Here is a 125,749-nt window from a genome sequence, read left to right on the forward strand (position 1 = left end):
ATTTAGTTCAGTTATCTTTGCCTTCTTGGGTACAGGAACAATGGTGGCCATCTTGAAGCATGTGGGGACAGCAGACTGGGATAGGGAGAGATTGAATGTCCGTAAACACACCAGGCAGCTGGTCTGCACATGCTCTGAGGACGCGGCCAGGGATGCCGTCTGGACCGGCAGCCTTGCGAGGGTTAACATGTTTAAATGTCTTACTCACGTCAGCCATGGAGAAGGAGAGCCCACAGTCCTTGGTAGCAGGCCACTTCGGTGGCACTGTGTTATCCTGAAAGAGGGTAAAGAAGGTGTTTAGTTTGTCGAAGCAAGGTGTCCGTGACGTGGTTGGTTTTATTTTTGTAGTCCGTGATTGTCTGTAGACCCTGCCACATGCGTCTCATGTCTGCACTGTTGAATTGCGACTTCACTTTGTCTCTATACTGACATTTGCTTGTTTGATTGCCTTGGAATAACTACATTGTTTTTTATTCGGCCATAATCCCAGTCATCTTTCCATGGTTAAACGCGGTGGTACGCGTTTTCAGTTTTGCACGAATGCCGCCATCTATCCACGGTTTCTGGTTAGGGTAGGTTTTAATAGTCACAGTGGGTACAACATCTCCTATGCACTTCCTTATAAACTCACTCACTGAATCAGCGTATACGTCGATATTAATCATGTCCCAGTCCACGTGCTCAAAACAATCTTGAAGCGTGGATTCCGATTGGTCAGACCAGCGTTGAATAATTCTTAACACGGGTACATCCTGTTTGAGTTTCTGCCTATAGGAAGGGAGGAGCAAAATGGAGTCGTGGTCAGATTTGCCAAAAGGAGGGAGGGGGGGGCCTTGTATGCATCGCGGAAGTTAGAGAAGCAGTGATCCAGAGTTTTGCCAGCACGAGTACTACAGTCAATATGCTGATATAATTTAGGTAGCGTTGTACTCAAATTTGCTTTGTTAAAATCCCCAGCTACAATAAATAAAGCTTCAGGAAATATGGTTTCCGGTTTGCATAAAGTCCAGTGAAGTTCCTTGAGGGCCGTTGTGGTATCGGCTTGAGGGTGGATATACACGGCTGTGACAATAACCGAGGAGAATTTTCTTGGGTGATAATATGGTCGGCATTTGATTGTGATGAATTCTAGGTGAGGTGAACAAAAGGACTTGAGTTCATGTATGTTGATACAATTACACCATGAGTCGTTAATCATGAAACATACACCCCCGCCCTTCTTCTTCCTGGAGAGATGTTTATTCCTGTTGGCACGACGCACAAAGAATCCAGGTGGCTGTATCGACTCTGATAGCATATCCCGAGAGTGCCATGTTCCGTGAAACAGAGTATTTCACGGAAACATGCCCGAATTTCATCTACCTTGTTATCTAGAGACTGGACATAAGCGAATAATATACTCAGAAGCGGTGGATGGTGTGTGCCTCCGAAGACTGACCAGGAGACCACTTCATCTTCCTCTTCTTTGGCAGTATTGTTTTGGGTCAGCTTCTGGAATCAGCTCAAATGCCCTGGGTAGTTGGGACAAAGGATCCGCTTCAGGAAAGTTGTATTCCTGGTCGTCGTGCTGGTAAGTTGACGCCGCTCTGATATCTAATAGTTCATCCCGGCTGTTTGTAATAACACTTAAGATTTTCTGGGCTAACAATGTAAGAAATAATACATTAAAAAAAATACAGCAAAGTTTCCTAAGGACTAGAAGCGAGGCAGCCCTCTCTGTCAGTGCCATTTTCACAAGAGGGTTGTGGAGGACCTTTACCGTCGCTGTGACAGCTGCACAGTGAGAAAGGGCCATCCGGGATGCTCCCACACCCAGCAGGTTTGGCGCTGCAGAGTCCATCCACAGACCATGTGTGAGCGGCTGGTTATGCACAAGACCCGCACCACTCCGATTCACCCCCAGAGCAATGGCCTCGTGGAGCGCTTCAACAAAACGCTTGCACAGCAGCTGGCAATCAGCTCTGCCAAACACCATTATGACAAACCCCTGAGAAAGGTCTTTGTCCCAAGCTGGACAGTCACTTGGAGGGGCCCGGTAGGGTCCTGGAGAAGAGGTGTACCGGGTCCAGCTGCTTCCCAGGGGTAGAAAGGTGGCACTGCACCGGGACAGGTTAGCTCCATACAGAAATACCTCTTTGCGACCACAAACCTCACGGACCTCGACAACCCCTCCCTATGTCAATGACATTCCCCACACACCCACACCCCGCAGACAGGGTTCCAGACGGCCCACTCCCCCCTGTATCCTCTGTGCCCCAGAGGGACAGCCCTCTGTTACAGACTGAACCCCTTTTGCCACGAGTGGACACTTTGCCCCCATCACACCCGCGCAGACAAAGGAGACCTCTGGGTCACTTCCGGGACTTTGTTTGTTCCCTCTGGGACCAGGGACTTTGTGGTGGGGGGGCTGTGTAGCGACCCTCCTGGTCAGTTATGTGTAACTGTTTATGGTCATGTTTATGAGTTTTGCGCGGTCCAGCATGCCATCACCCTGCGGTCAATCAAAGGGCCTGGGCAGGAGCTCGGGCACCGTAGGTTATAAGACCAGGCTTTTCTTTTGTTCTCTCTCTTACGTCCAGTGTAAGTGTATTAGATAACGGTTGAGCGTGTATTTTACTGATTGCTTCGGAGTAGGCTACAGCACTACAGTAGCCTGTTAAGCGTATAGGAATAAACTGTTTGGTTCGAGAGCTTGATCCTATGTCCTGGACATTGGTTTATTCATTGAAATATTTTGAAACTATACATTATTTGTTTACTAACACTCTGACTAAGGAAACAAAACATTTGAATAGGCCGGGCTTCAATCTGATTGCAGGTTTGGACAATGCATCATTTAAAGGTTATTTCCAATTGAAGCGACATATGCAGCATTTAACATGAATATGGTCCTCACAAAATGAGGGAACATTGCTTTTAAAACGTGCATTGTTGACAAAGTGCAAATAGATTGAATCCCGGCCTAAAGCTATGGCCTTATATCTTGGGTTATGATAAGACAGTTATACTAAGATAATGCATTTCTAAGTTATATTCTTCAAGATTCAATGGGTTTATGTCATACATTGAAAGCAGGAACTACTGCAGACTGTAGTGAGAAAAGTATTCCTTTAAAAAGTCAAATTGAACGAAGAAGGGAGACTATTACCAATTATAATTTCAAATCACCAGGAGCACTAAACACAAAGCATTAAACCACGTGATGATCAGAAAGGATGCCTGGCACTAATTCCTCAGGTAGCATGATGATATAAGCAACATATCATTAATGGACATGGCTGATTGTAGGTCCAAAGTTCCTGATGTGTTATTGCCCCTACCTCACATTATCATTTGACATATTAGTTCAGTGTAAGGGTTTCTTCTTCTGTTGTTGGCTACTACCTCACCGTTGTGTCAAGTTGGCTGGATGTCCTTTGGGGGGTGAGGGGTGGGAATGATTATTGGATCAAATAAAATGCTATTAAATTACACTGAGTGTACAAAACATAAGAAACACCCCCTGAAAACAACCTTAATTCGTCGGGGCATAGACTCTACAAGGTGTCGAAAGCGTTCCACAGAGATGCTGGTCCATGTTGACCCCATTGCTTCCCACAGTTGTGTCAAGTTGGCTGGATGTCCTTTGGGTGGTGGACCATTCTTGATACACACAGGAAACTGTTGAGCTTGAAAAACTCAGCAGCGTTGCAGTTCTTGACACACTCAAATCGGTGCACCTGGCACCTACTACCATACACTTTCCGGCACTGGAATCTTTATTCTTGCCCGTTCACCCTCTAAATTGAACACATACACAACCAGTCTGTTTTCCCAAGGCTTAAAAACCCTTCTTTAACCTGTCTCCTCCTCTTCATCTACACTAATTGAAGTAGATTTAACAGGTGACATCAATAAGGGGTCATACTGTACCTTTCACCTGGACTCACCTTGTCAGGCTATGTCATGAAGAGCAGGTGTTCCTAATGTTTTGTACACTCAGTATAGATAATGAAGGATTAATTGACAACGGATTTCATAAACTCAACACCTATAATGAATTAAAAAGTGTCAATTAGATAAAAAAAAAAATGTTCAATACCAAAGATTCCTTTTGTCTAATGACCTTGGAATTTAAAGTGCATTCCATTTTCAATTAAATTCTTCATAATTTTTATCAATTTCATGCATTACAATTAAATTTGCCACCACTTTCATGAAATCCCCTCAACTTTTATCATTGAGGTCCATATGGAGAATGACTAAATACCTTTTCCTAGCTGGATTTCAAACCAACCTTTCAGGTTGCATGCTTTGAAAGGTTAAAGCAGGCATTTCCTACTTGCCAGTTAGGGTTCCTCTTGAAGATTTAATTATGGAGTATTGCTGAGATCATACCGTCCTCACAGATCATATTTCCCCCACCACGAGGAAGAGGCTGTGCCCCTGCTCAATACTGCGTTTCATCTCACTGGGCCTGAGCTCGCAGGTATTTCTCCAGATGATTCATAGCCTATACCCTGACCTATACCAAACACCAACAAGAAATATCAATAAATCATTCCCAGAAACAGACCACCGCTGTTGGGTTCCATTATAGATATATTCACACATACACCCACTGACTGGATGTTCACTGTACTAAACATTTCAAGAACAGAGCGCAGTGTACTTACATGGAATTGCTTGGAGAGTACGTAACCCAGAATTCTAGGTGTACATTTATGTACAATAACATGGACCTCTAAGCAATTTCTATTGCAATTTTTTTGGCATCGCTGTTGAGATTAAAATATAAACAAGTGGGTGTGTCACTTCATCAAGAGTTTATTTACATCCAAACACTGCCCATCCTTCAAAAGGAAATATACAAATATAAGCATCAAATATACCATTTGCCAGGTGCTCGGGAAAGATGCCAATGAGACTATTGGGTCGCCAGTCTGTCATACCACAGTGGATAAAGGATTTGTACAAGCTAGACAATACTTTTGATAGGCTAGAATAAAAGTTGTCCTGTTTTAGAGAAACTCTGTGATTTGATGTGACGACAATAGCATACTCTCATCATTGAGATTACCTCTCCAGCTGCACCAACAGAGACCGTTCATAGGAATGTGGTTGACATTCCATTTAGGGTCCCATAAAGTTATGTGACACAATGACAAGAACTAGTGACGTTACATGCATCAAACACATTCGATTGCTGAGATCCCAACTGGTGATGTTGATCACAAAATAATCGCGGGATTAATTTCCATACAGCAAGTTTGCAAAGTTGAAAATGTCTGTGCACATAATGTACAGTTAAACAGTGGTGTGGCAGGCCCAACTCAATAAAAATCTATTAAATATTCAAGTAAAGGGAGAACAAAGGCAATCATCTTTTTTGGACTGTTGGGTGTGTGTGTACTGATACAGTTGAAGTTGGAAGTTTACATACATCTTAGCCAAATACATTTAAACTCAGTTTTTCACAATTCCTGACATTTAATCCTAGTAAAAAATTCCCTGTCTTAGGTCAGTTAGGATCACCACTTTATTTTAAGAATGTGAAATGTCAGAATAATAGTACAGTCGTGGCCAAAAGTTTTGAGAATGACACAAATATTACTTTTCACAAAGTCTGCTGCCTCAGTTTGTCTGATGGAAATTTGCATAGTGATCAGATGAATTGCAATTCATTGCAAAGTCCCTCTTTGCCATGCAAATGAACTGAATCCCAGAAAAACACTTCCTCTGCATTTCAGCCCTGCCACAAAAGGACCAGCTCACATCATGTCAGTGATTCTCTCGTTAACACAGGTGTGAGTGTTGACGAGGACAAAGCTGGAGATCACTCTGTCATGCCGATTGAGTTCGAATAACAGACTGGAAGCTTCAAAAGGAGGGTGGTGCTTGGAATCATTGTTCTTCCTCTGTCAACCATGGTTACCTGCAAGGAAACACGTGCCGTCATCATTGCTTTGCACATAAAAGGCTTCACAGGCAAGGATATTGCTGCCATTTATCGGATCATCAAGAACTTCAAGAAGAGCGGTTCAATTGTTGTGAAGAAGGCTTCAGGGCGCCCAAGAAAGTCCAGCAAGCACCAGGACCGTCTCCTAAAGTTGATTCAGCTGTGGGATCGGGACACCACCAGTACAGAGCTTGCTCAGGAATGGCAGCAGGCAGGTATGAGTGCATCTGTACGCACAGTGAGGTGAAGACTTTTGGAGGATGGCCTGGTGTCAAGAAGGGCAGCAAAGAAGCCACTTCTCTCCAGGAAAAACATCAGGGACAGACTGATATTCTGCAAAAGGTACAGGGATTGGACTGCTGAGGACTGGGGTAAAGTCATTTTCTCTGATGAATCCCCTTTCCGATTGTTTGGGGCATCTGGAAAAAAGCTTGTCCGGAGAAGACAAGGTGAGCGCTACCATCAGTCTTGTGTCATGCCAACAGTAAAGCATCCTAAGACCATTCATGTGTGGGGTTGCCTCTCAGCCAAGGGAGTGGACTCACTCACAATTTTGCCTAAGAACACAGGCATGAATAAAGAATGGTACCAACACATCCTCTGAGAGCAACTTCTCCCAACCATCAAGGATCAGTTTGGTGACAAACAACGCCTTTTCCAGCATGATGGAGCACCTTGCCATAAGGCAAAAGTGATAACTAAGTGGCTCAGGGAACAAAACATCAATATTTTGGGTCCATGGCCAGGAAACTCCCCAGACCTTAATCCCATTGAGAACTTGTGGTCAATCCTCAAGAGGCGGGTGGACAAACAAAAATCCACAAATTCTGACAAACTCCAAGCATTGATCATGCAAGAATGGGCTGCCATCAGTCAGGATGTAGCCCAGAAGTTAATTGACAGCATGCCAGGGCGGATTGCAGAGGTCTTGAAAAAGAAGGGTCAACACTGTAAATATTGACTCTTTGCATCAACTTCATGTAATTGTCAATAAAAGCCTTTGACATTTATGAAATGCTTGTAATTATACTTCAGTATTCCATAGTAACATCTGACAAAAATATCTAAAGACACTGAAGCTGCAAACTTTGTGGAAATTATTATTTGTGTCATTCTCAAAACTTTTGGCCACGACTGTAGAGAGGATGATTTATTTCAGCTTTTATTTATTTAATCACATTCCCAATGGGTCAGAAGTTTACATACACTCAATTCGTATTTGGTAGCATTGCCTTTAAATTGTTTAACCTGTTGAAGATAGGGGGCAGTATTTTAGAAAGTGCTACGTAACCCCACAGATACTGTAGTTTCGATAGAGAATCAAAAGAAGAACTACAAGTTCTCAGACAGGCCACTTCCTGCTTGGAATTCTCTCAGGTTTTTGCCTGCCATATGAGTTCTGTCATACTCACAGACACCATTCAAACAGTTTTAGAAACTTCAGTGTTTTCTATCCAAATATACTAATAATATGCATATTCTCGTTTCTGGGCAAGAGTAGTAACCAGTTTAATTTGGGTACGTTTTTCATCCGGCCGTGAAAATACTGCCCCCTATCCTCAACAGGTTTTAAGATGTTGCTTCAATATGTCCACATAATTTTCCTGCCTCATGATGCCATCTATTTTGTGAAGTGCACCAGCCCCTCCTACAGGAAAGCACCCCCCACAACATGATGCTGCCACCCCCATGCTTCACGGTTGGGATGGTGTTCTTTGGCTTGCAAGCATCCCCCTTTTTCCTCCAAACATAACGATGGTCATTATGGCCAAACAGTTCTATTTTTGTTTCATCAGAGCAGAGGACATTTCTCCAAAAAGTATGATCTTTGTCTCCATGTGCAGTTGCAAACCGTAGTCTGGCTTTTTTATGGCGGTTTTGGAGCAGTGGCTTCTTCCTTGCTGAGCGGCCTTTCAGGTATGTCGATATAGGACTTTTTACTGATGTCTTAATCAAATCAAAGTTTATTTGTCATGTGCGCTGAATACAACAGGTGTAGACCTTACAGTGAAATGCCTACTTACAGACTCTAACCAATAGTGCAAAAAAGGTATTAGGTGAACAATAAGTAAGTAAAGAAATAAAAACAACAGTAAAAAGACAGTGTAAAATAACAGTAGCGAGGCTATATACAGTAGCGAGGTTACATACAGACACCGGTTAGTCGGGATGATTGAGGTAGTATGCTCATGTAGATATGGTTAAAGTGACTATGCATATATGATGAACAGAGATTAGCAGTAGCATAAAAGAGGGGTTGGCGGGTGGTGGGACACAATGCAGATAGCCCGGTAAGCCAATGTGCGGGAGCACTGGTCGGTTGGGCCAATTGAGGTAGTATGTACATGAATGTATAGTTAAAGTGACTATGCATATATGATAAACAGAGAGTAGTAGCAGCGTAAAAGAGAGGTGGGGGGGCACACAATGCAAATAGTCTGGGTAGCCATTTGGTTACCTGTTCAGGAGTCTTATGGCTTGGGTGTAAAAACTGTTGAGAAGCACTCCGGTGCCGCTTGCCATGCAGTAGTAGAGAGAACAGTCTCTACTATATATATATATATATATATATATATATATATATATATATATATATATATATATATATATATATAAATAAAACACAGGGAAATCAAGTTGTAAAGATTTACATGAAATAACAATTTACATGAAAAGTCTAATTGTATTTAAATCATATAATTCAACAAATCAGTTTTCAAGTTAATAAAATAGAATACCTAGAAAGACTGGTAAAATTATCCAATAAAAAATTCCCCCTCGAGATGCACTGAAAACGTTGTATATACTCCTAGATGTATATTTTATTATACATATTTTTAATCTCCCGTCCCCGCAGGAAGCCATTTGTCTTTTGGTAGGCCGTCATTATAAATAAGAATTTGTTCTTAACTGACTTGCCTAGTTAAATAAAGGCTAAATTTAAAAAACTAAAACCAAATGAATCATTTGGCCTACCACATTAAACATAGTACTCTAGACCAAACGTCAAAACAGAAGTCACAGGTCAGAATTCAATTATAGCGTCTTGTGAATAAAATCAAACATAATATTAACAGTCCATATCTGCTTTTACTGGATTAAAACACATACTTAAATTGTGATTTTGCAACAATATCCAATGAAATTGTCCTGAAGATGTCAGTTAGTGCATCTGGCCATGGGGAAGTGTGTTAGTCTAACGCTGTTGACACCTGTAGTTGTATAAACCACAGCACAAATGCACTAGCAATTTCATTCCACTCAATTGAAGCAAAATGATTTATATATACACAATTCCCACACCCAATAAAATGCTCACTCTTAAGATAAAATCTTCCCCAAACAAAGCTGTGTCACAAATGGGAGAGCAAATAAAATTGATTGCTGGGAAAGTTTTTCAACCATGAAGGTTGTTGGCACCCCAAACACACACAAATGTATTACCTTAGTATGTAAAATCTCTCCGTAATATCACTTAGCTGCTACAATCTTTGTTTTTTAGTGAGGTACAATTATTAAAATTCTGAGTCTCTTCTTACCTTCTCATTTGAGCTGTCCATTAAAGTGTCACACTTCTCCACGTCTAGACATTGCTTATTTCCAGGTAAAGGTAAAATGCTCTCAGGGCTGTAGAGGTCCATTCGGCTGCACACTATAATTCAGAGTAGGCAACTTTTCCAAGTTCTGAATTACATATGGAGTCCTAACATGTATTACCCTGTGATAAGTGCAGAGAAGTGCTGGCTTCCATTTATAGACACACAAAAGACAGAAATAGCTTGCAGACAGCATCCAGCACGCAGGACACCGATAACAATAATGATACCTCCATCGCCAGTAACTGTGCTGTGTGCCCCGGGGAACGCATGGCCACAATTGTATTTGCTCTTCTTCTCTCAATGTAAACAGAGTTTGTCCGAAGGGTCCCTGGAGCAGCAGTCTCAGAAGGTGCAATCATGACCAAGGACGAGTAAGTCTGTTTCCAATAAAAAAGTAAGACATTTACAGAAAGAACCGCAACCTTTCCTTTGCCCCCTAATTACTGTGCTTTGTGTACACACCGAAGTCTTATGTGATCCACTCTGTATTGTATGTTGTAGGGTGCATTAGATGCCAATCACTGTGTTATAGAGAGAACATGCAGAGAACCAAGTTAAATGGAATGGGAAGCATTTACTTCAGATTTGTTTGATGATGCTTCAGGTGAGCACCCGAGAAAGTGATCCCATCACAGGCGAGGTAAGAAATAACCAATCAAAGAAATGACACAGTACCAGTCAAAAGTTTGGACACACCTACTCAAAGGGTTTTTCTTTATTTTTACTATTTTCTACATAGTGGAATAATAGTGAAGACATCAAAACTATGAAATAACACATATGAAATCATGTAGTAACCCAAAACGTTTTAAATATTTTATAGATATTTAGATATTTTAGATTCTTCAAAGTAGACACCCTTTGCTTTGATGACAGCTTTGCACAATCTTGGCATTCTCTCAACCAGCTTCACCTGGAATGCTTGTCCAACAGTCTTGAAGGAGTTCCCACATATGCTGAGCACTTGTTGGTTGCTTTTTCTTCACTCCAACTCATCCCAAACAATCTCAATTGGGTTAAGGTTGGGTGATTGCGGAGGCCAGGTCATCTGATGATGCAGCACACCATCACTCTCCTTCTTGGTTAAATAGCCCTTACACAGCCTGGAGGTGTATTGGGTCATTGTCCTGTTGAAAAACAAACGATAGTCCCACTAGGTAGCCATGCTGGTTAAGTGTGCCTTGAATTCTATATAAATCACAGACAGTGTTACCAGCAAAGCACCCCCACACCATCACACCACCTCCTCCATGCTTCACAGTGGGAATCACACATGCGATCATCCATTCATCTACTCTGCGTCTCACAAAGACATGGAGCTTGGAACCAAAAATCTCAAATTTGGACTCATCAGACTAAAGGACAGATTTTCCACCAGTCTAATGTCCATTGCTCGTGTTTCTTGACCCAAGCAAGTCTCTTCTTATTATTGGTGTCCTTTATTGACCATGAAGGCCGGATTCACGCAGTCTCCTCTGAACAGTTGATGTTGAGATGAGGCATTTATTTGGGCTGCAATTTCTGAGGCTGGTAACTCTAATGAACTTATCATCTGCAGCAACGCTGGGTCTTCCTTTGCCGTGGCCGTCCTCATGAAAGCCAGTTTCCTCATAGCGCTTGATGGTTTTTGCGACTGCACTTGAAGAAACTTGACATTTTCCAGATTGACTGACCTTCATGTCTTAAAGTAATGATGAGCTGTCTTTTCTCTTTGCTTATTTTAGCTGTTCTTGTCATAATATGGACTTTGTCTTTAGTGAATAGGGTTATCTTCTGTATACCACCCCTACCTTGTCACAACACAACTGATTGGCTCAAACGCATTAATAAGGAAATAAATGTCATAAATGATCTTTTAACAAGGCACACCTGTTCATTGAAACGCATTCCAGGTGACTACCTCATGAAGCTGGCTGAGAGAATGCCAAGAGTGTGCAAAGCTGTCATTAAGGCAAAGGTAGCTACTTTGAAGAATTTCAAATCTCAAATATATTTTGATATGTTTAACTTTTTTGGTTACTACATGATTCCATGTGTTATTTCATAGTTTTGATGTCTTCACTACTATTCTACAATGTATAAAATTGTGAAAATTAAGAAATACCCTTGAATAATTAGGTGTGTCCAAACTTTTGACTGGTGCTGTGCATAAGTGTAAAATTTCAGGAAATTAACTTAAACTGCTCTCTCCACCGCCACTAAAATGGCAACTAGTGGCAGATGGATTCTGCATCTCCATGGATTCCACCGGGGAGCAGACAATGCATACATAAAACATGCTAAAGTCTGCACAAAACTCAGCTGGTTGTCCCCTTTTATGCTGACTCTACTACTGCACACACATTTTCACAGATATAATATGAGAAAAAAACTCAAAATAAAGTGTCGTGGAAAATTGCAAGATTATGTTATAATGCTTGTATTGTATTATAATGGTTGTTTAATTCGACAGAATCGAGTATTCTGTTAACTATTGTGTGTGTTTTACTGAGGATGGGCCGCTATGAGATAGCACTGACAGAGGAGATTTATGATGTCTTTGGGTGATAAAATCTAAAGAGCATTCCAGAATAACATGAGGTAATGTTTTTGTGATATGAAGTACCAGGGATGAGATTAGAACCTCGTCTTAGGGACCAAACTGAACAATAATTTATAGCGAATGCTATCTGGCTATGGGATACTCCTCTCTCAAGTAAAAGTCTTTCTTTGTGAACTGTTCCTAAGATCTGTGGTTCGTCATGTACGTTGAGAGGGGTGTATCTTGGCTATAAAAGATCTTTGTACTTTTGTGTTGTCACTTTTCAATGGCGCATCATTGAAAGTCAAGTGCTATTGCAAAGCTCTTATTATTAAAGATGTAGTTTAAGTATAACTCTGACTGGTGTGTGAAGTTTGTAACTCTCCTTATTTGGTAATGCAGAAATTAGCCACCACAAAAGTAAATAGACATGACAAAGACAGAACCGACACCCGTCACTATATGTAGTGCCAGGATGAGTGACCATGCCGCTATGACTTTGAATGTGTGACTACATAAATACTACTTACAATGATCCACTTTGCTTTACTAAAGTAGAGCTCTTATAACACCTAATATTGAGAATTACAGTACATGCAGAGTTCTGGTATAAGTACTGATGAAAGAGTGAATTAAACTTAAGTTAAAGCTGGATTAATGATGAGCATCTAGAAACTCACCTATTCTGTAGAACTGGTGCTTAATGGGGTGTTGAAATGTGGTTTGGATTTGGCTGTTTTGCAATAAGTTATATATTTGGTGTATTTATCATGGTTTCAGAATCACTTTTTCCTCAAGTACATTTACACATACCTGGAATTTGTGAATAGGTGCTGCCAGCAATAGACAATGTACAAACAGAATGCAGACAGTCAAAAGTCAACATAGAGAATATACAATACAAAATACAGTAAACATAAAAATATAGACTATAAAACAATTTACAGAGGGGATGTATGTATATATGCAGAGAGACAAATATATACAGTTAATATACAGTGATGTGCAGATGTGTACATAGTGCAAATGCAGTATAGTGCCGTTATTAGTATTACAGGTCATTGATGTCAAGGTGCAATGTTTGTCTCTTACTCCCGATTAGCCCGATGGTCGGTTGGAGAGAGCCACAGCACGGGGGAAGATACTGTTCAGGTGGCGGGTGGTTTTGGTCATGAATGACCTCAACCGTTTGCCAGAGGGGAGTCTTTGAAAGATGGGATGGGCGGTGTCAGTGATTATCTTTCCTGCACCTCTCCTTGTACTGGAATTGTGCAGGTCCTCGATGGAGGGCAGGGGATAGCTTATGACCCTCTCAGCAGATTGGACAATGAGCTGCAGTTTTCCATTGGAGCGGGCAGATGCAGACGGTGATGGAAGAGGTGAAGATAGACTCAAGGGTGGCCGTGTAGAACCGAACCAGTATTGTTTGAGAGAGGTTGAGTTTCTTCATCTGGTGCAGATAGTACATCCTCTAGTGAGACTTCTTGGTCACCACTGAGATGTTGTCCTCCCACTTGAGGTTGTGGAAGATGATGGTCCCCAGGAATTTTAATGATTCAGCCGTGCTAATGGCTGAGCCATCAATCTCGAGGGGAGAGATGGTGAGGAACATTTTCTGAAGTCAACCACCATCTCCACAGGATTTGACTGGGTTGAGTTCCAGGTTGTTGCGACAGCACCAGGCCATTAGTCGGTCAACCAAGACTCAGGGGCACTACTTTCACTGGGGACATGACCCGTCCCACATTCTGAAACAGCATTTTTGTCCCCCCAGTTTTATCATTACACTGTGATACAAAAAGAGGTATCAGTATGCTTTAGGACCATACCAAAGCCTCAGAGCGGTTGGGTAGGCTGTTTGGAAGTTTCAGTCAGATGGTTTTAGGACACCATAGAACGTGCGAACAGAGGCAGATGTCTGTGTTGTGCTTTTTCTCAGAGTTGTAAAAGCAAGCAGAGAAGAAACTGGCTACTCTTTATTTGAGTGATGTAGCTGGCAAGGTAACTGCTGTTTGACTTAACAGAAAAAAAGTATTTATTTTATTCCCAGTGCTGAGCAAGTAGTGTAACTCACATGTAACGTTAGCTAGAGCTGAACTGGCTGTGGTAGCTATCTGTCAGGTATCACTATCTAACAGCTATTGAGTGTATGGAAATGTTTTGTAGCCTTTGCTTTGTCCCATTTCAACAGAAGTAAATTAACTTGGCTCATTTTCACCAGCTGATGCACCATTAGAGCTAACCAAAAGTTGGCTAACGTTAGCTATTATTTTTTCCTCAATCACACTAGACATGAATGTAATGATGAAACCAGCAGCCAAATGATTGAAGACTGATAGTGCAATGTGAGTTTTCAATAGAGTCAGTATAGCAATGTTGTAGTGGAAAAGAGAGTGAACAAATTAACGATGAAGGCGGCCAGGGAAGAAGATATGTCTAGCGACTTGCTGGCGCTGAGGCCCAGCGTGATGACACACGCTGGGCCTCGGCGCCAGCAAGACACAACCTCCCTGACCAAGGCCCTTCTCCCTCGATTGCTCAGTTTGGCCAGACGGCCAGCTCTAGGAAGCGTTTGGTACCCTTCCCCAGATCTGTGCCTTGACACAATACTGTCTCAGTTCTACATTTCCTTTGACCTCATGGCTTGATTCTTTTCTCTAACATGCACTGTCAACTGTGGGACCTTATATAGACAGGCGTGTGCCTTTCCAAATCATGTCCAATCAATTGAATTTACCACAGGTGGACTCCACGTGTTTTCGCTTGGTCATTATGGCGTATTGTGTGTAGATTGATGAGGAATTTTTGGGATTTTATCCATTTTACAAAAAAGCTGTAACCTAACAAAATGTGTAAGTCATGGGGTCTGAAAACTTTCCGAAAGCACTGTACGGTGCAACTTTCATAAGGTCTGGATGCCTTATATTGAAAACTGTACGACAAAAGGAGTCTGTATTGAAAACATGCCCAAGTCAGGGAAGATACTGTGGGAGCAAAACTCATGACTATAATTCCATTTCCATTATTAGCAGCATTTAGTCTGTACACTTTGAAGAGCTGAGACAGAATAGCCATATAAGGAATGGAACATATATGACCAGGCCCTGCTACCATTATAACCTATACAGCTGTCAGATGTGGGCGTAAACAAGCAAGAACTGAGATGGAAAGATAATGGGAGAACTATAAGGCCAATAGGAGTTGTTCGTGTACATACAAGGACTGACTATATGTGCTATGTAAAGACGAGAAAGACTAAAATCAGAAGTCTGTGTTTGGAGAATTTAGCATTTTTCATGGAGGGGCTTGGCTCTGTTACGTGTGTAATAGGGTCCTTCCTTGGAGGTGCTTGGCTTTGCTACTCTGTATTAAAGTCTATATTGACTTCACAAGTTCTCGTAAGAGTGTTATATTTCTGAGGCAATATTCCACGACAATACCTATTAAATATCCCTAGCTGCTGGGCTGCTTAGTCCTGGCCCTAGAGGTCTGCCGTACTGTTTGTTGTCACTCTGGCCTTGGCCTAACACACCTGAAACCAATAATGAATGTTTCACTAAGATCCTAAAGCTGAGTGGGATGTGTTGGGTTGGGGCGCTGCAGGGCCGTGGACCCCTAGGGGCAGGACGGGGCGATCCAGCTATGTTGTGCGCAAGAAAAAAGAGCTCTACAGTACTATTAGGCCTATGATATTAATTTCAGTGCCCTCTGTAATTATTTGGATATTGAAGCACTTTTTCTTCTTTTGGCTCTATAGTCCAAAAGTTTGGGTTTGAAAGTAAAGTAAAGCAGACTATCAGCTTTCATTTGAGGTATTTTCATCCATATCGGGTGAACCGTTTAGAAATTACATGATTTATTATTTTTGTAGGCACTAACCTGGACAAAGCCTACGGGGAAATTGTGTTTTTTTTAAGGATTTTGTTTAAATACCGAAAATAAGGTCTGTGGTAAACACAGGCGTAGATCTTATACGTTTTGTTCTATGAGATAATCTTCATCAGCTAACGTCATTTTTGTGAATTTTGAAACATTTCTCATTTGAAAAAAAGCACATAAAGGCTTCCTAATTCACAAAAGTCATGTTAACGGACTGATATCTCATATAACAAAACTTATAAGATCTCCTAAGCCTGTGTTAACCTCAGACCTTATTTTCTGCGTTTATCCCAAAACTCTATTCTTTCACCATTAATTTCCCCATAGGGATGGCTGAACGAACCACAGGTAAATAATGTCTGGGTATTAGGACTACAAGCTGGTGAACTCTATTGGGACAGAGGGGAGAAGAGCCTGTGGAGGAGTAGGGGAGGGAGGGGAGACAGTGGGGGGTTGGTGGTAGATGATGATGATGGGGGGGTGAATCTGCAGTAGAATTGGTTTAGTTTATTCGGCAGTAAAGAGAGCAGACAGAGCAGACCTGTTCGTCTACCCATGACAAGTCAAATCCACCTGAAATCTGACAGTAAATCGAGACAGCAGACTGTTGCTCCTGACTGAGCATTCTGAGTGTCTCCGAATAATGACTCATCAGGTGGCTCAAAACAAGTTAATTCTCTGTTCGGGAGTAGACTAGGCTTTAAAATGTGCCCTCCCCCACCCGGCCAGTCCATCTCACTCCTGACCAGCCAATGAAAGCAGACCTTGGGAGTGGAGTTTAAGCCCTTGAGCGTGTCACATTCCTCATTCCTCATTCCTTTCACAGCTGTCCCTGTCCACCTCTGCCCAATAATTTCCCTCCCCCTGTCTGGGACTGGGACTGCAATATTACGAGAGGAAGAAGTGTGTACTGTATATCCTCTGTAGCTCAGTTGGTAGAGCATGGTGCTTGAAACACCAGGGTAGGGAGTTCAATTCCCGGACCACGCATATGTAAAATATGACTAAGACGCTTTGGATAAAAGCGTCTGCTAAATGTCAGATCATTTGTACATCTACTAACAATAGAGCTGGCCAGCCTGCGCCTTCTGTCATAGTAATTGTGTTTACATGTGCAATGCCAGATGTCAGCAGACAGTGTTGTATCATAGTGTATCATTTCAAAATCACTAAGTGATTCTCTCAGCTACGATTTTTATCTTTCACCAAATATACTGTACACGGTGTTGGGGGAGGGGGTGTCTAAGGCATAACAGGTAACTCTGGAATGCTGGCCTTCTAGGCAGAGTTGCAAAGAAAAAGCCATATCTCAGACTGGCCAATAAAAACAAAAGATTAAGATGGGCAAAAGAACACAGACACTGGACAGAGAAATTCTGCCTAGAAGACCAGCATCCCAGAGTCGCCTCTTCACTGATGACGTTGAGACTGGTGTTTTGCAGGTACGTTCTATTTAATGAAGCTGCCAGTTGAGGACTTGAGGCGTCTGTTTCTCAAACTAGACACTCTAATGTACTTGTCCTCTTGCTCAGTTGTGCACCAGGGCCTCCCACTCATCTTTCTATTCTAGTTAGAGCCAGTTTGCACTGTTCTGTGAAGGGAGGAGTACACATCATTGTACAAGATCTTCAGTTACTTGGCAGTTTCTCGCATGGCATAGTCTTCATTTCTCAGAACAAGAATATACTGACGAGTTTCAGAAGAAAGTTCTTTGTTTCTGGCCATTTTGAGCCTGTAATCGAACGCACAAATGCCGATGCTCCAGATACTCAAGTCTAAAGGCCAGTTTTATTGCTTCTTTAAATCAGCACAACAGTTTTCAGCTGTGCTAACATAATTGCAAAAGGGTTTTCTAATGATCAATTAGGCTTTTAAAATTATAAACTTGGATTAGCTAACACAACGTGCCATTGGAACACCAGAGTGATGGTTGCTGATAAATGGGTCTCTGTACACATTCCATAAAAAAAAAATCAAAATAAAATCAGCCACTTCCAGCTACAATAGTCATTTACAACATTAAAATGTCTACACTATTTCTGATCAATTTGATGTTATTTTAGTGGACAAAAAAGTGCTTTCTTTCAAAAACAAGGATATTTCTAGGTGACCCCAAACCTTTGATAGGTAGTGTATATGATTGGTGTATTTCACTGCACTGAGGTAATTTCTACTCCTACCTGCACGAATTTCTGGGTCTGGGACAAACCCTGCCTGTATTCAGTCAAAAAACCTACTTTTTTCTTGTAGCATACAAATAATTATGTAATATATTGGGAGTACTCAACAAAAACCAGTGTAAACCAAAATAAACAACTGATGAATTGTAAACAAGCTCTTTCGCTTTGCGGGATTTCTTTTCTTCCAGGAATCCAGTTTTTGATTGGTTTTGTCTTTTGAGCCACATGTAGACATTTATTTGTATTTTTTTGCACACAAGAAAATACAAGACAAGGGGCGCATGCAGGTTGCTGACGCCTGCCAGATCTTACAATGCCTGGATAGGTATTTTACACATCAGCTAACCCCATCATGTTAAAGCAATCTGGTGCCCGACTGCACAGTCAATGACGTGGCACACAACCATTGGTTGATGCAACGTCTGAGCAGGAGAACGTGACCAATGTGAGTTTAAAAGCCAAGTGAAAAGTGCATGTGCAGGAGAGGTAAACAACAACAAAAACTACCTGAGGGGCTTGTAAGGGCAAGTTTCAAATATTTATTGAACAAAACAAAAAATGATATCATGATTATTAAAACAGAGAAGCAAATAGTTGGGGATTTACCCAAAGAAAAACATGATGGATCAGGGATAAAAATAAATTAGATAGATTCCGGTCAAATGCTTAATCAACATTGACAGATCAGCAGACGATTATTGGGATGAGTCATTGTATGGAATATCCAGTAGATATTTGTTTCATTTTGTATTTGAAGGAGTTGAAGTTGTTTCAGTTATTGAGGTGGTTTGAGAGACTGTTCCATAAAAACTGACTTCTGTAAGTGATGGAAAATTTGCCCTAATCTGATACAGAAAAGGGGTGTTCAGATCAGTGGCAGTTCTAGGAGAAAATTATTAACCTGCATTTGAAAAGAGATATAAAAGAAACAGGGAAAAGGTTCAGTTTGAATTGGAATATAATTATAATATTTTTTTTTACATTTAGGGACAACTTATTTGCTTTGAACCAGTCATCTACATTATTTAGTTCCAAATGAATTTAAGCGATACGTTTTTGACTTTCTTGATTCGAAAGAAAGTGATATGTTAGTGTCAGCAAATATCAACCCAACCCAGTAGTAATTGAAGTTTTCTTGTGTATGTGGCTGTGTAGATGTTCTCTGCACCATGGCAAAGCTATGAATGCACAGCAACCTGCTTCTGCCAGAAGGAACACTAGGGAATAACCTTGACCAACAGGCTATCCCTCACTCCATTGCATTTTGATGTATTGTGGTGTGTATTTTCTGAGAAATATGGATAACATTTTCTTCCACTTCAAATTGCCGAGTGCAGACCTTCATTCTTTCTATAGCTGTGTTTCCAAGAAATGTGAACAAAAACATCAGAGCTCTGTCTCAGCCCTTACTTCCCTTGTGGTGTCATCAGTCAGCGTCTGTCCAGACATATCATCGTGCTGCTTGACATATCAGTCATTGTGCTGCTCGATAGGCCTTTCTTGCATCTCTGTGAGAATGAAAAATTAATGACACAATGTATTAAACCAATAATTCTTGAACAATAACATGATCTATCATCAAATTTGTAAACTTTCTGGCAATAATTATTTTGCACTGCTATACCCATCAGTCTCAGGACAATTTATTAAAACACCTGCTAGCTTCTCCACCCTACCCAAGACAGTTTCACTAAACCAGATTCAGCATATTTTCACTTCAACAGATGTAATTACATAACGTCTAAATCCAATAGAAAACCCACACATAATCTGTAGTAATATGATATTCTGCCATCTGTTTATATACAGTAGAAATGACAGCTTTCTTTGAAGAAATGCCAATCTTACATTTAAGTCAGGGAGCACCACCCTTACAAGTTTATTTCATGTACAGCTTTGCAGAAATTGAGTCAAAACCCTCACACATTTTTTAAAACATGTAAAGTGTGTGTGGAAGACAAGGTAAAAAGGTGGGCACGCCGGAGGTCGTGACCTTGCTCCGCAAACACTCCAGCTATTCGAGCAGAGTATTGAGCATCCTGCAGACTAGCTGGGAATGCCAAGCTGTTGTTGCCAATGGAATACAAGACCGGCACAGCAGAAACTAATCATAGGTCAAATAAAAGGTCCCTTTCAAACAAGGAACATAAATGTGTAGCTGTGTCATTTGTACATGTACACCCTTGTGAGTTGCACTTACCTCTAACTTGGAAAAATACAGAAAAAAACAAAACTTTCAGATAACTTTTTATTGAGAAATTAAGTATTTGGCAATATAAGAATGGTGAGAATGAACATCAAAATAAAATAATATCATACAAGGAAAGTGAGGTCTAAAGTGTTCCACATTCTAGTACAGTAGCAGGTAACCGGTTAAGTACAATTCTTTCTTTGATTTTACACAGATTGGAATCAGTAAACAAGGTATCATTATTCAGAGGCAATGCAGAACTAAAAACTCTGGCTAAGAGTCTTGCAGAAAATGTGGGCACAACATAAATCTTTCATTATTTCCACAATAAGCCTCTCCTCTGCTGGTATACCAATGCTACCTTTCAGCGACAGCGGAGACTTGATGGAATAATGTCAAGGAAGACTGAGGTTTATTGCTTTGCTGCCTAGAATGATTTCTGTCGCAACTGACATATCATAACCTGATCTAAACTGAGGAACATTGGTGCTTTTCAGCATGGACTGAAGAGTAAGCAAGAATATTCTCTCAGGCGAGAGTCTTCATACACAATTTTCTAAAAAATAACATTAGAAGTGGCCATCGTGTACACATGGAGGTGAGAATACCAAAGGCATTAGCGAGGCATCAAACCTGAGAAGTGTGAAATCAATTGATTTGCTATCTCTCCTTAACAACATCACACTCTCTTAATTCAAAGTACATTTTAAGACATCACCACAACTACTACATGAAAGACTCCTTTCCGAGTGACTCAGACAAGTATAGAAGTATTAAGATACTAGGTTATGACATCTAGACTCATTGGCCTTTCATACATTAGAAATATTTCCACCAGGTGAAAAGACAGCATTGGGTTGCAGGTGTTAGGAGAAGGGGCCCAGGGTTCAGACTGTCTCCAGAGCCTCGGCAGGGACTGTCACACCCACTGTATAGTCACCCCAGGCATGTGACATTTTATCTAAGCTCCTACTGGGGAGAGTAAAAGGACATCTCTCTCTCGTGGCTAAGGGGGGCATACCATTTGCCAAAACATCTGCTTCAGTGGCTCATTAGTAGAGGTAGCTGGAAGAATAACACTTTGCCCAACTGAACACAAACTTCTAAATTGAAAGTGCACAACAGATTTTATGTGTCGTACAGATATTTTTCCTCTGAATAACTGTCCTTTGTTTTGTGAATCTCCCTTTCAGAGACAGAGAAGCTGGAGTGTAACAATACTCTTTTTGTCTTGATTCATTGTGGTTGGTCTCCCACATGGCTGATGCAATGCAAAACAAGTCTATTGTTGTGCCAAAACAAAGACTCCCATTGTTCAATGAGTTAATTCTTGCCATGGTCTTACCATTTACTGTAGCAGCCATCAACATTAATTCAACAAAACAGTGGTGTAAATCATCCCAAAATAGCAGTGCAAGGACAACAGCCATTTTTACTAGTTTCTTAATCACGTAAACAAATCTTTAGCTGGAATATCATTTTTTTAAACAAGTCAATCTATACAAAAGACAGGAGAAAGACAGTTCCCACATAATTTCAACCCAAAAAATGTAATATGTTGACGTTTAATCAACGTGGAAAACTGATTGGAAAAAGTCATCAACGTAAGGGAATTTCGTATTTTTTTCACCCAAATTTGAACCTAAATCCAATGACATGGTGACATTTTTTGTTGATTTGACATCTCAACCAAATGTAAATCAAAACTACACGTTGAACTGACATCTGTGCCCAGTGGATTGTGTATAACAAGTCAGTTGTTTTCAACATTGCAAACTTTAGGCATGTGGTCAGGGGGGATAGAAAGCACTGTTAAAGCACTCAGAGTGGATGTGGCTGTCAGGATCTTCAAAGTCCTCTAATGCCTCACTGTCAGGGTCCTGTGTCAAGGGCTCTACATCCTCGTCTGAGGTAGAGGGGTGGGTGAGGATAATCCGAGGTATCTAGCAGGAAATTGCCCAGAAATTGAACATTAATGAGTGGGAAATAAAATGAGTTAGTTTGAAGGCATACTGACATTTCACAATTGTTGGGATGAGTCCACATCTGACTATCTGTTGTCTAAATTTACACCCCAATCCCAAATGAATGGAAAAGACACACTGAATAAAATGTGGAAATTTGACGGTGTGTATCTTTTCGATTCATCTGGGGTTGAGGTATACTATAGTTGGATCTAAACAACAGATGGTGTGAGACATGACCTAAACTTGATATTACACCACTTATGAGCTTAGAACACATCTAACAAACATTTGAAGTGAAGAATCCCGTTAAGGGCGTTTGATAGTGCTAATACTGTAAATGATGAATTATTCAACAAGAGTGTACATCTAAGGGACACTGAGATGACTGACGAGTTGCAAAGATTGCATCAGCATAGCCGCGGTGGGAAGATGTTTTGAGTTGGGAGATGCTAGAAGAGGCGGGCATGCAGCTCAGCAGACATTTTTTGTAATTGTTTTTTAGAAGGGTCTGGATTTTTTTGTGCGTTTCTTAAACGCATTTCATCCAATTCTACGTAATTTACATGATCGACAACATTAGCAGAATATTTTTTAATACCAATGGCCAAATGCGGGCTACTACTGTGTGACTCACTATTCAGGTAGGATACCATTTTTTGTATTTATTATTATTATTGTATATCATTGTTATTATCGAAGGCCTACTTAATAATCTAAATAAGCAAAACGTGTTTTGTTTCATTCTGTTGGGACATTTTCTTTGGCCAAATGAAGTTTCAACTGTAATGTTGTATTGCCGCAATATAATATCCTGCTCGTATTTTCACTATGAACAACGGCTTGACTTACTTTTGATATTACCCTAATAAAGTTTAGAAACTTTTGTGAAGGTTTGGTATGGTGTGGCTATTAGCCTATTATACTGCAGGCCTATGATATGAAGACAGTGCACACTTGCCCTCCAACTGACTCCGACAGTTGAACTTGAGGTGAGGAAGAATGTTTGAGGACTACCGGAGTTATTCCTCTAATCTAACAATATAATATTTTGATTGAAAAATAACAAATTAGCCTCCTTCATGCCTATATCTGTATAGCAGATCCTGTAGCCTATCTGACATGGATTAAGAAATGCATGTCTCTATCTCTCTGGGGTTAGGCATAAGCTTCTCTTCCTTTATTTATATATGCTACCATTCAAAAGTTTGGGGTCACTTAAAAATGGCCTTGTTTTTGAAAGAAAAGCACATTTTTTGTCCATTAAAATAACATCAAACTGATCAGAAATACAGTGTAGACATTGTTAATGTTGTAAATGACTATTGTAGCTGGAAACGGACGGTTTTAATGGAATATCTACATAGTCGTACAGAGGCCCATTATCAGCAACCAGGCTAATTGATCATTAGAAAACCATTTTGCAATTATGTTAGCACAGCTGAAAACTGTTGTGCTGATTAAAGAAGCAATAAAACTGGCCTTTAGACTAGTTGAGTATCTGGAGCATCAGCATTTGTGGGTTATATATATTCTTTTTTTAGATTAATATCATACAGCGGATGCCTAAGCCTATAGGCCTATGTATGTAATGCCCTGCATTTAGTGCTCAAATCTCTGACAGCTGAACCATGAGGTGGACAATTATTGTTTTAGGAATGTAAAAACAAACAAAAGGGTCAGGGAAAGGGCATACCTAGTCAGTTGCACAACTGAATACGTCTTCCGCATTTAACCCAACCCCTCTGAATCAGAGAGGGGGTGCTTTAATCAACTTCCACGTCTTCGGCGCCCAGGGAGCAGTTATTTTTGGGGGTTAACTGACTTGCTCAAGGTCAGAGTGTCCGCAATCAAAACAAGAAATAGTTTTTCTGTAAATTTGTTAAAGGCTGTTTTTAAGGACATGTCAATGTGGCTTATTGGCCAATATGACTTGTTTATCGATGGCGCTGGCGGCGTGGATGTACGCCCTAATGGGTTACGCACCCGATGCATATGCAGGACTGGTCAATTTCTCAAATGTCCGATACATTTTCTTCTTCCCAGTCACTTGTCTGGCACTAAATTCTCCTATCGGACACCCTGATATATACTGTATATAGTATGCTACAAATAAACTTTCACTTGTTCTAATATCTCAAGATAAGCTACTTTGAAAAACAGTGCTGTTCACTTAGAATCGCTCAAAGGTTGTTGAGAATTGACAGATTCGTAGGCATTTGCTTTCCAAACAGTAGGTCTACGTTTTTCTCGCTATTGTATTTTGAAATGTGTGAAGGGAAAACTGACAGCCATACAAATATAATCCATAGATGGCAGTTCCCATTCAAGTCAGGACTAGCAGCTATTGCTAGTGTACCCATCAGTTTAACAGTCAGTGCCAGGGTTAGAGGTTCCAAAATCATTGTATGGATTGTGTCTATGGCCACAATGCAACAAGCTGTTCTACATTTAGAGCTCGTACTGCCCAAATTGTGGCCTTCCTGACTAAGTGTTTGTGATAAAACTTAATCCACAGAATTTTAGAAGCTATTGATCCTCTGGAGCTGAATTACGCTCTCTGGTGTAGTATTTTCTTTTCTTAATGGCTGTTCAGACAGGAGTAATATAATTTTGTGGAAAGTATTTATTGACACATTTTGGCAAGATTATTTACATTTATTAGGGGGTGTTACAGCACCCCCAGCACCCCTACTTCCCACAGCTATGTGCATCAGAAAGTCCTGAGGCTCTTTAAAAATATATATCATTATCTGTCCTGCCTTCGTCTCCTTCCCATTAACTGGACTGGTTGTTAAAGACTTAACCAGGTGAAAACCAGCCTAATGATGAGCTTCCACCTTGTCAGTTTTTCAGACTAGTGCAGATAAAGGAGAGGGGGTGAGGAAAGGAAAAATGTTTGACCCCTGAGAAGATCCTTTTGCTTACCGTCATTGTATTTTTCACCACTTGAAGTGCATTGCTTTTAAACGAGACCTCCGGTTCTCGTTTCAAGAAGGACCAATTAAGATCGCTCTGCAGATCAGACTGAAAAGAACCAAAGACATGAACAATAATGAAAACCATAACCTAGATGGAGAGAATGTTCAGAGAAAACAAGACAGTATAATAGAGTCATTTTAAAAGGACATCTTGAGGATTTTCTGAAACCTGTGAAATATCCAACCCAAAATGATTCTGTTCTGCCTCACCTTTCTTTGTCAACACAATTATAGTTAGAGCCATTAGTGGTCAACTCCACTCACCCCTCCATTGCCGTTACAGATTCCAGCCTCAATCCTCTTGGTCAGGTCACAATCCACAGAGGGCTCCGAACCTGGCTGCTTGGACTTGGGTCGCTGGTGTCCATCCTCCAGGTCAACAAGCTGCCAGCTCATGAGAATGTCCGTCTCTGCGGTGACGGCAACAGTGCTTTCCTGCTGGGCCCGGCAGGCATCGAGGCGCGGAATAGCCCTCTCCCTCATGACTTTCATCTTGATGCAGCTCCCAGCATTCCTCAGGACAGTGACAGCCTCATGGTGGCTGACCTCCTGCATGTCCAGGCCATTGACCTGGATGGACAAGTGACAAATGATCCGGTTGGATGCCAACGAAAGTAGAAGCAGGGGTCAAGGGTGGGTAATAGAAGCTATCACATCAAAATGTGCATTCACTGAAAATAAACAGGTATATATATGGACCCACAATAGCTCATTCATATCCACATTTGGTCTAAGAATTTGACATTTCATTTGTAGTGCCAATGAAAGGTCAATTCTTTGACCAATATCACTCATATATTGATATCTACTCTCTAGATATAGATATTTTTGTATACTTGCTTTTAGAGCAAAATATTTTTTGTTCAACAAACCAGCATAACTCTGTTGTAACAGTAGCCTATACATGCAGAAAAAGAGGCTGTCTAACACTGCAGCCAACAGTTTATGCATTTGTGTCCATCTAATGGCGCCCTCCGCTGGCCAGGAGGTGAATGGCAATGGCCTTTTTTACTAAGCCTGGTATGGAGGGGATTTTTATTTTACCTTTATTTAACCAGGTAGGCTAGTTGAGAACAAGTTCTCATTTACAACTGTGACCTGGCCAAGATAAGGCAAAGCAGTGTGACACAGACAACACAGAGTTACACATGGAGTAAACAATAAACAAGCCAATGACACAGTAGAAAAAAAAGAAAGTCTATATACAGTGTGTGCAAAAGGCATGAGGAGGTAGGCAATAAATAGGTCATATGAGCAAATAATTACAATTTAGCAGATTAACACTGGAGTGATACATGAGCATATGATGATGTGCAAGTAGAAATACTGGTGTGCAAAAGAGCAGAAAAGTAAATAAAATAAAAACAGTATGGGGATGAGGTAGGTAGATTGGGTGGGCTATTTACAGATGGACTATGTACAGCTGCAGAGACCGGTTAGCAGCTCAGGTAGCTGATGTTTAAAGTTGGGGAGGGAAATAAAAGTCTCCAACTTCAGCGATTTTTGCAATTCGTTCCAGTCACTGGCAGCAGAGAACTGGAAGGAAGGGCGGCCAAATGAGGTGTTGGCTTTGGGGATGATCAGTGAGATATACCTGCTGGAACGTGTGCTACGGGTGGGCGTTGTTATCGTGACCAGTGAACTGAGATAAGGCGGAGCTTTACCTAGCATAGACTTATAGATGACCTGGAGCCAGTGGGTCTGGCGACGAATATGTAGCAAGGGCCAGCCGACTAGAGCATACAGGTCGCAGTGGTGGGTGGTATAAGGTGATTTGGTAACAAAACGGATGGCACTGTGATAGACTGCATCCAGTTTGCTGAGTAGAGTAATGGAAGCTATTTTGTAGATGACATCGCCGAAGTCGAGGATCGGTAGGATAGTCAGTTTTACTAGGGTAAGTTTGGCGGCGTGAGTGAAGGAGGCTTTGTTGCGAAATAGAAAGCCGATTCTAGATTTGATTTTGGATTGGAGATGTTTAATATGAGTCTGGAAGGAGAGTTTACAGTCTAACCAGACACCTAGGTATTTATAGTTGTCCACATATTCTAGGTCGGAACCGTCCAGGGTGGTGATGCTAGTTAGGCGGGCAGGTGCGGGCAGCGAACGGTTGAAAAGCATGCATTTGGTTTTACTAGCGTTTAAGAGCAGTTGGAGGCCACGGAAGGAGTGTTGTATGGCATTGAAGCTTGTTTGTAGGTTTGTTAGCACAGTGTCCAAGGAAGGGCCAGAAGTATACAGAATGGTGTCGTCTGCGTAGAGGTGGATCAGGGAGTCACCTGCAGCAAGAGCGACATCATTGATATATACAGAGAAAAGAGTCGGCCCAAGAATTGAACCCTGTGGTACCCCCATAGAGACTGCCAGAGGTCCGGACAACATGCCCTCCAATTTGACACACTGAACTCTGTCTGCAAAGTAGTTGGTGAACCAGGTGAGGCAGTCATTAGAAAAACAAAGGCTATTGAGTCTGCCGATAAGAATACGGTGATTGACAGAGTTGAAAGCCTTGGCCAGGTCGATGAAGACCGCTGTACAGTACTGTCTTTTATCGATGGCAGTTATGATATCGTTTAGAACCTTGAGCGTGGCTGAGGTGCACCCGTGACCGGCTCAGAAACCGGATTGCACAGCAGAGAAGGTACGGTGGGATTCGAAATGGTCAGTGATCTGTTTATTAACTTGGCTTTCGAAGACTTTAGATAGGCAGGGCAGGATGGAAATAGGTCTGTAACAGTTTGGGTCTAGGGTGTCACCCCCTTTGAAGAGGGGGATGACCGCGGCAGCTTTCCAATCTTTAGGGATCTCAGACGATACGAAAGAGAGGTTGAACAGGCTGGTAATAGAGGTTGCAACAATGGCGGCGGATAGTTTTAGAAAGAGAGGGAGCAGATTGTCTAGCCCAGCTGATATGTACGGGTCCAGGGTTTGCAGCTCTTTCAGAACATCTGCTATCTGGATTTGGGTGAAGGAGAAACTGGGGAGGCTTGGGCGAGTAGCTGCGGGGGGGGGGGGGGGGGGCGGAGCTGTTGGCTGGGGTTGGAGTAGCTAGGAGGAAGGCATGGCCAACCGTTGAGAAATGCTTATTGAAATTTTCGATTATCATGGATTTATCGGTGGTGATCGTGTTACCTAGCCTCAGTGCAGTGGGCAGCTTGGAGGAGGTGCTCTTGTTCTCCATGGACTTTACAGTGTCCCAAAACTTTTTGGAGTTAGAGCTACAGGATGCAAATTTCTGCTCGAAAAAGCTAGCCTTTGCTTTCCTGACTGACTGCGTGTATTGGTTCCTGACTTCCCTGAACAGTTGCATATCGCGGGGACTTTTCGATGCTATTGCAGTCCGCCACAGGATGTTTTTGTGCTGGTCAAGGGCAGTCAGGTCTGGAGTGAACCAAGGGCTATATCTGTTCTTAGTTCTGCATTTTTTGAACGGGGCATGCTTATCTAAGATGGTGAGGAAATTACTTTTAAAGAATGACCAGGCATCCTCGACTGACAGGATGAGGTCAATATCCTTCCAGGATACCCGGGCCAGGTCGATTAGAAAGGCCTGCTCGCAGAAGTGTTTTAGGGAGCATTTGACAGTGATGATGGGTGGTCGTTTGACCGCAGACCCATAGCGGATACAGGCAATGAGGCAGTGATCCTGATTGAAAACAGCAGAGGTGTATTTGGAGGGCAAGTTGGTCAGGATAATGTCTATGAGGGTGTCCATGTTTACGGATTTAGGGTTGTACCTGGTGGGTTCCTTGATGATTTGTGTGAGATTGAGGGCATCTAGCTTAGATTGTAGGACTGCCGGGGTGTTAAGCATATCCCAGTTTAGGTCACCTAACAGAACGAACTCTGAGGCTAGATGGGGGGCGATCAATTCACAAATGGTGTCCAGGGCACAGCTGGGAGCGGAGGGGGGTCGATAGCAGGCGGCAACAGTGAGAGACTTATTTCTGGAGAGATTAATTTTTAAAATTAGAAGTTCGAACTGTTTGGGTATAGACCTGGAAAGTATGACAAAACTTTGCAGGCTATCCCTGCAGTAGATTGCAACTCCTCCCCCTTTGGCAGTTCTATCTTGACGGAAAAAGTTGTAGTTGGAAATGTAGGCTGGGATGTGAGGCTGGTGATTTATCATATGGCAGTCATAAGACCTACATGTAAATAATCAGATCGGCTAAAACTACAGGGACTATAAACATGGAAGGATGTTTGGGTCCAACCTCCAGTACTCTGTCTCCAATGTGGACCCCTGCCTTTTCTGATGGCCCTCCTTTCGACACTCTGGAAATAAAGATGCCCTGAAAAAATAAAATATACACTAGTAGAAGTACAACAACTGGCATTTAAATGGTGAACATGATCAAGGGAATTGTTTTAATCAACTGTGGTTTCACTGCGCCTCCAATAATCTGAATCTGGATTTGTCTGCATCTCTCATGCTTCTTAAATAAGTCAGCTGAGAGCTACCACTGAAATGTAATATCAACTGCTTAAATACATATTCAGCTATATTACTGCTGGCTAACATTCCTGCCATTTATAAATGCCACTCCACAGATATTATTATTAGCTATCGTTATCATGCAGGTGGTGGTGCTTCGATTGGAGTTGCAGCAGTGCTGCATCAAGTCTGACAGCTCTGCTGCTCCTGCGATAAGGCTGACCTCATCACGCTCCTTGTAAGGCAGAGAGCCCTTCCCTCCTGCAATGCTGATTCCCAGACTGCCCCTCTGGCCGCAAACTTTGATCTGTAGCTAAGTGGGAAAAAACACAATTAGAGAACAAATGGGCCTGTATCTCAACAGACCGACCTACAAAAAGAACTTGGCCTGCATACAAATGAAAAATTATAGTACACCTCTACCACAAAGCTTTTATACCATGGGACTTGCATTGTAGCACTAGTAGGAACTGAAGTTTGAAAAACAAATTGAATACATTATATCATAGGGCATGCAGATTTACTCTTAAGGGCACTTTGGAGATGACTGATTTGTGTGACGAGGTCCTGTCAGCAGCCCCAGCTTGGACTGGTTTCCCGGAGCTAGCAAGGTTTTCAGTGCTATGTGGGGGGGACTGGGGACTGGGCCCTGCTTGCTGAGCTCTGCATCGCTGCAGTTTCCTGTCCTCCTGGATGTCTCCCCTGTCATGCCTGAACCTCCTAGGCATCCCCTCTCCCTCAGAGAAATGGACAGAACCATCCTTGGAGAAGGGAGGAAGAGAAGGAAGAGGGAGAGAAAGGAAAACGTTGCAATCTGTAGCTTTCAGCAGCTTATAAGTACAACCTTTTGATCTTGATCTCTGGAGACGGAAAAAAATATATACCCAATAAGTAGGACGTCAACAAAGTGAGACCTCAAAATCTAAAGTAAATCTAATCAAATCAAAGACAACAAATGAGACACATAAGGTCAACGGAAGAGTACGCTCACTTCTTCAAGCTGTTCCTCCTCGATCTGCTCAGCATCCTTCTCTGGACTGGAGCAGCGTCCCCTCACGCTGTCATTGACGGGGAACAGGTTGAGGCCCCCATGCAGGAGCTCCTTGGAGGCTCCCACCCAGCGCAGGCCAGAGATGGGCCAGTTGTGGCTACTGCTGCCACTGGAGGATGTGTTAGCCTGAGCATTTCTACACCCCTGGAGAGTCAGAAAATATCATGCATAGCTAAACATGTTATGATTGCAGATTAGTCTGATTGTGGATCAGAGCTCATTTTGCTGATTGAGATTACACTTCAAAGATAAGATAAATCGACTTTAAAATTGTGTGATTTAGTTTTAAACTGAAATAGTGCACAGTTTTAAACTAGTGTACGCACAGTAACACAATAAACATTCGTACATACCTGCCTTTACTTTTCTTTAAAGTTCATAAGCAGGAATGTACACTATATACACAAAAGCATGTGGACACCCCTTCAAATTAGTGGATTCGGCTGTTTCAGCCAACAACCGTTGCTGACAGGTGTATAAAATCGAGCACAAAGCCATGCAATCTCCATAGACAAACAAGGGCATTAGAATGGCCTTACTGAAGAGCTCAGTGACTTTCAACGTGGCACTGTAATAGGATGCCACCTTTCCAACAAGTTAGTTCAACAAATTTCTGACCTGCTAGAGCTGCCCCAGTCAACTGTAAGTAGTTATTGTGAAGTGGAAACGTCTAGGAGCAACAACAGCTCAGCCGCGAAGTGGTAGTCCACAGAATGGGACCGCCGAATGCTGAAGCATATAGCGCATAAAAAGTGTCTGTCCTCGGTTGCAACACACACTACAGAGTTCCAAACTGCCTCTGGAAGCAACGTCAGCACAATAACTGTTTGTCAGGTGTTTCATGAAATGAGCTTCCATGGCCAAGCAGCCGCACACAAACCCAAGATCGCCATGCGCAATGCCAAGCTGCGGCTGGAGTGGTGTAAAGCTCACCGCCATTGGACTCTGGAGCAGTGGAAATGCATTCTCTGGAGTGATGAATCCCGCTTGAATCCGGGTTTGGCAGATGCCAGGAGAACGCTACCTGCCCCAATGCATAATGCCAACTGTGAAGTTGGAGGAATAATGGTCTGGGGCTGTTTTTCATGGTTCGGGCTAGGCGCCTTTGTTACAGTGAAGGGAAATCTTAAAGCTACAGCATACAATGACATTCTAGACAATTCTGTGCTTCCAATTTTGTGGCAACAGTTTGGGGAAGGCCCTTTCCTGTTTCAGCATGACAATGCCCCCGTACACAAAGTGAGGTCCATACAGAAATGGTTTGTTGAGATCGGTGTGGAAGAACTTGACTTGCCTGCACAGAGCCCTGACCTCAACCCCATCGAACACCTTTGGGATGAATTGGAACGCCGAATGCGAGCCAGGCCTAATCGTCCAACATCCGTGCCCAACCTCACTAATGCTCATGGCTGAATGGAAGCAAGTCCTCACAGTAATGTTCCAACATCTAGTGGAAAGCCTTCCCAGAAGAAGAGAGGCTGTTAAAGCAGCAAAGGGGGGACCAACTCCATATTAATGCCCATGATTTTGGAGTGAGATGTTCAATGAGCATGTTTGCACATACTTTTGGTCATGTAGTGTATGAGGACTGTGTCCAAGTGCTGTGAAATAGTAGCCAATACACCAAAAGCTATTTATTTATTTTGTACATTGCAATTATCTCCATCTTAAAGGCCTAGAGCAGTCAAAAACTAGATTTCCTGTGGTTTATATATATATATATATATATATATATATATATATATATATATATATATATATATATATATATATATATATATATATATATATATATATATATATATACACACACCCCCCCCCCCCACTATTGAGGTTGGATTAATACTGAAATTGTGAAAATGATAATGCCCTTTTAGTGTAAAAGATGTTTGAAAAGTCCATCTGAAATTTCTGCCTGTTTTGGTGGGAGGGAGTTTTGGCCTTTCATGGTAACACATGCAGAAAATTAGTTAATAGACCAATAAGAAAGAGTTCCAAAACTCTCTGCCAATAACAGCTAATTTTCAGTTTTCCCTTCACCACTCAAACCACTCCCAGACAGTCCTAGCAAAATTCTTGTTTAAGAGGTTTTTCTTTGCTAAGAAGCTATTTGTTTATCTTTTATGATTTTAATTTAAAAACAAAATCAGGTACTTAATTGTTACCCAGAAAATATTTGATAAAGTCAAAATGGCTGAATTGAACCTTTAAGGCATCGCTGTTCAAAATGAGCTAAATCCAGAAGTTATTGCACAATAAGAATACAAAGCCAGGAGAAAACCTGATGCACATTATACATAAATTACAATTTAACACAGAAAAATGTGTTAGATTATGTATTGTTAAGCAGCAATAAACTTTATTGGATTATGAACTAAATTTAAATTTACCTTTAGATCATTGGCACGAATAATGCTCAGATTAAATATTTGTATTATTGTAGGATTAAAATGGAATCATGATACAGTGAGTTCACTGTGCAGGCACTAGACAGGCTGCCCACAAAAAGCACCATGGCATGAGGAGGAATGCTATGTAATGTAGCAGTACTGTTTGAGATAATTAGTTCTTGTGAAATTATGTTCTTACCGGACAGTATATCTGTCTACATTTCAGATGAAAGGAAACTTTGTTCTCCATTCTCAATTAGTTTACATTCTTGTTAATTAATTTACACACTTGAGAACTGCATGCTCATGCAATTCAGTGCCGGTCACGACCAGCTCTATGCATATTTATCAGTAGTTGATTGTATTTCATTTCTGTTAGGTTTCAGAGGCAAAGCACCACGTACATCATTGCAGCTGTTAAGACCAAAGGATATTGTAGCAATCTAGAGGCTTTAATCAATTATAGAAGTCTAGTGACATGGCAGGAAACAGTGAGCTCTGCCTTTCCAGGAATGATGAAATCAGAGAGACAGTCCCTTTGGGAGATGTACACACTTCCTTTACAAAATGGCAGATAAGGAAAAGTAAGCTATACAGTTCCATTGGTTATCTATTGAGGACCAGAACACTTCAGAAGCAGAGTGATATCGTGCCTTCAGAAAGTATTCACAAACCCTTGACTTACATTTTGTTGTGCTACAGCCTGAATTTAAAATTGATTAAAATGGGATTTATGGTCACTGGCCTACACACAATACCCCATCACAATACCCCATAATGTCAAAGTGGAATGAAGTTGTTTGAAATGTTTACAAAGTAATTAAAAATGAAAAGCTGAAATGTCTTGAGTCATTAAGTATTCAACCCATTTGTTATGGCAAGCCTAAATAATTTCAAGAGTACACATTTGTTTAACAAGTCAAATAATAAACTGCATGGCCTCTGTTTAATAATAATAGCGTTTAACATGATTTTGGAATTACTACCTCATCTCTGTATCCAACACATACAATTATCTTTAAGGTCCCTCAGTCGCGCAGTGAATTTCAAACCAAGATTAAACCACATAGACCAGGAAGGTTTTACAATGTCTCACAAAGAAGGGCACCTACAGTATTGGTAGATGAGTAAAAATATCCCTTTGAGCATGGTGTTTCAATACACCCAGTCACTACAAAGATACTGGCGCCCTTCCTAACTCACTTGCCGGAGAGGAAGAAAACCGCCCAGGGATTTTAAAATAGAGTTTAATGACTGTGATACAAGAAAACTGAGGATGGATCAACAACATTCTTGTTACTCCACAATACTAACCTAATTGATAGAGTGAAAAGGAAGCCTGTACAGAAAACTATTCCAAAACATGCATCCTGTTCTCAATACAGTGTTATGCTTGGGGCAAATCCAATACAACACATTTTTTTTAACCTTTATTTAACTAGACAAGTCAGTTAAGAACAAATTCTTATTTACAATGACGGCCAACTGCCTTGTTCAGGGGCAGAATGACAGATTTTTACCTTGTCAGCTCGGGATTTGATCCAGCAACCTTTCGGTTACTGGCCAACGCTCTAACCACTAGGCTACCTGCCACTAGGCTATCTGTATACTCCATATTTTTCAAGCATAGTGGCGGCTGCATCATGTTATGAGTATGCTTGTAATCATTACGGACTGGGGAGTTTTTCAGGATACAAAAAGAAACTGAATGGAGCTAAGCACAGGCAAAACCCTGGAGTAAAACCTGGTTCAGTCTGCTTTCCACAAGAAACTGGGAGATTAATTCACCTATCAGCACAGGCAAAATCCAAGAATAAAACCTGGATCAGTCTGCTTTCCACCAGATAGTGGGAGATGAATTCCCCTTTCAGCAGGACAATAACCTAAAACAAGGCCAAATCTATACTGGAGTTGCTTACCAAGAAGACGGTGAATGTTCCTGTATGGCCAAGTTACAGTTTTGACTTAAATCTACTTGAAACCCTAGGCAAATCTTGAAAATGGTTGTCTAGCAACGATCAACAACCAATTTGCCAGAGCTTAAAGCAGTTTGAAAAGAATAATGGGCAAATATTGTACAATCCAGGTGTGCAAAGCTCTGAGACTTGTCCAGTAGGACTTACAGCAGTAATTCTAACTTGTATTGACTCAGGCGTGTAAATATTTATGTAAATAAGATATTTCTGTATTTCATTTTCAATAAATTAGCAAACATTTCTAAAAACATGTTTCACTTTGTCATTATGGGGTATTGTGTGTAGATAGGTGGGAAAAAATATTTTTAATCCATTTTGAATTCAGGCTGTAAGAACAAATTGTGGAATAAGTCAAGAGGTATGAATACTTTCTGAAGGCACTGTAGACTTGAAAATCATACAAGCTGTTCAGGGGATGTATAATTTGCTTTTACAAGCCTAAATAAAACCAGGGCACGGTTAGGGATAATGATACTCATTGCATTGTATTAATACAATATAAACACCTACTTGAGATAAACACATGGAATTTAAACTTATTGAATGCAACATTGAATGCAGTCAATACTTACACTCTCATTTCAAGACAAGCAGACTTCACATACAGCACACGACAGTTAGGTGAGGTGTTGCATACTATATACACAAGTCATGCAATGCAAGTTGGATAGACAAAACAGGAGATGAATGGTTGAGGAAAAAGTACTAACGTGTGTATGTGAATGACCACCCTGATGAGCTCTTTATCAATGGGCTTTGTTAAAACTGAGAGTGATTTCTTAAAAAAAAAAAATGAAATTAAACTTTTTAAATCTAATACAATTTTAAATGGCAAATACATACAGTATTTAAGAATAATCAATGATAACGGGCATGTGCGGCTTGAATATAAAAAATATGGCGTTTATGATTTGACATGTTAACAGTTATGAGACGTTAGATGACATGTTAACAATTGTGAGCTGGTGAAGCAAAAATGGAAGGTCTACATTTTTCATAAAGGACTAAAGGCTGAAACACTAAAGACTAATGGACTAAAAACGGAGTTAAGGGGAATAACGAATCATGTTTGGTTTTAAACCCATTTTATTTTATCAGTGATTAAAAGTAATCCAAATCTGTAGGCTCAGTGTCCAATGCCAATTTCAAATTGTTTTTGTGCAGCTTGATCATTAAAGAAAATAATTTAAAAAGAAAAATGAAATCCACATTAAAACAAATTTATATGGTCCTCTCCTTGAAATACATTTAAAACAAAAAAAGTTAAATCAATGTTGTAGTGTACCATTTGAAGAACAATCCGTTTTTATGAAGCCGCAATAAACTTTAAGAAGTGCATTAGTGTATGCTTCAACTGCATTTTCAAAAGATTCCACCCTGGTCCTTATTACCTTGTTTGTAATGAAATTGGCCATTGAAAGTCCAAGCTCATGTGTTAAAGGGAGAAAGTGGCAAATGTTAAAATGCAGCCGTTTCTGGTATTAAGAAAACATTTCAAAGCAGTAAATCGCAATGAAAGAAAGTAAGACAGCCTTGTCACTTCCACTCAATCGGTTGTGGGAGAGTGGTTATGGTACATGTTCCAAACTTAATTACAAAATTACCAAACATGTCTATATGAAAATGAGTTAAGGATTTGATTAAGAAGTTAGACAATGGAGTAGAAAAGAAGATCCGAGGCTGTCTACTCACCCAAAGGGAATTATATTGTTTTGATAAGACATTAGCAACTGCATTTTTGTTAATTTCTTTACTTAAAAAGAAAACACTAAAAAGGAAATAAAATACGTACCAAATACCAAGATATAACATTTTTTAAATTCTGCGATAGTTTAAGAAACTTGCTATACATTGTTTTAATTTACACCATCTGAGCTGCCAAAAAGTATAAAAGTATCAATATTCACAAATGACTATACAATAACCCTTAAATCAGTAGGTCCAAAAACTAAGTATCCCCAAAATGTAAAAAGAAATATTCCCCCAGTGTTTAAAAATAAAACAAATATATATAAAGAAGTCAACAATATTTAATATACTTAAGAGTTACAGTAGTGCAACTACCTATTGTCTGTAAAAAAAAAAGGAAAAAAATACATCTTTAAAAAGCACTAACTTTAAAAAATACCTTTAAAAAAGGAGCACACCTGTGCATATTATTGCAGTTTGAAAAGATAGCACAATAGTTTGAAAAGAAGGCACATGGGCCCTGGTAGTCTGAGCCAGATACCGTGCAGGGTATTGGAGATGAAGTAAGATACTGGACAAGAGGATCACAGCAGAGTCCCAGGGATGAGCTGCAGGAGGGGTAGGTAGGTCACAGAGGGGTTTGTGGGGAAAAGTAGGTTCAAGGGGTTGTGCAGGAGAACATGGCGAGAGACACAGGAGGTAAGAATGTTTCTGAGGTAAGAGTCACACAGACGTGGTGACTGTAGCATTATTGACCTCGTTTTTGTTGGAATCCAGGCCTTTGGCGGCATTCAGGTCGTTGCGGAGGTTCTCCGCTGCTTTCTTCATAGTCTTCAGCTCGCCTGGGTGAGGAGTGGCCCGTCGCATCAGCGTTCCCTGTGGGGAGGAAACAAAGAGGGACAGGGAGGAGAAACAGTGAGACGGATCTGTAAGACTGAATGGACCCAGATTATACAACAACAGGTCTGTCATTCTGTCATGTATTATATTACCTTCATAGCAACGTATATAATATGTTATACACTCAGTGACCAGTTTATGCATGGTTCGTTCCTACAGACAGTGAGTCACATGGCCATGACTTTGGTATATACTGTAAAGCAGGCAGACAGGCATTGAGGCATTCAGCTACTGTTCGATTGAACGTTAGAATGGGCAAAACGGGTGACCTAAGCAACTTTAACCGTGGTATGATCATCGGTGCCTAGCGCACCAGTTCCAGTATCTCAGAAACGGCCAGCCTCCTAGGCTTTTCATGCACGGTAGTGTCTAGGGTTTCCTGAAAATAGTGCAAAAAACATCCAGTAAGTGGCAGTCCCGTGGATGAAAGCAGCTTGTTGATGAGAGGTCGAAAGAGAATGGCAAGAATCATGCAAGCGAACAGGTGGGCCACAAACAGGCAAATAACGGAGCAGAACAACAGTGGTGTGAAATTCGCATCTCAGTCCTTGTCACGGATGGGCTATTGCAGCAAATGACCACACCAGGTTACACTCCTATCAGCTAAAAACAAGTGGTGGCTCCAGTGGGCACGCAAACACCAACACTGAACAATTGAGGAGTGGGGAAAAAAAATATTGCCTGGTCCGACGAATCCCGGTTCATGTTGTGTCATGCTGATGGCAGAGTCAGGATTTGGTGTAAGCAGCATGAGTCCAGAGCCTAGTGCACCTTAGGTCCCTTGATACCATTTGAGCAATATTTCCATGACCCCAAAGAATGCAGGCTGTTCTGGAAGCAAATGGGGTTATGATCCGGTACTATATGAGTAAACTGGCAACTGAGTGTACATCTGCACTTGGACATACAGTAAGGTCCAAAATTATTGGCACCCTTGATAAAAATGTTTTTCTTTAATACTGTATAAATATTGAATGCTAAAGAAAATGGGGATACTATTTTATGCTAATACAGTTGCTCAGAGGAAGAGATTTTGTTTAACAAGTAATTTTTTCTCAAAAAGCTAGGGGTCAAAATTATTGGCACCTGTTTTCAATACCTTACCTTCCGAAGATAACAACTATCCATACGTAAACGTCTGCACGCATGACTAAGTCGCTTTAGATAAAAGCGTCTGCTAAATGGCATATTCTATTATTAATGGAAATGAGCCCTTTTCTAAAAATATTTTATGAGACTTGAATTGAAGAGGGCAAGTCCATAAGCGCAGACGAAGGATCTCAAGGATTTGGAAAGACTCTGTATGGAGGAATGGTCGAAGATCCCTTTTAAAGGCTCAGTGCAGTGAGTTATTTAAAGTTATTATTGAAAACCAGGGTGCCAATAATTTTGACTCTTATCTTTGAGGAAAAATAATATTAAATTGTTAAACAAAATCTTTATCTGAGCAATTGTCTTTTTTTTCCTTTTACATACAATATAGCTCAGTATTTGTATTATTTATTTTATAGTCTTTTTTTGCTCATCTTTATCAAGGCTAACGATCATTTTGGACCCGACTGCAATTTAAAAGATCTGAAAGATTAAACCTACTTTCCAACCAGTTAATGGACTCAACAATGCTTTATATTAGTTGAATATATATTTTTTTTAAATCTCTATTCCTTGTTTAGTGAGTATTGACAGTTGACGTTTCAAATGACCCCTGTGAATGGTGAAAGGTCTTTTCTTCCTCACGGCCTCCTGTCATTCCCCTTCACACGCTCCTCACGTCTCGTCACACACGTCTAGTGCTTCACCTCACCTTTTCATCATCCTCATCATCGTCATCATCCAGGAAGTGGATGGCACTGATCCTGTTCATGGCCCTGTCATCCCAGGTGTCATCCATCACGTCATTCACCAGGCTCTCCAGAGCACCGCAGCGAGCCAGGTTGTCTGAGCCTAAAACAGGATACATTTGATGTGTGTGTGAGGATAGTAATCGTTCACATCTTTATTAATGATTGGCTTTTCAAAATTATGTTTACATGCATGCTTGAAATGTAAGACCTTTGTGAAAACTAACACAAAAGTGGCCTGAATTCTCCAACTGATTAAAATCAATGTGTTTGGTATGATTGCATCACTCAATCTGCACCCCCAAACCGCCCACCCTCCCCAGATGAGCACTTGGAACCATCCAGATCACAGTTCCAAATCCCAGCTTAGTCACAAGCTTACAGCTAGACAATCTCCCCCCCAACTCGAGCTCACTGACTTGACCTCCACACGTTTTAGATCCTCATCTGCTGCTCCACAAGTGAATGAGGGCCATGGAATGGAACATAAGCACATAGTCCTCTCATTCCGAGCCATGTCAGGGACCAAGGGGGATGGGCGTAACAAGGAACATGCTCCGTAGTCATTCACTCAATGATTCAAATAAAATAAAAACATGACATATGGGTGCAGCAACCAGGTTGTGGAGATCGCGCAAAATCCAAAACAGTTGGATCAGGCCTAGATTCTACCAGGCCTCAGCTGAGTTAGTGAGCGAGCCTCTCCTCGCCCAGCACAGAAAGATTTTAATGGCTGAAGTTCAGTCGGGAGTTAAGCCTCTTTATCTGGGGCAGCAGGCAGCCTACTGGTTAGAGCGTTGGGCTAGTAACCGAAAGGTGGCTAGATCGAATCCTCGAGCTGACAAGGTAAAAATCTGTCGTTCTGGCCCTGAACAAGGCAGTTAACCCAGTGTTCCTAGGCCGTCATTGTAAATAAGAATTTGTTCTTAACTGACTTGCCTAGTTAGAAACACAAGCAATGGACATTAGACCGGTGGAAATGTGTCCTTTGGTCTGGAGTCACAATCTGAGATTTTTGGTTCCAACTGCCGTGTCTTTGTGAGACGTGGTGTGGGTGAACGGGTCTCTGCATTTGTATTTCCCACCTTAAAGCATGGAGGAGGAGTTGTTATGGTGTGGGGGTGCTTTGCTGGTGACACTGTCAGTGATTTATTTAGAATTCAAGGCACACTTAACCAGCATGGCTACCTCAGCAATACACCATCCCATCTGGTTTGGGCTTAGTGGGACTGTCATTTGTTTTTCAACAGGACAATGACCCAACACACCTCCAGGCTGTGTAAGGGCTATTTGACCAAGAAGGAGAGTGATGAGTGCTGCATCAGACGACCTGGCCTCCACAATCCCCTGACCTCAACCAAATTGAGATGGCTGCTTTTCCATCGCAAACCAACAAGTGTTCAGCATATCTGGGAACTCCTTCAAGACTGTTGGAAAAGCATTCCCGGTGAAGCTGGTTGAGAGAATGCCAAGAGTGTGCAAATCTGTCATCAAGGCAAAGGGTGCTATTAGAAGAATCTCAAATATATTTTGATTTGTTTAACACTTTTTTGGTTACCACCTGATTCCATAGTTTTGATGTCTTCACTATTATTCTACAATGTAGAAAATTGTAAAAATAAAGAAAAACCCTTGAATGAGTAGGTGTTCTAAAACTTTTGACCGGTAGTATTAAAAAAAAGAAATCTGGGCAAACAATCTCCGTCGACATTGAAATGACTAAAACCAAATCTATACTGTGTAGAAATTACAATAGACCAACATTTATAGTCTATTCACTCTGTCCAGCAAGCTAACAGTCATACTAGAGTCAGGGGTGGCAATTCCAGTCCTCGAGGACCTGATTGGTGTCACACTTCTTTCTCCATCCCTAGCAAACACAACTGATTAATCAAATTGTCTTCTAAACTGAAGATCATGATTAGGTGATTATTGGAGTTAGGTGTATTAGCTGGGGCTGGGGCAAAACTGTGACACCAAATCAGGCCCACTAGACAATCAGGGAGCATAGCGAATTCCAAAAGCGAAGGAAATAACTATTTTTTGGTACATTTTGACAGTGAGGAAATAGTACGGCCCTCCGGACCTCGGTGACGACCGAATGCAGCCTGCAGGAAAAATGAGTTTTACACCCCTGGGTTAGAGGCTCTGTGATCCCCACTTCCCCCTCTTAATATGCATCATCAATACAGTGACAGATCAGGGATACAGGACTCTGTGTGCTTCTCCAGGTAGTTCATGTGATAAGTGCCCCACGGTTTCGATCATGTTAAGACCGAATCTAATGCTTGTAGGACCCTGGAGAATATGCAAAGGAGTGACTTAGAATGGGAATAGGATATAACCTGTAGGATTAAACTAATTTCACTCTGGGGTAGAATTTGAAGTAAAGGCGCTTATAGCTGACCTATAAATGATTACATACAGTAGGTGTATAGAGAGGCCAGTGACCCCTGAGAAAGCTTTTAGGTAATGAAATTGCCAATGACCAAGATCACGTAATACAAATTGAAACTCATATAGAAAGAATCACTGTGACATTACAGGTCTCTTTTTACTGTAGGCAGCTGCGGTATAGCTAGTTGTCATAGTAGTTTTGACAGTAGAACATACAAAGCTCAGTGACAGCTTAAAATATGATATCCTGGTATTTTTATCATTTTTGAAGGCAGGACGGTATTTGAGGTTTCTGAATAATAAAAGTTCTAAATATGCTTTATGGGTAGTGCATGGCCCTGGGATGGCAACAAATGAATTCCAAGTGGTTTGAATGGGCTTTTCTCCATTCTGATTGCTTTTTACTGTTCAACAAAACTTAAACAAAAATAATAGGAGGACAAAACTGACAGTGAACTAGTCCTAGAACATTGCATAGGAATTAAAATCCCTTTTTGTAGCCTCAAATCCAGAACTAAACCAATGGTTTTCCATTTGCATAGTTATTTGTTAAATTCATAATTTTCATGAATTTCTTAAATTTCCTGCACTAATTTGTTATTAATTTACACATGGCGTTGCGTTTCTTTTGTTCTAGTATGCCTCTATTTCACCCCCACCCAAAATTCCTTTATCAGATTAATTATTCTCCTCTGACTGTATATTTTCGGTTTAAATGCAGTTCTTACTTTCGTTGGATGATTTCCAGGGGTCTCTATAATCCAAGATGGTGTAGCAGTCAGACGTCGATGTCTTTGTCCTGTCCCTTGTATATCTTTTTACATAATTTTCTTCGCATATCTTTTAAAAATATTTTCCTAAACCTCTACTTCCAAATACTCTCCTGTAACCCGCCTCACCCAATGTGGCGTGGATCAGTTTTTTTTCTAAAGTATTTCTATTTACTTCGGATCTGGAATCCTTCAACTGAAGCTAGCCAGCTAACTACCTACCAGCTATTAGTCAGCAAACCATTGCTAGCGGTCATCAGCTAACCTTAAGCTCGGAAAGCTATCGCCAGTTCGAACAGTGTGACTCAAACCAGAGCATAACGGACCTATTATTATTATTATTATTATTATTATTATAATATTTATATTACCCCCCCCCCCCCCATATCCCCGGATTCCTACCGCACGCAAACTCTGAACATTTTCATCTGGATCTTCGCAACTAGCTAACCGCAATCCCGGGTGACTATTCCTGGCTAGCGTTTCCATCCCGGAGCAAGCACCAATTAGCCTGAAGCTAGCCCGGCCTGGGCTCCTGTGCTACCACCGAAGCCCACTCCTGTGCTACAATATCCGGACCCCTTCTACTGCCGGTACAGGGCACGGAACCCCGACGATTCTCTACGACTGGAAGAGCGACATAATCTGACCGAGGATTCCAACAGGCCCCTCAGGTGCGACGTCCGCTGAAGGCCCATTCTGCTAAACAGCTACCTGGAGCTACTTGGTACCGTACTAATTCCTCGACTGGTCTATCGACGTCACCGCACGAAGGAGGCAAAAACAGACTTACCCCCATTGCGACGTCCCCCAAAGGCTAACTTGCCTGCCCCGGTCTGCTAACTGCTAGCCCGCCTGCCCCGGTCTGCTAACGGCTATCCCCGGTCTGCTAACGGCTATCCCCGGTCTGCTAACGGCTAATATCAATATGCCTCTCTCTAATATCAATATGCCTCTCTCTAATATCAATATGCCTCGTCGATTACTGTCCTGGTTAGTGATTACTGTCTTATTTCACTGTAGAGCCTCTAGCCCTGCTCAAAATGCCTTAACCAACCATGTTATTCCACCTCCTACAAATGCGATGACATCACCTGGTTTAAACGTCTCTAGAGACTATATTGCTCTCATCATTACTCAATGCCTAGGTTTACCTCCAATGTACTCACATCCTACCTTACCTTTGTCTGTACACTATGCCTTGAATCTATGCTATAGTGCCCAGAAACCTGCTCCTTTTACTCTCTGTTCCGAACGTGCTAGACAGCCAGTTCGTATAGCCTTAAGCCGTACCCTTATCCTACTTCTCTTCTGTTCCTATGGTGATGTGGAGGTTAATCCAGGTCCTGCAGTGCCTAGCTCCACTCCCATGCCCCAGGTGCTCTCATTTGTTGACTTCTGTAACCGTAAAAGCCTTGGTTTCATGCATGTTAACATTAGAAGCCTACTCCCTAAGTTAGTTTTACTCACTGCTTTAGCACACTCTGCCAACCCGGATGTCTTAGCCGTGTCTGAATCCTGGCTTAGGAAAACCACCAAAAACCCTGAAATCTCCATCGCTAACTATAACATTTTCCGCCAAGATAAAACTGCCAAAGGGGGCGGTGTGGCAATCTACTGCAAAGATAGCCTGCAGCGTTCTGTATTACTATCCAAGTCTGTACCCAAACAATTCGAGCTTCTACTTCTAAAAATTCACCTTTCCAGAAACAAGTCTCTCACTGTTGCCGCTTGCTATAGACCTCCCTCTGCCCCTAGCTGTGCCCTCGATACCATATGTGAATTGATTGCCCCGCATCCATCTTCTGAGCTCGTGCAACTAGGTGTCCTAAACTAGGACATGCTTAACCTCTATGGGCTAGGTGGGACGCTTCATCTACACTGATTGAAATGGATTTAATGTGACATCATTAAGGGATCATATTGTAGGTTTCACCCCTGTCGCTATCTAGAAACCGATGTGAGGTGGTGATTCATAAAAATGATCAGGTCAATAAAAGTGTTGTTTCCTTCTCCGTATAGGCCATTTACAGTTGATGTCGGAAGTTTACATACACTTAGGTTGGAGTCATTAAAAATCATTTTTCAACCACCACAAATTTCTTGTTAATAACACCCCGGCCATTCTACAATCTAAGCTTGATGCCCTCAATCTCACACAAATTATCATTGAACCTACCAGGTAAAACCCCAAATCCGTAAACACGGGCACCCTCATAGATGTCATCCTAACTAACTTGCCCTCCAAATACACCTCTACTGTTTTCAATCAAGATCTCAGTGATCACTGCCTCATTGCCTGCATCCGTAATGGGTCTGCGACCAAACGACCACCCATCATCACTGTCAAACGCTCCCTAAAACACTTCTGCGAGCAGGCCTTTCTAATCGACCTGGCCGGGGTATCCTGGAATGACATTGACCTCATCCCGTCAGTAGATGATGCCGGGCTATTCTTTAAAAGTGCCTTCCTCACCATCTTAAATAAGCATGCCCCACTCAAAAAATGTTGAACAAGGTATAGATATACTCCTTGGTTCACTCCAGACCTGTCTGCCCTTGACCAGCACAGAAACATCCATTGCGTTCTGCATTAGCATCGAATAGCCCCCATGATATGCAACTTTTCAGGGAAGTTAGGAACAAATATACATAGGCAGTAAGAAAAGCTAAGGCTAGCTTTTCAAACAGAAATTTGCATCCTGTAGTACTAACTCAAAAAGGTTCTGGGACACTGTAAAATCCATGGAGAATAAGAGTACCTCCTCCCAGCTGCCCACTGCTCTGAGGCTAGGAAACAATGTTACCACCAATAAATACACTAGAATTGAGAATTTCAATAAGTATTTCTCTACAGCTGGCCATGCTTTCCACCTGGCTACCCCTACCCCGGTCAACTGCCCGGCACCCTCCACAGCAACCAGCCAAAGCCCCCACCATTTCTCCTTCACCCAAATCCAGATAGTTGATGTTCTGAAAGAGCTGCAAAATCTGGACCCATACAAATCAGCCGGGCTAGACAATCTGGAGCCTTTCTTTCTAAAAATTATCTGCTGAAATTGTTGCAACCCCTATTACTAGCCTGTTCAACCTCTCTTTCGTGTCGTCTGAGATTCCAGAAGATTGGAAAGCAGCTGCTGTCATCCCCCTCTTCAAAGGAGGGGACACTCTTGACCCAAACTGCTACAGACCTATATCTATCCTACCCTGTCTTTCTAAGGTCTTCGAAAGCCAAGTTAACAAACAGATTACTGACCATTTTGAATCCCACAGTACCTTCTCCGCTATGCAATCTGGTTTCAGAGCTGGTCATGGGTGCACCTCAGCCACGCTCAAGGTCCTAAACAACATCATAACCGGCATCGATAAGAGACATTACTGTGCAGCCGTATTCATCGACCTGGCCAAGGGTTTCGACTCTGTCAATCACCACATTCTTATTGGCAGACTCGACAGCCTTGGTTTCTCAAATGATTGCCTCGCCTGGTTTACCAACTACATCTCAGACAGAGTTCAGTGTGTCAAATTGGAGGGCCTGTTGTCCAGACCTCTGGCAGTCTCTTTGGGAGAGCAACATCAATGATGTTGCTCTTGCTGCTGGTGATTGATTCTCTGATCCACCTCTACGCAGACGACACCATTCCGTATACTTCTGGCCCCTCTTTGGACACAGTGTTAACTAACCTCCAGACGAGCTTCAATGCCATACAACTCTCCTTCCGTGGCCTCCAACTGCTCTTAAACACAAGTAAAACTAAATGCATGCCATTCAATCGATCACTGCCCGCACCTGCTCGCCCGTCCAGCATCACTACTCTGGACGGCTCTGACTTAGAATACGTGGACAACTACAAATACCTGGGTGTCTGGTTAGACTGTAAACTCACCTTCCAGACTCACATTAAGCATCTCCAATCAAAAATTAAATCTAGAATCGGCTTCCTATTTTGCAACAAAGCATCCTTCACTCATGCTACCAAACATACCCTCGTAAAACTGACCATCCTACCGATCCTCGACTTCAGTGATGTCATCTATAAAATAGCCTCCAACACTCTCATCAACAAACTGGATGCAGTTAATCACAATTCAATCTGTGATTATCTGTTTTGTCACCAAAGCCCCATACACTACCCACCATTGCGACCTGTACGTTGGATGGCCCTCGCTTCATACTCATCGCCAAACCCACTAGCTACAGGTTATCTACAAGTCTCTGCTAGGTAAAGCCCCGCCTTATCTCAGCTCACTGGTCACCATAGCAGCACCCACTCATAGCACGCGCTCAAGCAGGTATATCTCACTTGTCATCCTGTATTTATTTATTTATTTATTTATTTATCTATCATCTTGCTCCTTTGCACCCCAGTACCTCTACTTGCACATTCATCTTCTGCACATCTACCATTCCAGTGTTTAATTGCTATATTGTAATTAGTTCGCCACCATGACCTATTTATCGCCTTACCTCCCTTATCCTACCTCATTTGCACATACTGTATATTGACTTTTTGTTTTCTTTTGTTCTACTGTATTATTGACTATGTTTTGTTTATTCAGTGTGTAACTCTGTGTTGTTGTATGTGTCGAATTGCAATGCTTTATCTTGTCCAGGTCGCAGTTGCAAATGAGAACTTGTTCTCAACTAGCCTACCTGGTTAAATAAAGGTAAAAAAAATAATATACACTGCTCAAAAAAATAAAGGGAACACTTAAACGACACAATGTAACTCCAAGTCAGTCACACTTCTGTGAAGTCAAACTGTCCACTTAGGAAGCAACACTGATTGACAATACATTTCACATGCTGTTGTGCAAATGGAATAGACAACAGGTGGAAATTATAGGCAATTAGCAAGACACCCCCAATAAAGGAGTGGTTCTGCAGGTGGGGACCACAGACCATTTCTCAGTTCATATGCTTCCTGGCTGATGTTTTGGTCACTTTTGAATGCTGGCGGTGCTTTCACTCTAGTGGTAGCATGAGTCGGAGTCTACAACCCACACAAGTGGCTCAGGTAGTGCAGCTCATCCAGGATGGCACATCAATGCGAGCTGTGGCAAGAAGGTTTGCTGTGTCTGTCAGCGTAGTGTCCAGAGCATGGAGGCGCTACCAGGAGACAGGCCAGTACATCAGGAGACGTGGAGGAGGCCGTATGAGGGCAACAACCCAGCAGCAGGACCGCTACCTCCGCCTTTGTGCAAGGAGGAGCAGGAGGAGCACTGCCAGAGCCCTGCAAAATGACCTCCAGCAGGCCACAAATATGCATGTGTCTGCTCAAACGGTCAGAAACAGACTCCATGAGGGTGGTATGAGGGCAAGACGTCCACAGGTGGGGGTTGTGCTTACAGCCCAACACCGTGCAGGACGTTTGGCATTTGCCAGAGAACACCAAGATTGGCAAATTTGCCACTGGCGCCCTGTGCTCTTCACAGATGAAAGCAGGTTCACACTGAGCATGTGACAGATGTGACAGAGTCTGGAGACGCCGTGGAGAACGTTCTGCTGCCTGCAACATCCTCCAGCATGACCGGTTTGGCGGTGGGTCAGTCATGGTGTGGGGTGGCATTTCTTTGGGGGGGCCGCACAGCCCTCCATGTGCTCGCCAGAGGTAGCCTGACTGCCATTAGGTACCGAGATGAGATCCTCAGACCCCTTGTGAGACCATATGCTGGTGCGGTTGGCCCTGGGTTCCTCCTAATGCAAGACAATGCTAGACCTCATGTGGCTGGAGTGTGTCAGCAGTTCCTGCAAGAGGAAGGCATTGATGCTATAGACTGGCCCGCCCGTTCCCCAGACCTGAATCCAATTGAGCACATCTGGGACATCATGTTTCGCTCCATCCACCAACGCCACGTTGCACCACAGACTGTCCAGGAGTTGGCGGATGCTTTAGTCCAGGTCTGGGAGGAGATCCCTCAGGAGACCATCCGCCACCTCATCAGGAGCATGCCCAGGCGTTGTAGGGAGGTCATACAGGCACGTGGAGGGCACACACACTACTGAACCTCATTTTAACTTGCTTTAAGGACATTACATCAAAGTTGGATCAGCCTGTAGTGTGGTTTTCCACTTTAATTTTGAGTGTGACTCCAAATCCAGACCTCCATAGGTTGATAAATATGATTTCCATTGATTATTTTTGTGTGATTTTGTTGTCAGCACATTCAACTATGTAATGAAAAAAGTATTTAATAAGATTATTTATTTCATTCAGATCTAGGATGTGTTGTTTAAGTGTTCCCTTTATTTTTTTGAGCAGTATATATAAAATAAAAAAATTGGCAAGCTTGCCCTCCCAAAGTTGTTCACTTGTTGTGCTAGCAAGTTTGCTAGCAGTTCTTAGATGTTAGCAGTTTCTTACTGGTGATGAAAATGGATGTTGTTAGATTTGAAAGAAGTGATGGCAATGTAGATTGACGATAGTCTTTCTAAAAATGTCTTTATGCAAAAGTTTATAAACATATTTTACACACACACACACACTTTTATTTTCACAATTTTAAATACAATTATCAAAAACGCATATACCAACTTCAAGAGAAACTGGTGGTGGCGGAGGTGCACTGTTTAATGACATGTACAGTACTAGTCAAAAGTTTGGACACCTACTCATTCAAGGGTTTTTCTTTATTTTTACTATTTTCTTAATTGTAGAAAAATAGTGAAGATATCAAAACTATGAAATAACACATATGGAATCATGTAGTAACCAAAAAAGTGTTAAACAAATCAAAATCTATTTTATGTTCTTCAAAGTAGCCACCCTTTGCCTTGATGAGAGCTTTGCACACTCTAGGCATTCCCACAACCAGCTTTACCTGGAATGCTTTTCCAACAGTCATGCAGGAGTTCCCAGATATGCTGAACACTTGTTGGCTGCTTTTCCTTCACTCTATTGTGTTATTGACTGTACTTTTTTTTTTTTTACATGTAACTCCGTGCTGTTGTTTTTGTTGCACTGCTTTGTTTTATCTTGGCCAGGTCGCAGTTGTAAATGAGAACTTGTTCTCAACTGGCCTACCTGGTTAAATAATGGTGAAATAATTTAAAAATATATATTTTTAAAACTCTGCAGTCCAACTCATCCCAAACCATCTCAATTGGGTTGAGGTCAGGTGATTGTGGAAGCCAGGTCATCTGATGCAGCACTCCACCACTCTCCTTCTTGGTCAAATAGACCTTACACAGCCTGGAGGTGTGTTGGGTCATTGTCCTGTTGAAAAAACAAAATGATAGTCCCACTAAGCCCAAACCAGATTGGATGGTGTATCGCCGCAGAATGCTGTGGTAGCCATACTGGTTAAGTGTGCCTTGAATTCTACATAAATCACAGACCATGTCACCAGAAAAGCAGCCCCTCACCATCACACCTCTTCCATGCTTCACGGTGGGAACCACACATGCAGAGATTATCCGTTCGGGTTGGTAGGTACTACAGTGCCCATAGAGTTGTCATGTTATGTTGCTACTATGATAATAAACAAGGATAACCAGCTATCTTAGTGAATCGGGCCATACAAAACAAATTGGCCCACTCACACGGCTCTAGTGTGTGTGGGGATGGAATAAGCTAGCTAGAAAGCAAGCTAGCTAGCTACTACAACTCAAATCAACAGAATAATGCACGTTTTGCAGAAATTAATAGTCAAATATTAAATCTGATTAATGTCATTCTTTATTTCATGGTACACTACATGACCAAAAGTATGCGGACACCTGCTTGTCGAACATCTCATTCCAAAATCATGGGCATTAATATGGAGTTGGTCCCCCATTTGCTGCTATAATAGCCTCCACTCTTCTGGGAAGGCTTTCCACTAGATGTTGGAACATTGCTGCAGGGATTAGTGAGGTCGGCACTGATGTTGGGCAATTAGGCCTGGCTCGCAGTCGGCGTTCCAATTCATCCCAAAGGTGTTCGATGGGGTTGAGGTCAGGGCTCTGTGCAGGCCAGTCAAGTTCTTCCACACCGATCGACAAACCATTTCTGTATGGACCCTTTTAATTTTATTTATCTATTATTTAACCAGGTAGGCCAGTTGAGAAGAAGTTCTCATTTAGAACTGCAACCTGGCCAAGATAAAGCAAAGCAGTGCGACAAAAACAACAGTTTTACAATGCCCCCGTGCTTTGTGCACGGGGGCATTGTCATGCTGAAACAGGAAAGGGCCTTCCTCAAACTGTTGCCACAAAGTTGGAAGCACAGAATTGTCTATAATGTCATTGTATGCTGTAGCTTCAAGATTTCCCTTCACTGGAACAGCCCAAACCATGAAAAAAAGCCCAAGGCCATTATTCCTAATCTACCAAACTTTAGAAGTTGGCACTATGCATTGACGCTGGTAGAGTTCTCCTGGCATCCGCCAAACTCAGATTCGTCCGTCGGACTGCCAGATGGTGAAGCATGATTCCTCACTCCAGAGAACGCATTTCCACTGCACTAGAGTCCAATAGCGGCGAGCATTACACCACTCCAGCCGACGCTTGGCATTGCGCATGGTGATGTTAGGCTTATGTGTGGCTGCTCGGCCATGGAAACCCATTTCATAAAGATCCAGACAAACAGTTATTGTGCAGACGTTGCTTCTAGAGGCAGTTTGAAACTTTGTAGTGAGGGTTGCAACTGAGGATAGAGGATTTGTATGTGCTACGAGCTTCAGCACTCGGTGGTCCCGTTCTGTGAGCTTGTGTGGCCTACCACTTCGCGGCTGAGCTTTCATTGCTCCTAGATGTTTCCACTTCAAAATAACAGAACTTAGAGTTGACCGGGGCAGCTCCAGCAGGGCAGAAATGTGACAAACTGATTTGTTGGAAAGGTGGCATCCTATGTCGGTGCCACGTTGAAAGTCACTGAGCTCTTCAGTAAGGCCATTCGACTGCCAATGTTTGTCTATGGAGATTGCATTGCTGTGTGCTTGATTTTATACACCTGTCAGCAACGGGTGTGGCTGAAAAAGCCAAATCCACTCATTTGAAGGGGTACTATTTGGTATGTCTTTATTTTTGCTGAACTACTTGCTGGGGCTGAGTTAATATTATTTTTTTACCTTTATTTAGCTAGGCAAGATATAACTTGCAGGATATCATTGTAGCCAATGTGTGTTAGCCAGTATACCTGGATTTACTAATACTGCTGCTAGTAACATTAGCAATGTTAACCCTCAGGCTAGCATGTGGCTAACTATAGCTACCATCGGCCAACAACGGAGTTTTAGCCAGTTTGGTTATAGACGTTCAATGTCTACTATGTAAAGAAATGCTGATATGCTGAACTGCTAATAAGTGATGCGTTTCAAGGCTGCAAGTGGTTAGCTAGTAGGGGTAAGCCAGCAGAAGTGTAAAAGGGGCAATGCTAAAAGCCTGCGCGCTGTATAAGTGCAACTTTATTTTTAGCTGACAAATGTAAAAAAAAAAAAAAAAATCACAGGATATGGTCAAATGATAAATTGGCTTTATTCAGAGTGCCAATTTATTTTTGCAAAAACAACGAGGACTCGATATGTGGGTCTTTGCTGTCTTATGTGGACAGTGGCTTCACTCCTGCTCGTCTAATGCTCCTCTTTACATTATAAAAAATATACATTTCTCCCGAAATACAAATGTAAAGTGATATGTCGTATTGAAAGGATAAAACAAATCTTCCCTTTAATGCAGAGTGCCAAGCAGAGAAGGATCAGGTCACATTTTTACAGTCTTTAGGCACCCGAGTGGCGCAGCGGTCTGAATCTCAGTGCTAGGGGCGTCACTACAAACCCTGGTTCGATCCCAGGCTGTATCCCAACCGGCCGTGATCGGGAGTCCCATAGGGCGGCGCATAACTGTCCCAGCGCTGTACGGGTTAGGGGAGGGTTTGGCCAGGGTAGTCCGTCATTGCAAAATAAGAATTTGTTCTTAACTGACTTGCCTAGTTAAATAAAGGTTAAATAAAATAAAAATGACTCGGCCGGATATCGAACTCCCAATTTTCCAGTCTCAGGGCGGATACTCTATCCACAAGACCACAGAGATGGTAGTACATGAGAAGACCTTACCTTTACTGTCAGGTTCTAAAGGCTGCTGGGGCAAGAGAACACAGGTGAGCACTTTTTCCCCCGACTCTGGATCCATGTCATTCTGGAAGGTGAGTAGAGGCTGGGACTGGTTCTCTGACAGCCACAGGGCCTTGAGTCGCAGCATGGTCAGAGATATGGGTAGGTGGAGTAGTCTGGAGAGAGATGATAATGTGTTATTGAAAGTCTGCAGAGAATATTTTGTGACCCTTATTGATTTGTGGACAGCTCAGAGTCTATGTTGGTGTCAAATAGTATGACTGACTTTGCTACATCTAAAAGCATTACTGGGTCTGGTGTATAATAAGATAAATAATATACACTACAGGTCAAAAGTTTTAGAACTCTTCAGGGGTTTTTCTTTTTTTTTACTATTTTCTACATTGTAGAATAATAGTGAAGACACCAAAACTATGAAATAACACATATGGAATCATGTAGTAACCAAAAAAAGTGTTTATTCTCCAAATAGCAACCCTTTGACTTGTGTGTGCAAAGCTGTCAACTTGGCATTCTCTCAACCAGCTTCATGAGGTAGTCAACTGGAATGCATTTCAATTAACAGGTGTGCCTTGTTAAAAAGGCACCGATAGGCAGTCATTGTAAATAAGAATTTGTTCTTAACTGACTTGCCTAGTTAAATAAAGGTTAAATAAAAGTTAATTTGAGCCAATCAGTTGAGTTGTGACAAGGTTGGGGGGTGGGGGGTAAACAGAAGATAGCCCTATTTGGTAAAAGACCAAGTCCATATTATGGCATGAGCAGCTCAAATAACCAAAGAGAAAAAACAGTCCATCATTACTTTAAGACATGAAGGTCAGTCAATACGGAACATTTCAAGAACTTTGAAAGTTTCTTAAAGTGCAGTCGCAAAAACCATCAAGCACCATCATGAAACTGGCTCTCATGAGGGCCGCCACAGGAATGGAAGACCCAGAGTTACCTCTGCTGCAGAGGAAAATATCAATAGAGTTACCAACCACAGAAATTGCAGCCCAAATAAATGCTTCAAATCAAATTTTATTTGTCACATGTCACAGTTACAAATAACGTGAAAAAAAACACAATAGCACGATTGGTTAGGAGTCCGTAAAATGGCAGCCATCTCCTCCGGCACCATTCTAACACAGAGTTCAAGTAACAGACATCTCAACATCAACTGTTCAGAGAAGACTGTGTGAATCAGGCCTTCATAGTCGAATTGCTGCAAAGAAAGCACTATTAAAGGACACCAATAAGAAGACGAGACTTGCTTGGGCCAAGAAACACGAGCAATAGAGAGCAGACTGGTGGAAATCTGTCCTTTGGTCTGGAGTCCATATTGGAGATTTTTGGTTCCAACCGCCGTGTCTTTGTGAGACGCGGTGTGGGTGAACGGATGATCTCTGCATGTGTATTTGCCACCGTGAAGCATGGAGGAGGTGGTGTTATGGTGTGGGGGTGCTTCGCTGGTGACACTGCTTGTGATTTATTTAGAATTCAAGGCACACTTAACCAGCATGGCTACCACAGCATTCTGCAGCAATACGCCATCCAATCTGGTTTGGGTTTAGTGGGACTATCATTTGTTTTTCAACAGGACAATGACCCAACACCTCGAGGCTGGTTAAGGGCTATTTTACCAAGAAGGAGAGTGATGATGCTGCATCAGATATCCTGGCCTCCATAATCACCCGACCTCAACCCAATTGAGATGGTTTGGGATGAGTTGGACCGCAGAGTGAAGGAAAAGCAGCCCACAAGTGCTCAGCATATGTGGGAACTCTTTTCCAACAAAAACTGTTGGAAAAGCATTCCAGGTGAAGCTGGTTGAGAGAATGCCAATAGTATGCATGCAAAGCTGTCATCAAGGCACAGGGTGGCTATTTGAAGTAAAAAATATTTTGATTTGTTTAACACTTTTTTGGTTACTACATGATTCCATGTGTTATATCATAAGTGTGATGTCTTCACTATTATTCTACAATGTAGAAAATAGTAAAAAATAAAGAAAAACCCTTGAATGAGTAGATGTTCTAAAACTTTGACCAGTTGTGTATATGATATAATGTGAATATGATCATAGGCTAATAAAGCATTACATTTGCATGCATTAAATGTAATTTTTATGTAGCCTACCGATTTCCAGACACATCAAACACATGCAGTTCTGTGGCCTGAGAGATCTCAGAGGGAATTCGTGTCAGCCTGTTCCCTCGAACACAGAAGACATTCAGGCTACTGCAGCCTCCAATCTGGATTAGGAAAGAAAGGCATACAAATAAGACAATTTAAAACTCTAAAAGACACTTAATTTATCTTCACCACAAAATTCCATATACAAACAGAGAAGGTGTTCTTTGAGGCACACAAACATCTTGAGCAGTGAGGAGTAGGCTTTGGTAAGAACAGTTTGCGTAAAAAATATAATCAAAATTAAGTATTTAGCTTTATACCTTAGCATTTTCTAAATGACAGAAAATGAATTTCTGTTTATAAAAATTACCTTAATTGTTCCAAAATCTATTTAGCATAATGGGCATAGATAGGTAAACCATTAAAAGCATTTGGGAGCTTTGCCACAGAATTGGGCATCTTGATGGAATTGGGCTATGGAGTTTGGCAAAGTAGGAGCTAAAATTAGCTGCAATTAGTAGTGTGTTGAAGTAGGGACCGGATGGGCCAGCTAAAGTGCTGTAGTCAGACTGTAATCTACTATCAGCCAGCGGCCAGACAGACCTGAACAGGGACCAAATACAGTAATGGAGTCTCATCGTGTTAAAAGGATCTGGCTAAGCTGATGCCCCCACTGGAGTACTTAAGATTGATTTAAAAAGAGGTGCCTCGAAGAGACGCACAAATATCAGCAGGAGTTACAGTTAGTAGGCTACACACAGGTTCTACTCAAAGTCTAGCCATTATCTCAGAAGTAGAATATACAAAGTGCTACATGCATGGGCCCACCATTAAACAACATCAATACCGGGTACGTTGTTTGTCTAGGAAATTCATTAGAATTGTGCTTTGGAAATATTAACAAATTGCAGACCTTTTTGTTTGGGGGGGGGGTCAATACTAAATGAATATGCAACTGTTCAATTAAAATGGAAATAAGCCAAGGTTCAGCAGATATCTTACCTTGAATGTGTGGATTTAAAATCACAACAAGATCAGGTTTTGAAACTTTGAGCCAATTTTCAGTTAATTAAAAAGAACATAGCTACATCCCGACACCTGTGGTAAACAAGTAGTTGTCTAGTACTATTGTTACTGTTAGAAATGTTCATGGTTAGAGATAATAAAACAACAACATTATCTGTGCAAAGTGCTGTGGACTCACACTGAGACACAGGGGCATTGTATAACTACTAAAGGCCTCTTTCAGATTAAACTTTAACCAGACGGAGCTTGCGTTCGCTTTAATAGACAAGAGGCTAGAATCAACAACAGTATCTGTCTCTCTCACACGCACACACACGAAGCAGGCATTCTGGGACAATAAACCACTGCTGAATCCACCAGAGAACTGCAGTCAGTGTGTGTGCTTGTTTTGTCTGTGCTTGAAACCCCTGGAAACAAAAGATAGCATGCCAACAGCCGGAGAGCTGAAGCCAGAGAGCTGAAATCATGCTCAAGTACGGACAGACAGACAGTCAAGTCACACACAATGAAGAGTCACACAGCCATGTCTAGGGTGAAGACAGTCACAGCGGGAGATGGCTTTTGTGCCTGTGAGAGTGCTCCTGGTCAGGTCGATATGACAAATCGACCTTTGGCTGCATAGTACGACTGTGGCATACGCTTCCACTGAATGGGATTCAGCTCACAGAAACCAGATTTGCTGGTAAGCAGGTGTAAGGATTAGCCTTTTTACAATACCCATTAAAATCAGAGGGGGTCAGGTTTAGTCCAGCAAAGCTCTGCATGCAAATCATACAGTGATCACTGAGGATGCACTAACCAGATTCCACTGACTCATGACTGAGGCTTCTATAATTTTACATCCATTTGTCCGAGCAGCAGGGTAAATCATGAAGGCAAAATGAGATGCCATCACAAAATGAGATGCGATCAAGGTTTATGTTAGCTTTTTCTGAGCATGTTCAGACCTAGCATGCACAAGCATTTTGCTTACAGTATTGGGGTAAAATGGTTAACATAGCATTACATGCAAACAGACAACTTCACTCACACATTGATTCTAGAGCACCCACAGAAGAAGTGGCTCACCGCAGCAAGGGAAGAAATTGCTTTTGGATCCAGTCCACACTCATTCAGATAATACAAGAACGGGGTTGTAAATCACAATGTACAGTGGAACTACTTCACTGCTGCATCACAAAACGTGATCGATACGGTAAGATCACAACGGGAGATGGAATAAAACTTTGAGTCATAAAACAAAAAAAGAAGGAAAAGTGCTTGTATCACAGAAAGAAACTCAGAAGGAAGCAGCCTCATGTCCTGACAACATAAAAAATATAGCTAAGATAATAAAAGCTTGGCACAAATACACTTGACCAAACGTTTTATAGTCCCGTACCCCTTCAAACATTCAACCTCCACCTGCATACCCCCTCTAGCACCAGGGTCAGCGCACTCTCAAATGTTGTTTTTTGCCATCATTGTAAGCCTGCCACACACACACTATACGATACATTTATTAAACATAAGAATGAGTGTGAGTTGTCACAACCAGGCTCGTGGGAAGTGACAAAGAGCTCTTATAGGACCAGGGCACAAATAATAATCAATAATTTTGCTCTTTATTTAGCCACCTTACATATAAAACCTTATTTGTTCATCAAAAAATGTGAATAACTTACCATAGGTTAATGAGAAGGGTATGTTGAAAGGATGCTCATAACTCTGCAATGTTGGGTTATATTGGAGAGTCTCAGTCTTAAAAAAAAATCCACAAACAGTCTGTGCCTGTATTTAGTTTCATGCTAGTGGGGGCCAAGAATCCACTCTCACATAGGTACATGGTTGCAAAGGGCATCAGTGTCTAAACAGCCCGATTTGCCAAGGAAAGATACTCTGAGTGCAGCCCAATCCAGAAATCTGGCAGTGGCTTCTGATTAAATTACATTTTCACAGAACCGCTTGTTGGAATTTTGATGAGGCTCTCTTGTTCAGATATCGGTAAGTGGACTGGAGGCAGGGCATGAAAGGGATAACGAATTAAGTTGTCTGTGTCATCCGTTTCGGGAAAGTACCTGCGTAATTGCGCACCCAACTCACTCAGGTGCTTCGCTATATCACATTTGACATTGTCCGTAAGCTTTTTTGCACACAAAAAGTCATACAAGGATAGAAAGACCTGTGTGTTGTCCTTGTTAATGCAGACAAAGAAGAGCTCCAACTTCTTAATCATAGCCTCAATTTTGTCCCACACATTGAATATAGTTGTGGAGAGTCCCTGTAATCCTAGATTCAGATCATTCAGGGGAGAAAAAACAATCACCCAGATAGGCCAGTCGTGTGAGAAACCCGTCATCATGCAAGCAGTCAGACAAGTGAAAACTATGGTCAGTAAAGAACTTTAAACTCGTCTCTCAATAAATAAAAAAAAGTGTCAATACTTTGCCCCTTGATAACCAACGCACTTCTGTATGTTGTTAAAGCGTTACATGGTCGGTGCCCATATCATTGCATAGTGCAGAAAATACACGAGAGTTCAGGGGCCTTGCTTTAACAAAGTTATCCATTTTCACTGTAGTGTTCAAAATGTCCTTCAAGCTGTCAGGCATTCCCTTGGCAGCAAGAGCCTCTCGGTGGATGCTGCAGTGTACTCAAGTGGCGTTGGGAGCAACTGCTTGCACGCGCGTTACCACTCCACTATGTCTTCCTGTCATGGCTTTTGCACCATCAGTACAGATACCAACACATCTTGACCACAAATGTCCATTTGATGTCACAAAGCTGTCCAGTACTTAAAAAATATCCTATCCTGTTGTCCTGGTTTCCAGAAGAGGATGTCTTCCTTAATTGACCCCCCATAAACGTAACGGACATATACCAGGAGTTGTGCCAGGCCCGCCACATCTGTTGACTCATCCAACTGTAACGCATAGAATTCACTGGCATGTATGCGAAGCAATAATTGTTTCAAAACATCTCCTGTCATATCACTGATGTGTCGTGAAACAGTGTTGTTTGATGAAAGCATTGTCTGTATAGTTTTTTTGCCTTTCCCCCAGCATTGTCCCAGCCATATCCACGGCAGCAGGAAGAAAGAAGTCCTCCACAATAGTATGGGGCTTGCCTGTCCTAGCCACTCGGCAGCTCACCATGTAAGATGCTTCTAGCCCCTTCCTATTAATGGTATCTGTTGCTTTTATACATGTCTTACTACTTGAAAGTCATCTTAATTCTCGCACAAAAAACTTCTGTGGCTTATTTTTCTAATTGGCATGTTTCGTTTCTAAACGTCTGCGCAAGAGTGAAGGTTTCATCGAGTTGTGAGATAGTACTTTTGCACATAACACACTGTGGCTGAGGAAAGGCACTACTCCCAATATAGGTGAACCCCAAATCAATGTAGTTCTCATCATATTTGCACCTCTTCGATGGTCCAACGTCCCTGTCTGTTGTTCGGTGCTTTCCCGTGTAAGGGGGCAGTAGCTCTTCGGCTGCATCAGATTCACAACCCTCACTGTCCATGCTAGCTGGTCTAACAACAAATGTAGAATTACTGATGCTAGCATTGGATGTGCTTGTGGAAGCAGAACAACTTGTGTCGTCAACAGGTGCAGGTGTAGTACTGCTGGTATGGACAAGGCCTTACTTTTTTTTAATCATTTATCAGTTTTCAAGCAAAAGGAATGAGCAGCAGCTACGTTTGGCTACATACAGACCGTTAGTGGAATTCCCGCGAAAGAGTAACGGTTAATGCGATTGGATGTTAATTATTTGACTAGGCTACCTGTATTTGGCATTATGTTGTTATTTCGATGAACACTAGATGGTTTAATTTTAGGCAGTGAAACGAGGCTACTCAGGCAAGAAAAAAAACTCACCCAAATGTATAGCCCCGTTGGAAAATATATATGGACTGTTTGAAATTTGAATATTATTTTACTTTTTTTAATTTATAAAATAAAGTTATTTTACATGTGAATCACATTTGTATTGTCGTACCTCCGACGGCATTGCGCATACCCGTACCCCAGGTTGGGAATACCTGCACTAGACTATGGACTGTGGTGCCCTGTGAAGCATGAAGGACCTACCATTCATCAACAAATCTCACATTTGCTTCAAACTATTACATGTTGAAAGACTATAGCATACCTCTTTTGGCAATGACGCTAGTCGGTTCCTATCACAGTTGAAGTTGGAAAGTCTCTTTAGTTTTCCAATACTTCTTGGCAAACTCTAAAGAGAGAAACAACAATTAAGAAATAATACATTAAACATCTACAGTTCGCAATTACAGTAATAGGTGTAGCAGTGACAGTAGACCGGCTAGTGGCCTGAGCATGGGGATTACCTGCACAGTCCCACTGTGAGGATGACATAAACATATCTGATTGGCTAGTGGTAAAGAGGATAAGTTCCTGGCGCACACTTAGATGTTTTTAGCCTATTAGGAAGTGAAGACTAAGGGCATAATGGAGGTCAAAGGTTACACAATAATAAGAGAATACATCCCTTCAGAAGTAAAATTACAAATTGTTATGCTATACTGTAAGCACAAGGTCTTTCAAAGGACCGAAAAGGGCAGCCATCAGAGTTGAGTTATATCAAATTAAAGTGTTTGTCGTGGGCTGAAAAAGTCAGCCATGTGTCTTGTGATCTCAATTACATAAAAGAAAAGTAATTGGGTCTTACTTATCAAACATGCCCTCATAATAATAATATGTATATATGAGCAAGTATAGCGCAACCACAAACCCACCTGTAGCCGATTCTCAGTGAGCACCAGTTCAGTGAGACTCTCACAGTTGCCAATGCTCTCTGGTAGCTGGGCAAGCCGATTCTGGTCTGCTTTCAATATCGACAGTCGCCTTAGATTTCCTGCAGAGAGAGAAAAAAAAAAAGTGTTACATACTTTGATATAGACATATGAGAGTAGTGAGGATAGCATGGCAATCAATATAATTCGTAAAACAAGTTAGTTGATTTGCAACCAACACCAGAGCCTATGGCTAATGAAACGACAGATCAATAAAACATCAAATGATTTTATATGGATTTAATGACTGTCACATTTCATTTTCCATTCATCCAAAGTTATATTGTGCCCTAGGGGCACATCACCTGTGTTATTAAATCAGTTCAGTTACCAAATGTGGACTATCTTATTATGTGATTCACAATCTCTTTTGGTAAAAGTAAGAAACATTGTTTCATCTGCTCAGATTAACTTCCGGTTTACGCTCAGTTTACATTGATGTTGATCCCATCTTTGACCTAATCAGTTTCAGCATGGTCCAATGCATGACATGGTAAAACAAGTGACCAATAACAAACATGTACACAAACACGCATGCATACAAACGCATGAGTGCACACAAATGCACACACACGTTTATTTTACTATCCGTGTGGGGACCAAAACAATTGAATCCCATTCAAAATGATATTTTCCCCAACCTTAACCTAACCCGAACTTTAACCCCAATCCCTTAACCCTAACTGTAACACCAAGCCTTTTTCCTTGTGGGGACCAACGAAATGTCCCCACTTGTCCGAATTTCTGACTTCTGATCCCCACAAGGATAGTAAAATCAAAAACACACACACACAATTGTAGTGTACAGTGCAGCAGCGTGCTGACCTATGCCCTCTGGCAGAGCATTGATGAGGTTCTGGGACACCAGCAGGTCAGTAAGGGAGACCAGGCCACCCATCTCCTCTGGAAGGTGCTCCAGCTTGTTCTCTGATACGTCTAGACACAGGAGGCTTTTCATGCTGCCCATCTCCTACAGGTTGAACACACTTCAATTATAAATACATTTCACAGTCTGTGTTAGTGACTAACGATAACGGTGCATCTTGTGATTGCATTATATCAACGGAAGTCACAATATTAATTTAGCCTAAAAAATGGGTGTTAGCCTTTCACTTTTTGGGGAATCAAAACCATATCATACAAGTTCAACTGTCATTTTTATTCGTTTAACTTTTATTTAACTAGGCAAGTCAGTTAAGAACAAATTCTTATTTACATTAACGGCCTACCCCGGCCACACCCGGACGATGCTGGGCCAATTGTGCTGCACCCTATGGGACTCCCAATCACAGCCGGATGTGATATAGCCTGGATTCGAACCAGGGACTGTAGTGAAGCCTCTTTCACTGAGATGCAGTGCCTTAGACCGCTGCGCCACTCGGGAGACCCATAATATCAAGGCACTTAAAAAATGACAATTATTAGTCTAAATATCTAAGGAAAATCTTACTGCAGGTATTTCAGCCAACTGGTTTCCATCCAGCCACAAGTCCTTTAAGCTGACAAGACATCCTATTGTTTCTGGCTGTGTGGGAGGAAGGATTGGAGGCAAAAGAGAGAGACAGAGAGAGAGAGACACACACACACCGAGAAAAGGGAGCAAGAGAGAGACAGAGACCGAGAAAAAAGAAAGACAATTATACACGACTGAGGCAAATGTAAACAAGACTGGAATAATTTCAACCATGTGTAAACTGTCATTCCCTAGCCTTGTCTGGTTTCAGTCAATCTCTCAGGGATTGTGTCTCCGTCTCGGAGTTACCTTTTTATAAACCTCAAACCTGACATTATGTTGTAACAGACTATAACTTAAAAACTCAATGGCCCTGTCACACTACCCCTTCAGGATGATAAGAGGGAGGCATTTCTATCAGTACACCCAATTAAGTTTCACATAAGAAAAGTGTTGAGTGAGATTTGAGGGCTGCCCATTCTACACATGTGTAGCTATGCCTATTGTTTTCTTCAGTGTGAATGTTATTCCAAGAAATCAACATATTTACTGAGATTCGCAAAGTCAGAAACTCACCAAATTGTAAAGTTCGTTGTTCCCTAGGTCAAGTTCTTCAAGTCTGTGAAGTAGCGATAGTGACCTGTGCACAAGAGGGGTTATAAAGTTAAAAAAATATTACATATAGGCTTTGAAAAAAATTCAATAAACATAATCATCATACAGTGACGGATTTATATTGTATCTGCTTCTCATTCTCAGTCTGTTTCACTGCTGTTTAATTTGAACCATGTGCGAGTGAAAATGTATTGGCCACATACCAAGCAGTGAGATGGTTAGACGTTCAGAGGGAGACTGTTGTTGTGCCAACATAATAGTCGCGCATTGGCTGAATATAGACCAACAACTCTTTAGAGGGTACACTGCATTCTATATCACCTCTAAAGTCTACACACACACACACGGCTTCATCTGTGGTCTACTGAATTTGTTACACGCTTGTAATGTAGCCACACAGACGTTACTTCTTACACTTTGTGGAACACAGAGCGTTTGGGGAACACTGATGTCTGGGGGGTTGGGAGCAGAGCGAAATAAGAATTTCCATCTCGCATGGACTAATAAAGTAGGCCTACTTGTCTTCTGCCTCCAATTAATTTTTTGCCCTGAAACATACAGTATCTATCCAGGGTAAGTACTTACTCTGGTAAATATGTCAGCAGATTCTCTCTGAGTTCCAGTGATACCAAGTTGGAGAGGCTGTGGAGAGAGGCAAAAGAGGGAGGGACATTTGGTGTTTGTTATTGTCCCCAAATGATCACGAACAACAGAAAATACAGTAACCCTTTTCATGAGGATTATTGATTGAAGCCATCTAGAACAGAGTCGATGAATTCCAAGAATTGGGGCTTTTAGGAGCACAACATGGCTTGGAGGTAATGTCTTTGTTCCCAAAAGAAAGGAAAATAGTTGTATTTAGTAATCGCAGCAGTGGAGCTATGTAGCTCTGGTGGGAATAAATTATTATGCACAATCTGTAACTAGACGTTTCTTGCCAAGGTACATATTTTTTATTTTATTTAACTAGGCAAATATTTGCTTCCAATCTCCGAAGATATGGCTTGGACATCAGTGGTGAAATATAGGCCTAACTGCATTAGTTAAATGAGGAGCAGATAAATCTAAAAATCTTGTGGACTGGAACATTAAAGCCTAAAATCAATCGTGGGTTATTGCGAATCAAATGGCACAAAAAGTAAACATGTATACAGTCAAAAGTTTGGACACACCTACTCATTCAAGGTTTTTTCTTAATGTTTTTACTATTTTCTAAAAATTGTAGAATAATAGTGAAGATATCAAAACTATGAAATAACCTGTGGAATCATGTAGTAACCAAAAAAAGTGTTGAACAAATCAAAATATTTTCTATATATTTGAAATTCTTCAAAGTAGCCACCCTTTGCCTTAATGACAGCTTTGCACACTCTTGGTATTCTCTCAACCAGCTTCACCTGGAAGGCTTTTCCAACAGTCTTGAAGGAGTTCCCACATATGCTGAGCACTTGTTGGCTGCTTTTCCTTGACTCTGCAGTCCAACTTATCCCAAACCATCTCAATTGGGTTAAGGTCGGGTGATTGTGGAAGCCAGGTCATCTGATGCAGCACTCATCACTCTCCTTCTTGGTCAAATAGCCCTTACACAGCCTGGAGGTGTGTTGGGTCACTGCCCTGTTGAAAAACAAATGATAGTCCCGCTAAGTCCCGCTAAGCCCAAACCAGATGGGATAGCGTATCGCTGCAGAATGCTGTGGTAGCCATGCTGGTTAAGTGTGCCTTGAATTCTAAATAAATCACTGACAGGGTCACTAGCAAAGCACCTCCTCCTCCATGCTTCACGGTGGGAACCACACACGCAGAGATCATCCATTCACTTACTCTGTGTCTCACAAAGACACGGCGGTTGGAACCAAAAATCTCAAATTTGGCCTCATCAGACCAAAGGACAGATTTCCACCGGTCTAATGTCCATTGCTTGTATTTCTTGGCCCAAGCAAGTCTCTTCTTCTTATTGATGTCCTTTAGTAGTGGTTGATTTGCAGCAATTCGACCAGGAAGGCCTGATTCACGCAGTCTACTCCTCCTCTGTGAAGCATTTATTTGGGCTGCAATCTGAGGTGCAGTTAACTCGAATGAACATCCTCTGCAGAAGATATAACTCTGGTTCTTACTTTCATGTGGCGGTCCTCATGAGAACTAGTTTCATCATAGTGCTTGACGGTTTTTGCGATTGCACTTGAAGAAACTTTCAAAGTCTGGATTGACTGACCTTCATGTCTTAAAGTAATGATGGACTGTCATTTCTCTTTGCTTATTTGAGCTGTTCTTGGCATAATATTGATTGGTCTTTTACCAAATAGGGCTATCTTCTGTATACCTTGCCTACCTTGTCATAACGCAACTGATTGGCTCCAACGCATTAAGGAAAGAAATTCCACAAATTCACTTTTAGCAAGGTACACCTGTTAATTGAAATGCATTCCAGGTGACTACCTCATGAAGCTGGTTGAGAGAATGCCAAGAGTGAACAAAGCTGTCATCAAGGCAAAGAGTGGCTACTTTGAAGAATCTCAAATATATCAAATATATTTTGATTTGTCTAACACTTTTTTGGTTACTACATGATTCAAAATGTGTTATTTCATAGTTTTGATGTCTTCACTATTATTCTACAATGTAGAAAATAGTAAAAATAAAGAAAAACCCTTGTATGAGTAGGTGTCTCCAACCTTTTGACTGGTACTGTACGTAAATGTCATTTCAGTTTTTTCTTCTTTTTTTTGCTAAAATTTCAAGAAAGCTGTTTTTGCTTTGTAATTATGGGGTATTGTCTGTAGATTGATGAGGGAAAAAAACTGTTGAATCAATTTTAGAATAAGGCTGTAACGTAGAAAAAGGTGGGAAAAAAATCAAAGGGTAGCTCCACCCTCCTCTCGCTGAAGTTACAGGCAAGTATATGGGTCAAATGTCAGATCCCCTTCGAAATTTTGAAAGATGCAAAATTGTGATTTGTTCAAATGATCAGTGATGAAAAATCTGCACATCGGAACAAAGTTCCTCCTTAGTCGCATCCCACAGTCTGTTGATAGACACTACGATACCATTTATGTTACGTGCGTCTGTCCACGAGAGATTAACGAGAGATTAACAGAGGTGTAGAAAATAGTTTTTTTCCCCCTACAAATCCATTAAGCCTACACCATTTGGGTGACAGCATTTCAGCCCTCCACAGCTAGGCGAGAGAGTGAGTGAATGGATGAACAATCAATATCTGGCCTAATACTGTGCACTTATGCACGAGTAGGTCTGTCTTCTCACATCTTCACCAACTGTCACAGAGCTCTTACTAGGTCACCATGGTAACTCATAACACAGCTTTAATATGACTTAATCGAGCACAATAAGTAACATTACTCAGTCTATAATCTAGACCTACTTATCACAGAGAGAGAGAAACACAGCTGAATCATTCTGCAAAACACCATATTTACATTAACCATGTAAGGTTATGCTACATACAGTAATCCCTAATTTACAGCAATATGTCAAGTCAAAACAGAGGCCTATTTAATTTTACACTAGTTCAATTTTTTCAAGTGTTCCTTAATTCAAAATCTGTTGCTGCGTTGTGCATAACACAAAAGGGGCCTGTCAACGAGTATAGAACGATATACGGCCGGTGAGTGTTGGAGGTGTCATATAATATTAGTGCCTCATCTGATGATGATAAATCCTAGAAGGAGCCTAAAGAGAGATTATGACTGTAGTTGCTGTCTGTAGACTGTAGTCAACCTACATGATAACTGCATGATATATTATTCAGTTATTTGAAGGGAGATTCTTTTGGCATTCTTTTGCAAGTGAAACGTAAACGAACTTGGCAGGCTGGAGGAAATTACACAGGAAATGTCAGGGTCGCTGGGGATAGAGGGGGACAGGAAAGAAGCAGAACTTACTGATACAACTATCCTTGTAAGTTATTATGCCATAAATCAAATAACACCATTCTTGTCCCTTTGTGAAATTATACACTGGATCGTCATGAAACTACCAAAATATATTACACAGTAACATAGCAGTATTTATTAAAATAGATTGTCATGGAAACAAACACAGTTCCAAACCACGTCCATTGAAGGAGGGTGTGAGTGCCAGCAACTTCAAAAAATGTCAGTTACAGACCATTTGTAGTCACAGTATGCCATTACATTGTTCAGAACTTAAAAACAGGAAGCAGTTTCATAACCACCTGTGACTAAGAAATATGACCGACAGTAGCATACAATTTCTTACACATTTTTTTTTATGTTCAAAGTCACAGCCCGTATGAACATCAAAAGCACATAAGTGAGAACTAAATTCCAACCCATTAAAACACGTTTCTGTACGACAGGACGATGAAACAAATTCTATATATTTTTTTATGCCAGAAAGAAGCACTTACTTTCCAATGTTTTCGGGAAGAGCCTGCAACGAAATGTCATTGATGGAAAGGCATGTTAAATTCTGAAGCTCTGGAAAACTCTCAGGCAATCTGCAAAAACAAGAGAGGAATTCAAATTAAAATCAGATCTTCGCAGCTGAAATACATGGTGACAGATTCCTGAAAAATCAATGGTTCCGACTGCATATATAGGCAATAAGAATACTATAAAATATACTATAAAGCTAATACAGGCTTACTTCTTTCCTCTCTGACAGGAAAGTTTAATCTACCAACAGGAACTGTAACTTTTTCTTTCCATTTAATGACAGTGCAATTGTAAAGTATTCACACCCCTTCCTTTTTGTTACGTTACAGCCTTATTCTAAAATGGATTACATTTTTTTTAAATCCTCAATCTACACACAATACCCTATAATGACAAAGCGAAAACAGGTTTTTAGAAATTATAAATACCTCATTTACATACGTTTTCAGACACTTTGCTATGAAATTTGAAATTGAGCTCAGGTCCATCCTGTTTCCATTGATCATCCTTGAGATGTTTCTACTTATTGTAAATTCAATTAGTTGGACATGATTTGGAAAGGCACATATCTGTCTATATAAGGTCCCACAGTTGACAGTGCATGTCAGAGCAAAAACCAAGCCATGAGGTCGAAGGAATTGTCCGTTGAGCTCCGAGACAGGTAGCATGAGACGGAGTCTACAACCCACACAAGTGGCTCAGGTAGTGCAGCTCATCCAGGACAATGCTAGACCTCATGTGGCTGGAGTGTGTCAGTAGTTCCTGCAAGAGGAAGGCATTGATGCTATAGACTGGCCCGCCCGTTCCCCAGACCTGAATCCAATTGAGCACATCTGGGACATCATGTCTCGCTCCATCCACCAACGCCACGTTGCACCACAGACTGTCCAGGAGTTGGCGGATGCTTTAGTCCAGGTCTGGGAGGAGATCCCTCAGGAGACCATCCGCCACCTCATCAGGATCATGCCCAGGCGTTGTAGGGAGGTCATACAGGCACGTGGAGGCCACACACACTACTGAGCCTCATTTTGACTTGTTTTAAGGACATTACATCAAAGTTGGATCAGCCTGTAGTGTGGTTTTCAACTTTAATTTTGAGTGTGACTCCAAATCCAGACCTCCATGGGTTGATAAATTGGATTTCCATTGATTATTTTTGTGTGATTTTGTTGTCAGCACATTCAACTATGTAAAGAAAAAAGTATTTAATAAGATTATTTATTTCATTCAGATCTAGGATGTGTTGTTTAAGTGTTCCCTTTATTTTTTTGAGCAGCATATTTCAAATGCACTGTATAGTTTTAAGCCTTCATGACTTGATTCCCTTCTATCTAGCATGGTCACCCAGAGACAATCTCAGACACACAATGCTTCTGTCAGTGTGGGAGTGTGAAAGTTTTGTTTGTGGGTTGTAATGCCGTACCACATTACAATCCAATGCACAACTCTTAACCATATTATATCATCTGCAGGTCAGAGCACGACATAGACCCTTCCCCGACTGAGTAGCTGTAAAGCTGTCTAACAAGAACATCTAAGCCATGGGTACTCAACTCTTACCCTACGAGGTCCAGAGCCTACTGGTTTTTCTGTTCTACCTGATAATTCATTGCACACACTTGGTGTCCCAGGTCTAAATGAGTCCCTGATTACAGGGGCACTATGTAAAAATGCAGTGGAACTGGCTTTGGGGTCCAGAGTTGAGTTTGAGAGATCTAGGCTGTTTACAAGGTAGGCAAATTGCACATCCCAGGGCATGGCCAGTCCCAAACTGAACCATATGGCATTGTGACTGCCTCTACTAGGGGACAAACTATACAGACCTCACCATGAGACAGCTGACAGGAAAACTGGCCCATACAATATTCATTAGCATAAATTACCTGTTAAATACAGCAGATCTAATACTGTAGTTCCTCAATGTCATCAATGAAATTGTCACTAAAACAGGTCCATCAGATAGCAGTTCGAGCAAAAAAAAAATCCTGTCTGAAAATACCTTTATAAAAATTACTCAATTTTCCTCTCAATATAGCTTGTTTTCTGCTTGTGTTTGAACGACTCCTTCTCTAGTTGCCATGCAAAGTTCCTAGATATAACTTACTACAGTGCTGCTACAATACTGTGTTGCTACGTTATGTTTGTTTTGTTCACTCCCATTTGCTAAACATTTATGGCGACATAAATTCAAAAGTTCAGTTACCTTGTTAATGGGTTTCCACTAAAGTCTGCTACTTGGAGAGCTTTACAGTTAGAAATGCTCTCTGGAATTTCCATGATGTCTATATGAGGGATGAAAATAAATACATGTTAGATACATCTTGATCAACACACACTGTCCATTTATATTTTCCAACGGGGCTATGCATTTGGGTGAGTTTAAAAAAAAAAAATTATATCACCCGAGTAGCCCCGGTTTAATTTTATTTTTGGCAGTGAAGCATCTAGTGTTCAGCGAAATAACATCACAATGTGAAATACAGGTAGCATAGTCAAATAATTATCATCCAATCACAACCGTTACTCTCTTGCAGGAATTCCACTGACGGTCCGTATGTACCCAAACGTAGCTGCTGCTCATGTTGGTATCTGTACTGGCGCAAAAGCCATGACAGGGAGAAATAGTGGAGTGGTAACAAGCGTGCAAGCAGTTGCTCCCAACGCTACTTGGGTACACCGCAGCATCCACCGAGAAGCTCTTGCTGCCAAGGGAATGCCTGACAGATGACCATGTAATGCTTTTACAACATACAAAAGTGTGCTGGTTATCAAGGGGCAAAGTATTGACATGTTTTTTTTGTATAGAGACCAGTTTAAAGTTCTCTGTACTGACTATAATTTTCAATTGTCTGACCACTTGCGTGATGACGAGTTTCTCACACGACTGGCATCTGGGTGATGTTTTTTCTCACCTGAATGATCTGAATCTAGGATTACAGGGACTCTCCACAACTATATTCAATGTGCGGGACAGAATTGAGGCTATGATTGAGAAGTTGGAGCTCTTCTCTGTCTGCATTAACTTCATCGGGGTAGGGGGCAGTATTTTGACGTCCGGATGAAAAGCGTGCCCGTAGTAAACTGCCTGCTACTCAGGCCCAGAAGGTAGGATAAGGTAGGACTCTGAAGTCTCTAAACCTGTTTGAATGATGTCTGTGAGTATAACAGAACTCATATAGCAGGCAAAAACCTGAGAAAAAATCCAACCAGGAAGTGTGGAAATCTGAGGTTTGTAGTTTTTCAAGTGATTGCCTATCTAATACACAGTGTCAATGGGGTCATTTTGCACTTCCTAAGGCTTCCACTAGATGTCAACAGTCTTTAGAACGTTGTTTCATGCTTCTACTGTGAATGGGGAGAGAATAAGAGCATATGGAGTCAAATGACTGAGAAAATGACATGAGCTCAATCTCGCGTGCTCCCGTGAGAGTTAGGTGTGTTCCTTTTCATTTCTGAAGACAAAGGAATCGTCCGGTTGTAATATTATGGAAGAAACATTCTAAAGATTAATTCTATACATCGTTTGACATGTTTCTACGAACTGTAATATAACTTTTTGGACTTTTCGTTTGAACTAACTGCACGAGCACAGTGCATTTGGATTACTCCACTGAACGCACGAACAAAATGGAGGTATTTGGACATAAAGATGAACTTTATCGAACAAAACGAACATTTATTCTGGAACTGGGATTCCTGGGAGTGCATTCCGATGAATATCATCAAAGGTAAGTGAATATTTATAATGTTATTTGTGACTTCTGTTGACTCCAAAATGACGGGTATCTGTATGGCTTCTTTTGGTGTCTGAGCGCTGTACTCAGATTATTGCAAAGTTTGCTTTCGCCGTAAAGCTTTTTTGAAATCTGACACAGCGGTTGCATTAAGGAGAAGTGTATCTATAATTATTTGAATAACAGTTGTACATTTTATCAACGTTTATGATGAGTATTTCTGTAAATTGATGTGCTCATTCACCGGAAGTTTTGGGAGGCAAAACATTTCTGGACATTACACGCCAATGTAAAAATTGGGCTTTTGGATATAAATATGAACTTTATTGAGCAAAACATACATGTATTGTGTAACATGAAGTCCTATGAGTGCCATCTGATGAAGATCAAAGGTTAGTGATTAATTTTAGCTGTATTTATGGTTTTTGTGATGCCTCTTCTTGCTTGGAAAACGGCTGTGTGGTTTTTCTTGTCTAGGCGCTGTCCTAACATAATCTAATGTTATGCTTTCGCCGTAAAGCCTTTTTGAAATCAGACAGTGTGGTTGGATTAACGAGAAGTGTATCTTTAAAATGGGATATAATAAGACGCTATCGTCCCACATACCCCAGAGAGGTTAACAAGGACAACACACAGGTCTTTCCATCACTGTATGATTTTTTTGGTGTGCAAATGAACTCAAGCTTACGGACAATGTCAAATGTGATACAGCCCGAAACGGATGACACAAACAAATGGATTCGTTATCCCTTTCATGCCCTGCCTCCAGTCCACTTACCAATATCTGAACAAGAGAGCCTCATCGATATTGCAACAAGCGGTTCTGTGAAAATTGAATTTAAAATCAGAAGCCACTGCCAGATTTCTGGATTGAGCTGCACTCAGAGTATCCTGCCTTGGCAAATCGCGCTATTCAGACACTGATGCCCTTTGCAACCATGTACCTATGTGAGAGTGAATTCTCGGCCCTCACTAGCATGAAAAGTAAATACAGGCACAGACTGTGTGTGGAAATTATTTAAGACTGAGACTCTCTCCAATACAACCCAACATTGCAGAGTTATGAGCATCCTTTCAAGCACACCCTTCTCATTAACCTGTGGTGAGTTATTCGCACTAATTTGAAGAACAAATAAGGTTTTATATGCAAGATGGTTAAATACAGAGCAAAAGTATTGATTAGTATTAGTATTTGTGCCCTGGTCCTATAAGAGCTCTTTGTCACTTCCCACGAGCCAGGTTGTGACAAACTCACACTCATTCTTATGTTTAATAAATGTATTGTATAGTGTGTGTGTGTGTGGCAGGCTTACAATGATGGCAAAACACATTTGAGAGTGCGCTGACCCTGGTGCTAGAGGGGGTACGCAGCTGGAGGTTGAATGTTCAAAGGCGTACGGAACTATAAAAAGTTTGGGAACCACTGGTATAGAGAAACAATATAAATAAACATTGGACATAAAATGAAGACAAGTTTTGTTAGCCAGGCCTAAGCTTTCTTGACCAAACTATAAAACCATTAAAACCTGTTGGGGATAGGGGGCAGTATTGAGAATTTTGAAAAAAATATGTGCCCATTTTTAACTGCCTCCTACACCAACTCAGAAGCTAGAATATGCATATTATTGTTCAGGTTTGGATAGAAAACACTCTGAATTTTCTAAAACTGTTTGAATGGTGTCTGTAAGTATAACAGAACTCATATGGCAGTCAAAACCCTGAGACAAATTCTGACAGGATACCTGGATGTGGATACCTGGATGTGTTGAATTACCTTTAAGCCTATGCCATTGAAACACACAGGGGCTTATTAATTGTTGAGCACTTCCTATGGCTTCCACTAGATGTCACCAGTCTTTACAAAGTTGTTTGAGTCTTCTACTGTGAGAACTGTACGAACAAGAGCCTTGGAACGGTGGTGGCCGACAAGACTCTGGCGCGCGAGTTCATGTTGGGTACTCTCGTTCCAATACGTTTTAAAAGAGAATGCAATCGTCCGCCTTGAATATTATTCATGTTCTGGTTGAAAAAGGCCCTAATGATTTATGCTATACAACGTTTGACATGTTTGAACGAACGTAAATATTTTTTCTCCCCTCTTTCATGAAGAGAAGTCCGGCGGGCTTAGATCATGTGCTAATAACACAGAGCTTTTTGGACATAAATTATGAGCTTTTTCGAACAAAACGACATTTGTTATGGACCTGGGATTCCTGGAAGTGACATCTGATGAAGAGAATCAAAGGTAATGGATTATTTACATAGTATTTTCGATCTCTCCAACATGGCGGTTAGTCTGTATCGCAAAGCGTATTTTTCTGGGCGCAGTGCTCAGATTATTGCAAAGTGTGATTTCCCAGTAAGGCTATTTTTAAATCTGGCAATCCGGTTGCGTTCAAGAGATGTAATTCTATAATTCTTTGAATGACAATATAATATTTTACCAATGTTTTCGAATAGTAATTATTTAATTTGTTGTGCTGATTTGACTGGCGGTATTGGAGGGAAAAGATTTCCTCAACATCAACGCCATAGTAAAACGCTGTTTTTGGATATAAATATGAACTTGATAGAACTAAAAATGCATGTATTGTCTAACAATGTCCTAGGAGTGTCATCTGATGGAGATTGTCAAAGGTTAGTGCATAATTTTAGCTGGTTTTCTGCTTTTGGTGACGCGTGTCTTTGCATTGACAAAACATTACACACAGCTATTTTCAATGTACTGTCCTAACATAATCTAACTTTATGCTTTCGCCGTAAAGCCTTTTTGAAATCGGACAACGTGGTTAGATTAAGGAGATGTTTATCTTTCAAAGGGTGTAAGATAGTTGTATGTTTGAGAAATTTGAATTATGACATTTAATTGTTTTCAAATTTGGCGCTCTTGATATTTCACCTGTTGTTGATAGGGTGTACCAGGGGTGGGACGCTTGCGTCCCACATAGCCCAGAGAGGTTAACTATGACGTCCCTCAATCAAGATTTCAAAATAGTTCAGAAAGTCCATCCAACTAGACATTACACTTAACTTCTTTGGGATAGGGGGCGGTATTTTGACGTCCGGATGAAAAGTGTGCCCAAAGTAAACTGCCTGCTACTCAGGCTCAGAAGCTAGGATATGCATATAATTGGTAGATTTGGATAGAAAACACTAACGTTTCTAAAACTGTTAAAATAATGTCTGAGTATAACAACTGAAATGGCAGGCGAAACCCAGAGGACAAACCATTAAAAAATTGTTGTTTTTTTTTAAATCAGCATACCACTGATTTCAATGCCTGGCACTTTTATAATAGGGTGAAATCGTCCCCGATTGCAGTTCCTAGGGCTTCCACTAGATGTCAACAGTCTTTAGAAAGAGTTTCAGGCTGTTTTTTGGAAAAATGAGGGAGAAGTTGTAGTTTTTCTAAGTGGCTCCCATTTTGGCTGTAGTGTTTCCAAGCGCATGGCCGAGAGAGCGCGTTCTTTTTGTTTATCTCCGGTAAAGACAATAACGATTCTCCGTCTTAAATTTTATCGTTTATTTGCGTATTAGGGTACATTAGGATTGATTATAAACGTTGATTGACTTGTTTTGATAAGTTTATTGGTAACGTTTGGGATTCATTTTGTATGCATTTTGAAGGAGGGAAACCGAGTGGATTATTGACTGAAGCGCGCCAGCAAAACTGAGTTTTTATGGATATAAAGGACATTATCGAACAAAAGGACCATTTGTAATGTAACTGGGACATTTGAGTGCCAACAGAAGAAGATCTTCAAAGGTAAGGCATATATAATATATCGCTATTTCTGACTTTCGTGTCGCAACTCCCTGGTTGAAAATGATTTGTTATGCATTTGTGTGCTGGACGCTGTCCTCAGATAATCGCATGGTTTGCTTTCGCCGTAAAGCCTTTTTGAAATCTGACACCTTGGCTGGATTAACAAGTTAAGCTTGATTTTGATGTATTGCACTTGTGATTTTATGAAAGTTTAATATTTATAATAATTTTATTTGAATTTGGCACTCTGACATTTCACCGGATGTTGGCCAGGTGGGATGCTACCGTCCCACGTATCCATAAGAAGTTAAAGCTACTGATCCAGACAATGTAAACAGATAGACATAAAACATACATAAAGGAGAACTGTCTATTTAAAATAATTTGAATCGCCACTAAATTATCATGGTTGTTGCGCCAAACATGGAGTGTTGCATGTGATTTGGTCCTGCTGGGAAGCATTCTGGATTTGGTCCTGCTGGGAAGCTCTGTGATGGCAGCTTTCTTTGAGGAATGTTAACCCTTTTAGTTCAGACGTTATGAGAGAAACCACACCATTATGGCTCTGAGAAAATGCTTGAGGTGTACAGTGAAAGCGAGAGGATGGATAGTGCTGAGCATGACTGGTGGTTTGAGCTACTTCTATTGCTTGTCTAGCATTACTCGCTGCATTTTCTAACATATAGGCCTATCATAGTAATAACATCTTATAACCAAGGTCTAGGTTTCTTCCTAGGTTCCTGCCTTTCTAGGGAGTTTTTCCTAGCCACCGTGCTTCTACATCCGCATTGCTTGCTGTTTGTGGTTTTAGGCTGGGTTTCTGTATAGCATTTTGTGACATCTGCTGATGTAAAAAGGGCTTTATAAATACATTTGATTGATTGTTATCAAAATATCAGCAGTTTTAAAATATTTATTCATTCATAGCACCAGTGGTTGAATCATTGTGAGTTTATTTGGTGGGGTTGAAGATCCTTCCAACAGTGTTTAGACCAGTGGTTCTCTCTTCTCACCATTACGAGAGACATCAAGTTCTACCAGCTGCATGAAGTTTGCTATTTCTGGAGGAAGTCTTTGGATCTCGTTGTCACTCAGGCCCAGCTTTCGTAGCTTTAGCAGCTGAAAAAATGGCTGAAAAAGACACACACATATTAGACTAGCTGTATAGTTCACATGGACATAGTAAAGCATTCAGTGTGAACAAATGAGATAACATATGGTTTTCAATTGCCTACTGTTTGTCCCATCCTGAAAATGTGATGGAACAGTAACATTGATAAAACAAAACACTTTCCAGAAACCTATGAACCCAATTAAAAAGGGGCAATCTGCAGTTGCTACTGTACATCCATTTTTGAGCTTATACAATTAATGATGTACCACTTGATTCTTGAAAAATATAACTGTCGTCTTTTTATTGGTTTATTCGTACTGCCATTAGCTTTTGCCGAAGCAGCAGCTATTATTCCTAGGGTGCACACAAAACCTAAAACACAACAAGTAGACAAGAACAGTCAATCAGAATGCAAAATATAAGCTTGTTTAACTCAAATGTTTGTAAACAAAGAACATTTAAACAAACACTATATAACCTCAAAATATGGTTAAAACCATAATTTGATATCATGGATGGTCAGTCCTTGCGTCCATACCTCTGTCTTTTAATTTGAGAGTGGTTACATTTCTCCAGCCCCATCCCTCAACTTTTTACCAAAACGGGGGCAGGGAAATGCTTTGTTATTGTTTCAACTGCTGATTGCCACTTTAAAAGTGACTAACCAGGTTTCCATCCAACCATTTCATGTGGATGAATTACCTGACGCATGAAAAAAAAATCACAACTGGGTTGATGGAAACAGGAAATGTCAGTACAATTTTTTAAATGTCGATAGATAATTTGTTTGTTGTTATCCCACTACGACTTGGGAAAGCATGCAGTTTATAAGGCTACAAAAATGCAATAAGTTAAGATCAAATTCACAGGGTGGTGAAAGCGCACGGTGATGAGCTTGATGCTCCTTTCCAATAAATATCGAGGGTTTTGTTCTGGTGACATGATGATCGATGCTTGGCTGCCGTTTAACCAACAAAAAGAATCTCGCTCTTATCCGTAACAACCTCATCATGTAGGCTATCTGTAAGCTATTTTTTTTAGCGCACGTGCCAAGACCAGAGTGGGCACATTTGCTATAAAAACAGAGTAGAGTTGAAAATGTGATGGAAACCCATTTAACTTTTTATTTTTTATTATTCAGTATATGGGAATTTAACTGCAAAAGTTATTTCTATGTGCACTACGTCCTCATACATAGACTTATCTACAACAAGTCAGTTCGATTGAAAAATGTCTGGTGGGTAAATGCGCATAGTTTTTACATTATTTGCATTAAAATCTGTCGCCAACTGGATGGACACCTAGCTACTGTTAAACATATGTAATAACAGGCTAACTGAAAGACCATACTTGACCACAATCAACTCACTAAATAAGTTTTAACCAGCAAAAAGTTAAGCAATTAGGCCTAAGAGTGGTAGTCAGTGGTCTGGCAAATATTGTTCAGTTCCTACCCAGTTCTCTGATGTAATCAACTAGCCTATTGTTTTATCTGGATGATGACCTACTTGGATGCTGCCTTATCCTGACACCATCTCTGTTTCATAAATATTAACATTAACCCCAAAAGACCTGTTTCAAAAACATACTGCATTTTCAAGAACACTATGGTTGTGTTGACACAGCCACCCTAAAAACCCAAATCAGATTTTATTTCTATATCTAGGCCTAATCTTTTTTTTCGGACTGTCCACACTCAGTTTTACATTAACCATATCAGAGTTGCAGATTCACACTGGTGTAGCCTCTGATTATTGTTTGATTTGATTGTATAAAATACCAATTAGTGAAAAAATTATCAGAATTTGGCTGCTTGTGTAAAGGTGGTATATATTGGATGGGTATCAGATATGCAAATAATTGGCAAAAGATCTGAATTAGGCTGTGTTTACAGAGGCAGCCCAATTGTGAGATTTTGCACAAGTATGGGAAAAGGAGCTGTGATTGGTCAAAAGACCAATTAGTGGAAAAAGATCCGAATTGGGCTGCCTGTGTAAATGTAGCCAATGTCCTGCACATTGACCCTAGGAGTAGAGACCTATAGTGAGACTAACAGAAGTCGTGAGGGAATAGCCCTCCACTTTAATTGAATATGAATAATAAGCTAAAGCATAACAGGTATAAAAAAAAAAAATCTCTATTGAAGTAGGCCTATTTTAAGGACAAGTAGCTTACTTTGATTGCAAACACAATGCAATCAGTGATGATGGTGAACTGGACTCCAATTTGCATTTTCAAGAGCACACTCAATCTAGGCTTCCATATCTTACATTCATTTAAATGAAAATGTAGCCTAGACCTTTTACCGGTAAGTAAACTTCCAGAAATGTTCAAGGTTTTACAACTTCAGGACAGAAATCGAGTTAGCCTGTGTGTTAGGCTATTTAGCCTAGTGATTCTTAGGTGCTATGAACTCAAAAAGGTAATAAGGAGTCATTCAAATCCATCAATGTTTTGATCATCCTTTACCATTGATATAACTTTCATAACTATTGCAGGCTGTCTTTATGACAAAGGCCTGCCCATCTTCGCGTAAAGGAAAGTCGATCAATACTGGAACTTTCTAGGCCTACAGCTTCAACACCAACTGCATATTATGTTTGAATGGTAGCCAGGCTGTGATTTGGCCTACTCATAATAATAATCAAATGGAGGTGACAATGACATGCTAAAATGTAAACTAGAGAATGAAATAGGCCTACATGTGCCTTTCTTGTTGACTGTGTTTGTGCGGTTACCTGAAAAATATTACATTGTGGTTTCCTGTTCACAATAACACATTCTGCTATGTCAACAACAAACCTAGCCTAATGATAACTGAACTGTAAACTGGTATTCTTGGGAAGGAGGCACAGACACACACACACACCCGGACAATACAACCTTGGCCTAGCCTATCTGATGTGGATAAAACCTACACTGGTTTCATAGAATGTTTGTCCTGGCATGAAACTCATGGTTTCAATGATCCTTTGGCCAGACAGAGGAGCACACAAGCCTCTATTGTGTTCATTATAGACTAGGCCTATTCCAATGTCCTGACAAGACAGGTCAATCAGCTGCTCCAGAATACAATGTCAGCTAGCCTAACCTGCTCTTCCTGTTACCGTTATTCATCCCCAGAGCACACCCAAAACAAGGAACCCATCAAGAGGTCTGCGCAGGACAGATTTCTTCATCCCGCTGCCGCCCACAACAGCAGCTTTTCATACCGTACCCGCCCGCTCCTGCTGGCTTTCTGTCCGACCGCTTCCCCCCAGTCCCACATATTTTAGGCGAATGTGACAACTCACTTGCCAGCCATGGTGCCAGCTATTTTGCACCCTATAGGCAACATCAAAATGCACACACATAACTGAAGAAATATGAAATGACCTGCGATTCTCACGTGGCCCATTATATTAAGTTATCGGTATAGTCTATATCAGCCAATAGGCTAGAAAGTTTGAAGAAAGCAGAGTTGGACAGACAGCGGACACTAGCACTTTCTCTTGAGCTACGTTTTGCAGACAAATATGGGTGAGTCATATTTACTTACAGGCAATGTAGTAAACTATAGCCTAATCATATTTAGGAAGTTATTATTTTCTTGGAAAGATAACTGCGCCGTGCTTATCCGCCCCATGCCTACTCTATTTAATTGAGACCACACGCACCTGATATCGCGCGTATTTGCTACTGAACTTGACGCAACAAGTATTTTTATTTTACCTTTAACTAGGCATGTCAGTTAAGAACAAATTCTTATTTTCAAGTTCTTATTTGCCTAGGAACAGTGGGCTAACTGCCTTGTTCAGGAGCAGAATGGCAGATTTTAACCTTGTCAGCTCGGGGATTCGATCTTGCAACCTTTCGGTTGGAAAAGGTGCAACTATCGTTCACTCAACATGGTAGCCTATGCGCACGTTGCGCCTTTTCACCATTTTTTGATTGTACCTCGACTAGGGTTGGGCGGTATCCAGATTTTCATATCCTCATTCCGTCCTTCTATCACACCGGGATTACTGGCTTAGTACACAAGGGGGCGCCAAAACCCCCCACAAAAAAAGCCCATTGGGCATTTATTACCAGAATGCTAAATAAATTTGCACAAGTAATAGCGAATTTCCATTGAGTCTGCTAGCAAGAAAAATGCTAACGTACACGCAAACGAAAATAAACTAATTGCAAAGACAGGGAATCCAGCTCAAAGTTATACATACAGTGCATTTGGGAAAGTATTCAGACCCCTTGACTCCTTATAAAATGGATTCAAGTGTTTTTTCCCCCTCATCAAGCTAAACACAATACCCAATAATGACATAGCAAAAACAAGGTTATCGAAATGTTTGCAAATGTATAAAAACAAAAAAAACTGATATTTAATTAACGTAAGTATTCAGACCCTTTACTCAGTACTTTGTTGAAGCACCTTCGGCAGCAATTACAGCCTCGAGCCTTCTTGGGATTGACGCTACAAGCTTGGCACACCTGTATTTGGGGAGTTTCTACCATTCTTCTCTGCAGATCCTCTCAACCTCTGTCAGGTTGGATGGGGAGCATCACTGCACAACTATTTTCAGGTCTCTCCAGAGATGTTTGATCGGCTTCAAATCCGGGCTGTGGCTAGGCCACTCAAGGACATTCAGCGGCTTGTCCCGAAGCCACTCCTGCATTGTCTTTGCTGTATGCTTAAGGTCGTTGTCCTGTTAGAAGGTGAACCTTCACCCCTGTCTGAGGTCCTGAGTGCTCTGGAGCAGGTTTTCATCAAGGATCTCTGTACTTTGCTCTGATCATCTTTGCCTTGATCCTGACAAGTCTTCCAGTCCACGCCGCTCAAAAACATCCCAGCAGCATGATGCTGCCAGATCAAATCACATTTCTTTGGTCACATACAAGTGTTTTGCAGATGTTATTGCAGGTGTAGCGAAACGCTTGCGCTTCTAGTTCCAACAGTGCATAAATTTCACAACAAATACCAAGTCAAAGGAATTAAGAATATATATATATATATATATATATATATATATATATATATATATATATATATATATATATATATATATATATATATATATATATATATATATGATGGACGAGCAATGTCAGAGCGACATAGATTAAGAGTAGATAGTAGAGAATACAGCATATACATATGAGATGAGTAATGCAAGATATGTAAACATTATTCAAGTGACTATAGTTCCATTTATTAAAGTGGCCAATGATTTCAAGTCTGTATGTAAGCAGCAGCCTCTCTGTGCAAGTGATGTCTATTTAACAGTCTGATGGCCTTGAGATAGAAGCTGTTGTTCAGTCTCTCGGTCCCAGCTTTGATGCACCTGTACTGACCTAACCTGCTAGATGATAGCGGGGTGAAAGGCTGTGGCTCGGGTGGTTGTTGTCCTTGATTATCTTTTTGGCCTTCCTGTGACATCGGGTGCTGTAGGTGTCCTGGAGGGCAGGTAGTTTGACTACGCACCACCCTCTGGAGAGCCCGGCGGTTGTGGGCGGTGCAGTTGCCGTACCAGGCGGTGAAACAGAATGCTCTCAATTGTGCATCTGTAACAATTTGCAAGATTTTAAGGTGACAAGCCAAATTATTCAGCCTCCTGAAGATGAAGCCTCTTTACCACACTGTCTGTGTTGGTGGACCATTTCAGTTTGTCCATGATGTGTATGCCGAGGAACTTTAAACATTCCACCTTCTCCACTGCTGTCAAATCTATGTGGACAGGGTGGTGCTCTCACTGCTGTTTCCTGAAGTCGACGATCATCTCCTTTGTTTTGTTGACGTTGTGTGAGGTTATTTTCCTGACACCACACTCCCAGTGCCCTCACCTCCTCCCTGTAGGCTGTCTCGTCGCTGTTGGTAATCAAGCCTACTACTGTTGCGTTGTCTGCAAACTTGATGATGATTGAGTTGGAGGCATGCATGGCCACGCAGTCATGGGTGAACAGGAAGTACAGGAAGGGGCTAAGCACGCACCCTTGTGGGGCCCCAGTGTTGGGGATTAGTGAAGTGGAGATGTTGTTTCCTACCTTCACCACCTGGGGCAGCCCATCAGGAAGTCCAGGACCAAATTGTACAGGGCGGGGTTCAGACACAGGGCCTCGAGCTTAATGATGAGCTTGGAGGGTACTATGGTGTTGAATGCTGAGCTATAGTCAATGAACAACATTCTTACAATAGTATTCCTCTTGTCCAGATGGGGTAGGGCAGTGTGCAGCGTGATTGCATCATCTGTGGACCTATTGGGGCAGTAAGCAAATTGAAATAGGTCTAGGGTGCAGTGATATGATCCTTGACTAGTCTCTCAATGCACTTCATGATGACAGAAGTGAGTGCTACGGGGCGGTAGTCATTTAGTTCAGTTATCTTTGCCTTCTTGGGTACAGGAACAATGGTGGCCATCTTGAAGCATGTGGAGACAGCAGATAAGGGATAGGGAGAGACTGAACATGTCCATAAAACAAACCTGCCAGTTGGTCTGCGCATGCTCTGATGATGCTGCTTAGGACGGCAGCCTTTCGAGGGTTAACACGTTTAAATGCCTTACATCGGCCACGGAGAAGGAGAGCCCACAGTCCTTGGTAGCTGGCCGCGTTGGTGGCACTGTGTTATCCTCAAAGCGGAAAAATAACATGTTTAGCTTGTCCAAAAGCAAGACGTCGGTGTCCGCGACGTGGCTGGTTTGCCTTTTGTAGTCCTTGATTGTCTGTAGACCCTGCCACATTCGTCTCGTGTCTGAGCCGTTGAATTGCAACTCCGCATTGTCTTTATACTGACCATTTGCCTGTTTGATTGCCTTGCGGAGGGAATGACTACTCTGTTTGTATTCTGCCATATTCCCAGTCACCTCAACATAGTTAAATGTGGTTCGCGCTTTCAGGTTTGCGCGAATGCTGCCATCAACAGTTGAAGCCGGAAGTTTACATACACTTAAGATGGAGTCATTAAAACTCGTTTTCAACCACTCCACAAATTTCTTGCCAAAAGTATCGTTTTTTAACAAGTCGGTTAGGACATCTACTTGGTGCATGACAAGTAATTTTTCCAACAATTGTTTACAGACAAATTATTTCACTTATAATTCACTGTATCACAATTCCAGTGGGTCAGAAGTTTACATGCACTAAGTTGACTGTGCCTTTATACAGCTTGGAAAATTCCAGAAAATTGATGTCATGGTTTTAGAAGCTTCTGATAGACTAATTGACATCATTTGAGTCATTTGGAGGTGTACCTGTGGATGTATTTCAAGGCCTACCTTCAAACTCAGTGCCTCTTTGCTTGACATCATGAGAAAATCTAAAGAAAATCAGCCATGATCTCAAGACATTGTAGACCTCCACAAGTCCGGTTCATCCTTGGGAGCAATTTCCAAATGCCTGAAGGTACCACATTCATCTGTACAAACAATAGTATGCAAGTATAAACACCATGGGGCCACGCAGCAGTCATACCGCTCAGGAAGGAGATGCGTTCTGTCTCCTAGAGATGAACGTACTTTGTGCGAAAAGTGCAAATCAATCCCAGAACAACAGCAAAAGACCTTGTGAAGATGCTAGAGGAAACATGTACAAAAGTATCTATATCCACAGTAAAACAAGTCCAATATCGACATAACCTGAAAGGCCACTCAGCAAGGAAGAAGCCACTGCTCCAAAACCACCATAAAAAAAGCTAGACTACGGTTTGCAACTGCACATGAGGACAAAGATCGTACTTTTTGGAGAAATGTCCTCTGGTCTGATGAAACAAAAATAGAACTGTTCGGCCATAATGATCATCGTTATGTTTGGAGGAAAAAGGGGGAGGCTGAAGAACACCATCCCAACCGTGAAGCACGGGGGTGGCAGCACCATGTTGTGGGGGTGCTTTGCTGCAGGAGGGACTGGTGCACTTCACAAAATAGATGGCATCATGAGGATGGAAAATTATGTGGATACATTGAAGCAACATCTCAAGACATCAGTTAAGAAGTTAAAGCTTGGTCGCAAATGGGTCTTCTAAATGGACAATGACCCCAAGCATACTTCCAAAGTTGTGGCTAAATGGCTCAAGGACAACAAAGTCAAGGTATTGGAGTGGCCATCACAAAGCCCTGACCTCAATCCTATAGAAAATTTGTGGGCAGAACTGAAAAAGCGTGTGCGAGCAAGGAGGCCTACAAACCTGACTCAGTTACACCAGCTATGTCAGGAGGAATGGGCCAAACGTCACCCAACTTATTGTGGGAAGCTTGTGGAAGGCTACCTGAAACTTTTGACCCAAGTTAAACAAGTTAAAGGCAATGCTACCAAATACTAATTGAGTGTATGTAAACTTCTGACCCACTGGGAATATGATGAAATAAAAGCTGAAATAAATCATTATCTCTGTTATTATTCTGACATTTCACATTATTAAAATAAAGTAGTAAGACTAACTGACCTAACAAGGAATTTTTACTAGGATTAAATGTCAGGAATTGTGAAAAACTGAGTTAAATGTCTTTGGCTAAGGTGCATGTAAACTTCTGACTTCAACTTAATCCACGGTTTCTGGTTACGGTAGGTTGCAATAGTCACAGTGGGTACAACATCTCCTATACACTTCTTGATAAACTCAGTAACGGTCTCTGTATATACACATCGATATTATTCTCTGAAGCTACCCGGAACATATCCCAGCCCGCGTGATCAAAAACAATCTTGAAGTGTGGATTCTGATTGGTCAGACCAGCGTTGAATAGTCCTTTGCACGGGTACATCCTGTTTGAGTTTCTGCCTATAGGAAGGGAGGAGCAAAATGGAGTCATGGTCAGATTTGCAAAAAGGAGGGCGGGGGAGGGCCTTGTATGCATCCTGGAAGTTGGAATAACAATGGTCAACAGTGTTTTTCCAGGCGGGTACTACAGTCAATAAGGTGACAGAATTTAGGTAGCCTTTTCCTCAAATACACTTTGTTAAAAGTCCCCAGCTAAAATAAGTGCAGCCACAGGATATATGGTTTCCAGTTTGCATGAAGTCCAGTGAAGTTCCTTGAGGGTAGAGGTGGAATCAGCTTGAGGAGAGCCACCACCATTCTTCCCCGTAGGGATGGTGCCAGGTTTCCTCCAGACGTGACGCTTGGCATTCATACCAAAGATTTCAAACTCTTTCATCAGACCAGGTCATTTTGTTTCTCATGGTCAGAGTCCTTTAGGAGCCTTTCGGCAAACTCCAAACTGATTGCCATGTGCCTTTTACTGAGGAGTGGCTTCTGTCTGGCCACTACCGTGAAGGTCTGATTGGTGGAGTGCTGCAGAGATGGTTGTCCTTCTGGAAGGTTCTCCCATCTCCACAGAGGAACTCTGGAGCTCTGTCAGAGTGACCATTGGGTTCTTGGTCACCTCCCTGACCAAGGCCCTTCTCCTCCTATTGCTCAGTTTGGCTGGGTGGCCAGCTCTAGGTAGAGTCTTGGTGGTTCCAAACTTCATCCAATTAAGAAATGATGGAGGCCACTGTGTTCTTGGGGACCTTCAATGCTGCAGACATTTTTTGGTACCGTTCCACAGATCTGTGCCTCAACACAACCCTGTCTCGGAGCTCTACGGACAATTCCTTCAACCTCATGGCTTGGTTTTTGCTCTGACATGCAACGTCAACTGTGGGACCGTATATAAACAGGTGTGTGCCTTTCCAAATCATGTCCAATCAATTGAATTTACCACAGGTGGTCTCCAATCAAGTTGTAGAAACATCTCAAGGATGATCAATGGAAACAGGATGCACCTGAGCTCAATTGAGTCTCATAGCAAAGGGTCTGAATACTTACGTAAATAAGGTATATAAACTCAGCCAAAAAAAGAAACGTCCTCTACCTGTCAACTGTGTTTATTTTCAGCAAACTTAACATGTGTAAATATTTGTATGAACATAATGTCTCAGTTGTTGAATCTTAACTGAACAAGTTCCACAGACATGTGACTAACAGAAATGGAATAATATGTCCCTGAACAAAGGGGTGGGGGGTGGGGGCGGAGTCAATCACCACCTTCCGGAGACACCTGAAACCCCACCTCTTTAAGGAATACCTGGGATAGGATAAAGTAATCCTTCTAACCCCCCTCCCCCCAAAAGATTTAGATGCACTATTGTAAAGTGGTTGTTCCACTGGATATCATAAGGTGAATGCACCAATTTGTAAGTCGCTCTGGATAAGAGCGTCTGCTAAATGACTTAAATGTAATGTAAATGTAAATAACAGTCAGTATCTGGTGTGGCCACCAGCTGCATTAAGTACTGCAGTGCATCTCCTCCTCATGGACTGCACCAGATTTGCCAGTTCTTGCTGTGAGATGTTACCCCACTCTTCCACCAAAGCAACTGCAAGTTCCCTGACATTTCTGGGGGGAATGGCCTTAGCCCTCACCCTCCGATCCAACAGGTCCCAGACGTGCTCAATGGGATTGAGATCTGGGCTCTTCACTGGCCATGGCAGAACACTGACATTCCTGTCTTGCAGGAATTCACGCACAGAACGAGCAGTATGGCTGGTGGCATTGTCATGCTGGAAGAGCCTGCAGGAAGGGTACCACATGAGGGAGGAGGACGTCTACCCTGTAACGCACAGCATTGAGATTGCCTGCAATGACAAACTCAGTCCGATGATGCTGGGACACACCGCCCCAGACCATGACGGACCCTCCACCTCCAAATCTATCCCGCTCCAGAGTACAGGCCTCAGTGTAACGCACATTCCTTCGACGATGAACGCGAATCTGACCATCACCCCTAATGAGACAAAACCGCAACTCATCAGTGAAGAGCACTTTGCCAGTCCTGTCTGGTCCAGCGACGGTGGCTTTGTGCATACGTTGTTGCCGGTGATGTCTGGTGAGGACTTACAACAGGCCTACAAGCCCTCAGTCCAGCCTCTCTCAGCCTATTGCGGACAGTCTAAGCACTGATGGAGGGATTGTGCTTCCTGGTGTAACTCGGGCAGTTGTTGTTGCCATCCTGTACCTGTCCCGCAGCTGTGATGTTCGGATGTACCGATCCTGTGCAGGTGTTGTTACACGTGGTCTGCCACTGCGAGGACGATCAGCTGTCCGTCCTGTCTCCCTGTAGCGCTGTCTTAGGTGACTCACAGTACAGACATTGCAAATTATTGCCCTGGCCACATCTGCCGTCCTCATGCCTCCTTGCCTTTCACACAGATGAGCAGAGACCCTGGGCATCTATCTTTTGGTGTTTTTCAGAGTCAGTAGAAAGGCCTCTTTAGTGTCCTAAGTTTTAATAACTGTGTCCTTAATTGCCTACCGTCTTAAGCTGTTAGCGTCTTAACGACCGGTCCACAGGTGCATGTTTATTGTTTATGGTTCATTGAACAAGTATGGGAAGCAGTGTTTAAACCCTTTACAATGAAGATCTGTGAAGTTATTTGGATTTTTACGAATTATCTTTGAAAAGACAGGGTCCTGAAAAGGCGACGTTTCTTTTTTTGCTGAGTTATTATTTTTTTTTAAATACAGTTGAAAAAAATTCTAAAACCCTGGTTTCGCTTTGTCATTATGGGGTATTGTGTGTAGATTGCTGAGGAAAATGTGTTTTAGAATAAGGCTGTAACGTAACAATGTGGAAAAAGTCAAAGTGCCAATTCTTTCTGAAGGCACTGTAGGTAGTCACTACCAAATGTCATTTTGGGGTGAGTTTGGACATTTACAAGCGAATGTGAACGAGAAGCATTGTGCAAATTAACAAAGTTTGACGCTTGTCTGAAGGAAGAACAGTACTATATACACACGGTCTGCGTGGAGTCGGAGTCACTATGGGCAACGGGCCTGCCTGCTCTCCGAAGATAGAGGAGGAGCAGACGGGCCTAGAACTGAGAGGAGAGGAGCAAACATGCAAGGGAATCAAGCTGCAGTGGCAGCTGTACAGATTACTCATCCAACGGGCGTTGACTTCTCAAACATGTCAAAAAGCTCACAATATGACGCCCCGTGAGCTTATTAATTCAGCCACTTAATTAGATAAATTTAACTTGCTAGTTAAGGGTCGCTCTAAAGCAGAATTATTCCTTTTTCATGCTTAAGAAATATCATGTTGCGTTTTTTAAACGCAGATCTAAAATGCTTCTTATTTTAATTTAATCTCAGCATCAAACTCATTTTGTGCTTCAGTTGCACTTCTCCACTCAGATGAGAATTCACAAATGGGCATTCTATCAAAAGACAGCACTCTGACTGGTGTAGCTACTTTTCTCAGTGTAGCCAGCCTAGTAACATGCCAGATTGACTTTAAGCAAAACATTAAGAAAAGTAGCTGGTTACATTATTTTTATGATAAACATTAGAAATATAATGGCCATGCATCGTTCTTTGCAACAACAAAAAATACCTTGCTTTTTCATTGTGAGCTTATTTACTGTTGAAAATGAAGCTATTTTCTTCCGACTGTGTTGCACTAATGTATTTCCTGTGAAGGAAAACTATAGTTGCACATCCCTGATCACTGCAAAAAGACACTGTTGACTTTCAATTTAAAACACAACCCGTCAATACACAGCTGGACTCACCTGCTCCCGCTTTCTCCCTTTGTACTATTTACAAACAAACATGTAACTGGCTCAACTGTTCTGGAGAACTACGGTAAGCTTCATAGTGTAAAATAATGTTACAGGTGAAAATGAAGAACGCCATCTGATTTATCTAATGTATTGCACAAGTAGCTACAAATATAAAAATGCATTGGAAATTTAAAATAAACAAAATTGTTTAAACGGTATTGAAAAACCATCCCGTGGCTATTTCCAAATACCCTGGTATACCACCCAAGCCTAACCTCGACAGCAGGGATGTGACAAATTAATAGTTTTTCTTCATGTTTAAACTGCCAAATTTACAATGCAGATGGTTTACATTGCGCATCCAGCAGAGGGAGAAAATTGTATAATTTATGCTGCTGCTGCTCTTGAGTTTCACGAGAGTGGTGCATGTAGCTTGTTGTTATCGTCCAATCACGAGTCAAACCAGCACTTGGCTTCAGTCATAGAGCCTCTGTGTGGTTATTAGGAGATATCTAGGCTAATTAAAGAAAGAGAATTAAAATGGCAGAACTAAAAGTTAAATGAGAAGGACACCAAAAGCCAACAGGTAGGCAGCTACTTAATAATTTGAATGGGGTGGTTGTTAGGTCCCGTGTGGCTCAGTTGGTAGAGCATGGTGTTTGCAACGCCAGGGTTGTGGGTTCGATTCCCACGGGGGACAAGTACGGAGAAAAAAAATTATGAAATGTATGCATTCACTACTGTAAGTCGCTCTGGATAAGAGCGTCTGCTAAATGACTAAAATGTAAACAAAATGTAAAATGTTATTGTCTGTAGGGTGCGGGAAGGGGAGAAAGCACACACATAAAAGTTATGTAGTCTCAACTAGCTTCTCTCAATTTGATGCAGTCAAGACAGGTACTACATAATCAGATAAATAACTAGCAATAATTTAGTGTACCAGCGCAAGTCAAGTTCGCTGCCATATCTCCCCCTCCCTGCTCACATCTTCATTCGCATTTAAGCTGCTTCAAGCCGGTTAATAAAGTAGCTAAAATTTCATTTTTTCCTCCTCTTACTATTATTACAGCATTGTTGTGTTATTTGTTATATGATGTTTGGGACCTGTTAGTGGTAGTTTTGTGACAACTGCAGTGATTAAAATTGTATATCAACATTTTTTTTTAAAGGGGGTTCGTTAGGGATTTTTTTTTTACGTTAAGGATCCCAATTACGTTTAAACGTTCTAACGTTTACTGTAGGCACACTTGATCTTGCACGTCCAACTAGGAGAAGAGAGGAACGCTACCTCACTTGAAGCAGCAAAATATGAGTGTGTGTGAACAAAGCAACAAACATTTTAATACAGTAGGTAGGCTAACATATACAAAGCAGAAACAATCATTTCCAAATAATCTGCGGGACAAAAAAAAAATGTATATCATCCCAAAGTTGTCTGTGTGACCGCAAGCTCCCGCCCGCAGCATGAAAAATATCAACCGCGCTGCAATGATCTCGGTCTGGACCCGCAGCCCTCTAAACCACCCTCCACACCATGCAGACAAAAACTCACAAGTAGGTTATACTTAAACCGTTCTCCACTCCTAAGTCAATATTTAGAATCTAATTTGGTTAAGTCAGACTGAGGGATAGCCTAATGACTCCGACAAACTAAACTTCTAATTTGTCTCTGTACCAGTTTCTTTACAAAAAGAAGAGCTACTGTTTAAAAAGAGAAAATGGCAACAAAATAGAACAAATCTAATAGACACATGCACAGCATGGTTAGCGTGATATGCTAGTTTGGTCTGTGAGCTAGGCTATTTGATCATCACTGATAGCCCATTTCATGATTTAGGCTATAACATAGTGAAGTTTAGTGTCTACCTTCTACCTTGCACATAACATTACCCAAAGGTATTAGCTTGAAAACTGAACAAAAACAACCAAAACTAGCCTACATTTAGCTTAACCTAGGCATTTTCCTGTGGCCTAACAAAGCTTTTCTAAACAACTGTACAAGCATAATTAAGACCAGTTGAAGTCACAGATTCTCAAGGACGACTTGTTCAAACAGCTGCCAAATTAATTAACCTCACAAACTACTGACTTGGTCTCTAAATGAGGGACCCCAAGAGGTCACACTAACCAATATGGCTAGGGGTAAAGGGGAATGTCAAACATTCCAAGCCATTTGACATGGTTACCTTGTACAACATCTCTGCTGGCTCAGTTGTTAAAAGGGGGAAATTATTACATAGATGAAGACGTTTAGGTGTGGTCTAGCACCCTAGCCTAGATCTTTAAAACTTGCATATTGGAGAAAGGGGTCCGGTTTTGACTCGGACTGTCGTTTTGTATATTAGGCTAAGTTAGCATCTTACTTAACATAAGACAATTGCAATAAACTTCAGGTGTGATGCTAGGCCTAGAGTACAACAGAACAAAGAAACAATATTATCCCTTTCATACTAAGACGTTTTTCCCGAAAACTTTATTACAAACTTTTTTCTGCATTTTCTTTATATCTGAAAGGTATTGACAGTATCAAAGCAAAAGTTTGTATTTACGCCAAACAACCTAGTAATCGTTTCAGTAAAGTTCTGCCTACGGCTTAGTATGAAACGTAGCCGTAATGCCGGGCCGGCATTGGCACGCACTAAGCTCTTAAACTCTTGATGGTTGCTAGGCAGAGCCCGTTAACTATCCTCCTACAGGTTCTAAACTTTGCAAGGCATGTCACTTCACCCATCTGTTCGCGTAGCCTACCACTAGGGCTGTGGCGGTCACGAAATTGTCAGCCGGTGATTGTCAAGCAAATAACTGGTCGGTCACACAGAAATGTACTGTTAATTAACATAAAAACATTTAGCATCTCCTGGCTTCCACACATAGCCTACAAGCCATTTTAAAAAAGTCTAGTAAATCCATCATACACCTTCACAATAAATCCATTATTTATTTTAGACAGGTCTAAAGAAGCATGATATAAAGAAGATGTAGACTATTTAAGAAGAATAGAATAGCATACTCTGAGTTGTCCTTATGTTAGGTCCTGATGTGGTTATGCAAAACGGATATGGGCTACACTAGTTCATTTATCAGACAAGATTTGCTTATAATTCAGTGACATTATTTTATATTATTTAGAAAACAATTGAACAAAGCTGAATAAAATATAAATATCTTCTCCAAACAAGTTGAGAGAGTGTGCACATGCGGCTATTCTGTGTTGAGTGGTTAACAAGGAAATAGGTACTTCTACAGTTGAAGTCAGAAGTTTACATACACTTAGGTTAGAGTCATTAAAACTCGTTTTTCAACTACTCAACACATTTCTTGTTAACAAACTATAGTTTTGGCAAGTCATTGAGGACATTACTTTGTGCATGGCACAAGTAATTTTTCCAACTGTTGTTTACAGACAGATTATTTCACTGTATCACAATTCCAGTGGGTCAGAAGTTTACATTCACTAAGTTGACTGTGGCTTTTAAACAGCTTGGAAAATCCCAGAAAATGATGTTATGGCTTTAGAAGCTTCTGATAGGCTAATTGACATCATTTGAGTCAATTGGAGGTGTACCTGTGGAAGTATTTCAAGGCCTACCTTCAAACTCAGTGCCTCTTTGCTTGACATCATGGGAAAATCAAAAGACATCAGCCAAGACCTTGGGAGCAAATGCCTGAAGGTACCACGTTCATTTGTACAAACAATAGTATGCAAGTATAAACACCATGGGACCACACAGCCATCATACCGCTCAGGAAGGAGACGCGTACCGTCTCCCAGAGATGAACGTACTTTGGTGCGAAAAGTGCAAATCAATCCCAGAACAGCAGCAAAGGACCTTGTGAAGATGCTGGAGGAAACAGGTACAAAAGTATCTATGTCCACAGTAAAACAAGTCCTATATCGACATAACCTGAAAGGCCGCTCAGCAAGGAAGAAGCCACTGCTCCAAAACCGCCATAAAAAAGCCAGACTATGGTTTGCACCTGCACATGGGGACAAAGATCGTACTTTTTGGAGAAATGTCCTCTGGTCTGATTAAACAAAAATAGAACTGTTTGACCATAATGACCATCGTTATGTCACTATTGTGGCTACTCCTTATTGTGGCTAGCTTTACATAGATGGGTCCGACCACCATTAATCAAATAAGAACTGTCTTATAAATTAGGGTTATTTTAGATGACACCTAGCTATATAGTTAGCTAGCTAACTATAGCTACTGAAACAGATTGTTGTTTTGCTATGTTTTTGGGGAAGAACATTGTTAGCATCCATGAGCTAGCTAGCTTTTTTTTATGACCAGCAAGGTAGGTGTGCGAGACAACTTTACCAGAATCATAGCATACGTATCGATGAATCGTTGTGACATATGAAATACGAGTGATTGTGTAATAACTACATACAAATATTAATAAATGCTTTAAATTATTATGTGACGTGCAGTCATATTCAGATCCTGATTGGTCAACAAGCTTATTTGACACGTCAAATAGTGTTATTTGACAAATCTTTTTTGAGACGCAAAGACCCAAACGGCATTCCATAGAAATCCTGGTTGAGATAGAAATGAAGAAGGAAAGAGCACAGAAAGTAAGTGAAATAAATATTTTTTGATTGTTTTACTGGTAATGGGGACATATGTAAATGGCAACAAAATATTTTTTGGGTGTGTGTGTGTGTAACCTGTATTTAACTAGGCAAGTCAGTTAAGAACCAATTCTTATTTACAATGACGGCCTACCCCGGCCAAACCTGGACGACGCTGGGCCAATTGTGCGCCGCCCTATGGGACTCCCAATCACGGACGGATGTGATAGAGCCTAGATTCAAACCAGGGACTGTAGTGACGCTTCTTGCACTGAGATGCAGTGCCTTAGACCGCTGCGTCCATATGTGTGTGTTAACTGTACTAGAATGATTAAAAGGCCGTTAACATTTTTAATATCAAATATCTGTATCTTTTTTTTTGGCAAGGAAAATATTGGATATTGGTATCGGCCAAAATGTAATATCGGTGCATCACTACTTTAAGCTAAACGTTCTGATCTGTTGCGAACACCACTTTGCATAAAAAAGATTTGTATTCATTTGGGATCTATCGCATCCCACAGCTGTCCCAGACTATGTTTGGAATATTTATTTCTTGCACAGAATAGGTCGACTTTTGTACTGTGGGTGATTGACATAGGCTAGTGCTTTTGCTGTTCGTTAGGCCTACTCATCTTGTTGGCTGACAAAGAAATTGTTGTCCCCTATGTGTCTGTCTTAACTTGTAGCCAGTGAGAAAGACCCGATCACATGGCGGAGAGCCATGTGGGAGGTAGCCTAGTGGTTAGAGCGTTGGACTAGTAACCGAAAGGTTGCAAGATCGAATCCCCGAGCTGATAAGGTAAAAATCTGTCGTTCTGCCACACTGTTCCTAGGCCGTCATTGAAAATAAGAATTTGTTCATAACTGACTTGCCTAGTTAAATAAAGGTAAAAATAAAAAAGAGCAATGTGAGTGAGACGCTTCAGATTGCACAGCACACATAGGGAGAAGGGCACAACGCAGCACTCCGTGCCGCAAAAGGCATGGATTCTTTTAGGGCGCATTACGGCCACAAAGGGGATGTCACGGTGACATTTGAGACATGATCAAGTCCTTGTCAAATTGTGAATGAGAGACTATTGGAGTGTGTACAGCCTGTGCAAAAATACAAAAAAATCAGAGCTCATCCCTTTTCAAGCGACTCTTTTCAAATCGTCATTAGTTGTATCATGCAGCCTTACAATGTATTAAAAATCTAAACATATAGCCCAATGTTTGTAGAACAACTAAACTTATATTGACTCTAAATTAAGCATATACAGTTGAAGTTGGAAGTTTACATACACCTTAGCCAACTACATTTAAACTCAGTTTCACAATTCCTGACATTTAATCCTAGTAAAAGATTCCCTGTCTTAGGTCAGTTAGGATCACATTCCCAGAGGGTCAGAAGTTTACATACACTCAATTAGTATTTGGTAGCTTTTCCTTTAAATTGTTCAACTTGGGTCAAACGTGTCGGGTAGCCTTCCACAAGCTTCCCACAATAAGTTGGGTGAATTTTGGCCCATTCCTCCTGACAGAGCTGGTGTAACTGAGTCAGGTTTGTAGGCCTCCTTGCTCACACATGCTTTTTCAGTTCTGCCCACAAATTTTCCATAGGATTGAGGTCAGGGATCTGTGATGGCCACTCCAATACCTTGACTTTGTTGTCCTTAAATAGGTATGCATGGCAGCTTTGACGTTGGTTTTTAACATTTGCGTTAAACTAGACATCGGGCCGATACCGATGTTGACATTTTTAGCTAATATCGTCCGATTCCGATATGTTCACCGATATATCGTGCATCCCTAGCTTGAAGTTTTTATAAACTATTAGGCTATTTCTTCACATTACAAGCACAGCAATGTGCACATGGTAGTAGGCAAATGTTCCATTAGCGGGAAAACACCATTATCACAAGTGACCACAAAAGCAATTATGCATGTAATGCTTTTATTATAAAAAAGGTGGTGAAAATGATCTTCCCAAAACTTGAAACTCACTTGCTGTTTATGTATGCCAGTTAAGCTCTACACCCCTTGTAAAGCAGATTAATGTGCTTAATTAAGAAGTTCTTTGGCCACTTTAGTTGTGATACAAACCTTATTAAAACATATGAGCTAGACGACTATGATTCAAAGAAGTTGCAACAACAACAACAAAAAATCCATTGTTTCTTATGCTGGGCATCATTCACAAGTGTTAATATATAATTCACAAGTGATAGGCTAATATTGTCACCCATCAGGCTATTCTTGATTTAATCTTGTCTTTACATATACTAAATAACATATGCACCTGTATCGAAACAGGGGCAGCGGGAAAAATAATGTCACCTATGCACTTAAATAGCGAATGGTGGATGCTTTTCCCTGTGGTTTATTTTCATGCCAGCCAGGTTGCTTATATTTACAACAGGAGTATAACTTATGTGCTTAATATTAGGAAAGTTAATAAATAAATATCGTAGGCCTAGCCTATAGGAAGATGGGATCCTCTTTTAAAAGAGGACATCAAAACTCTATTCTCCCGCAATTGCATAGCCTATAGAAATGTTGCGCAACATGAGCTCAGGGGCTCTCATGAAGTGTTTGATTAGATTTTGAATACCTTTGCATTGATGTCAGTGTGATTAGAGGGAGAATAGAGTGCTGACTACCAGGCAGTTAGCAAGTTTGGTAGGCTACTAATGACCAGCAGCAGCAGCAGAGCTTGGAGAAGCCTAATTACTGTGACTAAACGGTCATGTGGAATTTGACTGCCTTCATGACCACCGGTGTGTCGGTAATACGGTCACCACAACAGCCCTACCCACCACTAAGCATGCACTGTTTTCTTAACCACAACTGGATGGACGCATAAAATAATTTATATGGAAATAAATATCCCTGAATGACTGAAATAAAGTAGGCAAATGCAATTCAAGGCATGTATCAAATTGTTGCTTACTGAAACTCCCAAAGTCATCCACTCCTTGTAATGAATTTGAAGCAATAGCCTACTCGCGTGTGATAAACTAGATTATAAATTCAGCACCATTTTGATTGGGACAGCACCATCATGCTGTGAGACAAGCGTGGGGACTTGATAAATCAATAAATGTCAGATTTTTGTTTTCCCTGAATCTCCATTTGGATATTGGTTAGGCTACAATTAGGCTGGGAAAATGTTACCTAAATTGAGGTGAGTGCTGCCCATGATCATCTTGTCTAGTATGCTCATTTATTAGAACATTTTGCCATGTTATGTAGATTAACTAATGGATTATTTTGCTCTACACTCACAGTTGCCTAGTAGCCTAGGCCTACTCCTGACCAAAAGCCTGTGACTTCACCGACTTGTTTGATAATCAATTAATGTGATTTTGTTTCACTGAATCTCTGTCTGTATAGACAATTTGGTTAATTGGTTTCTGGTTAAGCAAATAAGTGAAGGTGGTATCCAGTGCATTCGGAAAGTATTCCGACCCCTTGACTTTTTCCAAATTTTGTAACGTTACGCATTTTAAAATGGATTACATTGTATTTTTTTCAATCTACACACAATACCCCATAATGAAAGTGAAAGCCATTTTTTTGCAAATGTACAGAAATACCTTATTTATATAAGTATTCAGACCCTTTGCTATGAGACTTGAAATTGAGCGCAGGTAAATCCTGTTTCCATTGATCATCCTTGAGATGTTTCTACAACTTGATTGGAGTCCACCTGTGGTAAATTCAACTGATCTGGGAAAGGGTAGCAAAAATTGTCTGCTGCACTGGAAGGTCCCCAAGAACACTGCAGCCTCCATCATTCTTAAATGGAATAAGTTTGGACTCTACTTAGAGCTGGCAGCCCAGCCAAACTGAGCAATCGGGGGAGAAGGACCAAGAGGTGACCTCCCTGACCAAGAACCTGATGGTCACTCTGACAGAGCTCCTCTGTGGAGATGGGAGAACCTTCAAAAAGGACAACAATCTCTGCAGCAATCCACCAATCAGGCATTTATGGTAGAGTGGCCAGACGGAAGCCACTCCTCAGTAAAAGGCACATGACAGCCCACTTGGAGTTTGCCAAAAGTCACCCAAAGTCTCTCAGACCATTAGAAACAAGATTCTCTGGTCTGATGAAACAAAGATTGAACTCATTAGCCTGAATGCCAAGCGTCGCTTCTGGAGGAAACCTGGCACCATCCCTACTGTGAAGCATGGTGGTGTCAGCATCATGCTGTGGGGATGTTTTTCAGCGGCAGGGACTGGAAGACTAGTCAGGGTTGAGGAAAAGATGAACGGAGCAAAGTACAGAGAGATCCTTGATGAAAACCTGCTCCAGAGCGCTCAGGACCTCAGACTGGGGCGAAGGTTCACCTTCCAACAGGACAACAATCCTAAGCACACAGCCAAGACAATGCAGGAGTGGCTTCGGGACAAGTCTCTGAATGTCCTTGAGTGGCCCAGCCAGAGCCCAGATTTGAACATCTCTGGAGAGACCTGAAAATAGCTGTGCAGGAACAGTCCTCATCCAACCTAACAAAGCTTGAGAGGATCTGCAGAGAAAAATGGGAGAAACTCCCAAATAAAAGGTGTGCCACGCTTGTAGCATCATACAGGTGTGCCAAGCTTAAAGCGTTATACAAGACTCGAGGCTGTAATCACTGCCAAAGGTGCTTCAAAGTACTGAGTAAAGGGTCTGAATACTTATGTAAATGTTATATTGTAGTTGTTTTTTTATATATATAAATTAGCAACAAAAAAAATCAAAAACCTTGTTTTTGCTGGTAGATTATTATTATTATTTTTATCTACCTGCCACAGTGGCTGGTGGACCAAAAAGTTATTTGCCCTACCCTGACTGTGTTTTGTGAATACAATGATTTCCCCATTGTGGATTTCCCCAGTGACTGCAATTCATTTGCGGTCACTGTTACCGGTTTGGTAACAGAGTGAAGCGCTTTAATAAATTAATAATTCATAAACAAAATAGTTATCAGTAAAAACGCTAACAATAAAAAAAAATTAGGGGGTAGATCAGCTTTAATAGTGTTAACTATAACTACATTTGTAGGTCTACCTTTACTTGGTACTTATGTGAACTCTCATAATACTTCCTGAAAATATCTTAAAGATATATGTCGGGTTTTGGTAACAAAATGACAAGACATTAGGCAATATTTCTTAAACTTACAGAAGGCAAATACTTTCTGAAAAACTAAATATAAAATGTTGATATTAATTGTCACGGGCCGTTACTTCAACATTATTGTGTTGGTGTATTTCTAATAAGACTTTTTCTAGTATCCTTTTTTTTTTTTTTTTTTTTTTTTTTTTTAAAAGACCCCTTTCCCCATCTGAGTGACCAGAAATCAAAGCCTTTGCTTTTTACACATTTCTGGGATGGAACATGGTTGAAAAATATCTATGCCTTAATTTCCCCAAAATATAGACTCCTAGCTTTCATTTGACACCAAATTTGATATGCTCCTATAAACTTCACATTGCTGCTCATGGGTCCTATTACATGGAAATGACCAAATGTAAATACTATAGGCCTGTCTTGTGTTAAGGCAAGTGTTACATCACCACCTTGATAGCAAATGTGATGGGACCACACAATGAGCAGAGCACATTACAGTACAACAGTGATCTGGGGGATTTATTCTGTTTGACTCATCTTGCACTCACTCAGCTAGCCTAGATAGTATTAGTTACATGCCAAGGAGCACCATCAACTATGGTTGTGGTCTTTCTTACAGCATGGCATGCAAAGCAAGGGAGCTCCCCTCTTCTCCTACTCTCACACAAAGATATTTGATGAACGCTTAGAGAATGATGAATGGGATGAAAATGCATGTTTTCTCAATGTTCCCTAATGTTTTACCTTGGGTCATTTCCATGTAAAAAGGACCCATGAGCACCAACATGTGAAGTTCATAGTCGCATATCAAATTGGGTGTCAAATGAAAGCTAAGGGTCTACATTTTTGGGAAATGAAGGCAGATATACAGTACCAATAAAAAGTTTGGACACACCTACTCATTCCAGGGTTTTTCTTTATTTTACTATTTTCTACATTGTAGAATAATAATGAACAAAACTATGAAATGACACGTATGGAATCATGTAGTAACCAAAAGAAAGTGTTGAACAAAACAAAATATATTTTATATATGAGATTCTTCAAAGTAGCCACCCTTTGCCTTGATGACAGCTTTGCATTCTCTCAACCAGCTTCACCTAGAAGGCTTTTCCAACAGTCTTGAAGGAGTTCCCACATATGGTGAGCACTTGTTGGCTGATTTTCCTTCACTCTGCAGTCCAACTCATCCATAACCATCTCAACTGGGGTGAGGTCGGGTGATTGTGGAGGCCAGGTCATCTGATACAGCACTCCATCACTCTCCTTCTTGGTCAAATATCCCTTACACAACCTGGAGGTGTGTTTTGGGTCATTGTGCTGTTGAAAAACAAATGGGGATACCTAGTCAGTTGTACAACTGAACGCATTCAACTGAAATGTGTCTTCAGCATTTAACCCTCTGAAGTAGAGGTGTGGGGGGCTGCCATAATCGACATCCACGTCTTGGCACCCGGGGAACAGTGGCCAATGCTCTAACCACTAGCGCAAACCAGATGGGATGGCGTATCGCTGCAGAATGCTGTGGTAGCCATGCTGGTTAAGTGTGCCTTGAATTCCAAATAAATCCGTGTCACCAGCAAAGCACCACCACACCTCCTCCATAACTCACGTTGGGAACCACACATGTGGAGATCATCCATACACCTACTCTGCATCTCACAAAGACACAGCGGTTGTAACCAAAAATCTCCAATTTGGACTCATCAGACCAAAGGACACATTTCCACCAGTCTAATGTCCATTGCTCGTGTTTCTTGGCCCAAGCAAGTCTCTTCTTCTTATTGATGTCCTTTAGTAGTGGTTTCTTTGCAGCAATTTGACCATGAAGGCCTGATTCAAGCAGTCTCCTCTGAACAGCTGATGAGATGTGTCTGTTACTTGAACTCTGTGAAGCATTTATTTGGGCTTAAATCTGAGGCGCAGTTAACTCTAATGAACTTATCCTCTGCAGCAGAGGTAACGCTGGGTCTTCCATTCCTGTGGCAGTGCTCATGAGAGCCAGTTTCATCATAGCGCTTGATGGTTTTGTGACTTAAGACCTTCATTTCTTAAAGTAATGATGGATTGTCATTTCTCTTTGCTTATTTGAGCTGTTCTTGCCATAATATGGACTTGGTCTTTTACAAAATAGGGCAATCTTTTGTATATCACCCCTACCCTGTCACAACACAACTGATTGGCTCCAATGCATTAAGGAAATAAATTCCACAAATTAACTTAACAAGGCACACCTGTTAATTGAAATGCTTTCCAAGTGACTACCTAATGAAGCTGGTTGAGAGAATGCCAAGAGTGAACAAAGCTGTCATCAAGGCAAAGGGTGGCTACTTTGAAGAATCTCAAATCTAAATTATATTTTGATTTGTTTAACACTTTTTTTGTTACTACATGATTCCATTAACTAGGCAAGTCAGTTAAGAACAAATTCTTATTTACAATGACGGCCTACGGAAGGCAAAAGGCCTCCTGCGGGGACGGGGGCTGGGATTTAAAAAAAAAATAGGACAAAACACACATCACAACAAGAGACACCATAACACTACATAACGAGAGAGACCTAAGACAACATAGCAAGGCAGCAACACATGAAAAACATCATGCTAGCAACACAACACATGGTACAAACACTATTGGGTACAGACAACAGCAAAGGGCAAGAAGGTAGAGACAACAATACATCACGCGAAGCAGCCACAACTGTCGGTAAGAGTGTCCATGATTGAGTCTTTGAATGAAGAAATAAAACTGTCCAGTTTGAGTGTTTGTTGCAGCGAACTGAAAAGAGGAGCACACAGGGATATGTGTGCTTTGGGGACCTTTAACAGAATGTGACTGGCAGAACGGGTGTTGTATGTGGAGGATGAGGGCTGCAGTAGGTATCTCAGATAGGGGGCAGGGAGGCCTAAGAGGGTTTTATAAATAAGCATCAACCAGTGGGTCTTGCGACGTGTATACAGAGATGACCAGTTTACAGAGGAGTATAGAGTGCAGTGATGTGTCCTATAAGGAGCATTAGTGGCAAATCTGATGGCCGAATGGTAAAGAACATCTAGCCACTCGAGAGCACCCTTACCTGCCGATCTATAAATTACTGCTCCGTAATCTAGCATGGGTAGGATGGTCATCTGAATCAGGATTAGTTTGGCAGCTGTGGTGAAAGAGGAGCAATTACGATCCAGGCTGTATCACATCCGGCTGTGATTGGGAGTCCCATAGGTTTGGCCAGGACAGGCCGTCATTGTAAAAAATAATTTGTTCTTAACTGACTTGCCTACTTAAATAAAGGTTAAATGTAAAAATAAATTAAAAAATGAAATAAAAAACCAAGTCTAGATTTAACCTTAGCCTGCAGCTTTGATATGTGTTGAGAGAAGGACAGTGTACCGTCTAGCTGTACTCCCAAGTACCTGTATGAGGTGACTACCTCAAGCTCTAAACCCTTAGGAGGTAGTAATCACACCAGTGGGGAGAGAGGCATTCTCCTTACCAAACCACATGACCTTTGTTTTGGAGGTGTTCAGAACAAGGTTAAGGGCAGAGAAAGCTTGTTGGACACTAAAAAAGCTTTGTTGTCAAGTTAACACAAAATCCGGGTTGATGTCTTCACTATTATTCTACAACGAAGAAAATAGTACAAATAAAGAAAAACCCTGGATTGAGTAGGTGTGTCCAAACTTTTGACTGGTACTGTATGTTTCTCAACCATTGTCCATCTTAACATTTTGGCATAAGTCATGTTTTTTTATTTCTGATCAAAGAGATTTCCATCTGGTGTCTTATAAAACACCTACCAGAAAAAGTCTTAAGGTATTAGAAATAGATCAAAACACAATCAAATTGAAGTAAAGACCCCTACCAACTAATATCAACACATATTTAGTCTGAGAAAGTATTTGCCTTCTGTAAGTTTAAGAAACATTGCCTTGTAATTCCATTACAAGTTGATACTTGGTCAGTTTGCCCTGGCCTTGACTTCAACATCCACAGTTGTAGTTTTTTGGGCCAAGACAGACCGGCCTGGATTTGGCCCAAACAGACTGGTGACCGGACCAAATCTGAACCAATCATAGGATGTCTATGTTTCACAAGTTTGGACAGCACAGTACAGTGAAGCACAGTAAAGAAAAGTATTGTATAGTTCAGTACAGTATAATGTACTGTATTGAACTCTGCTCCAGGGTTTCCCAAACTCGGTCCAGTGTGTAGAAAACTACCCATATATGCGAAGGATGATATTGCATATTTCTACCTTTGTGAACCTACTCAGGATGCACTATGAAGAGAATGACAATCATGTCTACAATTATGTTTTTCTGTGTAGTACAGATCAGGGACCCATGATGTAATTCCACTACCATAAAACTGTTACCGGGTGTAAATCCACTTCACTTACTGTAGTTCAATAAGCTGTCATGTCATAACTGACACCCCATTTTTCTGAAGACATCTTTGAATCTTAATTCAGAACAGATATTTAGCAGTTTTTGGAAATCGTGGTCGATTAAAAAAAAAAAGAGATTTTACCGTAATTCTGTTACCAAACTTTGCATCTACACAGTTCTTCCAGTAAATGCCTTGTCAATGCCATATAGGCCTAAGCTTTGCCCTTGATAATGACACTCAGTGCTTGTTTATGGAAAACAATCGAAAGACAGAGTGGACTCAGGGGTCACGTTAATGCAGAATTAACTCGTTAAATCTTGCTGCGTTTTGTAAACGCAGATCTAAAATGCTTAGATAAAATGCAAGATTAACTTTCAGCAAAACATTAGGAAATGTAGCTGGCTACATTCTATGATAAACATTAGAAATATGATAGCCATGCATCGTTTTTGCAAAAAAAGACTGCTTATTCATTGGAAGCTAATTTACTTGTGTGGCTGCCAGCCCAATTGCATTGCACTTCTCGTCATCTGATGAAAATTAAGCTATTTTCTGCCGAATGTGTTGCACCAATGCATTTTCTGTGAAGGAAAACTATTTGCATGCCCCTGATCACTCAATCTAAACACTCGATTGACTATAAATACGCAAGTGAAGTGGTTAAAATGCAGATAGTTTGCACTTGTGAAATTATTTTGATGTGACATGAAAGTTGAGGGATTTATGTTTCTAGAACCGTACCGCAATTGAGAATCAATTTACCTTTAGATGCAGTGGCATGTACTCATGGATGCCAAGGGAAGCCAGGCTTCCCCAAATATTTGACCAATAAATACATAAAAATGTGAAAATAATTTATCTTTCATCTCTCTGTGTGTTTTCATAACTTTCCATCAATTCGCAAGTGGCCAAATCTCACTGGAGAAATCATCCGAGCGAGGGAAACAGTGCCCCTCCATCTCAGTATGTGTAGCCCATGTATTTGTTGCTGTCTGGACCAAAAGAGTATAACATGTTGCTGCCATAGCATTTGATTGATTAAAGCCAGCAAGCATTTGGTCTCCCTTGATTTAAAAAAATCATAATTAGCCAATCAGCATTGAGCTGAGCTCAACTGTGGGTTGTCCTGGTGCAGCAAAATGCCCCTCAAGGGAGGCCAGTTGGGATTTGGCTTCAGACCAATCAAATCACTTGTCTGTTTATGTTGATGTCCTGCAGTAGCTAGCTTGCTAAATTTGCCCTTTCCTAAGCCATGGATGGAGATGGGGATTTGGACTTGTGGTTTTGACTTAATTCTCTGCACAGGCCAATGATTATGACAGTGTTTCTGATCTAACCATAAGTGAATATGTTGTGCCACTGGCCTGAGACGATTGAAGTTCAATATGTAGACTAGTAGGCTCACATTACCTAGCCAGCTAGCTAACTTAGCTGGTTCATTGTTGCCCATGGGAGGAAGTCAGGCTAATCAAGCATTTTAGCTAGGTAGCCCGTGACAACAAAAACTTAGTGTACTGTATCTGTATGAAAGACCCATAGACCATTGACAACATGAAAGAGAGGAAGATGGCATTGGCGTTCAACTAGTCTATAAGTAGGGTGAGTCAAAAATGTTTGTTTTACTTGCGCACACACACAAGTACCATGGACGGCCACATGATATTTTGCAACATTGATTAGACTAATTGTTTTTGGTATATTTAAAATTTGTTTTCAGTGTATTAAACTAAACACGTATAGCTTTGTTGATTTGATGATGTTTAAATGTTTAAGTTGAAATATTGCTGGAATAGCTGAGGCTGTGCTCATGTTCTCTTTGTGCTGACTCTGTTTTTCTAAATCAGTAGCTGTTTAGTAAACTGTCGAAAACATTAACGTGCTTGACCATGCCGCAGGTGATAAAACTGTTTGTATGCAATATTTGCTTTGTGGACTTCACCGACAGATCTTGCTCTCCGGTTTTGTGATGAAACAAAAGTAGGTGTTGTTGAATTCATTCCACCACTGTGACTGTTGTCTTTTTGTTGCCACGGTCTTATTGTATAACACAGTGATGTATGAATGAATGTGTTAGAGAGTAAACAATGCCATTATCACAACATAGGTTGTAATATGGCTTTTTAACTGACTTGGCTTCCTCAGTGATTTTACCCACACACTGCTACTGTTTATATGGAGTATTTGGCTGTTTTGTCTTCCAGAGACAATTCACCTCTAAGCAGAACATGTAAAGGTCCTTGGACTATAAGGACTAAAGCTATGCTCCTTTAGTCCATTATTGGGCTAAGCTTAGGCCTAACTGTTCTAGTCACTTCAAAACCACAGGGCCAGAGATACTCATCATTGTGACAGGCCTATTTCACCTTTAATCTTTCAAATACTGACAACTACCATATAGTGTATACACATAGCCAGATATGTGTGACAATCAAGCTGATCCTAATGATTTTTTTTATGTAGCTTGGTTATTGAATAAAGAAGTTTGCAGCTGATTAGTCTTCCCTCGTCATAATAAAGATTCAATAGCATGACAGTAGAAAGTGTCATTTTTGTAGTAGGCGATGTTTTGCAGTTTGCATAATGTCAAATAATAGGGCGTGCGCATCTTTCCACGTAAAAAATCTGTCCAAGGAAAATGTCTACGACATACGCGTTGCCTCTCTGTCCTGACGAATGGCGATATTGCGTAATGATGTCCCCCCCTGAGATGCAATCATGTGCCTAACGATCTGTTTAAACTGCAGGTTATGGTATTTTCCATCACATGAACAACAACACGTGGTCATTGGTTACATTTAATTTACTTACAACTTATGTTTTTTCCTGACATGCCACCATGTAAACCTTATCAGTGAACTTCGCATTCTACAGGTTTAGCTTAGCAGCTAACTTAGCCAGTTGGAAAACACATTCTGCTTACCTTGGGCAAGTCACTGAGTTGGTTAGCATCCAGCAAAAGCTCCTCCAAACTCCGACTGTAGCGGTAGATCTCATCCGGAACGTACAACAGAGAACAGTGCCGCTTATCGATCAATTCAACATGACGATTGCACCGCCACAGGGGTATACACTGAAACATCACGGGGTGATGGCAAAATCCGTTCTTAAAAAATATCCCGAAAAGACGTCAAATAAAAGAAACAACTGAATACGGCCAGCTACTACTCAAACTGAACTAGCTAGATGGCTTGCCAAACACCTTCTTGCTCTTCGGACGGATTTTCAAAGAAAACAAACATCGAAACCACCTCCACAGGCGTAAATAAATTGCACTGGACACCATGGAATACATACGCTGTCTATCTCACTTTGAATACTTATAGGCACCTGATTTTCGCTTGGTTCTTTATCCTTTAATCACGTCACCACTGGGATGTTAGTAGTTTTTCTAATCGGGTCCAGAAAACGATCACATCTCTGTTTTATTTCGTGTAACCTACTGTTTTCCTTGTCCCAGAGTTAATTTCCTCTCAGTCCAGTGTCTGACCCGGAACATTCACTCCCTCATTCCAATCTGACGTCACCAATCCTAACCGCTCCTCCCTTTGTATATCTCCCTCCCCCCTCTAGAAAAGTAGAAGCCAGAGAGGATTATAGATAGGCTTCTGATTCATTCTTCAGTTGGCCTACTGTACCTCAGCTCAGTGTTATTTTAGCCTGAAATAGCCTACAGTTATACATATCTTTTGACCTTTTTACTGTTTTTTTATACAGTTTATTCTGGAGTTATACTTTAGAGCTAGGTAGGTAGAGTACAAATAACAAAATAACATTTAAAAAATGTATTTCAGCATGGGTGATTTTTTAAAATAAAGCATTTCTCTCAAATGTAAACCTGTCTTTATGGGCTCCCTGTCTGAATTGAACATGTAAACCTGGGGTGCATTCAGTTTGGTTCAACGTTTGATACGTTTGCCGGTTTGTAGTGTACTGAATTACCAAAAGGGTGTGCATCATTCTTCAACCGCCTTTGAGGTAGGGCTACGTTTGGGTGTGGTCACATATGGGTGTGACCATCGGAAATCGCAAAACTCATGCAGCCCACATACACAACCGCCCTCTGGGTCACAATCACACTGTTCTTCACTGGTCGTTGAGTATAGTAGTTTTGTTTGACTTGTTAAACACCGTTCTGTCATACTGAATGCACCCAAATGTATGTCCATTTATCAAAAGTAATGAATACAAATATAGAACCCATTTTCTAAATAGTGAGAGTGTAGCGTCTGAACTCAAGTCATTGCTTGCCTTTGTAAATCAGGATTAATAATTAGTCTCCACTTGGTGAACATCTAGGTCAGTGGGTCTCCCTGGGGTTATATGGTATACCCACAGGTGATACTTGGGAAGACTCAAGAGCATAGGCATAATGATCAGTTGCATATGATGGGATACCTTGGGTAGAGCAGAATGTGATTAGGGTATACAGTAACCAAACATTTTGAGAACCAAACAAATGAGAGCCTTGATAATATGATGGGCACGACTGACTTGCCTCTAATTCTCTTCTCTTATCCACTAAGAGGCACTAGTGCCTACTTAATGACAAAACTAGCACCCTGAAAAGAACGCTCACATTATGTCCACAAGTGGATGTAAGGCCAAAAACAATCATGCGTGGTTTATGGAATTTAAAGGGGAATTTCACCCTGGCTTTGCCACGGCATATAGTCATTACTATATTAACAACATTATGTTTTTATCATAAACATCACAATTATCCAAACCACAAGCTAGAACTAGCACATTTTCATTTCACTGGTAGAATCGGGAAGTTTTGACTCCCTGTGTATTGGTCTGCTCATAGTGAACCGCAAAGTCCGGCATTCATAGCTAATGCTGATACCGCCCGCTAGGTAGAGGGGGCTTGCCCACAAACTTGAATAATGCCGTTGTTTACCTCGAACGACCAACACACAGTAAATCTCAGAACTTCTCCAGGCAAGATTTTTTGGAAAACGTTTGTTTTTCACTGTTTGTCATCATGCTCGTATAGTGTTCTGTGCCTGGCTGTGCTAATTACAAGCAAGCGCGAAAATGAGTTATCTTCTACCTACCAGAGATTCACTCCAATTCTGCCAGTGGCTTGGGCTATCAAGACCCTTACAAAAAAAGATTTTGAAACTGCAGTAAAACTGCAGAAACTTCAGTCCACTGTGGTATTTTGGACTCAGTAATTGCAGAATAACTGTAGTGTACTGCAGTTGAACTGCAGTTATTTTGCACTCTAACTGCAGTTACACTGCAAAATTACTGCAGTAAAAAAAGCTGTGTTATTTAGGACTCCGTATTTGCAGCATACTGCATTTATATTGCACTCTAACTGCAGTTATACCGCAGTGCACTGCAGTTGTACTGCACTCTGACTGCAATTTTTATGATGGCTGCGGAGACCAAAGATTATCAGAAGGATTTTCAGGCTGAACTGATGCGGAATCCATTTCGATGGCAGCTCAGAAGTGATGGAACACCAGCAAATGTTTTCCTTCACAACAGCACAGAAGATTCTCAATTAGAGGTAACCTAATGTTAGCTAGCTTAGCTGGGTAAGTTAGCTAGCTAGATAACGCTACAGTCCTGTATTGAACTCTGAAAGCCATAAGCTAAATCATATAGCAATCTTTTGGTAAACAAACTGTCAGTCAATTTCGCCTATGACATGGTAGTCTGCTAGACCTTCAGCAGAGTTTACACGTTTGTTTGTTCGTTCTATCTTTGACTGACGTTAGCTAACGTAAGCTTGCTAATGTTACCAAATAAAGAGTATATCAATTTGGTAGCCATATATTCCACCTTTTTCTGGAAAACACTCTTACTAAAAGTAAAATGTTCAATATAGCTAACTCACTCTGTGTGTTGGTAGCAATGATGAATGTGTATAAATCGTCTATGGTAGGTTAGTTGGTTCTCAGCCAGTCTCAACTGGGTAACAATCTAGTCTTAGCTAGCTGCCAATTTAGTGGCTCTAGTTAGCTAACAGCAAGCTGGCAATATTGAAATGTCCATGTTAGGTATGCTTAGCTAGCCAGTCTAACAGACTGGGGGTGGATAAATTAGGTATTGTTGTATATTTTGTTGTAGGTGGTACAGAATCTAATTCCACCAACATACACTTCCAACCCCTAGCTCTCCACAAGGTGAAGGTAAATTGTCCAAAATATTTACAATCTGACGGCTAAGTCAGCTCAATTTACAGTAAGCATGGTATTAACATGAATTGGGTAGTGTTTGTAGGGTTTTTGTTATGGGGTTACAGGTGGTTAGAGGTAGCCTGAGGACCACAGAGTACCTTCCAGGCTATGTAATCAATTTAGTCTACCCCTCTCTACCTTTTCTTTTTGTAAACAAATCAATTCAAAGTTTATTTGTCACGTGCGCTGAATACAACAGAATACAACCTTACAGTGAAATGTTTACTTACAGGCTCTAACCAATAGTGCAAAAAAGGTATTAGGTGAACAATAGGTAGGTAAAGAAATAAAACAACAGTAAAAAAGACAGGGTATATACAGTAGCGAGGCTATAAAAAGTAGCGAGGCTACATACAGACACCGGTTAGTCAGGCTGATTGAGGTAGTATGTACATATGGTTAAAGTGGCTATGCATATATGATAAACAGAGGGTAGCAGTAGTGTAAAAGAGGGGGTGGTGGGTGGGACACAATGCAGATAGCCCGGTTAGCCACTGTGCGGGAGCACTGGTTTGTCGGCCCAATTGAGGTAGTATGTACATGAATGTATAGTTAAAGTGACTATGCATATATGATAAACAGAGAGTAGCAGCAGCGTAAAAGGAGGGGTTGGGGTGGGGGGGCACAAAATGCAAATAGTCTTGGTAGCCATATGATTACCTGTTCAGGAGTCTAATGGCTTGGGGGTATAAACTGTTGAGAAGCCTTTTTGTCCTAGATTTCGCACTCCGGTACCGCTTGCCATGCGGTAGTAGAGAGAACAGTCTATGACTGGGGTGGCTGGGGTCTTTGACAATTTTTGGGCCTTCCTCTGACACCGCCTGGTGTAGAGGTCCTGGATGGCAGGCAGCTTAGCCCCAGTGCTGTACTGGGCCGTACGCACTACCCTCTGTAGTGCCTTGCGGTCAGAGGCCGAGCAGTTGCCGTACCAGGCAGTGATGCCTGGTTATCTGGAGTCATTCCACAGTGCCCTATTGAAAAATACCCCAAAGCGGGAACATTTTGTGTACACAAGCATGAGGGAGCGGACACCCCTTTTTATGGTTATCCTTTTAAGGATCTGACCCTTTTTTTCAATTTTCGCCTAAAATGACATACCCAAATCTAACTGCCTGTAACTCAGGCCCTGAAGCAAGGATATGCATATTCTTGGTACCATTTGAAAGGAAACACTTTGAAGTTTGTGGAAATGTGAAAGGAATGTAGGAGAATATAACACATTAGATCTGGTAAAAGATAAGACAAAAACAACTTTCTTTTTTTGTGTGTACCATCATCTTTGAAATGCAAGAGAATTTTATTATTCCAGGTGCAACTTAGATTTTGGCGAACATACTCATCATTCATACACAGCGATTATTTTACAATCAGCATGGGCAAACAGCTTGTTTGACAAAGACAAAGATGGTCCAATAGCTACAGTGAGCTCCAAAAGGGGGTATTTTTGGGGGGTAAACGGACCGTTTAGAAATTACAGCAGTTTTTGTACATGGTCCCACCAATGTAGGGAACCAAAGGTATTTTGTCACAACCTAATCTGTTTCACCTGTCTTGTCCCCTGTGTATTTATACCTGCGTTTTCTGTTTGTCTTTTGCCAGTTCATCTTGTTTTGTCAGGTCTTACCAGCACGTTTTCCGTTTCTCATGTTTTCAAGTTTTTGTTTTCTAGTCTTCCCAGTTCTGACCTTTCTGCCTATCCTGACCCGGAGCCTGCCTGCCGTCCTGTACCTGCCGGACTCTGGCCTGGTTTACGAACCTCTGCCTGCCCTCGACCTGCCTTTTGCCTGCCCCTTTGTGATAGTTCGATTCTCTGAAAATTTACTATCCGCCTCCTCTGTCTGCATCTGGATTATATCCTGAGTTGTGATAGTACGAACTGGCCAAGACTGACCCAGCAGACTCGGACCAGTTTCGCAAATCTGTCTCCTCCCAAGGAGCCACCATTGGAAGACACTTCAAAACCTTATGAAAAGACTCCAGACCTTGGCGGAACGCCATGATCACGCTTTCAATGCATTGCTGGAGCAATTCCGCAGATTATCTACTAGGCAGCAAGCCACTACAATAACCCCCAGACTCTCAGTAACCCCACTACCAGCGGCGCCTCTTCCCAGCCTACCCCGGCTTCTCGAGAACCCAGCTTACCTCCTCCAAAGTGCTACGCTGGAGATCCAGGAACCTGCCGGGCGTTTCTCTCCCAGTGCTCCCTTATCTTTGAGCTGCAGCCCTCTACGTTTCCCTCAGGTCGCTCGAAGATAGCGTACCTGACAACGCTGAAGTCCGGGAGGGCACTCACCTGGGCTAAGGCAATATGGAAGCAATAATCCACCATTTGCTTCAGTCTGGAGGAGTTTGAGGCGGAGGTTGGAAAGGTGTTCAGTTCTCCATCGTCTGGGAGGGAGGCTGCTCAGAAGCTACTTCAACTGCGTCAAGACCCCCGTAGTGTGGCAGACAATGCAGAGTGCCTGCAACCCGGAGTCTCTGTTTGACACATTCCTTCATGGATTATTGGAGGTTGTTAAAGACGAGCTCGCAGCCCCGGAGCTTCCCATGGACCTTGACTCTCTCATAGCCTTGACCATACGGATCAATGGGCGGCTGCGACAACGTAGGAGGGAGGAAGTCCGGAGACTAAGACTATGGAAAGGTACATTGAGGACTCTCTTGCTGCAGGTAGTATTCGCCCATCTGCCTCCCCCGCCGGCACTGGGTTCTTCTTTGTGAAGAAGAAGGACAACACCCTGCACCCGTGTATTGACTATTGGGGCCTTAATGACATCATGGTTAAAAACCGTTACCCTCTACCACTCATCTCCTTGGCTTTCGAGCCTCTCCAGGGGGCGACGATTTTCTCGAAGTTGGACCTTCGGAACGCCTACCATCTGGTTCGAATACGGGAAGGAGACTAATGGAAGACAGCCTTTAACACAGCTAGCGGGGACTACGAGTACCTCATGTAATTCGGACTGACCAACGCTCCCGCAGTGTTCCAGGCCATGGTCAACGGTGTGCTCCATTACATGTTGAACCGGTTCGTGTTTGTCTACCTCGACAACATCCTTGTTTTTTCCCGTTCAGCTCAAGAGCACGTCCGACAGGTCGTTCAGCATCTCCTGGAGAAGCAGCTTTTGTGGATAAATGTGAGTTCCATCGCTCCACCATCTCCTTCCTAGGATACATCATTGCTGCAGGAAATATTCAGATGGATTCTGACAAGGTGAGAGCGGTAGTGGATTGGCCTCAACCCACATCCATAGCGCAGCTGCAACATTTCCTGGGGTTTGCTCATTTCTACCGCCGTTTCATCCGGGTTACAGCACCCTGGCTTCCCACCTCTCAGCACTCACCTCTCCCAATGTTTCGTTCACGTGGTCTCTAGCAGGTCTCTAGCAGCTGACCGGGCATTCTCGGATCTCAAGCATCGATTCACTTCAGCTCCCATCTTGATCCATCCGGAACAGTCCCGTCAGTATTGCTGAAGACCAAAAGCTGCATCCCTGCGCTTTCCTTTCCCATCATCTTAACCCTGCTGAGAGGAAATATGATGTGGGAAATGGAGGAGTGGAGGCACTGGTTAGAGGGGGCGGAACATCCATTCTTAGTGTGAACTGACCATATGAACCTGGAATAACTCCGCACCATATGAACCTGGAATAATTCCGCACCTCAACTCAAGGCAGGCTCCGTGGGCCCTGTTATTCACTCGGTTCAATTAAACTATCTCCTACTGCCCTCGGTCCAAGAATGTGAAGCCTGACAGGCTCTCACGCCTGTATAGCCCCGTTGCTACACCATTTGACCCCAAGGGAGGGAGGTCTGCATGTTCCCTGGTCCTGGTATAGGCACATTCCTCTAGACTGACCTGCCATCCTGGCTCCCGTCGGACCCTGGCTTTCATCCGACAACGTTTTTGGTGGCCCACCATGGTTCCTGACGTCTCTGCATTCATCGCCGCCTGCACTTTGTGTGCACAGAATAGAATTCCACGACAAGCTCCAGCTGGCGTCCTTCAACCACTCCCTGTTCCTCACCGCTCCTGGTCTCATTTATCCCTGGACCTCGTCACTGGTCTCCCTCTGTCAGATGGCAACCCCACTATCCTTGCAGTGGTGGATAGGTTTTCCAAAGCTCCCCAATTCATTCCCCTTCCCAAGTTACCCTCTGCCAAGGAGACGGCCCAGCTCGTCTTCTGGATCCATGAACTTGCAGTCAAAATGGTCTCCGATCATGGTCCTCAGTTCTCATCCCAGTTCTGGAAGGCATTCTGCACCCTCATTGGGTTGTCGGCCAGCCTGTCCTCCTGTTTTCATCCCCAGTCTAACGGCTAGTCGGCTCTTTGTTGCTTAGTCTCCGCCAACCCCACCACCTGGAGCCAGCAACTTGTGTGGGTGGAATACGCCCACAACACCCTTCCCTGCTTGGCCACTGGTCTCTCGCCCTTCGAGTGTTCCTTGGGATACCAGCTCTTCCCAGAGCAAGAGGAAGAAGTCAGCATACGCTCTGCCCAGATGTTTGTCCGCCGCTGTCACCGAACCTGGAAGAGAGCCCGGTCCGCTCTTCTCAAGACCACCTCTAGGTATCGGCGACAGGCGGACCGCCACCGGACCCCTGCTCCCCGCTATCACCTCGGGCAGAGTGTATGACTTTCCACTCAGGATCTGCCCCTCCGGTTGGAATCCCGCAAACTTTCCTGACAAGGTGAGAAACCTGCTTTTTCTGTCCGTCTTGTTTTGTCAGGTCTTACCAGCGTGTTTCCCGTTTCTCAAGTTTTTGTTTTCTAGTCTTCCCGGATCTGACCTTTCTGCCTGTCCCGAGCCTGCCTGCCGTCCTGTACCTTCCGAACTCTGACCTGGCATCTGCATCATATCCTGAGTTGTGATACTTTTATGTGTATTAAACTAGTCAAACATTTAGCATTTGGTCCCATATTCCTAGCACGCAATGACTACAAAAAGCTTGTGACTCAACAAACTTGTTAGTTGCATTTGCAGTTTGTTTTGGTTGTGTTTCAGATTATTTTGAGCCCAATAGACATTAATGGTAAATAATGTTGTCATTTTGGGGTCACTTTTATTGTGAATAAGAAGAGAATATGTTTCTGAACAGTTGTACATTAGTGTGGATGCTACCATGAGTACTGATAATTCCGAATGAATGATGAATAATGATGAGACACAAAGATGATAACATCTCACCATTACCAATAACAGGGAAGGGGGGGTGTATTCATGAGTCACAAGATTGATGTAGTCATTGCATACTAGGAATATGGGACCAAATACTAAAGTTTTGACTACTTAAATACACAAGTGAATTGTCCAAATACTTTTGGTTCCCTAAAATGGGAGGACTATGTACAAAACGTGATGTAAATACTGATATGAATATGAAAATGTGTGTGTATTTGCACAGACCAAAAAATCCCATAGCAATATTTCTCCATTGTCCATAATAGCTAGCTTTGAGTAAACAGCATTCCTTTAATGGTCAACTCAACCACCTGGTAGAGCATATTTTTCAAGAGTTCCTAAGATTATGAAGCAACATTTAAATAATTTCATCATTCCAAAATGTTTTAGACGTCAACAACATTTTACAGTCTTGTAATTTCCCATTTTATACACAATTAGTACTGAAAATGTGTAATTAATGAGGTTCGGTTTTGCTAAAATTCACTTCCTGGTTTTCAAAATACAGGAGTCCGATAATGAAAACCAAATGATAATTTTATTAAATGGCATTGGTTGAGAAATAAAATATGCCAAACAAAATTCATAAGTTTAATTTCATTTAAAATTGGTTATCAAAATTATCTCAACCGCCCGGCTCATTTTCTGTGAAGAACATGTAAAATAACACATTTTCATTGAGTGCACACTGTGCACCCTCCTACACATTTATATTACATATGTGGTGTTCGGGTCCACTGGACGCGAGGGTAATAAAAGTGTGGAAAAGTGTGTGTGTGTGTGTGTGCCTTCACTCTGTCTTCCTCCTCCCTGGGCCTGCTGTTTCAACATAGCACCAAGAACCTGCCTGTCTCCCGCTTTTCTCGCACTCTTTACCCTTTGTAGTGTGTGAAACTACACAATGTCTTGCGGGAACTTGCACAATGTTATTACAATACATATTTTCAATACATTATTTCGATACATTGTAAAAAAAAAAATGCAGTACTTTCCCACACTCTACCCCAGCCAGGTGCAAATTGGAGGAGGGACACAACTAATATGACGGCAGAGAGACAAGCTAGCTGCAATCAGGTCAGTGTGTGACAAGTGGGTGGACCGCCTTCCCCTGTTTTGCAACCCTGGGCCCAACGTTACTGTTGATGAGCAGCTTATGCCATTTAGGGGCCGCTGCCCCTTCAGGCAGTATAAACCATCTAAACCCGCAAAATACGGAATCAAGATCTGGGCTGCATGTGATGCTGCTTCATCGTATGCGTGGAACTTGCAAGTGTATACAAGGAAGCCAGATGGAGGAGCCCCTGAGAAGAACCAAGGGATGCGGGTTGTCCTGGACGTGACAAAGGGACTCCGTGGCCACAACATCACATGATAACTTTTTTAATTCGCACAAGCTGGGACCGGAGCTCCTCAAGAGAAAGCTGACGATGGTAGCAACAGTATGAAAAAACAAGCCAGAGCTCCCACCTTAACTGTTGAATAAACGGAACAAGCCTATCAATTCCTCTAAGTTTGTGTTCACGGCCGACAAGTCCATAGTGTCCTACGTGCCAAAGAAAGGCACAAATGTGGTACTCATGAGTATGCTGCATAGGGATGGGAGAATCTGTGGCCAGGAACATCAAAAACCAGAAATCATAATGGATTACAATGCCACAAAAGGATGGGTGGACAATTTAGACAAGCTGGTGACTGACTACAGCTGCAAAAGAAGAACCCTACGCTGGCCACTTGTGATATTCTACAACAACTTGGACATCTCGGGGTATAGTGCGTTTGACATCTGGATGGCGTTGAACCCAGATTGGAACAGAGGGAAGCTCCAGATGGCTCTTTCTCGAGGAGCTTGGCAAGTCATTGGTAAGACCTCAAATCCAGAGGAGGCAACATATCCCAAGGACCCCGGTTTCACGACGTGGCCCTTTTGGGGTGTATATTGTGAACAAAGTGCTTCTCCTGCCAAAACTCCTAATCCCCAAAATGGGAGAATTAAACAATATTTATATTTTTGAGAGTGTGGGAATGGTCCATGGACACTTAAGGGACAGTCATGTCGAGTGTGTTTCATTCGAAAATCTCATGAAGGACAGGAAACACACATAACTGTATCTCCTAATGTGTGCATTTCCCAGCTGTCAGGTTTACATCTGAATGTTGTATAAGATGAATGAATAAGTATAAGAATACTTTTGAAAATATAACACTGTGATGTAGTCTTCTAAATGAGAATTGGTTGTTTTATGGTAACTTATGCACAGTCAGTAGCCACGCCCAGGTGGGCACAAACACGATGAGAAGGCCCCTTTTCTACCCAAGTATAAAATCCCCCGTGACGCAATTCACACCAGACCACGCAAACCACGGTGTAATCAAAGGTTGCAAATGGTTTAATTTGTAAGACCATACAGCATGTAGCGTTGGCTACACGGCTAGAAATGGTTGAACTTTAAAACATTGCCACAGAAGGAACAAATCTTAGATGAGGCCTTTTCAGTCTGCAGCTGGAAATGTACGTAGCCTAGGACGAAGAATCCCAAAAGCCATGGAACATCTATTCTATGCGACAACATGGGTATGCCTGATGTATCCACTAGGAACGCAACCAGAGACTTTTCTGTCGACTCTCTCCAGTAGATGGACCGGCGACCACAGAGAGAAACAACAAGATATACACTCGTAAATATGTAGATTGAAATTTATTTTAGAATGAGCGGTCGTTCATGTAAAGTATTAGCAATTTCCAAGGTTATGCGACGTTCAGTAATGACACTGATGAGGTAATAAAATCCATTAATGAACGACTGTTTTGATAAGATATGAAAAGATCTAGAGTTATATTCAGGAAATTGACACTCTATAAACAACATTTTTCCGTGGTGCCCCGACTTCCTAGTTAATTAAAGTTACATGATTAGTTTAATCTCGTAATTAAATTACACATAGAGAATTGATTTGATAATATACAGTCTTCACATTTAATGATAGTCAACAACATGACACCGGCTTCTGCAGCCATCGTGAGGAGGATTCAGGAGGAGGATGCTGGTGCCCCATCCGCCCGACCCACAGAACCAACAACTCCAATACCGGAAGTTCTAACTAAAGAGTTTGGTGCAGTATTTCTCAAGTAAAATTTTTTTGCAATGTGTTGTCTTATGTAAACAAAGTAGGAGCTGCTGGGCAGGTCTGTCTCACTGTCTATGCTATTGGATAGAGAGCATCACCGCAGCTGTTCACCGCATGTTAGTGGGCAAATGGACATTGTCAAATCAAAACCAAACCTTAATTTACCCGTTGTGACACACGGATGTCACAAACTCCGTTTTAGACAAGACTGACTTTGTGACCCAAATTATCCTATTTACACTTTTAGTACATTTTTACACTAGAATAACTGTTTCTGACTTATATCGATACCACAATAGGTGTTTTTGAAAAGGATTTGTTGCTTTTTAAAGGCATTTGCTCTTTAAAATACACTGTTGATGATAAACTGTAAACCACACACACAGACCAAGTAAAGGATTAACATTGAACATGTTTGGTGTCCTGTTTTTGAATAGCATCAGTTCGAAAGCACCATCAGCAATTTCTGTTAACAAACCATTTCTGTTGTATTGACACTGCCAAATTTTGTCAAATTAGTCCAATCTAGTGTACAATGTCTGTTACGATGATTTGTTGATGTTCCACTGGGCCTGAAATAATGGCATGCTACAGATGGCAGAGTAAAGGCAGGGCAGAGACTAAGTACACCACCAGTGGACATCAGACCGAGGACAAGCGTGCCGTCTCTAACCAGAATGAAACCTCAAAGGTATTTCAACCAGCACCATCACATCAATCTCTAACAGCCACGTTATGAACCTGCTTAGATACTGTTGCTGATCATTTTCATTTGGGGGAGTAGTGTGTAGACCATGGGACTAAAACAAACATTGTCCATGGTCAGATGTTTTTGGGCCACCAATGAAAAACTAATAAGTTCAATGACATGAGAAAACACAACCTTATGCTACATGGTATTGGTAAGAAAACATGATGTCAAAATAAAAATGTAAATGGTGATGTGTATAATAAATAATCTATTTGAATTTCATTGAATTAAAATCTACTTCCTTTCATTCAAACTTAATTAAAACATTCTGTTTCCTGTGAGGCGTGAATTGATATTGGAATTAAATAGCAATTCGCAACTCAATTCAGAATTGACCCCAGCCCTGTTAGGATCCTCTCATATTTTAATAAACAAACTCTAGCCTGACAACGCCAACGAGGACTCTGACAAATTGAAAGGGTCTCATTTAGCCCTGTAGCTAGTTTCACTCCAGATCTATTCATCGCCTCAGATGGTCGGGGGACAGATGGCCATGTCTTTGTTAACCCAGTTTCTGGCCATTATTTTTGAGTAGTCTTGCTCACGTCACTTGAAAACAACTGGTCCAACTGTTGCCAAGTCACTTCATCTTGATGTTTTGGTGCAGTTCGGCGAAAATATTGATTGAGTAATTATTTGTTTGAGGAATGTAACCGTCTTTCTGGGTGATTTGTGATGTTTTATTTGTGCTTCCCATGTCTGTTTTTGTATTTTCATGTAAATTCAATACCAGTCGAAAGTTTGGACACACCTACTCATTGAAGGGTTTTTCTTTATTTTTACTATTTTCTACATTGTAGAATAATAGTGAAGACATCAAAACTATAAAATAACACATATGGAATCATGTAGTAACCAACAAAAACTTTAAACAAATCAAAATATATTTGAGATTTGAGATTCTTCAAAGTAACCACCTTTTACCTTGATGACAGCTTTGCACACTCTTGGCATTCTCTCAACCAGTTTCATGAGGTAGTCACCTGGAATGCATTTCAATTAACAGGTGTGCCTTGTTAAAAGTTAATATGTGGAATTTCTTTCCTTAATGCATTTGAGCCAATCAGTTGTGTTGTGACAAGGTAGGGTGGGTATACAGAAGATAGCTGTACTTGGTAAAAGACTAAGTCCATATTATGGCAAGAACAATACCAACAGAATGAACTACAAACAAACTAACTAGTACTATATAACATGTTACTATACTCTATACATGGGCCATGTGCATTTTCGGCTGGTCTTTCCTGAGATAGCTCCTCTCTGAGATACTCATTGCGTACAGGTGAACGGCCTCTCTCCCGTGTGGACCTTCAAGTGCATCTTCAAAACATACAAATCACATTAAAAATAGATATTACATATACTTTATCTGTGCTAGATTGAGCTTTCCTGACATCATGGAACAATAGAATCATAAAAAATAAAACCTGTCTCTCTAGGCAAGCTAGAGCAAACGGTACAAATATTTGAACGTAAAAAAAATTGCAAAGATGTTTATATACAGAGGCAGGACATCAAATCACATACAAATTATGAATAAATAAAAAACACAAATATGAACTAATATTGAAAAAGCAGGTGGCAAGCCACATAATACTAAAAACATTCAGCCATGATTATCACATCAGCCACTTATAACAAATTTAGGGTAGAGTGCTTAGATTTAAAAAAAATTATATATATATATATATATATACACGTGTCGGTACACTGAAAAGAGCAATCATTAAAATCCAGACGGAAAATATTTACACAAGAAGCAACCTAATATCAAAGTCAAACTCTCAGTCATTTAGTAAATTCACCATTCTTTAATCTAATCCAGTTAGTATTAGATTAAAGTGAGAGGGGGGGGAGATGGGAGGTATAGCAGAGGGATAGATAGAGGGTAAAAGAGAGGGATAGAGAGTACGTGAGAGGGTCGCACTGAAATTCAGTGTAGTGTAGGGTAGGAGATGTTTACATCCCCCGAGATCGTTATACGAAAGACTCCGAGTCCATTTTAGACATCAGTTGAATGGTGTTTCTATATTTTTAGTTCTCTGCCTGAATGTCCGGCAGATTATTTTTTAAAATTTTTTATTCAGTGTATGTTTAACCTTGGTGCCTTTCAGGTTTAACTGATAAAATGTCCAATTATAATCACATGACAGGCAAGTCACCAAGTTCGCTCAAATGATCGATGTTCAGCGGTCATTTAACACTTCAAACCAACGCCCAATACTACTGCCACACTGTGGAAAGCCCAAACTTCCGAACTTGACCTTTGTCAAGCCATGACTTAAAAGTGATCAATTTTTCATTTGGAAGAGTCAGCTTTTTAAACCAACATGGCACAGTTTAAATTGTTTTTACATTGTAGTAAACAATGTAGTGAACAATGACATACAAATCATTAAAATCCAGACGGAAAATATTTACACAAGAAGCAACCTAATATCACACAGTCAAACTCTCATTTCATTTAGTAAGTTCACCATTCTGCCATTCTCACTAAACAGGGGGGTGCTGACATCTCATCCTCCCCACCTACCCAACAGTACGGCCCCTCCCTCGCCTTCGAGACGTTCGGTGTCTTTTTGTTGTTGTTGTTGTTGGGAGTCTGTCTGTTTTTTTAATGTTAAAAATTGATCACCGTAATTGGTCGCCATGTCTAAACACATATGGGACACCATTTGAGGGATTTTAAATGATATTATTAGTAACCAATCAGATCAGTAACCAATCAGTGAAAGAAGTGGAAGAAGCTTTCAGAATGAAAGAGGAGGAGGAAGCAGTTTTTGGAATTGAAATAATAATTTGACGAAGAAAGGACTCCTGTGTTATTGTTGACAATTGCAGCGGTAATTGCAGACAATTGCAGAGGTAACAAGGAAAAAATAAAAATAAAAAGGGAAAATAATTTGACGAAGAAAGGACTCCTGTGTTATTGTTGACAATTGCAGAGGTAAGAAGAGGGAGTTTTGTGCCTGACAGGATACAGCCAGACCTGGAACCCAGAGGAAAAATTACAAAGGAAAAAAAAAAAGGGAAAATAATTTGACGAAGAAAGGACTCCTGTGTTATTGTTGACAATTGCAGAGGTAAGAAGAGGGAGATTTGTGCCCGACAGGATACAGCCAGACCTGGAACTCAGAAGACGGTGTCCTGGAGAGGGTCCCATGGAGGAGACCTATTCTTTTCTGTTTGATCTATTATTTAAATAAACACCCTTGAAACTGTCACGCCCTGACCTTAGAGATCCTTCTTTGTCTCTATTTGGGTTGGTCAGGGCGTGAGTTGGGGTGGGCATTCTATGTCCTTTTTTCTATGTTTGGTATTTCTTTGTTTCGGCCGGGTATGGCTCTCAATCAGGGACAGCTGTATATCGTTGTTGCTGATTGGGAGCCATACTTAGGCAGCCTGTTTTCCTTTGGGTTTTGTGGGTGGTTATTTTCTGTTAAGTCATTTGTTACCTGACAGAACTGTTTGGGTGTTGTCTTTTGTTTAGTTGTAAAGTGTTCTCATTTTCCATTAAATTTCATGATGAGCACTAACCACTCTGCGCCTTGGTCTACTCCATTCAACAGCCGTTACAGAAACTGAGCTAATCCTTCTCTCTCCGTGTCTGATATGGGTAAACGTCTTGACTAAACCCCCGGTCTGCCACAACAAATAAGTAACTTGAAACTCTGACCGGAGTTTGTAAAGAAGAGGAGAATCTCAGTTGAAAAATAGAGTAACAAATGAACATCAACTGAGCATGAGCAACTTACCAATCACATGGCTGATTGGTAAGATAGCTAGGGCTACTTTTTGACCTGTCCAAGAGCTCGAACGATAAGGATTTCCTGTGAATTATATTAATCAATAAAAAAGCAATACAATTATACATAAACAGCAAGTTGACACACACCTTTGAGTTTTCCTGAATGGGCAGAGACTATGGTTTTTGTCAGTCTTTGGAGCTTCCATTCTCTTTCCTCATATAGCCTCATGTGCATCTCTTTCCAGGACTCGTACTCTTCCAGCTGGGTATTCCTAAAGTCTTGCTGACAGTGATTTTCCCATAAGTGATCAGTCAATCCAACGTACACCTGTCAGAGAGCATTGGCTGATCAGTCACAATGACAAATCTGCTCACAGTAGATACTGACAACATATTTCTTACAAAACCTTACAAATCTAAGCCATGAGTATACACAGATATGAGGTGTAAGAACTTGGTGTAAGAAACATGAAAAAAACATCACCAAGCCTATCACATGCCAAGGTGAAGCCATTACCTATTCAAGCCTATCAGATATACAGGAAGTACTTGTGGGTAGGCACGCAGGGGTCAATATAATAAAAAATATATGCCATTTAGCAGACATTTTTATCCAAAGTGACTTACAGTAATGCATGCATACATTTTACCCATGTATGGGTCAAGTTAGGTTATGGGTCAAGTATGGATCAAGTTAGATTATGGGTTAAGTATGGATCAAGTTAGGTTATCAGAGGTCTTTCCAGCATTAACCCTTGCAGGCACAACACCTAAATCAGGACTCTTCAAAATCAGCTTAAGACTGGGATTCTTACCGATTTGCGCTCTTCAATACAAAGCAGCTGATCAGGTGTACAGTGCTCTAGTACTGGCTCAAGGATTTCAAATGGGACCCCTCTGATCTCATAAAGCAATAGGAAAAGATCACAGAGCCTCAACATTCCCTCCGTCCAAAGGACTGTCTGTGTGTGAGTGTTGAGGTTCCCTGCCTGAGCCATACTCACAGTCAATGTTGTTCTGCAGTGCCCGGATACATTGCTGGTACAAGGACATCATGGTTGGCAGAAAAGAGGACTTGGCACCAGAATAGACCTGCCTCTCCCGGTCCATAATGACAAAGCAAAACAGGTTTTTAGAAATTTTTGCACATTTATTAAACATAAAAAACAGAAATAACTTATTTACATAAGTATTCAGACCCTTTGCTATGAGACTCGAAAAAATTGAGCTCAGGTGCATCCTGTTTCCATTGATCATCCTTGAGATGTTTCTACAACATGATTGGAGTCCACCTGTGGATAATTTAATTGATTGGACATGATTTGGAAAGGCACACACCTGTCTATATAAGGTACCACAGTTGACAATGCATGTCAGAGCAAAAACCAAGAGCAAAAACCAAGCCATGACGTCGAAGGAATTGTCCGTAGATCTCCGAGACAGGCTTGTGTCGAAGCACAGATCTGGGAAAGGGTACCAAAAAAAATTCTGCATTGAAGGTCCCCAAGAACACAGTGGCCTCCATCATTCTTAAATGGAAGAAGTTTGGAACCACCAAGACTCTTCCTAGAGCTGGCCGCCTGGCCAAACTGAGCAATCTGGGGAGAAGGGCCTTGGTCAGGGAGGTGACCAAGAACCTGATGGTCACCCTGAAAGACCTCCAGATTTCCTCTGTGGAGATGGGAGAACCTTCCAGAAGGACAACCATCTTTGCAGTACTCCACCAATCAGGCCTTTATGGTAGAGTGGCCAGACGGAAGCCACTCCTCAGTAAAAGGCACATGACAGCCCACTTGGAGTTTGCCAAAAGGCACCTAAAGGACTCTCAGACCATGAGAAACAAGGTTCACTGGTCTGATGAAACCAAGATTGAACACTTTGGCCTGAATACCAAGCGTCACATCTGGAGGAAACCTGGCGCCAACCCTACCATGAAGCATGGTGGTGGCAGCATCATGGTGTGGGGATGTTTTTCAACGACAGGGACTGGGAGACTAGTCAGGATTGAGGGAAAGATGAACGGAGCAAAGTACAGAGAGATCCTTGATGAAAACCTGCTCCAGGGCGCTCAAGAGCTCAGACTTAGGACGAAGGTTCCCCTTCCAACAGGACAACGGCCCTAAGCATACAGCAAAGACAACGCAGGAGTGGCTTCGGGACAAGTCTATGAATGTCCTTGAGTGGCACAGCCAGAGCCCAGACTTGAACCCGATTGAACATCTCTGGAGAGACCTGAAAATAGCTGTGCAGCTATGCTCCCCAGCCAACCTGACAGAGCTTGAGAGGATCTGTAGAGAAGAATGGGAGAAACTCCCCAAATACAGGTGTGCCAAGCTTGTAGCGCCATACCCAAGAAACTGTTTTGAGCACTCCTCCTTTGAGCTGTTTTGAACCTCCACTTCAGTTTTCAAAAACTTGTTCTGCAAAGCATCATCCTTGTCTGTATGGCTGTATTAGGGAGAAATTCAAACATGCTGTTAATGGACAGTGGACACAATCATCATACAAATTATTCCAAATGAGTCATAGCAAGTACGTTAAGTACACTGTACCTTGAGGTCTCTTTTGGAACCAATTTCTTATAGTGTCTGACTAATAATGTCACGTCCTGACCAGTAAAAGGGGTTATTTGTCATTGTAGTTTTCTCAGGGTGTGACAGGGGGTGTTTGTTTTGTGTGTTTTGGTGTTTTTGGTTTAGCTTCTATGTTTTCTATTTCTATGTTTAAATCTAGTTTTCTATTTCTATGTTGGGTTTTTGGTAGGACCTCCAATTAGAGGCAGCTGGTTGTCGTTGTCTCTAATTGGAGGCCATATTTAGTTGAGGTTTGTGTCACTTGTGTTTTGTGGGTGGTTATTTCCTGTATAGTCTGTGCACCTTATGGGACAATTTCATCTTTTGTTTAAGTGTTAATTCTAATAAATTAACCTCTCTTGGGGAGGTGGGACGCTAGCGCCTATGACAAATAAGCCTGGCTTCTTCTCCTGCAAACAGTTTACAGCTTTACTGATTCCGGTCTCCTAATCAGAATCAAGACTAACATACATTCAATTGAATAAAAATCGGTGCATGCAAGCCACAACTCTTCATGCTAAATTATATATAATATATAATACAAATATATACAAAAAATTAAGTATAGGAGTGTCTTACTGCAAGAATGTCTAGGGTTACAGCCAACTCCTGTAGTTTCTTTATGATTTTCAGGACCTGTAAAATAAACAGATGTCTATGCATAAACCATAATGTTTAGCATAAACCTTCAGTTTACATTAAGATCAGTGGAGGCTGCTGAGGAGAGGGTGGCTCATAATTATGTCTGGAGTGGAGCAAATGGAATGGCATCAAACACACGAAAACCATGTGTTTGATGTATCTGATACCATTCCACCAATTCCGCTCCAGCCATTACCATGAGCCCATCCTCCCCAATAAAGTTGCCACCAATCACCTGTGATTAGGATACATTATAATACTGTCCTTGCACAATTATAATGGCCAACATTATTGTTTATCATAAACTACCATGGACATCATGCAGAATTTGTGTGAAAAAGTACAAAAGAAAATGTGTATGAAAGCTGAAACAAATTGACATACATCCCAAAATGGTAATCCTTGTTTCGGTTCAATAGAAAGTCAGAATTGCTGAAGGTGCATTCTGAGAAGGAGCTATGTATGGGAACACCACCCGCCCAGCTAGGCTACTCCTTTTACTATGAACTATAAATGGGCAATGCCTGCATCCACCTCGGTTGTAAAATGTGGCTGCCTACGTAGCCTACTGCATGCATGTATGCAGCAGAGGCCCCACATGCAACCCAGAAACATAAGGCACACACTTAAAACAAGGTCTTCACACATGACAGATGGTGAGCGCTACACCTGTATTCATAATTATCTCAAACAAAACCATTCTAGTTAGTGTTTCTGCAACTCAGTGCTGAATTGACAGATAGCAGCCACAAGTTGGGCAACTGGCTGGGTTGTTAATTATAGCACCAGAGCATCTCCCCTTCCCTTCAACACTCTCCTCCACCCCAACCTGGTCTCATAGACTAGATGTAACATAGTAAACTTATATCCGGGAAACACTGAAATTAGTGTGATATGTTACATTTGGTATGGTTACATAAGTCCAAAGGTTACTTATGACAAAAATGAAAGTAGGGTGCTTGGTCGGGGTGGGCGTATAAAGCGACTGTCTAGCAACCCAAAGGTTGCATGTTCAAAACTCATCACGGACAACTTTTGCATTTTAGCAACTTTGCACCCTCTTACTACTTTTTAGCTACTTTGCAACTACTTAGCATGTTAGATAACCCTTCCCATAACCCTAACCTTAACCGTAACCCTAACCACTAG

The 125,749-nt window shown here is 41.4% G+C and overlaps 2 protein-coding genes across 2 annotated transcripts; both read right to left on the reverse strand.

Annotated features, from left to right (window-relative positions):
• Window positions 1–21,978: 21,978 nt before the first annotated feature.
• Window positions 21,979–31,120, reverse strand: LOC115153434 (delphilin-like). The gene is made up of 7 exons (XM_029698874.1): window positions 30,683–31,120; window positions 30,216–30,452; window positions 29,915–30,004; window positions 29,471–29,548; window positions 25,518–25,823; window positions 25,201–25,299; window positions 21,979–22,251 (listed from the first exon to the last, which is right to left on the reverse strand). Exons 2-7 carry the CDS (start codon window positions 30,417–30,419, stop codon window positions 22,099–22,101), a joined length of 930 nt encoding a protein of 309 aa, XP_029554734.1. The 5' UTR covers window positions 30,420–30,452; window positions 30,683–31,120; the 3' UTR covers window positions 21,979–22,098.
• A 5,034-nt stretch (window positions 31,121–36,154) lies between these two features.
• On the reverse strand, window positions 36,155–105,913 carry LOC115153435 (leucine-rich repeat-containing protein 1-like). The gene is made up of 14 exons (XM_029698875.1): window positions 105,301–105,913; window positions 75,694–75,811; window positions 69,384–69,462; window positions 67,153–67,242; window positions 63,351–63,407; window positions 62,727–62,790; window positions 62,148–62,222; window positions 61,523–61,667; window positions 60,641–60,759; window positions 60,034–60,117; window positions 54,877–54,992; window positions 52,741–52,913; window positions 39,502–39,641; window positions 36,155–37,673 (listed from the first exon to the last, which is right to left on the reverse strand). The coding sequence occupies exons 1-14, from the start codon at window positions 105,457–105,459 to the stop codon at window positions 37,521–37,523; spliced, it is 1,572 nt and encodes a 523-aa protein (XP_029554735.1). The 5' UTR covers window positions 105,460–105,913; the 3' UTR covers window positions 36,155–37,520.
• Window positions 105,914–125,749: the final 19,836 nt, after the last annotated feature.

The sequence above is a fragment of the Salmo trutta genome, chromosome 18, assembly GCF_901001165.1.
Source record: "Salmo trutta chromosome 18, fSalTru1.1, whole genome shotgun sequence".
NCBI lineage: Eukaryota > Metazoa > Chordata > Actinopteri > Salmoniformes > Salmonidae > Salmo > Salmo trutta.

Bases quoted from the DNA above. Each gene is read 5' to 3' on its own strand.
- LOC115153434 (XM_029698874.1), bottom strand. From the start codon at position 30,419: ATGCCTAGGAGGTTCAGGCATGACAGGGGAGACATCCAGGAGGACAGG. The intron at 25,824-29,470 runs GTTGGACCCAAA...TTGTCCATCCAG, and splicing joins TTGGAGACAGAGTACTGGAG to GTCAATGGCCTGGACATGCA. The intron at 22,252-25,200 runs GTAAGCAAAAGG...ATTTCCTGCTAG, and splicing joins TGGTGAAAAATACAATGACG to ATACCTCGGATTATCCTCAC.
- LOC115153435 (XM_029698875.1), bottom strand. From the start codon at position 105,459: ATGTTTCAGTGTATACCCCTGTGGCGGTGCAATCGTCATGTTGAATTG. The intron at 60,118-60,640 runs GTGGGTTTGTGG...TTCTCTCTTTAG, and splicing joins TCACTGAGAATCGGCTACAG to AGTTTGCCAAGAAGTATTGG. The intron at 52,914-54,876 runs GTAGGCTACATA...ATCTCTCTCCAG, and splicing joins TTTGATGTGTCTGGAAATCG to ACTACTCCACCTACCCATAT.